The 121,896-nt window shown below is 39.8% G+C and overlaps 1 protein-coding gene across 1 annotated transcript; it reads right to left on the bottom strand.

The window, feature by feature from the left end:
* Positions 1-6,925: 6,925 nt before the first annotated feature.
* CERS3 (ceramide synthase 3) lies at positions 6,926-109,517 on the bottom strand. The gene is made up of 12 exons (XM_012438621.3): positions 109,380-109,517; positions 102,426-102,505; positions 82,534-82,707; positions 72,267-72,381; positions 66,590-66,708; positions 62,165-62,222; positions 61,609-61,659; positions 57,822-57,914; positions 54,958-55,086; positions 51,434-51,540; positions 37,880-38,033; positions 6,926-9,405 (listed from the first exon to the last, which is right to left on the bottom strand). Exons 3-12 carry the CDS (start codon positions 82,704-82,706, stop codon positions 9,256-9,258), a joined length of 1,149 nt encoding a protein of 382 aa, XP_012294044.2. The 5' UTR covers position 82,707; positions 102,426-102,505; positions 109,380-109,517; the 3' UTR covers positions 6,926-9,255.
* Between the last annotated feature and the right edge of the window lie 12,379 nt (positions 109,518-121,896).

Genomic DNA, 121,896 nt, shown 5'->3' with positions numbered 1-121,896 from the left:
AGACTCTAAACCACCCCAGCTCACTGTCCTCATTAGCATAATTTGACTGTTCCTTATTTTCATTAGTACAATTTACTATTCCAGAAGACTTTTGCCAGGCAGATAACCATATTGTTCATTTGAAGACCTTCTAACAAGACCTTCATAGGCCCTGATAGACAGCTTACTCCTTAAAAGCTCCCAGACTCTTTGAACACCTCAGGACTTCGGCGTCGCTGCTTTCACCAGTCCTAAACTGTGACTCCACCATCCTCAGCCGATCCTAGAAAGCTCAGTGCAGTAGGGGCTGGCCCTTCCCCCACTGAGCAGTGCCACAGCTCTGTCAAGGAGGAGCTCTCCCTCACTGCCGTGAGCAAGAAGCTCGAAGTTGTCTTAGCAGCAAGTTGTGTTGTGGTTATTGGGGGGAGCTGGCATGTGGCAGTGGATATGCCCTAAAACAGACATAAGGGTCCTTGTGGATGGAATCACAATTAATGTCAACGTGCTTCTCTTTGGGAGAGAGACTGTGCAGAGTTCTTTTACTTTTCATTTCTGCATTATTTGAATGCTTTATGCACATGTATCACTTTTGTTACTGTTATTTTCTCTATGCCAATAGCGATTTCCTGGTGCTAAGATTATGGACTTTTATGTCTACTTAAATTTTTTTTTGCATTGAAAGTTCTTATAAAAAAGAGATTATGGCCGATAATGTCAGCTGTCTCAGGTAAAAATTGCTAGCTTTTTCTTTTTCATTTTAATAACTTAAAAATTATAATACACATGGAAAAGTATACAAATCCAAGTGGACAGTTTGATGATTCATCACAGATTGAACACACTCATGGAACCACACCCAGGTCAAGAAGTAGAACGTCACCAGCATCTGAAAGCCTGTAGGGCCCCAACACAGAGGCAGTCCCTCCTCCCTTCTCCCCAGAGATAGCTACAACCCTGACTTTAGCATCATAGATCGGTGCTGCCTGATTTTGAATTTTATAAAAAACAAACATAAAGTGTATACTCATTTTAAAGTAGATTTTTTTTTTTGAGACAGAGTCTAGATCTGTCGCCAGGCTGGAGTGCAGTGGTGCAATCTCACCTCTCACTGCAAACTCTGCCTCCTGGTTCAAGCAATTCTCTTGCCTCAGCTTCCCGAGTAACTGGGATAACAGGCACACGCCGTCATGCCCAGCTAATTTTTGTATTTTCAGTAGAGATAGGGTTTCACCATGTTGGCCAGGATGGTCTCAAACTCCTGACCTCATGATCCTCCCAGCTTGGCCTTCCAAAGTGCTGGGATTACAGGCGTGAGCCACCATGCCTGGCCTGGAGTAGATTCTTTTGCAAAACACTGAAATGGTGTGATGAAGCCACATTGTTGCAAATACCAGTTTGCATCCGTTGTTATATAGCCTCGCATAGTATAAATATACCACAGTTTACTTGTCCATCCTCTCGATGGACGCTGGGAAGGTGTTACAAACGTTGCTGATAGGAGCGTTCACGCAGATGCCTTTGGTTTACACAGCTGCCCCGTGAGTAATACAGCTTTGAGTCATGTGGGTCCACTTTTACATGGATTTTCTTCCACTTCTGCTACCTGGAAGACAGCAAAACCAACCTCTCCTCTTCCTCTTCCTCATCTGCCTGCTCAATATGAAGATGACAAGGATGGAGCCCTTTATGATGACCCAAGTCCATTTAATGAATAGCCAATACATGTGTTTTTTCATTTTCTTAATTTTTTTCTCTAGCTTACTTTATTGTAAGAAAACAGTATATTAATATGACACATCAAACATACAAAATGTATGTTAATTGCCTGTTTATGTCCTTGGTAAGGCTCTGGTCAACAGCAGGGTATTAGTAGATACGTTTGTGGGGAGTTAAGTCAAACATGGATTTTCAACCGCCTGGGCAGTTGCTGCCTCCATCCTCTGCATTGTTCAAGGGACAATTGTATACTGAGAAGTAAAACTCCTGGGCCATAATATATGCATATATCCAATTATAGAAAACGACAAACTGTTTTTCAAAGTGGCTATGTTGACAGCTGTTGTGAAACTCAGTTCTTGTCTTCTTAGTTCAAAGGAATTTAAACAAGAGACACAGCAAAGAAGACACAGCACAGAGCAATTCACTGCAAAGAATACTCTCAAAGTTAGGTGTGGAACACACTACACCCTGAAAGAGGATTCAGAGCAGCTGCTCATAAGGATGACACACTGTTGCCTGTTACTGGGGAAACTCCTTCTATGGGCGTGTTTCATGGTTATTCACAAGAGGGCGGGAAGAGGTGTTACTAGGCAGCATGCCGTACATGCTTGTTCGTACATTCAAACAGGGCATGTCTCATTAGCATCTTAAATCACCACCCAGGGGAGTGCTGGGATTACAGGTGTCAGCCACCGTGCCTGGCCAGTATGTTCTCATTGTTATTTTTGGTAGGAGGTCTTCATATATTCTGGATGTGAACCCTTCATACGTTCTAAGTGTCACAAACATTTTCTCCCACTCTATGACTTGCACTTTAGGTTCTGGGGTACATGTGCAGATCATGCAGGATTGTTGCATAGGTACATACATGGCAACGTAGTAAATAAATAAATCAATGCAAGTTGTCACCATCTTAATAGCAACTTTTGACAAACAAATGTTCTTTATTTTAATATGACATTAATATTTTCCGTTATAAATAATGCTTGATGTTTTGCTCAAGAAATCTTTGCTTAAGATATTCTCTTATGTTTCCTTCTGGAACCTTTATGATTTTACCTTTTGCATTTAAATATACAAAACCTTGGAATTTATTTTGTATGGTGTTGTTAAGTAGGGGGCTGAGTTTACATTTTCTCCTTTTTATTTAGAGACAAGGTCTCATTCTGTCTCTCAGGCTGGAGTTCAACGGCATGACCACGGCTCACTGCAGCCTCCAACTCCTGGGCTCAAGTGATCCTCCAGCCTTAGCATCCTGAGTAGCTGGTACCATAGCTACACACTAGCTAGCACACTCAGCTCTTTTTTATCAAGATGTAGAGAGTTTAATAGGCAGGATGAGGCAAGAAGGAAGGGAGAAGGAGGAAGCTCCCCTGTCTAGAGACAGAGGGAGGGGGGCTCCAAAGCCGAGAGAGGGAACCCCACCTGCCACAGATACCAGCTAGGTATATATACAGAGGCTAGAGAAGGCGGTGTATGATTTGCATAGGGCTCAGGGGATTGCTAATTTTTTTATACTTTGTAGACGGTGGGGGGCGGGTCTCGCTATGTTGCTCAGGCTGGTCTCAAACTCCTGGCCTTAAGCAATCCTCTCACCTTGGCCTCCCAAAGTGCTGGGATTATATGCCTGAGCCACCATGGTCAGCTCCAGTGAAATTTTTATCATTAATGATAGCCAACTGTCCATATATGCGTGAGCTTGTTCCTGGACTTTAGTAGCACTGTTATTCTTCTATTTGTCTATCCTTGCACTAATTTTGAACTTCCTTAATATCTTTATGTCTTAGTATTTGGCAGAATAAGTTCTCTCACTTTGTTCTTTTAAAGATTGTCTTCATCAGACTTGTTTCTTGGCATTTCTGTATAAATTACATGCACATACACAAAGGCATTTTTTACACATGCATATGCAATGACAGCTTTAATTTCTCTTTCAAATTTTGTAATGTTTATTTACTAAAATATTACATTGGTTAGAATGAAAAATACAGTGTTGGCTGGGTGTGATGGCTCATGCCTATAATCCCAGTACTTTGGGAGGCTGAGGCAGAAAGATCACTTGAAGCCAGGAGTTCAAGACCAGCCTGGCCAACATAGTGAAATGCTGTCTCTAACAAAAAAAAAACAACAAAAATTAGGTGGGCCTGGAGGCATGTGGCTGTAATCCCAGCTACTGGGGAAGCTGAGTAGGAGAACTGCTTGAACCCCGGAGGCAGAGGCTGCAGTGAGCTGAGACCACACCACTGCACTCCAGCCTGGGTGGTAGAGTGAGACTCTGTCTCAAAAAAAGAAAGAGAGAAAAGGCAAGGCAAGGCGAAGGAAGAAAGAGAAACAATATTAAGTATATTTAGAATGATGTGTATCCTTGAAGATCACAGGCACCTTTGTCTTAATAATGATCTGAGAGGGAAAAGTTTTCATTAGTTTCAATAGTCCATCATTATAGCATTACGGTGCTTTTTTGCTTTTTTAAGTTACTATGTATCAGCTTAAGGTAGTTCCATCCTATTTTGCTATATATATATATTTTTTTGTTGTAACAAATGTATGTTGAATTTTATAAAGGTTTTTAAATATATAGCTTTTCCTTTTATAAAAATGGTGACTAATACTGATTTTCAAGTATTAAATCAACCTCGAGTTCCTAAAATAAACCCAACCTGTTTTTCACACATTATCTCTTTATATATTGCTGAATTTAGTCTGCTTTCATTTAGGAATTTTGTACCTACGTTCATGATTAACTTAGCCTATGGTTTTCTTTCTTTCTTCTAATATTATTGTCAGATTTGGCATCAAGATTATGCTGGCCTTATAAAGCAAGTTTGGAAATGTTTATTCTTTTTGTCCCTGGAAAAGTTTGCATAATACTTGTATTCTTTTTTTCCTTAAATATTGGAATAATTCACTGACCTAGGCCTAAAGTATTTTGGTGGATTTTTGGGGGAGCGGGGTTGGGGGAATAGTGTTTAAATTTCAGATTAAGTTTTGTTTCAGATACAGCACTATTCAAATATCTATTTCTTCTTGTGTCCATTTCGACAAGTTGTATTTTCCTAGGAACTTATACATTTTATATACGTCTTCGAATGTATTGACACAAAGTTGTCCACAGTATTCGCTTATTACCTGTTCGGTTTCTGCTTGGTCTATAGTAACAGATCCCGTTCATTCCTCACATTGCTCTTTGTCTTTCATCAGTCTTGCTAGAATTTTATAATGTTTTTCTTTTAAGGAAACAACTTTGTTTTCTTGATGCTCTGAGCTATCATATTTTTTTCATGCTATTCATTTTCCTTCTTATATTTTGATACATTTAGACCACTGATTTTTGTCAGCCTTTATCTTTACTTATAAAAGCTTTTAATACAAATATTTCTCTAAATTTGTGATTAGTTGCTTCCCACACATTTTTTGCTATAATTCAGTTTAAAATGTTTTATTTCCATTGTGATTTCTTCTTTGATCAACAGGTTATTTAGAAGTACATTGCTTAATTTAAAAATATGTGATTTTTCCACTTATTTTTGTTACAGATTTCCAGTTTAATTTCATTGTTATCTGTGATCATACTCCATGTGACTTTAAACCTTTGAAATGTTTTGGAAATTGCCTTACAGGCTAGTATAGGGCCTGTTTGGGTAAATGTTCCATATGCACTGGGAACAAATGTAAATCCTGCAGCTGTTGGGGGCAGTGTTCTATATATATCTCAACTAGGTCGATTTCGTTCATGACATCGTTCAGATCTTCTCTATTCCTATTGATTTTTTTGTCTTCTTGTTCTATCAGATACTGAGAGATGTATTAAAAACCACTCAAACAGGATTATAAATTTGTTACTCCTTTTAATTCTGTGAATTTTTTTTATATATTTGAAGCTATATTATTAGGTGTATACATATTTAAATTTTTTATATTTTCCTAGTGGATTAATCTTTTTCATTATTTATTTTTCGAGAGGGAGCTTTCTTCTTGTTGCCCAGGCTGAAGTGCAATGGCACATTCTTGGCTCATTGCAACCTCTGCTTCCCGGATTCAAGGGATTCTCCTGCCTCAGCCTCCCAAGTAGCTGGCATTACAGGCATCTGCCAGCACGCCTGGCTAATTTTTGTATTTTTAGTAGAGACAAGGTTTCACCTTGTAGGCCAGGCTGGTCTCGAACTCGACTTCAGGTGATCCACCCACCTCAGCCTCCCAAAGTGCGGGGATTGCAGGTGTGACCCACCACACCTAGCCTCTTTCATTAGCATTAAACATTCCCCTTACTATCCACTCGTCCTTTCCTTTGTCTGATAGTGATATAACGATGCCAGCATTTTTTGGGGAGGAGTAGAGTTTGCATGGTATGTATTCCTCCATCTTTTTACCTTCAAACATTTTTTTCCATGCTGTTTATAGTGTACCTCTTGTAAGCACCATGTAATTGAGATTTTTAAAAATCCAGTCCGGCACTCATCTACACTTGGTGTAATTACTGATAAATGTGAACTAAAATCTACCTACTCATCCTCTTGAGTTTGCAATTCATTTGCCTGTTCTGTTTCCTTTTCTTCTTTTATTTTGGATTAAATATTCTGTGCCATTGCATTTTCCCATCTCTTAGTGTATGAAACTGCAGATAGGACTAAAACCAGGGGAGAGCACACAGAATCTTGACTGCTCTTCAGAAATACGCAGGACTCTGTTAAAACGAAGATTTCTGCTTCTCACTCCAGAAATATTGAATCAAAAGTGGAGCAGGAAACAGGCAAGATGCATTTTTTTTTTAAAGCTCCATAGGTAATTCTGACGGACAGCCAGTTGAACCACCAATCTAGACTCTATGACCTCCTATACCTCTGAAAGGTAAATACAGAAAATGAGGCTGAGAAAACTCCTTTAGAATCAATCTCTTTTCTTAGCACTTCAGTGAGTTCAGATGCTGTGTTCTGGTTAGACTCCAGCCCCCAGGTTGGCTGGCTGCTTCCACCTTGCATAGCCCAGAGGCTCACTCCAATCAGGCAGGGGGCTCCCCATGTCAGCCAGGCTCCTCTTGTCTGGTGTCTGGCACTGCAAAGGCAGCAGCTCGAATATCCCAACCTGGCTTCCTTCTCCTCACTGCTTCCCTGATTCCTGGCATGGCCTTACCGAAGGAATGGCAAATCTTTATTTCCACTACACAGGGAGACCTGTTATTATCCCTAAGAAGCCAAGTAATGTGTGTGCTGAATCTGCTGTCACCGTGTACACTGGATTTTTTGTTTTATCATAAATCATTACTGTTACAATACTGATGGCACTGTGGACTGTATTCTTATAAAGTCATCTGGAAGAATCCTGAGCCCTTGTTTCCTGCAGAAAGAGTGATTTCCTTTCAAATTAACCACAAAATCCCTAAATGGTGTTAGAAAAATGCATATCTACTTCTTATGAAGTGGTTTAGTGCTTCCAGCTCTATCAGAAATAGTTAAAATTGGTCTATCAATTTTACCTTCAACATTCAAATGAGAAAAAAAAACTTGAGATAGAGCAATAAACAAAAACTTTTCTACCTTAAGCAAGAAGATATTTGGTACAGAGAGAAACACCAAATAAGCAAAGAAGAAAATATACCATTAATTGAAAACATAAAAAATGGTATCTTAGTGTGACCTTTTTCCACCAAAATAATAATAATAAATCAACAGCTATGCCCTAAAGTGGGTACAGGCATTTTGATTTATAATATATTATACATATAATGCATATATTGTCCTCATAAAAGCAAATGTTATGCAGAGAAAATCCGACCTTATTTTTCTGTTCTAACAATTTCTTAAAGAGATTTTTTTGCGGAAAAAATTCTAAAGGATCTTTTGTTTTTGTTTAGCCTTAAGGTTTCAAATGCATATTTTTATGAAAAAATCATGATAAAGCAGTCTTTTCTGTGCAGAGCATCCTTCCTGCTCCAAGGGGCCCTTCAGCTGCACTGCCTGGGGCTGATTTTCCAGCCCCTACCAGCCAACCTCCCACGTGGCTTGATAATACAAGCCCCTGAACATATAGGATGAAGATACAAAATCTGACCATCATTAGAGACTGTGGCGGGGGTGAGGGCAGATGCATATTCTACTCACGGTCTTCCTTGGGAAGGCCTGGCCTCTGCTCAGTCAGCAGCCACCTGAGAAGTCTCCCAGCTCAGCCCTGAACACTGTGCACCGGAGATGTGTCCCTGTGGTGACAAGACCCAAGGGAGGCAGGGACGTGTGCAGGTCTCCCGCAGTGCCCCCTTCCTGAGGGTGAGGACAAGGTGTCTACCGACCTGCCTGTCCCATCCCTCCTCCCAGGGAGCTGGCACTGACCCTAGCACCTGGCCTTGAACATTTTTCAGGGGCACATTTTGGCCTTCTGTGTTGTGTTGTTTCACTGTGACGCAGGCTGATTGGGTCGGCAGCGAGAGGAAATCACGTAGCATCCTCTGTTTCCAAGATTTCCCCTGGGTCAGGCAGTGCACATGCATGCCCTCCCCAGAGGCTCAGGCCTCCTGGGTGACATGGCTCAGCAAGCAGCCTGGCCTGGCCTGATCCCGTTCTGCCGGGGAGGCCCCCAGGTAGTGATGCTGGCCTGAAGGAAGGGCTCAGAGTAGCAGCACAGAAGCTTCTCTCCTAGAGAGAAAAAACGGAACGACCAGCAAAGGACAGGAAGGAACAGGGTCTAGACTTCCTTCCCTGAACCATGGGTCCTGAGGGAGAAGAATTCGAGGAGAATCTGAGAAAGCCCGTTGGGGAGCTAACACATAAATAGCAAATAAAATGGAACATCTTTCTTGGCGCTTTGACTTCCAGATATCTCCACAGTCATTTAAGAGGAATTTTTAAAGATTCTGCCTTTTGTTCGGGCCCTCGCAGTGTCTAGCCAGGTTTCTCTCTCCCAAGCAGAGCTGGAATCACAGTACAAAGCAGGTTGGTTCACGACGACCCCACGGTTGACAGTGTGTACTTTCACTTCTGCAATCTCACTTACTCCTTACTGCCACCCACCCTGTGAGGTGGCAGGTGGGGACTGCCACCCGCCCTGTGGAGATGAGGCACCTAAGCTTCAGGACGTGGCCATGAACCTGGAAGCGTCTCCTGTTGTGGTCCTTCTGCCCCTGTCTCACTGCCAATTCTAACTCATTTTTGAGAAATCAGCTGCTCGTTGTGGCCAGATGCACCTGGGGAAGATGGGCTTACTTAGCGCTCGTGAAAGCATCCTGAGGACAGGCAAGGTGGGAAGGCGAAAGGGCCTACATTAAAGCAAGCACCTGAGAAAGTTACATGCATGAAGGAGTGCCATTAGAACTAAAACGGTTCTCTGGAGAAATCTTTGAAATCTTCGACCAGTCTGAGTCCTAACCACAGTAAAAATCCACGGGCACACTTATATTTAACATTTTAACACAAGTTAACAACTCCTTGTTGAACAATCTTAGGTGGGAGGGAAGGCGGTGGTAAGAAAGAGGGAAGGGCAGAATCTGGGGTCTGTGTGGGGCCTGGAAGCCAGGCTGCCAACAGTCATTGCAGCACGCAGTGCTGGGGGAGTCCCGTGGGCTTCCAGCTAACGGCCATGCTGACCATTGGGAATGAGGTGCCTCTCAGCCCCGAGGCCATTCTTTAAACAGTCCATCTCTTTGCCTTTGGTAACTTCTTCCTCTTCCTCCTCCTCTTCCTCTTCCTCTTCATCATCGCTCCTCACATCCTGGATGTTCTAGACAAAGGAAAGAATTGGCTGTGAATGACAATCTTCCAGGAAGAGTCTTGAGTGAATCTGCAAACAGGTGGGTCCAGCTTCAAGTATGGCTCCCTTTAAGGAAAACCCAATATCGAAATAACCAAACATTCACCAAGACTGACTATATCAAGGATCATAAAGCAAACCTTAACAAACCTAAATAACTGACATCATACAAAGCATATTTCTAGGCCATAATGGAATTAAGATAGAAATCAACATCAAAAAGGTAATAGGAAAATTTCAAAACACTTGGAAATTAAATAAGACTCTTCTAAACAGTCACTGTGTCAAAGAGTAAGATTTAAAGAATATTAGAAAATATTTTGAACTAAATGAAAATGGAAATATATCAAAATTTGTTCAATGCAGTTAAAATAAGGCTTAAAAGGAAATATGTAGCATTAAATGTTTATATTCAGTAAGAAAAATGGTCTCAAACAATTTGAGCTTCAACTTTAAGCATCTAGAAAAAAGAGGAGCCAAATAAACCTAAGACAAACAGAAGGAAGGAAGTAATAAAGACAAAATAATCAATGAAACTGAAAACAGAAAAAAAAAAAATAGGGAAAACCAATAAACCCAAAACCAATTATTTGAAAAGATCTAAAGCATTAATAACTCACTAGCAAGACTGATAAAGAAAAATAGAGGGAAAGCACAAATTAGCAATAAAGAAAAAGAAGACATAACTATAGATACTGCAGATAATATAAGAATAACAACAGAATGAGATGAATAATTCTATGCATACATATTTGACAACTTAGATAAAATGGACCAATTTCTCAAAAACTATAAACTACTAAAACTTGCCTGAGCTGAAATAGGTAACCTAGATAGTCATATGACTATGAAGGAAATTGAATTTGTAATCAAAAACCTTCTGAAAAATAACAGCACTAGATCCAAATGTTTACATTGGTAAATTCTATGAAACACACAGAGGAGAAATAACACAAAATATCCACAGTCACTTCCAGAAAATAGAAGAGAAGGAAACATGCATCATTTCATTTTATGAGGCCAGAATTACCCTTTGTAAAGTTTTTGTAGATGTGATTAAGATCCTTGAGATGAGAATAATATCCTAGATTATGTAGGTGGGCCCTCTATGGCATCACAAGTGGGTCCTTATAAAAACAGAGGCAGACGAAGAGTCAACACACAGAGGAGAGGCAATATGAAGACAGAGAAGAGATTGGAATGATGCAGTCACAAGGCAAGAAATGCTGGCAGCCCCCAGAAACTAGAACCAGCAAAGAACAAATGCTCCCCTAGTGCCTCTGGAGAGAACGCGACCCTGCTAACAGACACGTTGATTTTGGCTCAAAACTAATTATGGACTTCTGACCTCTTGAACTGTGAGAGAATACATTTCTGTTATTTTGAGCAACAAATTTGTAGAGATTTGTTATAGTCACTATAGAAATTAATTCAACTAGCAGTGGCCAATTAAAAACTGCAATTTAAAAATCTGTGCCATTTATAATCGTTTCAAAAATAAAATACTTAGGAATACATCTAATAAACCATGTATAGGATCTGTATCTAAAACCTACAAAATTCAGAAAGAAATTCGTTGAAAGAAATCAAAGAAGACCTAACTAGTTGGAGAGACATACTATGTTCATGAATTGGAAGACTAAACATAGTAAAAATATTAATTATCCCCAAATTATCCTATAGAGCCCACACAATACCAATCAAATCCCAGGAGAATTTTCTGTAGATAAAGACAATGTAATTCTAAAATTTATATGGAGAGGCAAAGGAACTCAAAAAGCTAAAAGAATTCTGAAAAAAAAAAAATGTGAGGACTTACACTACCAAATTTTAAGACTTACTATAAAGTTACAGTAATCCAGACAGAGTGGTATTCACAAAGGAATAAACATGCAGATCACTGGAACAGAATATAGACTAGCTAAGGTATGCTAGAAAAATTAGATTTTTCTAAACAGCTGACATCAAAAAAGCTTAAGAAAAGATGCAGCCCACCACCCATATTCTGAGAAAAACCATTTCACAACTGCGGATTTTCTCCAGTAATTAAAACACTTCATAGAAATTAGAAACAAAACCAAGTATTCTCTAGGAGAACAAAGGATCTACATACTCACTAGAGGTCAAGCCATGGTGTTTTCTGGAACTCTACCTGTCTGCTTTGACTGAGTGTCAAGACTTTGCTTGCAAAACCAGCATGAGTCCGTTTCTTTGAATCTACTGGCCTCTTCCTGTGTTGCCCTTCCCACTTGTTGCTCTCTACACACCGACACCCTGTAGGTTTTGTTACTGGGCTATTGGAACTTCTCTTAGGCAAATTGTTGGCCCTGACCCCTCTACAAATCATTAAAGGGTCAAGAAAACACATGCTTAAAGAAGGATCTAAAACTCTCTCTGAAGAGTAGAGGGGTGGACCTGGGTGTCAGCAGCCACAGAACTGTAGTGATTTTGTGTGCAGTTCTCACCCTGGCCAGAGCACGCTGTGGCACACATGCCTGTCATCTGACAGACTGATTCCCCTCGGGAAGGTTTGACTATAGCAGCCGCCATTACAGAGCATATTACTATTCTGATAACTTTCAATAACTTTCTTTGTAGACCTAGCAAAGCTATGTAGTATGCCAAATGACCTGGGTGGTCTAGAATAAGTTATTAGCAATATTCTTCATCCCATGTTGGAAGTGGATGGTCATGATTTTTGCAAGGTCTTTTAGAAGTTTCTGCTCCCAACAACTCCCTTTGGTTACACAAAACAACAGTGGAAAGAATAAGAGACAAGTTTCTAGCTTAATAGAGACCTTGTTACTTGTCCTAACAGGGGCTTTGGAGTCCTCACATCACTCAGTAGGACCAGTATTGGCAAATATGATCAGCTTGGCACTCAAGCAGGCACAGGAGGCCTGTATTCAGTGGGTGTGGTTGAAATCACAGTCATTACAAAGGGAGACCGTCATTCAGTTTGAGAACATACAATACACTAGCAGAAACTGATTAATGCTGAAATTAGGATCAAAATGACCTTCCCTTGATTAAAGCTGGATCAAAGTCAAAGTTTTCCTTTGCACACTGTGTTCTAGGAGCAGAGGCTAGAGATGCACTGCCTCACATTCAAAGACTCACTCTATCAGAGCACTGAAGTGTCCCTAAAGCAATAGACACGCTTTCAACTTGTTTATCCTTTTGAGGGGCTCACAAAACTGATTGAACTTGTCATATCATGCGGTGATTAATTTTGGCTGGTATCAAATGTTTCAGACACCGAATACCATGACCAAGACAACAGCCCTGACTTCCCACAGTCTAGAAGTGCCAAAGCATTGTCTAAAGTCCTTTCTAAATTTTTGTGACAAAATGCACGTAAGATTTGCTATCTTAATCATCGTTTAAGTGTGTTCAGTGGGATTAAATACATTCATAATGCTGTGTAATCATCACCACCATCCATTCCCAGAACTCTTTTCATCTTGTGAAACAGAAACTCTGTACCCATTAACAATCACTCCCCCACTTTTCTCTTTTTCCCAGCCTCTGGCAACCCCCATTCCACTTTCTGTCTCTATTACTTTGTCAATTCTAAGTACCTCATATAAGTGGAATCATACAGTATATGTCCTTTTGTAATTGGCTTATTTCACTTTGCATAATGTCCTCAAGGTTCATTCATGTTGTAATATGTGTCCAAATTTCCTTCCTTTTTTGTTTTTTGAGATGGAGTTTTGCTCTTGTTGTCCAGGCTGGAGTGCAATGGCTGCAACCTCTGCTTTCCAGGTTCAAGCAATTTTCCCACCTCAGCTTCCCAAGTAACTGGGATTACAGGTGCCCACAGTCATGCCTGGCTAATTTTTGTGTTTTCAGTAGAGACAGTGTTTCACCATGTTGGCCAGGCTGGTCTTGAACTCCTGACCTCAGGTGATCCATCCACCTCGGTCTCCCAAAGTGCTGGGATTACAGGCATGAGCCATGGTGCCCAACCAAATTTCCTTCCTTTTAAAGGCTGAATAACATTCCATGGTATGCATATATCACATATTGTTTATCCAATCATCTCTCAGTGGTCACTGAATTGCTTCTATGTTTTAGCTATTATGAATAATGTTTCTACGAACGTGGATGTGCATAAATCTCTGTGTCTCTGCTTTCAATTCTTTTAGATATATATCCAGAAGTGGAATTGTTGGATCATATGGTTAAGGCTGTTTGATTTTTTTGTGGAACCACCGTACTGTTTTCCACAGTGACTGCATCATTCAACAGTTCAATCAACACTTGTTATTTTGTTTTTTTAATTGTAGTCCTCCTAATGGCTGTGAGTGGTATCTAATTACAGTTTTGATTTGCGTTTCCCTAATGATTAGTTATGCTGAGTATCTTTTTATGTGCTTATCGGCCATTCATATAGCTTCTTCAGGGAAATGTCTATTCAAGTTCTTTGCCCATTTTTGAACCATGTCACCTGGAGTTTTGTTGTTGTTGAGTTTTAGGAGTTCTCAATACATTCAGTTTATGAATCCCTTATCAGATAAATAATTTGCAAATATTTTCTCTCATTTGTGGGTTACCTTTAACTCAGCTGACGGTGTCTTTTGATGCCCCAAAGTTTTAAATCTTATGAGGTCAAATTTGCCCATTTTTTCTTTTGTTATCTGTACCTTTAGTGTTATATCCAAGAAATTATTTGCCCTATGTTTTCTTTTATAGTTTTAGGTCTTACATTTAGGTTTTGCTTCAATTCAAGTTAATTCTTGTGTATGGTGTTAGGTAAGGGTCCAACTTCATTCTTTTGCATGTGGATATTCCGTTTTCCCAGCACCATTTGTCGAAAAGACTCCCCATTGAACAGTCTTGGCACCCTTATATATGGGAGGGTTTACTTCTCTATTCTACACCGTGGTCTTTAGGTTTGTCTTTACGCCAGTACCACATTGTCTTGATTACTGCAGATTTGTAGTAAGTTTGGAAATCAGGAAGTTTGGGTACTCCAGCTTTGTTCTTTTTCAAATTTATAAGGGGTACCCTAAAGTCTTTTAAGTCCTGTGAAGTTTGAATCCAAGTTGCTTAAAACATGACCTTACGATCAGTTCAGTCATGGTTCACTGATTCATAGAAGAAAAACAGAACCAATTTATGTGACTGTTCCACGTATACAGATACCTCCTCTTGAATTTCAGAGCCAGACACAAAAGTCGCTTTTTCTACTCTCCCAACTAACCAGTACAAAATAGAATATGTTCTGTTTTCCACTAATCGTTTCTTGCTATTATCAATGGATCTAATATTTTAAGAAATGATTTTATTTTCTAAAAAACCTGTGACTTTTAAAATTAGCTTTTAAGAGAAAAATTAAGTTTTTGTGCTAGATAGACTCTAGAGCGTATCTTGTCTGACACTGATTTTCCAGATGAGACAAAAGCTACAGGGCTCAGTCCCACCCACTAGAGTGATACTGCTTAGTGGCAGCAGAGCCCATATTATAACATGTGACTTTGGATTAAAATGCATGGATTTTTTTTCATACTCTCTATATAACCTAAAATAAATTGAAAACATGCCAGACTGTGTGGTAATCACCAAATTGTGATGGATGCATAAAATTATTTGATTATATCAATATAATTTGCATTGGAGATTAAAACCATTTAACATATTCTCCAAATTGCCACATTTTACATCCTTTAAAAATAGCTTTAAGTTCACAGCCTGAAAGTTCTGCAACTCTAACCAGGCAAGGATTTGCAAAAACATTTTGAAAACAAAAATTCACTGGAATTTTAGATAAAGCAATGTTCAAGAAATAATTATGGCAATACAGAGGATTATGCCCACAAAATTTGTGTTAAAACTTACATGTTGAAGTTGGTTTCAAATCTTAATATCCAAGATACAAAAAGAACTCAAATCACTCATATGCACCATTAAGAAAGAAGAAACCCAATGCGATAGAAAAGCAAGCAAAGGATATGAAAAGGCAATTCACAAAAAAGTTCAACACAACTGATTAATGTACTATACTATACAGGATGTTCAATCTTAGTAATCAGTAAAATACAAATTCAAATAATAAGATAACACCTCATGTCCATTAAACTAGTAAATATTGAATAGTCTGATAATACTGTAACAAAACTTGGTGAGCATATGGGGAAAAAGAAATACTCATACATTTGATTAGAAAAAAAATGGTATCTAGTAAATTTAACCTAACTGCCAACCCCACAGAAATACACACACACACACACACACACACACACACACACACACACAGAGAAACCCTCAGAGACTATTATAAACACCTCTACGTACATAAACTAGAAAACCTAGAAGAAATGGATACATTCCTGGAAACATATAACCTCCCAATATTGAATCGGGAAGAAATTGAAATCATAAATAGATGAGTTCTGAAATTGAAATAGTAATAAAACACCCACCAACCAGAAGAATCCCTGGAACAGATGGATTCACAGCCAAATTCTACCAGCTGTATGAAGAACAGTTAGAACCAATTCCACTGAAACTATTCCAAAAAACCAAGGAGGAGGGGCTTCTCCCTAACTCATTCAATGAGGCCAGCATCATTCTGATACCAAAACCTGACAGAGACATCAGAGAAGCAGAGGGCCAAATCATGAATGAACTTCCATTCACAACTGCTACAAAGAGAATAAAATATCTAGGGAAATACAGCTAACAAGAGATGTGAAGGACCTCTTCAAGGAGAACTACAAACCTCTGTTCAAGGAAATAAGAGAGAACACAAACAAATGGAAAAACATTCCATGCTCATGGATAAGAAGAATCAGTATCGTGAAAATGGCCATACTGCCCAAAGTAATTTATAGATTCAATGCTATTCCCATCAAACTACCATTGTCATTATTCAAAGAATTAGAAAAAACTACTTTAAATTTCACATGAAAGAAGAGCCTGTTTAGCCAAGACAATCCTAAGCAAAAAGAACAAAGCTGGAGGCTTCATGCTACCTGACTTCAAATTATTCTACAAGGCTACAGTAACCAAAACAGCATGGTACTAGTACCAAAACAGACATACAGACCAACGGAACAGAACAGAGACCTCAGAAATAATGCCACACATCTACAACCATCTGATCTTTGACAAACCTGACCAAAACAAGCAATGGGGAAAGGATTCCCTATTTAATAAATGGTGCTGGGAAAACTGGCCAGCCAGATGCAGAAAACTGAAACTAGACCCTTTCCTTACACTTTATACAAACATTAACTCAAGATGGACTAAAGACTTAAATGTAAAACCCAAAATGATAAAAACCCTGGAAGAAAATCTGCACAATACTGTTCAGGACATAGGCATGGGCAAAGACTTCATGACTAAAACACCAAAAATAATTGTAACAAAAGCCAAAATTGACAAATGGGATCTAATTAAACTAAAGAGCTTCTGCACAGCAGAAGAAACTATCATCAGAGTTAACAGTCAACCTACAGAATGGGAGAAAATATTTGCACTCTGCCCATCTGACAAAGGCCTAATACCCAGAATCTACATTGAACTTAAACAGATTTACAGGAAAATAAATAAATAAATAAATAAATAAATAAAAACAGTGAGCAAAGGATATGAACAGAGACTTCTCAAAAGAAGACATTTATGTGGCCAACAAACATGAGAAAAAGCTCAACGTCACTGATCATTAGAGAAAGCAAATCAAAACCACAATGAGATACCATCTTACACCGTTAGAATGGTGATTATTTAAAAGTCAAGAAACAATAGATGCTGGCAAGGCTGTGGAGAAATAGGAACACTTTTATACTGTTGGTGGGAATGTAAATTAATTCAACCATTATCGAAGACATTGGGGTGATTCCTCAGGGATCTAGAACTAAAAACACCATTTGACCCAGCAATCCCACCCTTCTACTATAAAGACACATGCACACATGTTTGTTGTAGCACTATTTACAATAACAAAGACCTGGGACCAACCCAAATGCCCATCAATGATAGATTAGATAAAGAAAATGTACATATACACCATGAAATTCTATGCAGTCATAAAAAGGAATGAGATCATGTCCTTTGCAGGGACATGGATGAAGCTGGAAGCCATCATCCTCAGCAAACTAACATAAGAACAGAAAACCAAACACTGCATGTTCTCACTCATAAGTGTGAGTTGAACAATGAGAACACAGGGAGGGGAACAACACACACTGGGGCCTGTCGGTGGTTGGGGGTGAGAGGAGGGAACATTAGGACAAACACCTAATGCATATGGGGCTTAAAACCTAGATGATGGGTTGATAGGTGCAGCAAACCACCACAACACACGTATACCTATGTAACAAACCTACACATTATGCATTCGTATCCTGGAACTTAAAGTAAAACAAACAAACAAAAGAAAACATCACTGAAAAAAAATCAGAGATGACAAAAACAAATGGAAAAACATTCCATACTCATGGATAGGAAGAATCAACATTGTTAAAATGACCGTACTACCCAAAGCAACTTATAGATTCAATACTATTCTTATCAAACTATCAATGTAATTTTTCACAGAATTAAAAAAAAAGTATTCTAAAATTCATATGGTACCAAAGAAGAGCCCAAATAGCCAAAGCAATCCTAAGCAAAATGAAAGAAGCCAGAGGCATTACACTTCCTAACTTCAAATTATACTATGAGACTACAGAATCAAAACAGAATGGTACTGGTACAAGAACAGACACATAGACCAATGGAATAGATTAGAGAACCCAGAAATAAAGCTGCATCCTCACAACCATCTGATCTTTAACGAAGCTGACAAAAACAAGCAATAAGGAAAAGACTCCCTATTCAATAAATAGTGCTGGGATAGCCGGCTAACCATATGCAGAAGATTGAAACTGGACCCCTTCATTTCACTGTCTGTAAAAACCAACTCAAGATGGATTAAAGGCTTAAATGTAGGACCTAAAACTATAAAAACCCTAGAAGAAAACCTAGGACATATCATTCTGAACATAGGCCTTGGCAAAGATTTCATAAGGAAGTGTCCAAAAACAATGGCCAAAAAAACCCCAAAAATAGACAAGGGGGACTTAATTAAGCTAAAGAGCTTCTGCATAGCAAAACAAACTATCAACAGAGTAAACATTCTACAGAATGGGAGAAAATATTTGCAAACTATGTGTATTAGTCCATTTTCACACAGCTATAAAGATACTACCTGAGACTGTGTAATTTCTAAAAAAAAAAAAAAGATTTTTCATTGACTCACAGTTCCACATGCTGAGGAGGCCTCAGGAAACTTACACATCATGGCAGAAGGGAAAGCAAGGACCTTCTTCATATGGCAGCAAGAGAGAGATGAGTGAGCAATGAAGGGGGAAGAGCCCCTTATAAAACCATCAGATCTCATGAGAACTCAGTCACTATCATGAGAACAGCATAGGGCAAACTGTTCCCATGATCCAATCACCTTCCACTTGGTCCTTCCCTCGAACATGGGGATTATGGGCATTAAAATTTGAGACAAGATTTGGGTGAGGACACATAGCCAAGATAAATCTGAAAAGGATCTAATATCCAGAATACACAAGGATTCTACAAATCAACAAGCAAAAAACAACCACATTTTAAAAACGGCAAAAGACATGAACAGATATTTCTCAAAAGAAAACATACACAAAGGCAACAAGCATATGGAAAAAAAAGTTCAACATCACTAACAGAGAAATGCAAATCAAAACTATGAAGAGATACCATCTCACACCAGTCAGAATGGCTATTAATAAAAAGAAAATAACAGATATTGGCATGTTATGGAGAAAATGGAATGCTTATAAACTGCTGGTGAAAATGTAAATTAGTTTGGCCACTGTGGAAAGCATTTTGGAGAGTTCTCAAAGAACTTAAAACAGAACTACCATTCAACCTAGCAATCCTATTACTGGGTATATAACCGAAGAAATACAAATTGTTCTACCAAAAAGACATATGTACTCATATATTCATCATAGCACTATTTACACTAGCAAAAACATAGCACCAACCTAGGTGCCCATCAGTAGTGGACTGGATAAGGGAAATGTGGTACATATACACCATGGAATGCTATACAGCCATAAAAAAGAACAAAATCATGTCCTTTGCAACAAAATGGATGCAGCTGGAGGACATTATCCTAAGTAAATTAATGCAGGAGCAGAAAACCAAGTACTGCATGTTCTCACAAGTGGGAACTAAACATTGAGTGCACATGGACACAAAAAGGGGTATAACCAACCCCAGGGCACACTTGAGGGTGGAGGGTAGGGGGAAGGTGAGGGTCAAAAAGCTACCTATCAGGTACTACACTCACTACCTGGGTGACAAAAACATTTGTACACCAAACCCCGGCCACACACAATTTACCCAAGTAACAAACCTGTTCATGTACCCCCCTGAACCTAAAACAAAAGTTGAAAAAGAGCTCCTCTCCCGCCTACTCCAGCCATGTAAGATGTGCCTTCTTCCTCTTCACTTTCCACCATGATTGAATGTTTCCTGAGGCCTCCCCTGTCATGTTACGTGTACAGCCTGCAGAACCATGAGTCAATTAAATTTCTTTTCTCTGTAAATTACACAGTTTCAAATATTTCTTTATAGCAGTGAAAGAACTAATACAGAAAACTGGTACCAGCAATGGGGCATTGCTATAAAGATATCTGAAAATGTGAAAGCTTTGGAACTGGGTAATGTGAAGAGGTTGGAACAGTTTGGAGGGCTCAGAAGTTGACAGGAAAGTGAGAGAAAGTTTGGAATTTCCTAAAGACTTGTTTAATGGTTGTGACCAAAATGCTGATAGTGACAGGGACAGTGAAGCCCAGGCTGAGGAGATCTTAGATAGAGATGACGAACTTTCTTGGAACTGGAGTAAAGGTCACTCTTGCTATGCTTTAGCAAAGAGACTGGCTGCCACTATGCCCCTGCTCTAGGGATCTGTGGGATTTTGAACTTGAGAGAGATTATTTAGTGTATCTGGGAGAAGAAATGTTTAAGCAGGAATGTGTTCAAGATTTGACCTGGCTGCGTCTAACAGGATATGCTCATCTGCATGAACAAAGAGATGTTCTGAAACTAGAATTTATATTTAGAAGGGAGCAGAGCATAAAGGTTTGGAAAATTTGCAGCCTGACCATGTGGTAACAAAGGAAAATCGATTTTCTGGGGAGGAATTCAAGCTGGCTACGGAAATTTGCATAAAGAGGAGCTGACTGTTAATAGCCAAGACAATGGGGAAAATGCCTCCAAGTCATTTAGAAACCTTCCTGGCAACCCCTCCCATCACAAGACTGGAGATCTAGGTGGAAAGAATGGTTTTGTGGGTAAGACACTGCTCCCTGCATCCTAGCTGCTTTCGCTCCAGCCATGGCTAAAAGGGCTCCAGTTATGGCTCAGGCCACTGTTCCAGAGGGATTACAACTGACCAATTAGTTACAATCTCATTCTCTCAACCCATCAGAACTTTCCAATGCAGTTGCCTTATCTCGAAAGGAAATGGCTGGCAACTCTTTTAAAACCATTATCGTTATTTGAATAATTTTAAATGCCAATATTTCCATGTAAAGAAATGCTAATCAGCTAATTTTGGAGAGCTTGGTGTCTCGAGGAATCTTGTGCTTGGCTGTTCCTACAAAAATCAAACTTTTATCTGAATGAGAAGACACTGGCAGTGGGAAAGCAATGAATAATTTGGGAAAAACATCTCACCACAAAGGACAATCAATCACAGGACAGACAGTTTATTCCTTCACCCCAAGGTTCACAGCTTCGGCATTGTGGATATTTTGAGCCAGGTGATTCTTTGTTGTGGGGACTGTGCTGCCCACTGTGGGACATCTAGCAGTAAGCATCTCCAGTTATCCATATTATACTAAAGGCCCCTCCCACTATGACAGCCAAAAATGTCTCCACATGTTGTCAAATGTCCCCGAAGGCTAAAACTCTTCCAGTTGAGAACCACCAGTTCAAAAAATACTTCTTGACACCCTGTGCAAAACATTGGGGATATAATGGTCTTTCCTCAAATAACTTACAGTCTATTGAAAGAACTGAATGCTATGGAATCAAACACACAATAAGAAATACATCATTACAGATTTGATGAGTGTTAGGAAGTAGAGAATACTGTGACATTTAAGTAGGGGAATCTCACTTAGATGAGGCTGATGCCAGGGAGGCCTTAAGGAAATGAACTTAAGTTGTAACCTGTAGTTTAATAGGAGTAGCCAGAGAAGAGTGGAATAAACAACATTTCAAGAAAAAATGCAGTGTGCAGAGGCCCTGAGAAAGGGGAACCTTGCCATGCTCGGGGATCAGCAAGGCCAGCACAGCTAATGAGTGCTGAGAAAGGCAGAGACTGACTCCAGGTGAGGCCTGGAGTAAGCATGGATCAGATAATAAATTTCATAGGTCATGATCAGAAATTCCAATTCATCTCTAAACCCAACTAGAAGCCACTTTGTAGCACTATTTTGGGTGTAAGGAGTGTATCAGTGAGCAAACGGACAAGGCATTTGTCCTCAGTGAGCTTCTGCTCTTGGGGAGCTGGTTTCTATAGCAGTGCTCTCTGCCACTGTGCGGACATGGCTGGAGGGAGCCCAGCTGGTGCAGCTGGGAGGCTGAGGTCACAGTCCAGGAGGGAAACACTGGAGGCTTGGGTCATTGGAGTAGCTCTGAGATGTGGAAGTGGTATTATGTAAGAAAAAGCAGTATCTATAGACAGTCAGATTTGAAAGGGATCCTTAAGGTTATCTAATCCAGTTTCTATTTGATGCTGATAAGCTTTTTACAATAACCCTAGCAGAAGATGCACACCCCTGTCTGTGCCTCTGCAGTAACTCACTACCTGCTTCCTTTTATCTATGGGGCTGATCTCTGACTCCTTGGAGCTCCACACATTCCCCCTTAGTACTAGTCAAAAGAAGTCTGTGTACTCCCTTCAAACATTAGACAATTTTTCAAACATTTAAAGATAGTGAACTCCTCTTCAAGCTAAATATTCCCACATCCTTCAGTTGATCCTCATATGACGCGGCATGGAAAAGCTGCATCATCCTGTTTCTTTAATAAGCATATTCCGATCCACAGCCATCATCCTGTATTGTACAATATGTGTAACACAACCAGTATCACTCAATTAAGACACAACTTCCCACCACTCTCATCTCCACCAAAAAAAAAAAAAAAAAAAAAAAGGTGAGCACAATAAGCTTAAAGTCAAATCCGGATGTCTACACTTTTGGCTTTATTTTTGGTATAATGTTTTTCATATATTTTAATATTGTGTGTGTGTGTGTGTGTGTGTGTGTGTATATATATATATGCACATGCTTAAACATAATTCACCTGGCCTTCATCTGTATTCCTCAAAAATCATAGCAAGAATGACCAAAAAACAAAAACAAAAAAGTTGGCAATGAGAAAAAAAATACATTCTAATGCTAATAGGATAAAGTGCTCATTTTAATTAAACGAATCATCTTTGCCCACAGTATTTCCATACACCTCCGGGAATGACATCTGCACTGCAGCTTCCACAAAATCGTAGTGTTGTGTTTTTGAAGTGCTGTAACTAAATGCTGTGCTTGGGAATCTGTGGCTTTGCAGAAATGTCAAAAGCCCAGAAGATTGTGAATTACTCATAACGTCCCACTGCTTTCTGAATGACTCCACATCTAAATCCGCAGTTGGCAATGAAACAAAGAGCTATATAATAAGCACTCTATGCCGTTTTGAAAGCAAATTTTTAGCTTTCACTATATGAAAAAAATACATTCAGTCAGAGTTCAATTTTCTGAACTACTAGCAAAGTACATTCCTTTTTGTTATAGTAGTTCTAATTATCTAAGTTAACAAGGTCACTGAGAAAAACAATTGAGTTTTTCCTCTTTTTTCCCTCCTCAGGGCAGTAGTATTAAATTTAAATTGAGTGCTGTGAACTGTGGCTACACACGGCTGTTTTCCTTTCAGTGGTCTGGAATATGAATTTTCTAGACCAATGCTTCCCAAACTGTAATGTGCATGCAAATCACCCAGGGTTCTTGGTAAACTGAAGATTCTCGTGCTGGCGGTCACTGGTGGGGCCTGAGATGTTGTATTTCTAGCAGTCTCTGGACTCTACCTGGGCTGATAGTCAGACCGCACTTGGGACAGGATGGTTGTCTGTTAGACCACAAACCCTCTCTGGATTGCTACACTTCGTGAAAAGAAAAAGTTGCAGCAGAGGGTCACGTAAGGGTCTTTCAACTTCTAAAATTCCATGCTTTCAAATAACTTTGATTTCCCTAGTCTCTATATTTCACAAGTAACTTTTCAGTCCAGAAAGGCAACATAAAATTACAAGTATGTGTCTCTTTATATAATAGTTTTAAAAAAATAATTAGTCGATCATTTTATAAAATAAATCGTGTTTTTGATTCTCCAAAAAAATGTGCTATTTAAAGAATTCTGTTTTTCTACAAAAGAAAGAATCTCAATGTGCGTATTTTCAAGCCTAAATTTTTATCAGGTTTTATTTTCTTTTAGTGCAGAACATCAGTGTAACACAAAAGTCTACTACTTTTGTTAATATTTTCAAGATGGGAGTATTTGTTGAGGTCATGCAAATTGACTTTACAAATCTGGGAAGAGTATAGTGATCTCCGCTTTTAAAAAAATAGACCCAGTAAATGGAGGGGGCACTGTGGACACTTTTCCAGTGGTGGAGAAGACACATGCAGCTGGTTTTCTCTACTTAATCTAGTAGATGTCAGCCTAGGATGCAAATTAGGATCATTTAGGGGAAGAAGAGGACTGCCAAAAATTCCAAAGTCTGGATCTCACCCCATAGATTTAACTGGTCTGTGTTGGGGACTGGCTGTATTTTTCTGTTAATGCTTTGCAAGCCACTCTAGTTAGCGATAATCAACATAGCTAGCAACATAGCAGTAATGAGTTGATCTGAAGCAAAAATCGGGAGTTCTGGGAGACCTTCTTAAGGGTGTGAGTAGTATATCTTCTTGTATATTAGTCTTCAGTATAATTACAATCCTTCTCTGATTCAAAAACACGTCAAACAAAATAATTGCGTCTTTTCCATGAACTGGCTTGTATAGAATACTCCTGAATTCCTTAATAGGTTTTCTTTTTTTTTCTTTCTTTCTTTTTTTCTTTTTAGAGACAGGGTCTCATTCTGTTTCCAGGCTAGACTGTGCAGTAACACAATCATAGCTCACTGAAGCCTCGACTTCCTAGGCTCAAGCAAACCTCCTGCCTTAGCCTCCCAAATAGCTAGGACTACAAACATGTACCACCACTCCTGGCTTCAGTAGCCCTTTTAAACGAAAGGTCATTAAAATCATTTAAGCACCTGTCGCCAAATGTCAGGCTTTCTGATTCTTAAAAAGGCTGGAATGATAACCTGATCAAGAAAACTGAAGTTTAACAAAAACGAAGATCGCTTCCAACGAAAACAAAAAATCACCGCCAGCACCAGACAATTCCCCAGTGGAGGAAATGCTGCTTAACAACAGCTCATGTGAAGACATGGAGGCTTAGTCAATTCCAAGCTCAGGATGAATTAACAGCATAACGTGACGAACAGCAACAGAATACAAAATTAAGCTACAGCAGTAGAAATAGAGTTTTCGGAAAAACAGAGGAAATAGACCTGCTTGATTTTGTATTACTCAGACCATGTCTAGAAAACTGGGCTGACTTCTAGGTATAACATTTAAATAGTCTGGGTAAAATGGAACAGGAGAGTGATGAGGGAGGGGAAAAGACTCCATAGCATATCTTAGGAGGTATGTTCGAAAGAATTGTATGTATTTAGCCTGCAAAAACAGAGTCATGGAAGTGGTGGTAGGGCATGATGGCTGGTATCTAAGGAGCTTCCACGTGGTTCTGTGCTGCCCTGAGGAGCTCTCCATGAGACATCATCAAGGTCACTTGCAAGGTATGTGGTATGAAATTTGTTGTTAAAAATAGTTCAGGTACCTAAGTTTGCAAATGACTTGAGGACTTCCAGAGCTGAAGAACAATCATGGTAGCATAATTACAAATTTCTCCCCATTCTCCCCAAACAGCTATAGAACCAACATGAACACATGCCTTCAGGTTTCCTAGGATACAAAGAACACTGTTCAGACTATCTATAAGGAGAAGAAAAAGTATATACAAATTCCCCTCTTTAGATGGCAGCCCATATCCAGTAACAGGTTAATGTCCAAATACAGAGGCTTAGCCCCCTTGCTTCAACTGGGTCATCTCTGAAGGGCCACCCACCTCTAGAGCTCTCTGTAGGGTTGGTGGAGGCCTTGACTGCAGTCACATCAGAGTTCAACTTCTCCCTTTGCCTAGCCCATCTCCCCTCACTCCCTCACAGGTGTGGAAGCCCAGGGTATTCCCAGATCCTCCTGCATATGCATGGCCATGCACGCGCGCGCGCGCACACACACACACACACACACACACACATATGTGTACATACATAAATATTCTCAAGTGATATGGCAGGAATAAACAGCAACAGAAAGCTTTGAAGTGGGCAAAGCTTACCTCAGGCGTTCGCTACAGACTTGCTGACTTTTATCCGCCCTCACTACTCTCTTCCTCTGGACAGCCATGATCCTGGGGCCCTTTTGGAGCCTCGGCTTTCTCCACATCCTTCATACTGTCTTGCATGCAGGTGAATTTAGAGGCTACCATCCAAGCATTAAACAGGTAGCTGCCCACTGTAGCTCCCATGTAGGGCATGTTCTGACCTCAATGCAGTCAGGCCTCCGTGGAGAGCTTTGGGAGTGGATCTGGGTTTCCAACCCAGCTGGATGACTCGGCAGAGGCAATTCCATTACTTTGAAAGATATGACCATGTTTCCAGGTTCATACTGAAGATGTCCCAGAAGTATGCCAGTTGTTGGAGGAATCTTAAGGCCGAGGCCCATTGGAAGGGACAGGTATTCCATGATGTCTTAGGTCAGACATCCAGGGCATGGGCCATGGATCCACATGAAGAGTGCATGCCCAGGACTGCACTGCTCAGGACTTCCTGGGCCCACCACATATGGCAAGGAGACACCCTTTGAAGAACATAGCCCCTTTGAGAGTCCAGAGTTCCACAGATGGCATGCATGCTGTTCCCAAATCAGAGCACAGATCAAGCCATCTGCATAAATTACTCAGGCACTAAAGCCTACATGATATATGAAAATGAAAATGTTTGAAAAACTAGTTTCTTTTACCCACATCTACACACTGAATGAGTGTTCAGGAATAAGGTTTCTTTTGTGTCACACAAAGCTCTCCTCTGAGACTTAGGTAGCGGGGATGAGGAGATGGCCACAGAGAGGATGTGGCCACAGAAAACAGTGGGAGATTAGCAGGGACAGTGCTGGCCAGCATGGGGCCTTCCTATGGCTGTTTTTACCAAGCTCTCTGGCCCGAGGGCCCATTAATAAACTCTCACATCCTGCTGTGGATGTGCAGATTTATTAACAGGTCACGAACTGTGCCTGTGCTCCAGTCTAAAGTTCGGATTCCATATAAGACATCTGTGTGTGTGCGTCTGTTTCTCTACTAATAAAAAGGAGACTATCTGTTCCTTTCAGGATTGTATAAAAATTCATTTCATTTTGGGAAAGGATGTTTAAAATCATGGGAACAAGGGATTTGTACTTGGTTCTTCCCCCTCACCACCCTCTTTTCCAACTTTATCAAGACACAGTCTGTGGTTCTGGGGACATCACAGTCTACATTTGGGACAGAAAAAAGAGAGGCAGGATTGGAACCCCACAGATAGCAATGCCATGCTCTCAGGAAGCAGCTCTCATCTTAACAAGCCCTTTCATTTGCAACTGCCCCCACCAACTTCCTGCTGGCCAATTGACTTGGGTAGCCCAGCATTTCCAAAGAACTAGTATTTTGAAAACCATTGCCAGAAAAGATATCAAGCAAAAAATTTAGTACACTGGAGCTAATATGTGATAAACTGAGGATGGAAGATCTCTCGTGTAACTAAGTCAGTCCTGGGCGATTGCAGGGCAGAGAGTTCTGCTGTTGGAAACAAATGCCAGCAGCTAGAAACTCTTTGAGGAAACAGAGGGTGCTGAAGAAAACTGCAATAAAAGATTGTTTTACACTGCCTAGCCATGTGCAGAAAACAGAAACTGGACCTTTTCCTTACACCTTATACAAAAATTAACTCAAGATGGATTAAAGACTTAAATGTAAAACCTAAAACCATAAAAGCTCCAGAAGAAAACCTAGGCAATACCATTCAGGACATAGGCATGGGCAAAGACTTCATGACAAAAACACCAAAAGCAATGGCAACAAAAGCCAAAATTGACAAACGGGATCTAATTAAACTAATGAACTTCTGCACAGCAAAAGAAACTAGCATCAGAGTGAACAGGCAACCTACAGAATGGGAGAAAAATTCTGCAATCTATCAATCTGACAAAGGGCTAATATCCAGAATCTACAAGGAACTTAAACAAACTTAAAAGAAAAAAAGTACCCAACCCCATCAAAAAGTGGGTGAAGGATATAAACAGACACTTCTCAAAAGAAGACATGCTGTTGTCATCAGCAACAGAGAGAGATACTGCAACATCTAAATGTGGTAATCACGACAATCCCAGAGGAAGCGGCATCACTTTAGGAAAAGAAGATAGAAGACTTTCCAAATAGCTTGAAAGAGATATCAAACATCCCAGTATAAGAAAATGTCTGGGCCGGGCACAGCGGCTCACACCCGTAATCCTAGCACTTTGGGAGGCCAAGGCAGGCAGATTGCTTGAGCCCCGAAGTTGAGACTAGCCTGGGCAACATGTCAAACACCATCTCTACAAAAAAGACAAAAATTAGCCAGGTGTGGTGGCGCATGCCTGTGGTTCCAGCTACTTGGGAGGCTGAGGTGGGAGGGTCACTTGAGCCCAGGAGGTGGAGGTTGTAGTGAGCAGAGATGGTACCACCATACTCCAGCCCGGGTGACAGAGTGAGACTGTCTCAAAAAAATAAAAATAAATAAAAATTTAAAAAAAAAGGAAATGTCTGAACAATGTTATCCTGGGGTAGGGAAAAGATACCTAATTGAAAACTAGGTCACTGCTTTGCACGACCTTCAGAAGCCCGTTTACCCCTCTGAGCCTCCACTTCATCAACTGGCAGAGGAACCCTTCTTTTCAGTTTGGTGCTGCTTCCATCTCAGAGTGCGAATGTGTGGCTGGGTCTTCTTCTGAGCTCTCATCTGGGTGCCTGTGTTGTACCTGCGGGTCTAACCTGGACCTCCCAGTCAAGGACAAAGTACTTCTATGGGGTCAGGAGACCTGGGAAGAGGCCAGTTTATCCATGGGCCCCGCTTCCCACTCATAGAACATTTTCTTGCTTTTATTACCTTTGAGCCATGCAGATGGCTGCCTATTCAACTTCAGCTTCTTATAAACAACTCTACCCATTATAAAAACTCAGGCTTATGATTGTTTTAAGACAGAAAAATCTCCTAATGGAGATAACATTAATAAGATTTTCTAGAGTGCCCTCTATGAAATTAATTCATTGATTAATACATTCATTACTTGTTAATCAATTACCTGTAAAGTAATTAATTCAATTACTTCTAAAGTGATAATAAGAAACACTGAGCAAAACTGAACAAGGTAGAAGATACCATTGTGAAATTCATGAGAGGCCAGCCCAGTGGCTCACGCCTGTAATCCCAGCAACTTGGGAGGCTGAGGTAGCTGGTTCACTTAATCACTTGAGCTCAAGAGTTTGAGACCAGCCTGGCCAACATGGTGAAACCCCATTTCTGATAAAAATAAAAAAATTAGCCAGGTATGATGATGCACACCTGTAATCCCAGCTATTCAGGAGGCTAAGGCAAGAGAATCACTTGAATCTGGAAGGCAGAGGTTGCAGTGAGCCAGGATCACACCACTGCACTCCAGCCTCGGCAACACAGCAAGACAAAGAAAGAAAAGAAAGAAAGAAAGAGAGAGAGAGAAAGAGGAGAGAGAGAAAGAAAGAAAGAAAAGGGAGGGAGAGAGAGAAAAAAAGAAGGAAGAGAAGGGGAGAGAGAGAGAGAGAGGGAGAGAGAAATTCATGAGAGCTGAGCATAAGCCACACTAAATGCACACACAGCAAGTATTAACATGTATTAGTTATGTTTTGAGGATGTATGTTCACAAATACAAAACCTCTGGGGAAGCAGAAGAGCTCAATATTTGCAACATAGGCTCTGAAGCATCAGGCTTCATGGAGGTGAATCCTGCTGCTGTGTGACATTAGGCAAGTCATGCAACTTCTTCATTCCCCCTCGTTCTTAGAGGGGTGACAGCAGCTGTTCCACAGAGTCACCATGAGACTAAAGATCAGCAGGAATTCACGTATGTCGACATCCGTGGCAAACTGCAATACAATAGCAAGGCCTTGCAGACAGGAGCCACGGTATCTTCCTAGACATTAACGATGTCTTCGTAGACATCAGTGGCCTCTTCCAGTTCTAAAATTGTATGGGAATTACATTTTGTTGTTGAGCTAAATATATAGTGTGGAAGAACATTCAGATTTAAAATTCCTGAAGCCAAGCAACTTAGCACCGTTATTTTTATCATTACAAGTTTACAAATTATGCTGTTCCTTGAATAAATTGTCAAGCTAGTTAATCCATATAAATATTCAGAAATATAAAAATACAAGTTGATAGCATTTCTATCATACTTTATTTCAACAATCAGTCTTTGTGGTATTTTTATAAATTACTGTTCAGCAAAGTGCAGTTTTACATTCATTCTTATCTACTAGCAAAATAGACTTAGAGGCTTCTTGGATGTTACAGACTTTGTATTTCCTTCCTAACATGTTGACGTCTTCGAGAATGTGTCAGAAATGATCGCCTGGAATGTGAGTCATGAAAGTCAACTGGCAGAAGACAGCTTAGAAAACTGTCACTGGAGCCTCTGCTTGCAAGTCAAGGACTCACAACGTCAGAGGCAGCACTGTTTGCCGGAGCAAAATGAAGAGGCTTGCTGAGACCCAACTGCCCAACAATGACTCATTCACAGGTTCTCTGCAGTTTGGTAGAAAGAACCTGCTGAAGTAGTAATGGTGATCATATTGATCATGACAATGTGATCAATATCATCACTAACATCAATCATGTGCTTACTATGTGCCACCCACTGTTCTAAGGGCTTTATCCTTCAATGCAGTTACTAATATCATTATCCCCATTTTACAGGTGAGGAAACCAAGGCAGTGAATGAAGTAACATACCCAAGACCACACTGCCAGCGATTGGGAGAGCTGAGGTTTGAATCTACACAGAACCTGTACTCTTAGCTTTCTAAGTGCTTTACTTGGAACTGATCTGAGATTTTAAAAAATGAACAAAATACTTTCTTATGCTTTAAAAAAGTTCAAAAGTAAGTTAAAGGATTTATGCTACATTTTAATCTATGATCTTGATTATGTATCAATTGGATTATGTACTTTTTTTTTTTTTTTGAGATGGAGTCTCACTCTGTCTCCCAGGCTGATGTGGAGTGCAGTGGTGTGATCTCAGCTCACTGCAATCTCTGCCTCCCGGATTCAAGTGATTCTCCCACTTCAGCCTCCCAAGTGGCTGGGATTACAGGTGCATACCACCACACCCGGCTAACTTTTGTATTTTAAGTAGAGACGGGGTTTCACCGTGTTGGCCAGGCTGGTCTCAAACTCCTGACCTCAGGTGATCCTTCCACCTCAGCCTCCCAAAGTGCTGGGATTACAGGCATGAGCCACTGCGCCCGGCCTGTATTCACTATTTATTCTTAATTTTTGAAATTTTTGTGAGTATATAGTGTGTGTGTGTGTGTGTGCGCGCGTGCATATATATTCTAAACTGCAGAATTCTAAAGTGCACACACACACATGTATTTAAATTTTGAAAATTTTTGAATACTATTTTTTAACTCCATACAAGTATTTTAAATTAATTTTCTGTTTATTTCTAGTTATTAGTTTTCTTCCCTTAATTCAAATCAAGAAAAATTTAAAAGGTGAAGTGTTACAAGTTAAGAGACTCAAGTTCTAGTCTTCTCTTTGCCATGAAATTACTGTGTGAACTTGGTCTAGTCTTCAGTTTCCTCATGTTTATCAGCATGTTCCTTTCTTTAGCTAAAACAGTTCAGTGTATGTAAAGTGTCATTCTATGAACTTAAGACATCCTGCCTGTTGAGTTGCAGATGGCTGGGGCAGGTTGCCAAGGGGCTAGTTTCTCCATCCTGCCTTTCATGGCTGCATGCTACAGTTCCCCCCACACATCTTGATTATTCACCAGCACAAGATGTCACAGAGACATGCCTGAGTTGGCCAGGACCCAGGATGATATTTAGAAAGAAGAGAATAAAAGCTTAAGGATGATAGAGTTTTCTTAATATTAAACAAAAGCATACTATGTTCCTTCTAATTTCCTCTCAAACCACTTCTCATGTTAGCAAAGCAAATGAGATGAACGTCAGCCTGTCATATTTCTGATGTAATGTATGGGCTGGTAGTTCATCACAAAATCAGCCATTTTATAGGAACTAAATATGTTTCAGTGCCAAGCCATGTTCTCAAGCAGCGGGATGCCTGCTAAGCAGGGTCCATATATGTTAGAGTCCTGAAATTACAGTGATATTTTTATTTTAAGACATTCAGGAGCAAAAGCAAATAGTGGAAGGTTGTCATTCATCAAATGCAATGACCTTATTCTTTAGAAAAAATAAGATGTGACTATTACCCAAAATGCTATTTTTAGAAGTACAATCACCTTTTTTTGAATCTGCCATGAAAATTCATGGAGATCAAGTATGATTAATGCATTATTTTGTAACTTGCCACCCAAAACAGGGTAGTTTGTTTTCCAAATTTCTTATCCTCTGCATATTTAAAGTTACTTACTGAGAGCTTTCCACGTGTAAAGAATTGAAGGGACAAATCTGCAATCTCTGTTACAAGATTTAAAAGAAATTTTTGGAGGCCAAGAACGTCCGCAATTTTATTTTTAAAGTATCCAATAATTTATCGCCTTAGTAACAATTAAATGCATTAAATGCTAAATGCTTATTAAGTAGAGTTGAAATGGATTTGTTTGCTGTTTCTCTTAGAATTTTAACTCCAGCCTCTAGCCCTCTCCTCCCCTTTGCAATGCAACTATGCTTTCAAATATTGTTCTTTAAAAGGAGGCTTTATGGCTTTGGAGGAATAAGCTGATTTCACAGCCAGTTTTGCCACTGCTGTGGAAAGCAGAGTACACATGCAAGCCAGCTGAAGTCATACAAACTACAAGGATTACGGCTGTGGGGGCCTCCACAACTCCTGTCAAACTGCAATTGGAAACAGCTTTTCCAAAGTACAACATGAGAAATCAGGAATTCTTGTCCACAGCTCCCCAACCTGCTGGGTTTCTAATCAGGCCTGGCATGACCCATGAGGGATCAGACACAGGAAAATCACAATGAAACTAGGGTATCTTCTGTTTTCCAAGCTTCACTCCCCCGGATCCGTTCCAAGCCTGTAATTATTGTCTTTCATCCATTAATAAGGGAACTATTTCTGCATGGGGATAGGAGCTTCTGTAAGGCTGGGCCCAATCATTACAGGCTCAGTTCAGGGCCTTTTTCCCTCACACCAACTACTGCATGTGCAAATTGTGTAACTGCTTGAGTTCTTATTTAACTTATCTCAGTTACTTCAACTTTATCAGTCACTTAGAGATAAGACAACTTTTTCAGAAATCATAGAAAAGCTATTTAGAACTTTAATAAACTAGAATCATTCAATGAAAGTTTCTTTCTTGGTACTACAACTTTAAGGGGAAAAGTTGGCTCTCAGGAAAACAAGGTCATCAGTAATTTAGTTAAAGAAGAATGTTCTCAGGGTTTATTTGTTTTTTAGATTAATCCAGATGTGGCCCAATTTCCCATACCTCTGTTAAGATCTAGCAGCTAAGAGATGGCAGAAAACCCAGAGGTCAATTATGTCAACTTCCATTTCCCTTGTCAACTCTTCAATGATCTTCGAGACACATTTACTAAAGTTGGAAAATGAAGTAATCAAAGAGCTGATTTTAAAACAAGCTTATCAAACTAACTGCCAGCATCCTTGGTACACACAAGTCACTCAATCTGATGATATAGTGCTGTATTATACATGGGTAGTAATACCTAAAAGTGAGCCAGCTGTAACTTTCAACTTGAAAGACCCTTAATTAAAACTCCCTTATGTAATCCAAAAATAAAATTCTAAGAGAAATACCCTTGGCTGAGAGGGGGTCCATCAGGCAGCTGGCAACTAACGATAACATACAGAATGTCCTGTGTTACATACAGGCCCCAGAGACTTGCTATAGAAGAAAAGATAAAAAGAGAATATAACTCAAGGGACCAGAAAATGAGAGTCAGACACATCTCATTATGCAAACTCTTTCCTTTGCAACCCAGGCACAGCTGGCCATAAGTAACATTAAAACAGAGATCTTAAGACTGACTTTTGTAGCAATAAGACACCAAGTTCTAGCCTGACTCTAGCATAGCATCCCATGATAGATAGCAGCCCCCGAAAGAAATTGAAGTATTTTACTCCAAAATATATTTTGCACAAAATATATTAGCACTGAAGTCAGCTACCTGGAGGCTTCATCTGCTTGATGAAACCTTGGTCTCCACAACCCCTTATCTTAATCCAGACATTCCTTTCTATTGATTTCAGCTCTTATCTAAAGAGTTATCTAATAACTCTTTCAACCAATTGCCAATCAGAAAAATCTTTGAGTCTGCCCATGACCCCCACTTCCAGTTGTCTTGCCTTTAAAGACTAAAGCAATGTACATCTTACATGTATTGACTGATGACTTCTATCTCCCTAAAATGTCTAAAACCAAGTTGTAGCCTGACCACCTTGGGCATATGTTCTCAGGATCTCCTGGGGCTGTGTCATGGGCCACTGGTCACTCATGTTTGGCTCAGGATAGTCAATCTATTCAAATATTTTCCAGAGTTTGACTCTTTTCATCAACACTTAGTTGCATGATTTCAAGACATAGCAGGAATGTGATTGTTTTTACTTACTTTAAAGGTTCAATTCAAACTCCATGACTCAATGAAACGTTTCCCATTCCCTTGAGTTAATTTCTCTTTTTATCTTTTCTTCCATAGCAAGTCTCTGGGGCCTGTATGTAATACAGGACATTCTGTATGCTATGGTTAGTTGCCAATAGGTGAACATTCCCCCAATAGATGGTGGGCTATTTCCCTAAAGTCAGGGATTATCTTATTCATCTCTGTTCTCTTTCCCTCACTGTGTCCTGGAATTAAAGCACAGAATCTAATTAAAAACAACACAAACAAAAAACCTTCAATATTCTAAAAGTTCTAATCAATAGTCTAATCAATTTGTTATTATTTAGAGAAGATGCTTTCAGAAAAGAAGTATAGTGTGTTCCTCCACAGAGAAACCAAATAGCGAGTAGATAATCACACTTTGAACAGATCCTCTAAGAGAACAATACAATTCAACAGAGAAGCGACACGAAACACTTAAGGCAAAAAAGGAAAGCGAAGCCAAGACTGTCTGCTCATCTGGGAACCTGGAGACACTCCCCAATGTGGGAAAAGGGTAAGAAAGAGATCCCAGTGGTCCCCATGCCCATCATGGACTCCTGCAATCCTAGCCACAGGAGAGCCCCTCAACTCTCGTGGGCCATAAGACTAACATAGAGAGCTGCCTAGAGTTGACACGAAAGCATTGCTCCACAGAAGGAGTGCACACTAGGTCCCACACACCCGCTGAGTCCTAAGCAGCTACAGCATAGTGCCATTTTGAGAGCCTAGCCTCCGCCAAACTGCAGCCTGTGCCGAAGCACGACAGTCCCTGCATCTTCACATTCCTGGATCCCCAATGACATCCCCCATGTGTAGGCACTGCTGTGGCTAGCCATTGCCACCAGGGCTGAAGCATGAACCATTGACAGTGGCCCTGATACCCCCAGCAGTAGAGCCATCACACGTATTTATGGGCCCCACTGCTGGATGCCAGTACCAGGGCCAAGGTGCAAGCCACTGGCAGCGACCCCACTGCCTTAGTAGTAGAGTCATCATGCATTTACAAGTGTCCTGAGGACAGGTTACCCTATCCAACATAAGGATCCAACAACATAAAAACAGCCCAATATCCCTGATGAATATAGACATAAACATTCTCAACAAAATACTAGCAAGACAAATCTAACAGTACACCAAAAAGATAATGTACCATGACCAAGTGGGATTCACCCCAGGGATGCAAGGTTGGTTCAGTATAAACAAGTAAATAAATGTGATACATTACATCGACAGAATGTGGAACAAAATCTATATGATCATCTCAATAGACACAGAAAAACCACTTCATAAAATTCAGCATCCTTTTATGATAAAAAACTCTCAATAAACTAGTCATAGAAGGAACATACCTGAACATAATGAAGGGCATATATGACAAATTCATAGCTAACATCATAGTAAATGGGGAAAGGCTGAAAGCCCTTCCTTTAAAAACTAGAACAATTCAAAGATGTTCACTTTGCTAATCCTATTCAACATAGTACTGGATGTCAAAGTCAGAGCGATCAGGCAAGAGACAGAAATAAAAGGCATCCAAATTAGAAAAGAGGATGTAAAATTGTCCCTCTTTGCAGATGGCATGATCTTCTATCTAGAAACACCTAAAGACTTCATCAAAAAAGCCTTAGATCTAATAAATAAACTCAGTAAAGTTACAGAATACAAATTCAACATAAAAAAGTGTGTCTACATATGAACAACACACTAGCTGGTAAAGAATTCAATAAGGCAATCCCATTTACAATAACTACAAAAATACTAGGAATAAATTTAACCAAGGAGGTAAAAGACTTCCACAAGGAAAACTACAAAACACTGATTTTTAAGAATTGAAGAGGACATAAACAAATGAAAAGACAGCCCATTCTTATGGATTAGAAAAATTAATATCATTAAAATGACCAGACTGCTCAAAGCAATCTACAGATTCAATCCAATCCCTACCAAGATAGCAATGTTGGCAAGGCATAGCAGCTCACATCTGTAATTACAGCACTTTGGGACACCGAGGCAAGAGGATCGCTTGAGCCCAGGAGTTTGAGACCAGCCTGGAAAACATCCCATTGCTACAAAATACTTCAGAGCATTGGTCTAGGCAAAGATTCAATGGCTAAGACCTCAAAAGCACAGGCAACAAAAACAAAAATAGACAAATGGGACTATATTAAACTAAGAAGCTTCTGCTCAGCAAAGGAAACAATCAACATACTGAGGACACAACATGTTGAATGGGAAAAATATTTGCAAATTATTCATCTCATAATGGACTAACATCCAGACGATACAAAACTCAAACAGCTCAACAGTAAAACAAGAACAATAATAATAATAATTACATTAAAAAGGGGCAAAGGACATGAATAAATATTTCTGAAGAAAAAACATACAATGGCCAGAAGTTATATGAAAAAATGCTCAATGTCACTAATCATCAGGGAAATATGAAAGTCAAAACCACATTGAGATATCACCTCACCCCAGTTAAAACTGTTATTATTAAAAAGATAAAAAGTGATTGATAGATGCCGGTGAGAATGAAAAGAAGAGAGAACTCTGATACACTGTTTGTGGGAACATAAATTAGGACAATCTTACGGAAAACAGTATGCAGATTTCTCAAAAACTAAATGTAGAATTACCAAATGACCCAGCAATCTCACTACTGGATATTTATCCAAAGGAAAAGAAATTAATATATCAAAGAGTAGAATGATAGACTCCACCAGGTGGAAGGGTGTGTTGGTTGGGTTGGGGAGAAGATGAAGAGAGGTTGGGTAATAGGTAAAAACTTATAGTTAGATAAAAGGAACAAGTTCTAATGTTTGGTAGCAAGTATCTATAGCTAAAACAATACACTGTATATTTCAAAATAGCTGGAAGCGAGGACTTGAAATGTTCCCAACATTTAGAGATGATAAATACTCAAGCTGATGGATACCACAATGCCCTGACTACACATTCTATGCATGTACAAAATATCACGTAAATATGCACATATATTACATATCGATAAACAAAAGTTTAAAATTTTTCTTCAAGCATAAAAACAAACAGCAACCAATTTTTAGAATTTTTGAATTTTTGACATTTTAAAAATGTCAAAATAATATATTTTCTAATAAAAGCAGTTTCTTCAAAGCAACTTAAAGATGTACTTATGAAAAATCTAGCTCTATTTTACCAAAATTTTAGTCAAATCAAGAAAAAAGAATTCTGTTTAAAACTATGAATTTACTTGAACATTCAACAGTCTGGGCCTCACCATTAACCTGGAAATGACATTCACTCACTAAGAGCAATAATATTTGGACAGTCCTTACCTTCATGAATATACATCTGTTGAGCATCTTCAAGATGTAATAACCCCAGTAAAGATGAAGGACTTGCAAGATGATGAGCTGTAGGTTGAGGAAGATGTATGAAAAGAAAGGCTCGAGGTAATACATAGGTATAATCAGCGTGCAATATAAAATCCTGAAACACCAAACAGATGAGAGACTTTCATTACAACCAAAGGACTTATGAATTTTTAATAATAAAACATATACTTTTTCTCCTAAGCCATACATTAATTTCATTTCTTTTTTTTTTTTTTTTTTTTGAGACGGAGTTTCGCTCTTGTTACCCAGGCTGGAGTGCAATGGCGCGATCTCGGCTCACCGCAACCTCCGCCTCCTGGGTTCAGGCAATTCTCCTGCCTCAGCCTCCTGAGTAGCTGGGATTACAGGCACACGCCACCATGCCCAGCTAATTTTTTGTATTTTTAGTAGAGACGGGGTTTCACCATGTTGACCAGGATGGTCTTGATCTCTTGACCTCGTGATCCACCCGCCTCGGCCTCCCAAAGTGCTGGGATTACAGGCGTGAGCCACCGCGCCCGGCCCCATTAATTTCATTTCTAATAATGCCTAGGAAATTATTGAAAGAAAAGATACAATAATATTATCTTAAATATCATTACTGTCAAGCAACAAAAAAAGTACAATCTGTCTTCCAGAATAAAAGTTAAAGAAAACAGCATTTTTATTACCCAGTGTTTAGAATGTTTCTGAACCTTGGTTTCCTCTTTTCAAACAAGATCATGTACTAACCATTTTTATCTTTCAGTGATGGGGTTAGAGGATGTTGAGGAACAAATAAGATAATGCATGTTTATACAAGTGTCATTATTGCCTTAAAACACAATCTCATCTATTTGGCATCAAAGATGAATATAGAATACTACAAAAATAAATGTTACAAATAAAAGAAGCTTTAACAAAGCAAAAATTCCATGATTACTTCCATTTCTGCTTCCTAAAATAAACTACATGCTTTATTAATTTCATAAAGAGACCCCTGGACACAATTTGAACTGCTCCTGATGACCTAAGATGCACATTGTCTTCAGATATTATTGCCATATGGGCTAGGCATGGTGGCTCATCCCTGTAATCCCAGCACTTTGGGAGGCTGAGACCAATAGATCACTTGAGTTCAGGAGTTTGAAACCAGCCTGGTCAACATGGTCAAATCCCGTCTCTACTAGAAATACAAAAATGAACTGGGTGTGGTGGCTTGCACCTGTAATCCCAGCTACTAGGGAGGCTGAGATAGGAGAATCATTTGAACCTGGAATGCAGAGGTTGCAGTGAGCCACGATTATGCCACTGGACTTCAGCCTGGGTGACAGAGCAGGACTCCATAAAAAAAAAAAAAAGATATTATTGCCATATGAAGGGCTATTTGTTCATTTTTTAAACCTACACAGTACTATAAATTTAGAGCCCTTCAATAGGTTTATAAGTATATTAGTTATAAAAATAATTTTTCATGTAACATTGGGGAAACAAAAAAATAAAACTGTCCATAACACCATCACCTTAAACAAACAATATTGTAATTTTCATGCATTCTCTTCCAGTATTTTCCTATATAATTTTTTAAATTTTTTTATTAACATGCAGTAAAATTTACTGTTTTTTGGTATATCACTGAATGAATTTAATATGCCTATAGGTTTGTTCAAACACTATTACAATTAGAATACAGAACAGTCCATCATGCCAAAAATTTCCCTGATGCTATCCCTTTATTGCCCACACCCTCCTTCATATCTAACACTTGGCAAACACTTTGCTCTCTATCCTTTGGTCTGTCTTCCCAAGGACATAAATGGAATCATATAGTGTGTGAGCTTTTAAGGCCACCTTCTTTCACATAGCATAGTGCTTTTAAGATTCATTCAGTTATCATGGTTATCAATAGCATGCTCCTCCTTATTACTGAGTGGCACTGCACTTTACAGCTGCAGCACAGTTTGTCTTTTCACCCCCTGAAGAGCATTTGGGTTGTTTCCAGCTTTTGATAATTATGAATAGAACTGCTATAAATATTCATGTAGATACTTACATGTGAACAGAAATTTTGATTTTTCAAGGGTAAGCATATAGGGGTAGAATTGTGTGCCATATGGTAAATATATGCTTAACTTTATAAAAAACTGAAAAACTATTTTCCAGGGTGGTTGCTTTATATTCCCACCAGCAAAGCATGAGAATGTCAGTTGTTCTGTACCCTTGTTTGTACTTCATATTGTTCTATACTTTTGCCACTGCAGTAAACATAGCATTTGTGAGATTTTATGTTCAATTTCATTTAGCTTTAAATCAAAGACATTTTATGCTATTTAGACAACTTAGCACATATAGTGTTTCATAAACTAAAATTATTTCTGTAAAAGTGTATATTTCTAAATGTGAGATTACTGTTTCAAGGTGTACATTAAAGTTACAAAAATTCATGGTGTATATTAAAAGGTACTAAAGTGTTGCCAAATATTTTCCAAAATTATAACTATTTATAAGGCCATGAGCAATTTATGAAAGAAGAGTTTAATTGAACTCAGAACTAGTATGAAATAGTTTCAAAGTTTGTTAATTTAAAAGATAAAACACTTTCAATTTACATTGTTTACAAGGCTTTAACTGTTCCCCTATGTCTGCTTAGTAGCTCTATTTCTTCTTTGGTAAGTTATCAGTTCGAGTTCTTTGTTTGAAAAACAGGGGCCAGGTGCAGTGGCTCATGCCTGTAATCCCAGAACTTTGGGAGGCTGAGGTGGGTGGATCACCTGAGGTCAGTTCAAGACGAGCCTGATCAACATGGTGAAACCCCATATTTACTAAAAAATAAAAATATTAGCCAGATGTGGTGGCAGGTGCCTGTAATCCCAGCTACTCAGGTCACTGAGGCAGGAGAATTGCTTGAACCTGGGAGGCAGAGTGTGCAGTGAGCTGACATTGCACCACTGCACTTCAGCCTGGGTGATGCAGTGTGATTCCATCTCAAAAAAGAAAATAGATGTAATAACTTGATTGCTTTTAAAAACTTAGGAATTACAGAAAAATATACAGAGGTTAAGGAAAAAATCATCTGAAGTCTTACAACTTACAGGTAGTGCAGAATATTTTGCACTAATTCAGGATATCTCTTTTGGTGAACATAATTCAGGATATCTCTCTCAAAAATACATTCTTTAAGGTGCTTTTTTTGTTGCCCCTCCTAACACATGATTTTATGTAAGGATATGATCACTACCTATGTGTGATATTTGTACCCTGCTTTTTTCATGCAATAATATTTTACAGAGAGCTTTCCACATCCATGAACATAGCTATATGTCAAGAGTCAGCAAACTTGTTTGTAAAGGAACAGATGATAAATATTTTAGGCATCTGGACCATTTGTTCTCTGTTGCAACTACTCAATTCAGCCATTACAGTACAAAAGCAGCCATGACAGCTAACATTACATAAACTAATTCATGTATAGAAAGTACATACATTAGTGTATGTGGCTGTGTTCCAAGAAAACTATCAACAAAACCAGGCAATAGGCTGAATTTTGCATTTGAGCCATAGCCTGCCAACCCCTACACCATATGTAATGGCTTCACAGAAATCCATTTTATAGATATATCATAATTTAACTAATCCCTTGTTGGAAGACATTCAAATTCTTCCCAACTGCTCATTATATTAGAAAGAATGCTGTGATAATTACTTGTTAAAACTTTTTTTTTTCAGTCGGGAGACAAGATCTTGCTCTGTCTTCCAGGCAGGAGTGCAGTGGCATGGTTCACTACAGCCTCTAACTCCCAGGGTCAAGCAATCCTTCAACCTCAGCTACCCGAGTAGCTGAGACTCTTGGTACATGCCACCACAACTGGCCAATTTTTTTTTTTTTTTAAGAGACAGGTCTTGCCTTTTTGCCCAGGCTGATTTCAAACTCCTAGGTTTAAGGGGTCCACTAACTTGGGCCTCCCAAAGTTCTGGGATTCAGGTATGAACCACCATGTTGCCCTATAAAAACATTTTGATGTAATTATTTGATTATCCACTTAGAATAGCTAAAATTCTGAATCAAAGAGTAAACTCATTTTACAATTTTGAATATAGTGTTAGACTGCTTTTCAGAAAGACTATATCAATTTATATTCTTGCACCCAATATATAAGGGTACTTGCTTCCTCAGATATTGACTAATATTGCATTTTGTCAGCGTCCACCTAAAATAACAGAGTACTGTTTATATTTACATTTTTATTTAATGTGTAGTGACTATATATATTTTATACATATAATTATATCTTTTATTGGTTATTTTACTTGGCTACTTTTATTTATTCTTTTATGCACTGCTTCTTTGTGGCATCTGTCCATTTCTCTATTGGAGCATTTATTTTTTCTGTTGATTCTTAAATGCTCTTTATCTATTAAGATATCAACTATATTTTTGAATTATGTTAATTAGCTTTACCTATTCCAATACTTTCTTTCAATACTGATTTTTTTGGCAAAGTTATTTAAAATTTTTTTAAATAGAATCTGTCAATTGCTTATTTTATACCTGGCCTACATGTTATGTTTTAAAGGCCCTTTTTCAGCCCCATCAGTATAAAACATATTTTCCTGTATTTTCTTAAAGGCCTGCCTTTAATACTTATACATCATGTCACTTCTTTGCGCATTTCCTCATCTGTAAAATGCAAGAAGAGAGTACCTACCTTATTTATTCAATAAACCATTACTGAGCACCTACTAAAGTGCTACCTGACACTTGGCAGTAGCCAGGAATATGACGAGGAATGAAAGGGACCAAATCCCTAAACTAGTAGGGCTTACCTTCTGGTACCCACATTTATTTATAGGCTTATTAAAGGAAATGACACATTTAAAAACCTATTTGCCATTCTGGTTTGCTGGATCCTTGGGCAATTTTGTGCCTTATTCTGTATTCCCTCTGCCTAGAATGTACCTTCTCTTTTCAACTGAACCCCTTTCTATCCATTAAAGCATGGGTCTCTCCACAACAAAAGTTTCCATGTAATTCTGGTCACCACTGAGTTTATTCCTTTCCTCCTGGCTCTCCCCTCCTCACTAGCAGGCAAGCTTCCCAAAGGCAGTGGCCAGGACAACTTCATCTCTGGGTCTTTCCCTTGTCTGGCTCAGGTTCTTTCCTTACTATGTTATTTAGCTTTTAGGTCCCCTATTGGGAATTTGTGAGTGTTATTATTGACAAAAGGACAGACCCAAAATACCTTCTTTACACAATCTACCAGAGAATATGAATAATTGGCTAAACATATAATTGCCTATTGTGTCCCAAGCAAAGAAAGAAAGAAAGAAAGAAAAGGACAGGGCATATGGCAGGGTTCTACATGTACAAAGGCTGTCAAGTGGGAAGCATCATGGAAAAATTCAAGGAGCTAAAAGACCAGTGTGGCTTAAGGGGGAGGAGTGGCATGAAGGGTGTTGTAAGATGAAGTAGGAGAAGTGAAGAAGCCATCTCAGGTAGGCCTTGCAAGTCAAGGTGGAGGTGTGGCCTTCATTATGAGAGCAACAGGAAGCTTTGGCTGGCTATAGAAAGATGAGTGATACACATAGAACAGAATTATCAGAGCTGGGTTCAAGGCTCAATGCCACTAATTTCTTAGCTCAGAAACTACGTAAGTCACCGAGCCTTGGTTCCTTAGTCACTGGGTAGAACTAACTGCCCTTCCACCACTGCCTCTGACTGGAGGTTCCCAGGAGACACATAGAAGCTGCCATTAAGATGCAAATGTCTTCTAAGAGAGCCGAGCCTCTGGACAGAGAGAAGAGGCCAATGGGACTGGTGCTGGAGTCTTCAAGGTTTAAATCAGGGCTCCCAGGATCTTAGCAAGTTCCATAATCTCTCTGGGCTTCAGTTTCTTTTGTAAAATGAGAACACTACTTGGGTTGTTATAAAGATTAAATGAGTTCACAAATGGAAAGTGCTTATTATATAGTAAGTACTCAAAAATGAGAGTTATAACTATTACTCTTACTATCATTATGGCCACTACTACTTTCCCACAACTAGTCCTTTCCTGCTGCAGAGGATGTATGCTAATAATAACACAGTTAGAGCAACACCCCCAAGAGAGTGCTCCTGCACTGGCTGGATTTCCTGCCAATGGGAGGAGGAGGAGGCCACTTTGGAGAGCATGAGCAGTCTCCAAGGAATGGGGACTCTGCAAGAGGACAGAGGGGACTGGAGGCCAAAGAAGTGGAACAGGAGTCCAGAGGAGAGTAGCCATTGTGGCATTGGTGACAGTCACCTATGATGCCACAGTTAAATTTTCAAGACATCAATGAAGTATGGTCTAGTCTCTCAACTTAAGTTTCCTCTCCTTCTATGCTAAAAGAAGAATTGGAAAAATAAAAACAAAAAAACCCTCTGTCCTTCCCAACTTTCTTCCTAACACACGTGCATACGTGCAGGCACATGCATAGAACACACAACACTTGTACATTATCAGAGGTCACCACCACCTTACAGTAACTGAATGGAATTTTCCTTTTCATACAGAATGCCAAAAGACTACTGTATTCCTAAATTATTGGGACCACTTTGTCCCTGTCCACTGGATTTAACCTGTCCAAATTGATAAGCTACTACCATGCCCTTGGATTGCAAAGCTCAGCTTTGTGTGTTTTCAGTTTTGTTTCCAATCTTAGCTCTTCTAATCACTGAAGTTTGCATGGTTTGAATAAATTGCAGTGTTGGTATAAATATTAGCTGATTTTGCTGGACTAGCTAAGGTGACCACCAAAAAGTTGTATTTGTCTAATGAAAATTGCAAGGTAAAGATCTTATTTTCTTGCTAATTGTGGGTATGAGCATTAGGCCCTTTTAGGATAGCAAATACTGGTTCTACAGGTGAACAATTGTCTACCTCAGTGATCTCTTAAGTTTCTAAATGACTGGGCAGTTGAAGAAAATTTAATAAATACTTAGTAAAGACAAACGATACTGCTCTCCATCTAGTTTCAAATTTAACTTGAAACATATCTGTTCTGTGTTTCAAATACCCTGTTTCTAGTCTTGATTCTTCCATAACTAGCTATGTGATTCTGGAAGTACCTTAACTCTTCATCTGAAAAATAAACATGGCATCTAAATGTTTCAACAATGTCAGCAACATGAAAGACAAAGAAGAGGTAAGGAACTGTTCCAGATGAATGACAACGAAATGTAATACATGATATGGAGCTGGATCCCCAAGCAGTGAGGGGGAAGAGCTGTAAAACACATGACTGGACTGATTGACTAAATTGGAACATGGAAGGTAGACTGCTACATTTCCTGCAATTGATAACCACATTGTGATTATGTAGGAGAATGTCCTTCTTCCTAGGAAATACATGCTCAAATATTTAGGGCACAAGGAATTATTTAGTTGATATTTACAACTTCTAAATGGTTCAGAAACAAATATGTGTATTCATACACATGTGTGGAGGGGAAGGAGAGAGAGAAAAAAAAAATGACAAAGTAAATGAGGCAAAATGCTAACTGACAAACAGTATATCTAAGGGTTCTCTGTAATATACTAGAAATTTCTTTGTAAGCTTAAAACTATTTCTAAAATTGGGAGACCGAGGCAGGTGGATCATGAGATCAAGAGATTGAGATCATCATGGGCAACATGGTGAAACCCCATCTCTACTAAAACTACAAAAATTAGCTGGGCATGGTGGTGCATGCCTGTAGTCCCAGCCAGCTACTCAGGAGGCTGAGGAAGAAGAATTGCTTGAACCTGGGAGGCAGAGGTTGCAGTGAGCATTGATCGCGCCACTACACTCCAGCTTGGCGACAGAGCAAGACTCTATCTCAAAAAGAAATTATTTTTAAATAAATGAATAAGTGAATAAAAGGACAGGAGTAGATTATAAATAAGGTTCCTCATTCTAGGATTCTATGGTTTGAACAGGGGTTATTGTTGTAGCTGTCCTTCATAAACTTAAAAATGGCAGAAAGAAGGTACCAAGTACATGGGCAGGATGAGACAGCTCTTCTGAGGGTTCCTGTGGAATGAGACAGTGAACATATGTGGCAGAACAGGTAGTCTCCTACCTCAGGTATGCGACTGGAAAGTCTAGTTCAGAGATATGTATCTGGAGTGGTGGCTCAAGGGAGTGGCCCAGCTGTAACAGAGTCTTTCTTGCCTTGTACCTTCCTTTTCTTCGCTGGCTGTGCAAAGGGCACTAAGCTGACCATGGTGCCATCAGAACCCATGCTCGGCCATCTGCTTTTCATTTAGGACCAAGGCTCCGGGACTTCAGAGGACAAGAAGGGTCCATCCTTCTCTAATCCCTGGTCCCCACCCATGCACGTCAGCTAAGAGCACTGTTGGGTACTTTCAGCTTTGTCTTGTCTTTTCTCTATTTTTTAAAACTCTCCTTTCTCTGTTAGCCATTCCAAGCATTTACATGGTCACACAGTCCGTAATATTCCCTTTCACATATGGACTTCCCGGGGCACTATTTTTCTACACTTGTAAAAGCTGGATCATTTCAAAAGCTGACATCTGAAGTCCAGTGAACCAGTGGTAAGGGGAAAACCTTACAAGCATATGTGTCTTTGGAAGTAAGGGAGCTAGGTGTTTCAGTACTATTTGCAGTTGAAATGTTTTCTTTTTGAAACATCTGAGAAACATAGTCAGTGTGAATAGTCTTCAAACATATGAAACAGGGGTAGACACAAAGACCTCTCTATGGCCTTGATGCACTCCTGGAAGGCACAAGCTGTGTCTCACCCACCGTGTGCTGTTGTTGTTACAACATCTGGCTATGATGAGTTCAACAAGCCACCCTGCCACCTGCACTTTCAGCTGTGACAGACACTAAACTCTCAGGTGCAAAACCAGCAAAGCAGAGCACGCCTTCCCTTCAGGTAGACCTGCCTCGGTGGAACCACGATATGCTCTTGTTGTTAGTGGAGGAAAATTGTTAGTAGTCAGAGGAATGGTTTGCCTGGCCTTAGAAAGGTCTTTCTAGCCTAATAACTCTGTGTGGGTATTTGCATATTCAACAAGGTAGATACATCCAATAATTCCAAACTAGAGAAATAATTTTTTGAAAAAAATAGTTGGGAATACAGTGTGAAAAACTATGCCTGCAATTTAAATGGTTTTGAATAAAAATGCAAACAAATGGGGTTACCAGGCAATTAAAACAATTTGACCAGTGCTCTTTTGAATTTCTACCTAATGTGAATGAAACAATGCTTAGAAAACCAATGTAACTGGCTGTTGTAGAAGCTGACGGAGAATGAGATAAGATCCCCAGAAACAGAAGAGGATCCTAGTGGCTGGATGCGAAAGGGAGGCTCACCAAGAAAATATGCAAATATGACTGACGCTGGGGAAAATGAGAGAAAAGTCAAAGACAGGGAAAGGGAAATGTACTAACTCCGGTTATTTTTCTCAAGGCTTCTAGACAAATCTCAGATAAGCACGACCCGTTAGTTTTCTCCCAAAGATGTGCAACAAAAGCAGCTGGAAAGAAGAACAGAGCAACTAGATTGCAAACTGCTTTCCAGGGTGCCTCTAAGATGCCTCAGTCTTGAAAAAGGTTAGCTGAGCCACCTTCCAGTGATACCTATGATCTGCACATTGCTTGGTCCATAGTAAAATCCCAACACATTTGGATAGAATAAATCTTCTTTGAAAAATGAATCCACAGAGTTGTAAGTTTTAGACAGAGGACTGAAGCCAAGCTAACAACAAGGAACCAAATTTTCCCCTTTGGCTCCACGAAGATGATGGTGCAACAGGTTCATGCCGGTGGGAAGACCATTTAAACTAGAGCAGTACTCTGCACCAGAAAGAAGATCCCTCTCTGATGGACATGCTTTCTTCAGAGACCAGTGAAAACTGATCTGCCAAACTTCCAATGGCTTGGTGAGGTTTTTCTCAACTTTCCAAACAATGAGAATTGGTCAACATCAGTACAGACATATTTTTATCAGGAAAAAGTTTTTGTTGTTGTTCCGTTTTTATAACCTTTTTTTTTTTTGAGATGAAGTTTCACTCTTGTCACCCAGGCTGGAGTGCAATGGTGCAATCCTGGCTCACTGCAACCTCCACCTCCTGGGTTCAAGCGATTCTCCTGTCTCAGCCTCCTGAGTAGCTAGGATTACAGGTACCTGCCACCACGCTGGGCTAATTTTTGCATTTTTGGTAGAGATGGGGTTTTACCACGTTGACCAGGCTGGTCTCAAACTCCTGGCCTCAGGTGATTCACCTGCCTCAGCCTCTCAAAGTGGTGCTGGGATTACAGGCGTGAGCCACCACACCCAGCCTGTTTTGTTTTGCTTTACTGTCAAGTTTGTTCATATTGATTTATTTGCAACCCAACTCCTTGAAGACAGCAAATAGGAGTACTGGCTGCTCTCTACAATGGGCAAGTGAATTCAGTATCAAGATCAAGAAAATGCCAAATGCATGTAACAAAATCTCCTTAAAATCCAGAAATACTGTCATGAGAATGAGTTCTTAAACGCAGGGTTTTCAAAGACAAAGGTATGTGGGAAAATAGCACACTCTCCTGAGAATCACTCAGCACCACCTGTTGTTCAATTGTTTGTGCGTGAGTAAGCTTGTTTATTTTGAGACATCATGGGATATTCTGAGGTGAATATTCTCCATTGCTAAATCAAAAGCCAACCATGGCAGCAATGTTGCAGAAGCTTCTCAGAGAGTTCCTGGAACCAAGAGCTTCCATGCTGTGTGCTTTTAAAATATTTCTGCAAATTCACTGAAACTGCTCCCATCAAGAAATGGAGTCTAGTCTTCCTTTCCTTGAATATGAGTCAGATTTAGTGACCTGGTTCCAATGAAAAACATAAGTTTGGAAATGACATGATGTGACTACTGAGGCTGGTTATGAGAAAAGATGCAGCATCTCTTTAGCACTCTCTTAAGATGCTCACCCTTGAAATGCAGGTGCCATGAGATGAGGAGGTCAAGGCCAAGTAGAGGGGCTGTGGGTGTTCCAGCCAACAAGCAGCATCAGCCAGCTGATTTTCTCTTTCTTTTCTCCTTCCTTCCTCCTTTCCTCCCTTCCTCTCTTCCTCTCTTCCTCCCTTCCTCTCTTGCCCTCTCTCTCTCTGTCTCTCTCTCTCTTCCTTTCTGCTTTTGAAGGCACGCAGGCTGGAGTGCAGTGGCACAATCTCAGCTCACTGCAACCTTCGTCTCCCAGGTTCAAGTAATTCTCCTGCCTCAGGCTCCCAAGTAGCTGGGATTATAGGCATATGCCACTACACCCAGCTAAATTGTTTTGTATTTTTAGTAGAGACAGGGTTTCACCATTTTCGCCAGGCTGGTCTAGAACTCCTGACCTCAGGCGATCTGCCCACTTTGGCTTCCCCAAGTACTGGCATTGCAGGTGTAAGCCACTGCACCCGGCCTGATTTTCTATATATGACTTTAACCATGTGCTGAAGACTCTAGACACTATGTGACTGCCCAGCCACCATATAACTGTGACCACACAAGAGACCCTAAGTGAAAATCATCTAGCCAAGGCCAATCAACTCCTAGAACCGTGAGAAATAATAATAATAATCAATCAAGGTGGTCGTCTTAAAACAGAGGTCTCCAAACTATGGCCTCTGGGTAAAATCTGGCCTGCAATCTGGCTGTATGTTTTCGTACAGCCCATGAGCTAAGTAAGTATGGCTTGCTACATTTTTAAAGGACTATGAAACAAAACAAAATGAAGAAAAATATGCAAAAAAGACCATATGTGGCCCTCAAAGCCTAAAATATATATATTCTCTGGCCTTTTACAGAAAATGTTTGCCCACTGCTGTCCTAAGCCACTAGGTTTTCAGATGCTTTGTCATATGGCAACAGGTGACTGGGACGTGTAGTGCCTTTGGGACACAAGGAAAAGAACTAGGGACAAATGCTGCATTGATAGTGTCATGAAAGTCATACTGAAAAGCTGTATCCAACTGTCATCTGCAAGTCAACATGATTCTATCAATAATTGCTATCATACTATATATACTATATATTATTATTAGAATTATACATAGTATGATAGCAGTTATTGATAGAATTATCAATAATTATATATATAAAGACATGGTCTCACTATGTTGCCCAGGCTGATCTCAACCTCCTGGGCTTAAGCGATCCCCCCGCTTCAGGCTCCTCAGTAGCTGGGACCACAGGCGCATAGCACCATGCCCAGCCATTATTAAAATTTCACAAACGCACTTGCTCAGTCAAAGTGTAAGTGATGGTAATGATTTATTAACCAAGGAATAGTTTAACTTCAAATTCTGAGATACTCATTAATACGTTTAATTATAATAGAGAGCATTTACTGATTTTTTACTGAGTACCAGACATTGTTTTAAACTACATAAAATAGTTAAGCCTCATGACAACCCTTATTTCCATTTTACAGATGAGAAAACTGAGGCACAGAGAGGTGGTCTAGCCTGTTCAAGGTCACAAAGTTTGTAAGTGTGGAGCCAGGATTTAAATGCAGAATGGACTCTTGTATCCAGCAACTTAACCACTACACTCTGTTGCTCCTTTCCAGAAAATGCCTAATATATAGGGTCTAAAGAATGCAGCTGACTTCTATGGGAAGGGCATTGACCTCTTTGGCTGCATTTCCCTGGATGCTACCCAAGTGTGCTGGCTATACACTTAGGAATGAGGCCTGGAACTTGGGTCTGAGTCTCCATCCATTTCCCCTGGATCGAGGCTCTTCAATAGCACTAAGTCTTCTGTTTAGAAGATCCCAAGCTCCCAGACTAGCCCCAAATTATGGTCAGTTAAAAGCCGTTCCTCCCAAACTGTCTACGTCTTTCCTGCATGTTTATTCTGGTTTCTGTCGATCAACACATGGAAAATTATGGTTCCCAAGGAAATGACTGTCACGGGAGATGCAATCTATTCTCTCCATTGCCACTCTGTGGCTACACAAAATCAACAGACTGATGGAGAGCCAATCATATCAAAAGGATACTCAAACCATTATTAGAACTAGTGGTCATGGAGAATGAAATAAATGAGTATCACTCTCCTTATCTGGGATGTGGAAGTGATAATACCCATCTTTATGATTTATTATGTAGACTAGAGCCAAGATATGGAAAGGACCTAACCCAGTGTCTGACATTCAAGTACTGACTGTAGTTACTGTCACACAGAACATGCCTCTCTTTTAGAGAACTGGTGATTGGACAGTGACTTTTCATTGAGTGACTGGAAAAGCTGTTAACCACAAAGAAAGGTCCACATTCAAGAAACAAGACAGAGTAAGAGCTGCTGCTTGCCTGTCAAGTCACACATTTTCCACCTCCTGTTGTAATAAGCATTTTTCACACTATAGAGTGCTGTTTTAATTACTTATAAAAATGGCTCCATCACATTCTTTTCCCCAACTGTACTTGGCACAAATAACTGGAGACCCATGTATGGAAAGGCCAATGCCCTGATGGTAACCATGTGCTGAGGCCACCTCTGCACATTGACCAACGGCAGGGTGCATCACCCATCTACTCACCAGAAGGGAAAAACAATGAGGCGGCTGATGAAAAATATGGCAGAGAAGATGAAAAACAGGGTATTACAGGTCTGTGTCCATCCAGCATAAGAAAACATCTTAGCAGACTGTGAAGAAAGAAAGAATCTGCAGTTAAAGTAACAGTAGCATACATTTTTAAATTTAAATTTATAAATGAAATGATATGAGGTCTGGGATTTGCTTCAAAACAATCTGGTGGAAGGTAGGGTTACAAGTGGGGCAATAGATTAAACAAGACTGGACATATTGATAACTGCTAATGCTGATGGGTCCATTATACAATTCCCTTTATCTTGTCATATGTTTGATATTTTCCATAACATAATGTTTCTTAAAAATATGTTAAAATGACCATACTACTACTTGTGCCTTTCAAAAACACTTTAAGTTAGCATAATCCACTTTAGCATGCATTTCATGTGGGCATTTACTTAGTATCTCCATGTAACTGGGATGGGAGCTGGACTGAAGAAAGGCTGGGACAGGTGGGAAATCCTGGGCTGGTCTGAGAATTCTGCAATCAAGGAGGCTACTTCAAGGGAGATAATGGAAGAGGCAGAGTTGGGAGGCAGCTCTCAGGGACCTGAACTTGTTGAAATAAAGTTTCAAGCATTTGGTCTTTCCCAATTCTTTTATGCTAGTCTATACTGCTAGTATTACCTGTGTTGAATAAAAAGAACTGCAAAAAGGGTTGCTGACTGTGTTAGAAGACAATTAATTGATAAGCAATCTATATTGCATTATCCAGCAGTGCCCAAGGCTGAAGAGGGAAGTTTGTGGTGGGAGTAGGAAGTGGGAGTCCGGGAGCAGGAGGTGGGAGGAGTTGCTGGGGCACAGATCATTCTTCTAGGGAACATGGCTTAGACTTGGGCAGTTTCAGAACCAACTTCACACCAGAAGCTCAAGGCCCTTCCAGAGCAAGAGAGGCAACATATTTACACTCCAGGAAGGGTTGACGTGACATTTTTCATACTTTGCCATACTTACGAAGGGGTAAGAATATGGCCCGACTGTGGGGTTGGTAGAGGGCCCCCCAGGAACAGCATCAGTTGCTGACACAGAAAGGCTGGTGTGCCCAGTGGGTGGGAGACAGGTGTGGGGAGAAAGGCCCGAATTCAGAGTGACTGTGACAGAGCAGGAAGCTGATGGAAGGATCAGAGGCCAGCTGGGGTGGGAAGCGAGGGGTGTACACAGGGATGGGAGAGGATCCCTGTGAGTCCACTTGTGAGGGCAAAGTAGCATTTTTTGGGGCAAGACATACACAGAACATATTCTGGATTGTGTGATGAAATAGGAGACGGCAGCCCCTTTGTTTGCTAAGTATCAGTCAGGATGTTGGGTCTTGGATCCAAACTTGACCATGTGGAAACTTAGAGGATCAGGAAGATGTGTGAAGAAGGCAAAAGGTCACTTACGAGTGAGAATAGTAGATGTGAAGGCTGTTTTTCCTCCAAAAAAAAAAAGAGCGAGGAAATGCCCCCAGTGTCTTGAGAAATATGAAAGATAAATAGGTACCATCTCAAGGAAGCCAGGGGCAAAAGTTGTGCCATGTCTGGGTTCAACTAGAACTTGACTGAGAAAACAAACCCTCAAACACACACTATTCAAGGAAGCCGTGGACTGTGCACCCTGGGAGAACATCACAAACAGGCCCCTGCTACCACTTAATACTGTGTCTACTTCCAGCTGATGGAAGGTACCAGCCTTGCTCATTGAACTTCACGTCAGATCATGACTGGTGAATCGAGAATGATTCACAATCATTAGCAACATGAAACTGTTCTTATAGTTTGCTCATGAGGGAACCTCTAAAATTGGACAGTTCATTTTTCTTCTTTTTTTACCTAAGGACCTCAGAACATTTTCAGATAATAATGAGCTAAAGTTTATCACATTCCCCAAGGGACAGATATGACTTCTCATGTTACAGCTGGGGCTAGGAAACAAAACAATAAGTGATTTGCCCAAGTCACTTGGGGAATCATGTCACATCAGTGGAAGGGTGGGGAGGGTAGGCAGGGCAACCCCATGTTTCTTCCCAGGCTGAACACCTAACTCCCCTCTAATAACACAATGAGGCTGTTTTACATTGGACGCACACCAAAGGCAATTGAACATGAGAGCTTAGAAGCAATGGAGTAGTATAAAATTCTTAAGACAGGGCCAATGTGTTCTTAATTTTCCATCAGGATTACTGAGATACAATCAGAGAAGGAGGTAATTACAGCAGCAAGGGCTGTATCTAGAGAGCGCCGTGCAGAAAAACTGGCACAATCCTTCTCCTGCATAGCCATTTGTTACCCTGAAGCACATATAATAATCTTGACCTTTTGAGTGGAATTTACATGTCTAATTATGATTACATACAAGGTAGAAACAAAATTCTGTACACAGGGGATATTTTAAGTGGCCAGTTGCTTTGAAATGGCTGCAAATGACTTCTGGTGACTTCTACGACAGGGTTTGGTAAATTACAACCCAGCCCATGGGCTAAAGCTAATCAGCCCTTAAGAATGGTTTTCACATTTTTAAGGGGTATTTAAAAAAGCAAAAAACAAAAACAAAGAAAGAATATGTGACAGAGATCATATGTGGCCCACAAAACTAACTTTACTATCTGGCCTTTTGCCAAGAAGTTTGCTAAACTCCGACCTAGAAGAATAAGATTCTATTAAATTTAATTTCTTCCATATCAACCTATATTCAATTGTTAGCCCTTCAAGAAGCAATCCCAAATGTGAAATGGTTTAACATCTTTTCCCCTGGATTCATTATAAATGTGTATATTTAAATAAATAAGGAATTGTTGCTCTAAATACAGCAGGAGACCTGGCAGAGAAGGGAACCATTCCATCACTGCCTGGGGTCAACAGGAATCAAAACAGAACAGAAGCAGGTCCGGAAAACAATCCCAATGGGCCTTTGTTTCTTCTATTTTGTGTGGGGTGAGATTAGGAAGACTCTTGTTTTAATGTTGACTCCTTCAGAAAACATCCTAAACCCTCTTCCTCCGTTAGAAAATGAGGGCCTTAAAAACAATCAGCTTATACTCCTTAAAGCAAGGGATTGGGCTGGGGAGGGTAGGGTGGGGTAGCATGAACATTCAATGGGTATTCAAGCATTGGCCTAAGTGAATAGATGGTGTCATCCAAATTTGAGAATCTTCAATGTCATAAATGCAAGTTTTCCTTTTAAAAGATTGGAGTTTATTCCTTCTGCAAATATCCCATCTTACTTTCTGAGTGAGCATGTGCATGCAACTTCCAGAAGTGGAATCCCACAAATTAACATCTCTCTACTACCATGGAGAAGGATTGAAAATTAAAACTAGGAGGTTTCATTTCTGTAATCTTGGAGGATCTGGGAATCTAGAGATATTCTCAGACTTTGGGTGTTTTCAGGACAGAGACTCCTGCTAAATCGCTCAGACAATTACTTCTGTGGGCAGTTACAAACACCCAGGACGTGGTATTGTCATTAGTTTTTTAATGGCAAATGTTTACCTCCAGCCAAATGTCAGCCACATCATGTACAATCATCACAAGGGTCCCACTGCGAATATAATTAGCACACCAAGAGAAGCTCATCAGACTAATAGCAGCCAGGTGGTGGATGATATGAGCTAGAAAATCCTACAGAATGAGGGGAAATAGAAGCCATTAAGCAAATGCATTTATTTCCCAATCACTGGAAGAGATAACAATTATGATGATGAAACCAACAACTTAGATCTGCATGTTTTGAAATTTATAAAATTCTTTTAATTCTTAAACACAGTACGTGTGAGGGAGCTAAGACAAGTATTATTCTTGTTGATGAAGTCATTTAACTCTGAGATACCATCCTGACATTGGATATATGCATACACACACACTGCCCCCCAACACACAATAAATGCAGACACACACAAGCATGTTACTGTATACACCTACATTATTGTTTATCCCCTGCCTATTCCCAAAAAAAGAATAAAAGATTGATATAATAAATCTACACAACCATTATATAAGTTAGTGCCTATGAAATAAGAAAATCTAGGCTAAGGAAAGCTACTGTCACTGAGTATAATAAAAACTTAAAGGTTTCCTACAAAGAAAATATACAAATGGCCAATTCATACATGAAACCATGTTCAGTCATTAGCCATCAGGAGAATATAAACCAAAACCACAACAAGATACCACTCCACACCCACTAGGATGGCTATAATAAAGAAGATGAACAATAACAAGTGTTGACAAGGATGTGGAGAAACTGGAACTCTAATACAATGCTGGTAGGAATGTAAAATGGTGTAGTTGCTTTGTTAAACAGTCTGACAGTTCTTCAAAAGATTAGGTGGAATTACCATATGGCCCAGCAATTCCACTCTTAGGTAGAATGAAAATATATGTTCATGCAAAAAACTTGTGTATGAATATCCATAGCATTATTCATTATAGCCAAATGTAGGAAACAATCCAAATATCCATCAACTGATAAGAGGATAAATAAAATTCATCCATCTGTACAATGGACTATTACTTAGCAATAAAAAGTAATGCAGTACTGATACATGCCATAACATGGATGAACCTGGAAAATATTACACTAAGTGAAACAAGGCAAACACAAAAGACCACATATTGTATAATTCCATTTATATGAAATAGCCAGAATAGGCACATTTATAGAGACAAAGAACATTTGTGGTTGCCAAGGTCTGGGGAGGTTGAGAGAAATGGGGAGTGACTGCCAAAGGGCAAAGGGCTTCTTCTTGGGATGATACAAATGTTCTAAAATTGACTGTGGTGATGATTGCACAACTCTGAATATATTTTAAAAACCACTGAATGCACACTTTAAATAGTTTAATTGTGTTATATCCGGATAACTCAATAAAGATGTTTAAAAAGATTTCAGTTTCCTCATAGCCAAAGCAATACAGTATCCATAATAGCTCAATTTATTGAGCACTTGCTGTATATCAGGAAGTATTTTATATAGATTAAACTGCTTAATCCACACAACAACCAGAGAAGATAGGAACTATCTTTAACTCCATTTTATAGATGAGGAAATCAAGTTTAGAGAGTTTAACCAACTAGCTGGAGATGTTAGTGTGTGGTGAAGCCAAGAATTCAAACCCCGGAGACCTGACTCTGGGCCCTGTGCTTTAGTCACCTCCCAGTAGCTTTATGTTTCTGAAGATCCATCTTTATAAGACATATAACATATATTTATATTTAATTTTTGAGAAGATGTTCAATACACCTGTAAATAATAAAAAGGAAGTTAACTACAGCAAAATCAAAGGTGGGTGAAATACAAGATCGACCTACCTGTATATAAAGACATTATAAAAAATGATTATTTTCAACTCTATCCCTTGAGAAAATGACTCGACTGATTAAATTTTGATGTATTCCTAGCCTAAAGTTAGTACAGTTAATCTTTAGCTATTATTGAGTTATATGGAAATGATAATTATTTCTATCAGAGTTTTTCACAGTGTGTTCTTATATTTATATTCCTCATGTCTTAAGATGTCCAATTAACTGTAGTGTGTCCCTTAGTAATGGGTAATGGCCACCATCACTCAACTGAAACATTTAATCAAGCTAAACTGGTTTATCCAACATTAAACGTCATTGTATTTATCATACAAATTTTGCTGCAAACCAGCCTTTTATTTATGATGTAATTTATGAATATATGCCAAGAGCATTTATCATTTGATCTGAGTTGCTTACATATATGACAAAATCTTATGATTGCATTCAGGCTTTAACATGGTTTGCTGGATCAGTAATCAGGAATCAGTAATAACCAAATAGTTTCTAAAATACACTTTGTGACCTCAGAAGTGGCATTTCTCATGCCTGTGACTGAGTTTCCCTGAAAATAAAGCAAAACTAATAGTGCCCAAAGCAACGGCACTTTGTTTTATTTCCTCATAAATATATTTGATGAATTAAGGGGAAAAATGTTTTCAATGTCTCTGAAAACAGAAAAATGTTGTATATAAGGTGGTTTTGCAATTAACGAAAAGATGTGGTTGCAGAATTAACACTACTAACATGTTTCTTCTTTGCATTGATGGACATTACATTCTCAAACCAAAAGAAACAGACATATAAAGGAGATGTTTTTTTCTTATTGAACAGAGGTGAAGCTTCACAGTTTTTATAATATTTCACTACGAATGTTTGCCAAGGCACCAAAGCATGAGTATAATTAGCACTATTCTATGTACTATAAAGCACACAAAAGCAATGAACTGGACCCAAATACACAGAAAAATATAAATTAAAGATTATAATCTGGGGCATGGAGATGGAAATTTTTGAAGAAATTGATAAAGAAGCTTTGTAAATAAGACACTTACCTTTCTTTTGACATCAAAGCCAAGTCTAAACAACAGAGACCAATAAAAACTCATTTCTAGAATGTAGTACCAGTACTGAGATGGCAGCAGGGGCTGAGGAAAAGAGGAGTATTCATTACTTTAAATGCCATCATAGAAGCAACTCATTTTAATGCACCAAAACCTACTGTTCATGCCTATTTATATCCCACCAGATTCCATAAAATAACACTGATTTTTATTTCAATTTACATTTCAACAAAGAAATTAAAGATGATATCTCAAGGCATTTTATTTCTAAAAGGGTAGACAAGTATTCCAAAACCAAGTTAAATGTTTTGTTTCAAAAGTTAAATACAACTACCACAGGTGTAAGTGCCTTACTTTAGTTTATTTAGAGTTAAGTTTAAATTTTTTTTTAAATTATAAATCTTTACTTAGAAACAATGGGAATTCTTTTCTGCTGGTCCCACGATTTACTTTGATTAATGTTTCCTGAATAGTACTCAAAATCTGATGTCTTAATCTCTTTTCTGGTGACAGGCTGGTGATCAGAATTAGCCCATTCTCAAATGGAACAGTAATAAAATATGTATAATTGTTTAAGAACTCTAAAAATATCTTCTGAATAAAAGAATAAAATTTTGACAGCTAGAATGTTCTTAATAATTTTATAGTGGGGGTGGTGGTGTTTATTTTAGCTAAGTTGAGACATGACATTACTTGGTGTGCTAGACTCTTACTTAATGCTCCCAGTGAATGTTGCCTTCTGATATCCAAGCCCTTGTACAGTCTCCTCCAACACTGACTATGGACTTGATCCTGGTCTTTGGTCAAGGAGACATAAGAAAATGTGATGCACGCAGAGACTTTGTAAGTACCATGTAAGAATCCTGAGCCATCCAGCTGAAGAGGCCACAAAAAAGAGAATCAAGGTGCTGACTGCCAACACTATGAATGAAGTCACCATGGACTTGAGCCATTATTCCCTAGCCAGCCTCCCAATTGTCTGAAAATGCATGAATGAACTCAGTTGACACCATATGGAGCAGAAAAACTGCTTAGCTGAGCCTAGACTAAATTGACAGCTAAATCAAGAGCAAATAAAAGGTTGTTATTTGAAGGCACTAAGTTTTGGGGATGGTTTGTTAGGTACCAACAGATAACTGATACACCTGAGAAGATAAGAGTAAGTTGGAGATGGAAGATGATAGGCCTGGGGTTTGGCCTAGATAATTCCTAGGTCCCTTATGGTCTAATCTTCTTTAATTCTTTAATGCTGAGGCTAACATATTAAAATAACTAATTTTTTGGGTCAACTCATCATCCTTAATAAGGCCATAAAGGAATGAGACAGATTTTTAAGAACAACTTAAAAATCAGGATAAAAGACAAGAAAGAATATCTATTGAAGGCATCAGAGAGCAAGTAGGGCATCCAGAACCTGTGGAGTCAAGAACCTAAAGAGAAGAAAAATGCATTAGAGTGAACCTTTTATTTCGACTGAACCCTATTTTTCAAGAAGTACTGTAGGCCCTAAGAATAAATTCAAAGAATACCATCCTATACCTATCATAAATTCTGTATATGCAAATTTATAAGCAGTATGGAGCCAAGCACCTAAGAAACAGCAGAAGTTAAGTGGTAGTATCTGTAATATCAGAGTACTAGGAAGTAAATTGGTGTTCCAGCTGACTAAGGAAAAGGAGTCATGGTAAACACTGTAATCTTTTAATTGAAATCACTGAAGAAGAATACCCTAGAATATGGGTAAGTTGGAAATATACTTGCCTTACAAAGACTGAAGTCTACCTTGAAGCAGCTCAATCAATAATTAAAGGTGATCTGCCCCTATTCTAACACCTAACAGAAGTGAAAGCAACTTCTCTGTGAAGGAAGATAATATCATCCTGACCATCTATACTTTTTCATATACAATGTCTGTCATTTCATAAAAAGCTATCAAGCATAAGGAGACAGGAGAAAGAGAGAAAACAGATCCACAGGTGATCAAGAGATGAGACTTACCAGACTGATTTTAAAAAAATTTCAAAAATAGCTCAAAGGGAAAAACTGCAGTAGAGAACTGGGATCCATTAAAAAATAAAATAAAAAATTGAGAACTGAAAAATATAATAACTGAAATTAAGAACTAAAAAGATGTGTTTAATAGTAGATTAGACACTGCTTAAGAAAAGCACCAGTGAACTGGAGGACAGGAAAGTAGAAAATATCCAGAACAATGAAGTGTCTGACATTTTACCCTAGTTGCAAGCTAATAAGTTAGTTTGCCACAAGTGCCATGAATGTTGGTAGAAGATAGTAGAAACCCTGGTAGACAGCAGGTAGTTTGTGACCCACATTAATAGCAGTAACCAGAGTACCAGTATTTGGGCCAGTCTTCTCTTTCCCCATCTTCATAATTGCACACATTGTGGGTTGTGTTATAAGAGAGGAACCCTGAGCTAGAGAACCTGGCCTTTCATAATGGACCATAACTTGCTTACTCTTTGCTCCATAGGGAGACATTATCTCTATCTTTTATGACTGTTTGCTATACGAACATCCTTGAAAAGATCATCTAAAACAAAAAGCAGTCAGTGCTTCAATTCACAGGGTACGCAAGAGATCTGTGTAGAATTGTCTCCCAACAGACTGAAGCACAGAGAGGCAAGAGAATGGAAAATATTTTTAAAAGCATAAGACACATAAGGGGCCTAGGGTAAAGGTCTAGTATAGTAGCAAATTTGTAACTGGAATTTCAGAGGAGTCTGGAAAGAGAATGGAACAGAACCAATGGAAGAACTTTCCCAAAATGACTGAAGACATCAAGTCACAGATTCAAGATGTTCTACAGACATTAAGCAGAATAAATTCAAAGATAAGCACATTTATGTATATCATAATAAAACTGAAAGACAAGACAAAATATTAAAATTGGCCAAAAAGAGAAAAAAGACATTATGCTCAAAGAAGCAAAAATAAAAGTGACAGCTGAATTCTTATAGAACTGATGAGATCTAGAAGACAATGAAATAACATCATTAAAAGTGAGGAAAATAACTGCTAATCTAGAATTCTATACCCAGCAAAAATATCCTTTAAAAATCAAAGGCAATATGGTAACATTTTTCTAACAAAATCTGGCATACCCACCATTAAAAAAAATAGCAAAGGTACTCCCTCAGCCAGAAGGATAATAATCCCAGATGGAAACATGGAAATATAGGAAGCAAGGAATAGCACAAAAAGGGTAATTTGACAGATTTATAAAACAATAATAGAAATGACTTGTAAGGTTTTAAATATTTGAAGGAGGAGGATATATGGTATATTCTAATGACCTTTCAGTGAGTGGAAAGAGATAAGAACATCAATTTGTATCAGACTGTAATAAGTGAAAGACATATACAGTAATGTCTAAGATAATTACTAGAAGAATAAAAGTATATGTAACTGAAAAGTCAATATGAGGGAGGAAAAACAACAGTATTTTTTAAAAATAACTTGACTGTCCCATAGGAAAGCAAGAAGGGAGTACAAAAGAAAATGCATCAAGTGGTACAAGTAAAAAATAAATACTAAAATGGTAGATTTAAACCCAAATATGTAATTACATTAACTGTAAACAAACTAAAGAAATGAGACAAATGAGGGTCAATAAGGATGAGGAAGCTCAAGTAAAATAAGTTCCAGGGATGACACAGTAGTGAACAAAGAGTAGCAGGGGACCAAGACCTAACTAAGGAGATAATTTGAGGGACCTCCATGTTGAAGTAAGGGGAGGAATCCACCAAAGGGGACTTACCTGTTTGGGATAGCCATTCCAAACCTCCCCTAGGTCATATAACCAAGGTTTCTGGGGAAAAAAAAAGTCAACATTTGAGAAATAAATTTGTCAGTGTCAAAGGCCAATTTTGGCAGAAAACCTAAGCTCCTCCTTATGTCATTTATAGCAGGCAAAAATGCACAGGAAATCATCTTTTGCCATATTATTTTGCTTCTATTGCACATATTTCTCCCTCTTTGGGGAATTTTTTTACATATTCCTATATAACACCTCTGTGAAATTCACTACTAGTGAACCTAAGATAAGTAAATAGTGCTGTCTCATAGAGGAAATTGTTTCAAACAAGTGACTATATGAACAAAATTATTTCTGAATTAATTATATTATTGCTTCTATAGGAATAAAAAAAAATCCTGAGATATCTGTAGCAACATTTGAGAGAAATCTTGAATCTTGAGCAAAATCTCTAAAACTGGTTATCTTATTGAAAGTACTATATCCTAAAGGAATTCACAGACAAGAATTTCAAAAATTAAAGACAAATTCCAATCAAAGATATAAAAAGATAACTTACATCATAAAGAAATGCAATTCCAGCAACAGTAATGATTAAGTAAAATGCAAATCTCCAGCTGCCAAAAGAAAGAAAAATCTTTACTTTCTTGTAAACGTGACAGGGATTTGAGGAAAAAATGATTAGGTATGGCAGAGTTTGCAAAGAAAACACATTTTGGAGTCAGACAAGTTTCTATCCTGGCTCTGCCCCACTTAATAGATGGCCATAACCTTAGGTAAATCATTTAACCTCAGGAAGCCTGACTTTCTCATCTGTAAAATGAGAATAACAATACTACCTCAAAATGTGAAAAGAACTGAAAATCTGTGATAATAGGTCTAGTATGAAGTAAGCAACAATAAATGGTAGCCATTATTATTATAATGGCTAGCCCAGTTCCAGGCACACAATAAACAGTGGGTTGATATTAGTATTACCAAGAAGGAATCTAATTAGTCTAATTATTTCTCTTATCCCCATTTAATTCCCAGTTAAAAGGTTTTTATGTGGCCAGACTTTAGTCTTCTGTCCTAAAAGTAGGTTTTGAAAGAAAAGATTTTCCTCATGTTTGGAGAAAGACCTATAGACTAAGAGACTGAAAAGACATATCTACCAATTGCAACAAGTGGATCTTATTTAGATCCTGATTCAAATCAACAAACTGTAAAGAAAATTATGAGACAATCAGGAATTTAAACACTGAATATTTGCTATTACTAAGTAAAAATCTTTTATTAAATAAAAAAATCATACTTTTTTATTAAATAAAAAAGATACTGATATTGCAATCATGCTTACGATAAAGCATTCTTACCTTTTTGAGATACATGCCAAAATACTTACAAATCACATTTTTGTGTTTACAAGATTATGAAGCTGATGCTACAGACTGTTGCTAACAGCCAATTTCCTAAAGGAAATTGAAGCTAAGAGAGATCACAAAACTCACCCAAGTTTGGGCAGTAATACTCAGATGCAAGAATACAGTCAAGTCTCACATATTTCTGGACAAACCCTACTCAGAGAAGCCCTATACTAGGGTTTCTCAAAGTGTGTGCCAGGGAACCCTGAGGTCAGAATATCTTCATAATAATACTAATACTTATTTGCTTTTTTCCCTCTCATTCTCTCACAAGTGAGGTCATGTGACATGTGATCACGGTATTGCTCTGAATAAAATTGCACTGATGAAATGTGCATTTGTATATTCTCCCGTTTTATAAATATCTCAGTTTTAACTTCTAATATAGTAATTATCAGCAGGTACAACACACATCAATGTTCTTTGGGATCTTCAAGAGTTTTTAAGAGAACAAGGGGTCTTGACACTCTAAAGTATGAAAATTGCTGCACTTCACTGAAAAGATGAATGATAAAGTCCTTGTCAATGTCATTTCAATCATATTAAACGAACCTAAGATAATAAAACTTTTTTTTTTTTCCAGGAAAGAATGAGATAAATATAATCATGGGAAGGGAGAAAACTGGAATCATTCAGAAATGAACTGGTTGGCCAGCAATGGTGAGAGTGAAAGGAGGGACTGGAGGGTGAAACCAGGGAGAAATTGAGCAGAGCATGAGAAACACTGCCAGGACCAGACGGGGGGCCAGTGGTAGGGACGCTGTGTGGAGCGGGCCGTGGACTGCATGGTGAGAGGAGGGTGAGGCCGCATCCACCCAGCCAGGGAGAGCCCTTTCTCCCACACCGAGGAGTTCTCCTACCTGGATACCTACGGACTTGGGAGTCCCTTCTCATTGCTAAGTTAAAATGTGTATTTTTAAATGAAAAAGTGGTCAGCAAATGTGGAATTTGATATTTTTTTTAAAAAGGGACCCTTACATATTAAAATCCTGAAGGCCGTGGAATAGGGTACAAGGGTTACCATGAAAGAAAGTAACCCAGGAAGCAATACCCTGAGCTCACAGTGCCTGGGGGCTCATCCGCCCGGATGTTACAGAGGAATTTCTGCCTGTTGGAAAGTAATTTTAGGAGCTGGTGTAAGAAATAAGTTCCCAGAGATTTTCAAAAGGCCTGAAGTTAGGTATCTCATGGTATGATTTTTCGTAGCACATCCCACAGCTGATTTTAAAAAAGCAGAGTCCCTGTACAATTCAACAGCACATGACATTAGGTTCAGTCTGTTTATCTAGCCCATAACTTTTAACTTAGAATAAACGTGTGGCGTTGCTAAAGAATAAAATAAAGCTTAAATTTGATTCATGGGCCCACTTACTGTGTCCTGGATATATTGCATAATTTCCTGCTTTGTGTCTTTGCCTTATTTGAAAATACTGCCTTAAACCCTGCTTTCTTTTCTTATGGAAATCCAACCCATTCTTCAAGGTCCAACCTATGTCTTCCCTTCTCTAGAAAGCCTTTAACTTCTCCAGCCATGCTGATGCCATTGCCTCTGAATTCCCACAACACATCTAAACATGACGTCGTATCTGTTGGTATATGCTCCCACGTGCCACTGGGGTGGCGTGACAATAGATCTTATGGTTTTGTGTGTGATAAACTGGCCTCCCTAATTCATTGTTTAAGGCTGGTGACCATGACTCACACGTTACTTCCCTCTTAAAATCTAGAACTCCACAAAATCTAACACAGTGCTATGCACAGAGAAGATACTAACCTGTACCTCTGCATTGCCTGCCTGACTGATAAGAGTAACTCGAAATTCCCTTCTCCAGCCTGAACTCTGTCACAAATGTCAGTAGGCTTACTGACATGGCCAGGTGCCCAAATATTACTCAATTTAGGGATCCTCTGCTTGCTGAGAGGTAAGCATTTGGTGCCAGTGCAGTATGATTGAACAAGAAAGAGTATCAGAATAGGAGTCAGAAGATCTCAATGCAACAGCCATTTAAACACCTGAGAGACCCTTAAACTAGATGGATGTGCAATTTCTCATTGAAGCAGGGTAACCCCACCTTCCCTGACTGTCTCACATCATTGGCAGAAGGAGTGAACAATTATAACCTGTAAAGCACTGTAATGTCTAAAAAATTGCCAGAGAATTTCATTAAAATATGATTGAGCTCAGAGGTGTTGAATTAGTCCCAGCTTGGGGACTTTAAGAATCATCTGTTAGCAAGAATGAACAAATGAATGAATGAGAGCAAGAAAAAGGAGGATGTAATGTGAGATGAGCTCCATCTTGTACTGTTTTGTGCTGATGGTTAGAGAGATATATTTGTGCCAAGCTGAAATTTGCAGCAAATCAAAATTATATTTACCAAACTTCCAAGACCTAAAAACCAGAAGATGCTGGTCAAACTCATATACCTCAAGCTGCTGTGAGAAAGGCAATGGAAGCCTGTGGTGAGAAGTGAGTGAGTGTTGGGGCCATCCTGAAGAACGGGTCTATCTCTCTAAACATCACCCAGTTTCACAGCTGGATTATAAGATAGGGAACATATTGATGAATTAAAGGAAGTCATTAAAGTTTAGCCTTCCACAGCCTCTGTTTGCTTATTTGAAGGTCTCACATCAGCTCCCTTATTCATTTCAGTTTCAAAACAAAAACATCTGTTGGAAGTCACTGAACAGTGTGAGGGAGGGAGGGCCTTAAGAAACAGGCAGGAAGATGGAACACTGCTGGTGTGTAGAATGTGGCACTGAACACGGCCCAACTCACACACATTTGTCTGGATACAAAGAAGGGGAAACAAAGTGAGAGCAATAACCTGGCCCACCATTTTTTGGCACAGGTGTCAGTTTCTGCCACAAGAGAGAGCCCTAAAGTACTACAGTATCCTATAGGAGGTGGGAAAAAAAGCAGAACTCAAATGAAACTAAAAATAAATCCATTGCAATCTCCTTGCCCTCAGAATGGACTCAAAGTAGCCAGCTCTGAAAAAACTCCACTGGATGCCCTAGCTCATTCTGATCCTCCTACCAAGCCTACTGGGGAACCAAGAGGATGGGCTGTGCACCCCACAGCAGGGCTGGGGTCATGAGCCACGCCACACAGAGAGGCCTTTTCAGCGTTCCGAGAGGGAACACGCATCCTCGCAGACATTCTCTGCTCTTACAATTGTCATGGTTGGAAACAGGTGATAAAGTCCGGTGACCTAGGTCTAACCCTGACCCGGAGAAAAGAGAACCACCAGTTATGACATTTTTATGATTTTTCTGGGCTTCAGGCTGAGCACATAAGGTCTCTTGTTCATCTTAGAGAGTGCATGGCATGGAGTCTCTCTGAACCTACTCTGGTCCAGGAGGCTGCCCGATAAATAGAGTTCAGATCTTACTCGATTAACAAAGGAGTGGAGGAAGCAGAGAAAGCAAATGTGTGAGGCACCTAAAACACCACACGGGTAGGTGACAGAGCTGGGTCTGAACCCTCCCTCTGCTGCCCTGGCAGTATTCTCTCTGCAAGGACCACTCTGCTCCAGACAGGACGGCAGCATTCCTCAAGCTCGGCCCATCCTCCTTACCAAGCTTCCTGGAATTTCTTCAGGCGGGAAGGCCTCTCTTGATTCCGCCGACTCCTAAACCATCTTTCCACCTGGCGCTCTGTCAAGTTACACTTCTTTGCTAGTCCATAAATATCAGTCTGGAAAGGGATGAAATGAATAAATGAGTGATAAAGAACAGTCAGACAGGCAGGCAAACAAGAGACAAGGAGATTGAGTTACAAGAGCTTCAGTACTGGGGATGAGAAATTCTGCCATGAGACCTGGATCCAGGGAATTTACCTCTTTTGCTTATGGAATCACACACACACACACACACACGTTACTATCCCAGATCTCTAAGTTACTGAGAAAGATCAATTCTCCATAAGTTGGCAGCAACCCATGCATTCAAGGTGCGTGTGTGAGCTCACCTGTTCAGCTAAAATGTACTTAGGACTTCCTAGGCATCGGGTAGAGTGGTATAGTTAAAATCAAATCCAATCTCGTTTTTCCTGTGGGGAACTAAAACCCCCAAAATTTTAGTGACTTGTCCAAAACCTAAAATTAGTAGCAAAGTGTGGATAAGAACTTAGGCTAGTGCATTTTCTGATATTTTGCATCATCTTTCTGATAGCTCCAGAAGACAATGCAGGAAAAACTCAAACAGGTGTTAGCCATCCATTTTTACATTTAATCACATAGACAGTCTATTTCAAACTGATCCAAAATAATTTCAATAACAAAAAATAACAATTGCAAAATATGATGATGATGATTGCTTCTCTTTTGGGAAGTAGAAATTGTGGGCTGTGATTTAAAATTGGAAACAACGTGAATGAAAGATTTCACTCAAAGGTTACAAATTGAAGTTCTACCCAAGCCAGACAAGAAACATAAATGATGTAGTGGGCCAGGTCTGTTTCACAGTGGGATTTTAACATAGGCATGGTTTGTACTTTAAACCTATGGTAACCTTCTCTACGTCCACAAAGAAATGTGCTCATGAAAAATGCCAGCCCTCTTGATCTTTTATTTCCCAAATAAGTATAAGAAACATTTCCTGCCGGGCATGGTGGTTCATGCCTGTAATCCGAGCACTTTGGGAGGCCGAGGCAGGTGGATCACCTGAGGTCAGGAGTTTGAGACCAACCTGGCCAGCATGGTGAAACCCTGTCTCTACTAAAAATACAAAAATTAGTCAAATGTGGTGGCAGGTGCCTGTGATCCCAGCTACTTGGAAGGCTGAGGTAGGAGAATCACTGGATCCTCAGGTGCAGAGTTTGCAGTGAGCCAAGATCATGCCACTGTATTCCAGCCTGGGTGACAGAGCAGGACTTTGTCTTTAATAAATAAATAAATAAATAAAGGAAACATTTCCATTTCTTCTTAATTCGATCATATGAAAAATAAAATGGCATAAAACTGACCCTCAGCTTCAGTGCTGAGGAAAGAAGTGGAAGCTGTATGAATACAGCAGGCAGAAAAGCACATATTATGTCCCAAAGGGCCAGGTGTGACCAAGATCTGGCTGACGCTTCCAGAGAAAATGTGCAGACCCTTTTGATGGGAAATCGCTAGGTTTTAAAAAATGTTGACCAATGCTTCAAAGTAAATTTAAACCAATTGTGGATGAATATCGTGAGAGCCAAATAAAGCCATCTGGCCCACAGGCCAGATGTGACCAGCGGATAGCTTCTGCTAGATGATCTCATATATTCCTTTGCAGGAAGGAAAGAACACCGCAGTGTCAAAGCAATTGGACATGGTAGGAAGGGCAGGAAGCTGAAAACAGAAGATCAGTGCTGCTACCTTCTAGCTATGTAGGCATAAGCAGTGCATTTTGACCCCCGTGTAAAATGGGACATTAAGAGAATGTTTGCCACTCACCTTAGAGGAATGATTTGAGGACCAAGGGATTGGAATGAGCTAATGAAACTACTGAACGCTGTGTTGATGCTAGAGATTTTTATGTCCAAACACAGAAAGAAAACCATGGACTAAAAATTGCTTAAGAAGAAAGTATTCCTTTATTTTTAACATAATTTGCAAACAAGAACAGACCCCCCAAAATGGAGAATATAATTCAAATTCTGTTGTTTGGTGCACAGCAAGACATTCTCTGGCATGCTGCTATGCTTTGCTCTGTGTGCTCAGACTGAAGGGACTCTGGACCTAGCTTCGCTCAAGTGTTTTAGTCATTCATTCATTTGAAAGAATTTAAAGGGTCTCTACGCCCTGGTGCCAGGCACCATTCTAGGCATGGGAGATTCAATAGTGAGCAAAACAAACTGAAGTCCTTGTCTTCATTCTGGAATGTTCTCAAATCTTAGAACAACCCAATTTTATTATCCCATGACTTCTACAAATAATTGCCTAATAAATTATTAATCACCACACATAGAAGATAGTAATTGTTTATTATTTGAAGCTTTTTTTTCTATTCTGGAATACAGAAGAATCCAGTTGAAAGTCAGTCTTGTCAATTCTGGCCCCATGCACTATGATATTATTGGGAAAGAAAACTCCTTGCAAACAAAATCTCCAAAAGTGTTTTCTTTAATTAATATGTGAAACATTAAGCATTTATTGACCATTTTTAATGATCAGAAAATAGTGCAAGATGTCATGGGAAGAAAAGCAAGCATGATTAAGAAACAAGGACAATTAAGAAACAAGGGACAATTCCCTTAAGGAAGACATACTTAAGCATGCTCCTTTGGAAGTCAGTGCATGATAGGTACAAAATTAATGGCTCAAATAGTAACAGCTGACCTTTACTGAGCATCTACTATGTGCCAGGCACTATTCTAAGTACTTTATATGTATTAACTCAATTTGATCCTCATACACGCCCTATGAGATAAGCAATATAATTATATTCAATTCATAGAGGAGGAAACTTTAATGAGTCCATCTCTGCACAGAAAGTCTGTGACAGAGCCAGGCTCTAAACTCACAGGATCTGTCCTCACAATTTATATTTTAGCCTCTACACTACCTATTGCTGTGAACATTCAGAAGTGGGTTGGAACATGCAGGAAAAGCCCGTCTCAGGTACAGCCTCAACAAGGAGAGACTGAATGGCCTGCAGGAGGAGTGCTGAATGGGGCCAAGAGACCTGGCCTCTGGACTGCAAAAGGAACCCTCTGTGCCAGTGAAGGAGCCACTCTACCTCTTTGGCTCTCACGTGTCTCACCTGTACAATAAACTGCACTAGAAGAGGTTTTTGCTCTAAAAATGTTTGAATCTATGAATGACTCAAGCTAGCACACCGGAATACCTTTATTGATTATAGTAACTGGCTTGAGGTCAGTCTCACAGTGCCACATTTTCTTTAGATCTCTTCCAGAACCTATTTGTTCTGCATCAGTTCATATATATGTAATTTTTTATTTTGCTAAGGGAAAGGGCTAGATAATAAGTTCCACTGTTACTACATGTTATCTATAGCACAGTAATTGATCTGTTGGTCAGAGCTGTTGGTCTTCCCCAAACATCTGGAAGTTGTTCTTGATACATGCACATACACATGTAACAGACATACAGCTGCGTAGATACAATAATAAGAGAACTGTACAATATCACAGACCAAAACTCTCAATGGAGGCTCATGTGTATAGTATTTTGGGCCTCATCAATACCATGTTTTGCCCTTCTGTACTAACCAGCCCACAGTTGATGTCATATACACAGAAGTGTTTTGTTTTACTGGTGCAATCTACAGCTGCTGAAGAAGCACCCTTGGGTCTGTGTGCTCAATTGTTTTAAGGAAGTCAGGTGTTATCTACAAATATTACCTACACAATATTTAAAATACATTTTAACATTCATTTACAGACAAAGAACTCATTGGAGCATGGTAGAAAGGTTACTGGTCTGGAAGTATGGGCCAGATTCCAGCTTTTGATTCAGCCACTCATTAGCAGCATGACCACACATTCCCCTTCGGCTGGGCCTTAAGTTTCCTCATCTTAATCACGAAAAAGAAAGACTATCACTCTATGAATCTTTTCAGCTTTTGTTAGTTTTCCTTTGTCACATGGCTATTTTTTCTCCATAGCAGAGAAGCTTGGTAGGGACCAAATTTTCTAGATAATTTTAAATATCCTGGAAATCTGGCTAGACGCTCTTAGCAAATAGCAAGTATAGCAACTAAGTGGTCGTATAGCACTATTCTTCCCATTTTATATCAAGTATTACCAAAGTTAGTTGTTCCCAAACAAAAAGAATGAGAAGGGTCCCAGAAAGAGCCCTAATTTTTCATAAACATAGCTAAATAATTTCCCTTTTGAAATGAGTAAAGGGATGCTTTGGCATTATTATCACCAGTGGTAGCAAAAGGATTTAGATGAATAATTGCAGTCATTTAAAGCACATGGGAATAAAAACCACATAAAGATGCCTTTTCAGACTATCCTTGGGTTGCAAAAGCAGTCAAATACAGAAACTGAGGGCAGAGCAAGTTAGAGACAGCTCTCACCTGCTATGAGCAATTCTGGACACTATACCCCACTGTGCCTTCACATGCAGAGAAACCACGAGAAGAATTAGAGCAATTGTCATAGTAGAAGCAACTTAACTCAGCAAATAAAGTTCAGGACCCTCAAAAATCTATCTATTTTAGAACTGTGTTAGCATATGTACTTGATTTTTAAAATTACTGGGAATAGTTGTTTGTATCATCATAGAGGTTGTGCCACTTTTGGAGAAGTTTTGTTTCATCTGTCATTTTAACTATGGAAGTATAATAAAACGAGTGAACACTAGACTTACCTGGACATTATTTTTTTTAACTATTAAAAATGTTTTTTCCTTTTCTGCATGTATTTAAATATGCAGCACAACAACATAAATGAAGGACATTTTATATTGTGAAGAGAACCGTGATTCTCTTAGAAATTCTCCCTGGAGAGTAGTCAGAGACACAGCATATTTCTGAGTATGTTGAATCTTTGAATAAAATAACAGTCCTACTCATGAAAGCGACCCCAATGAACATTTTCAAAATGCATGTAATGTATTTTGATGACACCACAATCACCAAAGGTATCAGATATGGGCTTCTCTGCCCTAACAATTATCCTTTTTCATCTGTATACTTTGTATATATTCTATCATTAAAAATTAAATTTTGGGCCAGGCACAGTGGCTCATGCCTGTTATCCCAGCACTTTGGGAGGCTGAGGTGGGTGAATCATAAGGTCAGGAGTTTGAGACCAGCCTGGCCAACATGGTGAAACCATGTCTCTACTAAAGATGCAAACAATTAGCTGGGTGTGGTGGCACACACCTGCAATCCCAGTTACTCAGGAGGCTGAGGCAGGAGAATTGCTTGAATCCAGGAGGCAGAGGTTGCAGTGAGCTGAGATTGACCAATTGCACTGCAGCCTGGGCAACAGGGTGAGATTTTGTCTCAAAAAAAAAAAAAAATCAAATTTTGACCTTTATGCCCAAATTATGGCAGTGATCATTAGTGCTCAACACTATAGTTAAATACAATAGTTCAACTGTTAACATTTATTATTTTATATTATCATGTGTATCACACTTGTGATGTTCTAAACCTGTCAACAGAAGAAAGAAATAATAATCCAAATCAATCAAATCATTTGCTGGTCAACTGAACATATTTCTTGCACACACAAGTTAAGCTATAGATAACTGAATCATTAAGAAAGAAGATTTTTAAATCAAAAAGAAAAGAATTTGTACTTACTTGCAATGGTCGCCTTGTGGAATGTTTGAAAAAATTCTCTAAGGCAGTATTTGGTGTAACCTTTCGAACTGTCTCTTTAATGCCAAATGATTTTGCTAGAGGTGAAGCAATAAAACTACAAAAATATGAAAAGAAACAAAGTTCAAAATCTAAGAATAAATCCACAATGACACCAGAAAATTAAAGCTGTAACTTTAGGTTTCTAATGAAATCAATCATTTGTTCATGTTGACACTGGGGCTACCTACACCCAAAATCTGTCTCTCAAAACAGAAAAGTTTCAGACCATACATACAGGCAATAATTTAAAAAAAAAAAAACACTTGCACAATTCCAAAAATTCATTGTATGTTAATCCAAATATATTTATAGACAAGATTTAGGAATTAGAATAAGCTATTCTACTTAGAATTTTAAAGACTCCCAGGGATTAAAATAAATAAGAGTTTTGTTAGAAAATGTTTTATTTGGTGTTATTATTTTAAAGAAATTCCTATTTCAAGTTCTAACATATGAAAAAATGGCACAACTCTTGGGCAAATACCTAACAATAGGATGGGTGGTATGGTAAGTATACATTTAACTTTATAAAAAATTGGCAAGTTGTTTTAGGTATTACAAATTGTCTAGGTATTACATTACTGATTTGAGGTCTTTCTTCCTTTTAAACATAGGTGTTTGCAGCTATGAGTTTCCCTTCAAACAGTGCTATTGCTGCATTCTATTAAGTTTAGTATGGCATTTTCTTTTTTGTTCATCTCAAATGTTTGCTAATATACCTTGTGATTTCTTCCCTGACTGGTTATTTAGAAATATGTTATCTTATTTACATGTATTTATTAGTTTATTGATTTCTTCCTATTACTGATTTCTCTTAAGAGATGAGGGTCTTGATATGTTTCCCAGACTGGTCTCTAACTTCTAGTCTCAAGTGATCCTCTTGTCTCAGCCACCCAAAGTGTATTTCTAACTTCATTTCATTGTGGTTGGAAAATATACTATTTAAATCTTTTTCATTTATTGAGACTTGTTTTATAGACAAATATGTGATCTATTCTGGACAGTGCTCTTTGGGCATGTGAGAAGAACATGTATTCTGCTTTTGTTAAGTGGAGTGTTCTATAGATGTTTGTTGGGTCTAGTTGGTTTAAAACATTGTTCAAGTCTTCTGTTTCCCTGTTGATAATCTTCTATCAATTACTGAAAGTAGGTATTGAAGTTTACAACTATTATTGTTGACTTGTCTGATTGCCCCTTAATTCTGTCAGTTTTCACATCATGTATTGGAACTGTTGCTAAGTGCATATATAATTGTTATATCTTCTATGTTTGTTGGGTCTAGTTGGTTTAAAACATTGTTCAAGTCTTCTGTTTCCCTGTTGATAATCTTCTATCAATTTCTGAAAGTAGGTATTGAAGTTTACAACTATTATTGTTGACTTGTCTGATTGCCCCTTAATTCTGTCAGTTTTCACATCATGTATTTTGGAACTCTGTTGCTAAGTGCGTATATAATTGTTATATCTTCTATACAGATTTACCCTTTTATTATTATAAGATGTACTTCATCTGTAGCAACAATTTTAAAATCTATCAAATTACATTTTGTCTGATATTAGTACAGCTACTCCAGTCCTCTTTTGGTTACTGTTTGTATGGTATATCTTTTTTCATCCTTTTACATTCAGCATATTTGTGCCTTTAAACATAATGGGTATCTTTTGTGGACAACATAGTTGGATGGTGTTTTCCTAACGATTCTATCTATGCCTTTAATTAAAGTGTTTAATCTATTTACATTTAAAGTAATTACTGATAAAACAGGATTTATAGCTGCCATTTTACTATTTGTTTTCTACATATCTTAAGCCCTTTTGTTTATTTTAGTCCATCACTACCTTATTTTGTGTTCAATAGATACTTTCTCATGTACCATTTTAATTTTCTTGCCTTTGTGGTTTTTTACAGTTTTAAAAGTTATTTTCTTAGTGACTGACCTGGGGATTATAATTAACATCTTCATTTATAACATCCTAGTTCAGATTAATATCAAATTAATTTCAATAGGATTAAAAAACTCCGTTCCCCTCCCCCTCCTTTATGCTGTTTTCTCACAAATTGTGTTCTCATCAACACAGATTTAGATTATTGTTTTATGCAATTGCCTTTTAAATTGGATGGGGGAAAAAGTGTTACAAACAAAAAACACGGCTATACTAACATTTTATTTTCTTATGTAGTTACCTTTACTGGTGCTAATTTCTTCATGCGGATTTGAGTTACTGTCTTGTGTACTCTCATTTCAGTCTGAAGGACATCCTTTCAAACTGCTTGTATGCTAGGCCTGCTAGGAATGAATTCTCCTGGTTTATGTTTGAGAATGCCTTAATTTTGCTTTCATTTTGAAGGAGAGTTTTGTTTGGTTCACAGTGTTTTCTTTTTAGCACTTTTTATGTGTCATTTCACCACCTTTGACCTACACAGATGCTGATGAGAAATCAATCCCTAATCATAATGAGAATCCCTTGTATGTTATGAGTTGCTCCACTCTTGCTGCCTTCAAGATTCTTTGTTTTTGGCTTTTGACAATTTGATTATGACATATGTAGGTGTAGTTCTCTTTAAATTTATCTTACTTGGAATTTGTTTAGCTTGGATGTGCAGATTCAGAATTTAGGGAAATTTGGGGCCATTATTTCTTCACATTTTGGGGGTTGTGTTTATTCTCTTCTCTTTCTGGAATGCCCATTATGTGTATATTGGTAGTCAAGTCTCTAAAACTAGTTTTCTTCATTCTCTTTTATTTTGCTCTTCCTTACACTGCTGACTCTTTCTTCTGCCTGCTCAAATATGCTATTGAACCTCTCTCATGAAATTTTGATTTCAGTCACTGTAGTTTTCGATCCTAGTTCTAGTTGGTTCTGTTATAATTTATAATTTCTATCACTTTATCGATATCCTTGATTTGGTGAGACAGTTTTCATGCTTTTCTTTAGTTCTTAAGCATGTTTTTCTACAGTTTTTTGAACATATTTAAAATAGTTGACTTAAAGTCTTTGTCTATTAAGACCAATATCTAGGCTTTCTCAGAAACGCTTGCAATAATTGCCATATTTCCAGTGTATAGTCCATACTTTTGTGTTTCTTTGCATGTCTCATAAGTTTTTGTTGAAAACTGAACATGTTAAATACTATGATGTGGCAACTGTAAAAATCAGATTATTTCTCCCCACCCAGTTTGTTGCTTTTGCTATTTGCTGTTGTCCATTTGTTTGTTTAATCACCTTTTTAAAATTAAATCTATAAAGTCTTCTTTGTGATGTGTGAGTACTGAAGGCTTCATTAGGTTAGCTTAGTGGTCAGCTAATGATTAGACAGAAATTTCCTTAAATGCTTGGAACCCATAAGCCTCTCAGTCTTTCCTGAGGAGCTCTGTGCATATGTTGGAGCACATCTTCAACATTTAGCTAGGCAGTATGCAACTCTGCCTTAGCCTTCACTTATTGTTTGCACAGAGCTTAAAGGCCATTCGGAGGTGAGAGCTTATGGCCTTCCCAGGTCTTTCCTGAGCATGCAGATAGCCATGAACATGCACTAACCCCTACACATAAAAGGAGACTTCTAGATTTCCAAGAACATTGTCAGAGTTTTTCAAAGCTTTCTATGCACATCTCATGTTCTAGGTTTTCCTTTGAAGCTTTTTGGTCATTTCATTGTTTGCCCCAATTGTTATCCACTGCCTTAGACAGTTATGAAGTTAATTAATTGCGTCTAATTGTTTTAGACAAACGCCCTCAGGAAAAAGCCTTTTTCACTGGGTGAGCTCTGAGTCGGGTCAAATAAAGACAGCATTGTGAGTAGTGTCTTCCAGAGAACCATCAGACAGGTCAGATAACAATCCTCTAAAAATGAGCTTTGAAGGAGCTTCTACTCTGTCCTGCTCCTTTCAGTGGCAGCCAGGCTGCTAGTTTCCATTGTAATTGTGGGCCATTGGTTCTTCAAGGCTATCCTGAGATGGAGAGGGCAAGATGGGAACAGGGAAAGTTAAAAATATCTCACAGCTTGCTATTCCTTCCAAGATTCTGCTGTTTTTCTTAAATAACAACCTCTAGATTAGTATAAGCCTTTGACTGATTCTCAGTTCTGAAAGAAACTATGACAATTTTTACTAGTTTTCTGGTTGCTTTTGTGGAAGAATGAAATTTCAGAGGTTCTTACTCTGACATTTTTGCTAATTCAGTGCATCGTGGTTTTAGTTTTTATTTTCCTAATGACTAATAATGTTGAGCATCTTTCCATGTGCTAATTTTCTATTTGTGTATCTTCCTTGATGAAGTCTTTGCTCAAATCTTTTGCCTATTTTTAAAGCCAAGTCATTTGCTTATTATTGAGTTCTGAGTTCTTTATATACTCTGAATTTAAGTCTTTTATCAGATATATTTTACATATATTTTCTCCCAGTCTGTAGCTTGCCTTTTTATTTTATTTACAATAACTTTTCCTAAAAAGATAACTAGTAAGGTATTTTGCATATCATATAATTCAATGTTTTCAAGTACACGATTTTTTTAAACGAATAAAATGACTTGTTAGTAAATTTGCTAAGTTGTAATAACCATTACTATGAGTCAACTTTAGAGCATTTCCATCATTCACGTCTCTTGTTAATCTCTGTTTCTTCTTGCACCTGCCCCAGGCAACCACTCATCTATTTTCTGTTTTTATAGCTTTGCCTTTTTTGGACATTTAATATACATGGAATTATACAGTATGTGGTCACTTGTGTCTGGCTTCTTTCACAGAGCTTAAGGTTTCTGAGGTTCAGCCATGTCTTGCATGTATTTGTGGTGCATTCCCTTTCATTGCAGAACAAGATTCCATTGTACAGATAGACATACACTAAAAGTGTCTTGAAGAGTAAATGTTTTAGCTTTTTATGAAGAGAAATAAAAGCATATAACCATGAAAATTCTTGTACTCAAATGTTCATAGTAGCTTCATTCATAACAGCCTAAAACTGTATGCAACACAAATTCCTTCCCATCAACTAAAGGATAAATAAATTTTAGTGTATCTGTATGTTGAACAACTATTCAGCAATAGAAAGGAATCATTAATATACATAACAACATGAAAAAAATCGTAAAAGCATTATGCTTAATGAAAGAAGTCAGACACAAAACACAATAATCTATATAATTTCATTTAAAGGAAATCCTAGAAAATACAAAATTATAGTGACAAAAAGTAGATTAATGATTGCAGGTGGCTAATGGGTAGGGAGGGTGTTAACTGAAAGTGTTACAAGAGAAATTTTTAACTGACAGAAATCCATATCATAATCGTGGTAATGGTTGCAAGACTGTATACTTTTGTAAAAATGCATCAAATTTTGGATGATTGTACGCAAATCACTTTATTGTACGTAAATCAAACCTCAATAAAGCACCTATTTTTAAAATAATGAGATGTCCCTCTTCTTTCTTCAGTTCTAACAAAGGATCTATCTTCTGCCAGGTCAGTCAATTCTAGGACTTACTTAAGAAGAATTTCTGTGTCTAATTAAATGCTGAAAATTATAGTTATGAATGATCATTCAGCTCTTAAATTCATTTTTATATTAATGGAAGTTGAATAAAAACTTTCCTAAGATAATCTGATTAAATGTATGTCAGTCCAGCTTCTAGATGAATTAAGTTCTCTTGGAAATGGCCCCTAAATTTCAGAGGCATATTAAAATAAGTGAATTATGCACCAGATTTACACAGAGCAATGTGGAGAGATCATAAAACATAGGCTAAATTTTAAAAAAGAAGAGAGAAAAGATCTTAGCACAGTACCATTTATGTCAACTAGTGATATCTGTACATGAAGCACATGTTTTACTGAGTCACACAAATAAAGGATCACCAAATATACAGAACACAGCAGAGAGAAGAACGGAAGTAGTGCATGGGGAAAAACGAGTTAATGAAAAAGTAATCAATCACTCAACATTGCTCTTATATAGACCTCTCTCTCTTTCTCCATGGGGGGGAGAGAGCGAGAGAGCGAGAGAGCGAGAGAGAGCGAGAGAGAGAGAGAGAGAGAGAGGTCTATATAAGAGAGAGAGAGCGCATGTATATGTGTGTATACACACATGTATATATTTGACAGGGTTTTAGATAAATAATTGAATTAGCTCATTTATCCAATCTAGTAGCTGAAAAATTTTAGTGGAGAAAATACCCATTTCTTTCACTATTAGAACAATACAAACTGGAAATAGTTTCACAGGTTAGTATTTTCAATTTATTCGCTCAGTAGCATGTCCTCAAATGTTAGAAATGAAGAAATTAGGAGGGGAAAGCAAAATAGAATTAAACCAAAGATTTATACAGTAAGGGAACGAAACTAATCTGAAAGCCAAATGAAGCGTAACATTCTTTTCTAGAGGGTCATGTAAGAAATAGCATATGGGTAAGTATACATGTGAATAAATACACACATTCATAAACCTACCTCTTACACAAAATAATAACTTTTTTTTGAGGTGGAATCTTGCTTTGTCACCAGGCTGGAGTGCAGTAGCGTGATTTCAGCTCACTACGGCCTCCGCCTCCCAGGTTCAAGCAATTCACCTGCCTCAGCTTCCTGAGTAGCTGGTACTACAGGTGCACACCACCACACCCAGCTAATTTTTTTTGTATTTTTAGTAGAGATGGGGTTTCACCATGTTGGCCAGGATGGTCTCAATCCCCTGACCTCATGATCTGCCCACCTTGGCCCCCCAAAGTGCTGGGATTATAGGCATGAGCCACCACGCCCAGCCAAAAAATAACATTTTTAGCAGAATAGAGTACAGATATAAATATAGTTATCTAATTGAGTGTTATCCTTCCTTTTCAAATAAATCTAGGAAATCAATCACTTTATAAAGTGTAGAGGAATATAAATAGGCACTTAATTAAAAATCTATTTTGAAAAAGGAGAGAAGAAAGAAGCACAATGAATATTTGATAAAGTGAACTGAAGCAAGAAGCAAAATTGTAAGTCTTAGTCCTAGAAATAAATTTAGAGATTAGCTTGCCAGCTAGCTTGCCTAAATTTTGATTATATTGATATGGAATAGAAAAACAAATGTCTGAGAGGAATAAAAAAGAATGAACTGCTGCTCCCATGTAAATGGTTCAAAATTAGGTTAATTACCAGGGAATAAGTCCCTTAGGTTTGCTACTTTTGCAGAACTGAGCCTTCAGACAACTCCATTCAGATACCCAGACAGCCCCCTCCTTGTCTAGCACCCCATCAGTTACCTGAGAGTCAAAAGCCTAGACATCCCAGACCTCCCTTTATTTTCAGTGTTTTTCCCTAGGCAGATATTAGGCATGTTACCTTTAAATACCTCTCCTAAATAGATACACTAGGCTATTGGCATAAGATTGATTCCCGGTTCCTACAGATTCAGAGGCTCTGTGAGCAGAGTTTTTCAGAGGGTTTTTTTTTTTAAAACATGAGAACAAAATATCAGGAGCAAATTAGATCTCAAATAAAAAGTCTAATGTTCATATTTTAAGACTATTTCCATTTGGGACAGTTAGTAACGATACTTCTTCAATTCATGCAAATTGCTACAGATAGGTTACTCCAGGTACCCTACCCTCCTTTAAAGAATGATGGACATACTGTCCCATCATGACCTTATGTTGCAGATGTGGAGAATCTATTCATGTATAATCAACTAACAGGAACAATAGAAAGGCGACCTTCTGATTTTACCACCTCCACCCCTGCCTTGGACTCTTCTGGGACCATGATTTACTCTGAGATAATGCGTTTACTCCATGAGTGTTGATATTTGAGTAGCTTAGTTCTCCTTTAAATAACACTTCAGACACATACAAGAATGCACAGAAGATAAACTAATTAGAAACTGGTAGTCTGGACCAAAAAAAAAAAAATCAAAACATTAGCTACCAAAGAAAACAAAAAACAAAACATAAGCCACAAGCTAAAACTTTCAAGGAAAGAAAACCTTAAATACAAAGCAAATGTTAGCAAATGGTGGTTACTGTCAAATTATCTGCTTCTCTTCTTGATTTTCTAGGAAGAAACATTAATTTCTGATCTTAAATATACTTGTCTAGTACTAAAGGACAATAATGAGCCAGCCAAATCACAACTCTTGGTCACTTCATAGAATCAGAAGATGTAGCATAAATACAGTCTAGGACAAAAGAAGGAAGCTTTCCTGTGTTAAATATCTCAGGATATGCTGAAACCTAGAGTTATATTTACATGAATTTTTTAAATAGTTCAGAAATTTTTGTTTGCTATCATCTCTTTAAGCTTGCTTTCTGTATTCCCCAAGAGATATTTGTTTATTCTCTTCTGCCATCAAGAGTCTTTCACTGTGAAAGTCTAAGAAGTACTGATGCAGTCAGAAAATAAAAAGCCAACAACCTTAAGCCTTAGTTCATGGGTTCGAGTCCCAGATCCATCCCCTTACATGTTAACTGTGTGACTCTGGCAAGTCATTTACCTCTCACTTCCATACCTGCAGACTGAGACCACAGCATTCGTGATTTTTATGTAGCTCTTAAACTATAAACTCCTATTCAAATGGAAGGTACAAGTGATAGTTTATGATACAGGTGGTTCAATCTCCCACTAATGATACAGAAGCTCTGGAAAAAATATATAAATTTATGCTTCACAAAAAGTATGGTATCTCTCCCTGTTACATTTTCCTTCCCTCTACGGCATTAAAAGAGACATAAGATTAGTGAAGCTACACATTTTCTGTAGTGTCACGATGGAAAAAGCTGAGAGTGAGTTATTGGGAGCTGAAGTTATGAGGAAACAGAAAAGAGAATACAGACTATACTTAATCCCTTGAGAAAAAGTAACAATGGTCCTAGGAATTAAAAGAGGGTTGGATTCCTTCCTGATTGCCATTGGAAAGGCCAAGACCGGGATGTAACAAGCTGGTCCTCCACAGCTGTGCTGCTTTGGCAACCTAAAGAATTTTCTGGCTCATGGTCCTGGCCAAACTGTGAGAAATGGAGCTGTCCACTAAAAAGTAGGAAATCTGCAATGGAAACAAGTAATGGACCTGGATGCCAAATTCAAAGATCACCAGATACAGTACAAGAACAGCTCGTATTTCAGGATAGTAATTTGCTAATTTTAAAGTGCAGTGGTAAATTCCACTTTATTTATGCATTCCTGACACATCCAAATATATGAGTAAGAAGTAGAATTAACTGTCAGAAAAGAAGTACATTTTCAAATGTTCTCAGCTGGGTTTAGTGGTATCCAGGGGCTTTCTCTTCCTCCCAATAGGAATAGCACACTGTTGGCCCAAGTGAAGTGGTCATTTGTACAAAAACTTCTTCGAGTTCATGAAACAGAGTTGGTCAAACTATCTCTCAAGATAAGGACCCTGCAAATGTTTATAAACATATGATCTGCATTACAGTTAGTCTTGGACAAAATGATCTCTATCAGATTTTTGTCTCAAGTTTTTCCAACTCTTGACATTCGAATATTCTCTTTGCTCCAAATGAATTAATGTGCTAATAACAGCTTTTTGAAATAGAGTCAACTACAGAGATTATAGATGAACATTTATCTACTGTTATCATAACACTAGTACAATTTTAATAAAATGGCTGGAAAAAATATCCATTTAAATTAAATCAAGAAAAGAAAAGAAGTTTACTTTTTCTGAGAAAGCAAATTGATAGTTTTTCTCTTTGATTTTCTTGCACTTTAGAATGAAGGGCACCCATTAATCCTTTAAATAAATCTTTAAAATAAACTGTGCTACATAGCAATATTTGGTTTAGCCTTTAATGAGTCATTTTTGTTATTTTATAGGCATTTGAGAGTGATAATGCCTCCTGAGTCATAGACTCTTTTAGCACTGCCTTTCCAGGAGTGCCTATGTGCTGTGAGTCACCATGGAAGAGTGGAAGATGAGCTGGGTACCTGTATTGTCATTGACACTAACAAGCTCTGCTGTTCTCAACCTCTCCCGATCTTCTTCTTTATAAAGATTTTCTTCATTATAAAACTAAAGCACTCAGTGAGATCCATGTTTCTCATCGTTTTGTTGTTCAGTCTTTAAATAACATTTGGAGTGCATTTGATTATATTAATTCATCCCTTAGTGGCAACCTCTGAACAACAGATTCTTTAAGGAACTCAGTAAGCCTAAAACTCTATTATTCTAGTGTTAGAGCAAAGAGGGGGAACGAGAAGGAAAGACACAAGTATTACTTACTTTTCAAATACACGTCTGATAATCAGTAAGAGAAAAGCATATGGAATTGTCATGTATAAATGAGAAGGTTTTACAAAGACGAGTCCATCGTGATCCTCAAGATCTGACCACTTTATCATTGGAGGAAGCCAGAATCTTTCCAACCAGAACCATTCTTTAAACATCCAAAACATTCTAGAGAAATGGAAACAGAAGACATTAGACTTGTGAAACAAACATGTAACATTAGGATGGCATTGATCACCTTCACTCAAAATCCCAAATCCAGAGAGCTTAGAAAATCAGGCAAGAACGGAATACTATTTAATGGGTTGCATGATCCTTCATTGCATTAAACAAGAATTACTCTTCCATACCCTCAGAACAATTTTGTTTATGGCATGGAAAACTTCGACGCACCACTGTTCACACTTTTGGCAAAATGTGAATATTATGCATATGAATTTTCTTTTTATGTGATTCTATGGTATAAAAAAATAACAATAGGCTTTACAACTTCAACATGCCCGAAGTCGACATCCTGAAGGCTCCAAGTAGGTGTAAATCATCACTAGTTCCCTAAGAAATTCCCCAGGAAATAAGGGGCAGGCACATTTCACTTCATATTACAAGGAATTCAAATTAGTCTATGTAAAGAAATATTTATTGAGATTCTATTATTTGTGAAGCATCGTGCTGGCACTGAGGATAAAAGAGTAAGACAGGGTTCCTGGCTTGAGGACCTAATAGTCTCCTAAGCAAGGTAGGCCAGAACAGATGACTTCAACATTTTTTTTTAGGTACAATAAAAAAAAGGTATACAGATTGCTGTGGGAACAAGATGATGGGCACTGAACCCAGCAAGGAAATATTAGGGAAAGATAATTGGAAGAAAAAGATCATGTGATGTCTTGAACAATAAGTGGAAATAAACCAGAAAAGGCAGAAAAATGAGGAAGAGGGAATAGAAGTTTTAAGGAGATAAAGTATTAATTCTACAATCAAGTAACCGGAGCATAGAATAATGTAAATTAGGTGTTTTAATATCATTGTTTAGGCTGTGATCATCTTGGACTTGGTATTTTGACCTTGAGGATATGTTGTTGGCATTTTGACCTCGAAGATGAGGATGTTCATCCTTTAATGTTTAATCAGAAAATGGAATAAAAATATCCTCAGATTCACAACATGATTGTCAAAATAACTCTGTCAAAGCCTCTTAATCTGAAAATAACAATGTGTACATAGAATACTACCAGTGGTTACGTACTACCACAGTGAAAGAATCCAAGGTGTGGAATGGTGGGTTACAAATAGGTGCCCAGGCACTGTAGTGTATTGCTCTGGCATAATCAGTAATAGCTCTTCCTTCCTTTCAGAAGTATTCCAGTTTGGACAATAAATCATATCATCACCCTCATTAAAATGCTGGTGGGACAAGCAGGCTAGGTCTTAGAGGGTTTGCTTGCATTCCATGCTAAGGAGTTTGGCATTTAGCTAACAGGACCCACTGAAGGGTATTATGCAGAGGAATGAGATGGTCAATTTGGTAGCCAGCTCCTCTGTGAGCCCATAGGGTGTCTTTGTGCTGATTAGCAGAAGGTATTCCCTCTAGGTAGACGCAGCCCTGCCAAGCCTAAAATAATTGGTGGATGAGGGCTGGATTTCAAGCCTACTCCCCACTTCACCTCACCCAGGCACATGCATGGCAACTCTTCTGGCAGTGGCGTGAAGCATGTCTCAGGAGATGGAGAAACTAGAGAGCAATCAGCTCACAACAGTAGATGGGAGCAGCAGAGAGAAGGTTTGGCCAGAGCAGTAGTGACTAGAGGGAATAATGCCATGTGTGGGATGCAAATCGGGTAGAGGATAAAGGAAGTCCCAGAGAGAAGTGAGATTGAGGGGGAAAAAAGAAAACTCAAGGGACTGAAGGTCAAAGAACGTGTGTGTTGGGAGTGAGGCCACGGGCTCGGGTGTAACAGGAAGACTACAGAGCGTAGAGTCTGAGAGGGAATACTGAAGTGATAGATTTCTGACTTCAGATGAGAAAGGATTCCACAGTGTGGACCCCAATGTCCTTCAGAAAGATCCACACCAAAACAGGAATCGAACCCTGGTGAGGTAACTCTCTACCTCATCTTGCCTCTTACCCACCATTTGGAGAAGTGCTAACCTAGGCGCCTCCACACCTGCAGGGCTGTGCTCCTGGAGAAAGGCTGCCTTCTTTTCCATGGACTATTCTTTTGTTAGAATTTCTACCCTGAGAGGCAAGAGTGAGTCCTATTTATACTGTTGAAAAGTTGTGTAAATATGGTGGAACAAAGGTAATCAACAAACACTTAGTGAATACTTCCTCTGGATTAGACTTTGGGGCTACAGAAAAGATGGGTGAAGGGGTGACCCTGGACTGCAGACTTGACCTGGGTAGGAAGGTGCAGTGAGAACTGGTGACAGAGCCGTTAGGAAGGAAGCAGTGATCAACTTTCATGGTTCATTTGCTAAAATAAGTGAGGAATCAAGCTTTTGACATAACTGACCAAAAGGGAAATTCAGAGAAATCTATTTTGAAATATTCGCCAGAAACATCTCAGAACAAGGGCATCCACAAGCCTTTGAGTCAAACTCCAGCTAAAGTTAAAACTTCCTACAGACTTGAGAAACCAGTCGAGGCCTCAGAAGTCCCTCTGTAATGAACAAAAGCTTGTGCCAGGTCTGTGTCCCTCAACTGCATCAAAACTAGATACCCCTGCAAGGGCAAAGATTTTTTTTCCCTTAGAAGTTTGCCTCAGCATGTTCCTTACTTTACTCGCTCCAAATTCAATAGATAAGGACTCAGGAAACAAACAGCAATGACACTGAGTTAGGTTCCCCCCGGCAATATCATTATAATCACTGTTATATAAAATAGCTTGCTCACCCGTAAAACACAACTCAAGGCAGGACAGATTATTTTGTGTAATGTGAAATATAACTAATCAAATAGTTTATCATGGTTATGTAGGAGTTACCACGCTAAACAATTCCTTGTGCATTACATGTAAGCAATGAATCAAGATCTGTTGAAAGCCATAGCAACTTTAATCCTCAACAGCCAAAAATATTTAGGGAAGATGGAAATAACTCAGGAGTTGAAGATGGCCTCTTGGAAAATGTAGTCCAAACTGAGAAAAACAATAAATCTACATTCTTCACTTTCTTCATGTGCTGCCCCCAAACATCAATTATTGCAGCTTCAGAAGTATTAAAAACCCGTTCTTCACAGCATACACGAAAATTAAAACAAAGCACAGATCTAAATATAATGGCTAAAATTGTAAAACCCTTAGAAGAAAATATAGGAATAAATCTTTGTGACCTGGAGGTAGGCAAAGCCTTCTTATATATCAAAAGCACAAGCAGGCCGGGCGTGGTGGCTCACACCTATACATCCAGCACCTTGGGAGGCTGGGGTGGGCAGATCGCTTGAGCCTGGGAGTTGAAGACCAGCCTGGACAACATAGTGAGACCACCATCTCTACAAAAAATACAAAAATTGCTGGGCACATTGGCTCATGCCTGTAATCTTAGCACTTTGGGAGGCCGAGGTGCAAAGATCATGAGGTCAGGAGTTTGAAACCAGCCTGGCCAACATAGTGAAACCCTGTCTCTACTAAAAATATTAAAAATTAGCCAGGCATGGTGGCAAGTGCCTGTAATTCTAGCTACTTGAGAGGCTGAGGCAGGAGAATTGCTTGAACCTTGGAAGTGGAGGTTGCAATGAGCCAAGATCCTACCATTGCATTCCAGCCTGAGTGACACTGTCAGACCGTGACTCAAAAAAAAAAAAAATACAAAAATTAGCTGGCCGTGGGGCATGGTGGCATGCACCTGTAATCTCAGTTACTGAAGATACTGAGGTGGGAGGATTGCTTGAGCCTAGGGGCAGAGGTTTCAGTGAGCCAAGATGGGACCATTGCACTCCAGCCTGAGTGACAGAGTGAGACCCTGTCTCAAAACAAACAAACAACCACCAAAAACCACAAGCAACAAAAGAAAGAATAGACAAAATGGATAGCATCAATGAAGACCCACAGAATGGAAAAAAAAAAAAAATTGAAGGTCATATATTTGAGAAGGCACTTGTAGTTAGAATATGTGAAGGACACTGACAACTCAATGAAAAAAATGACAACCCAATTTTAAAATGAACAAAGGATCTGAATAGACATTTTATCAAAGACAATGTAGAAATGGCCAATAAGCACATGAAAAGATGCTCTGCCTCAGCCATGAGAGAAATGGAAGTCACAACCATACCTAGAGATGCCTTTCACACCCACTAGGACGACTGCCATCCAACAGATCACAAGTGCTGGAGAGGTGTGACGAAATCGGGACCCCCATCCCCCAGACATTGCTGGTGGGAATGTGACAAGGTGCCACTGCCATGGAAGACAGACTGGTGGTTTCTCAAATAGTTAAATATACAGTTTCCACAAGGCTTTGCAATTCTACTCCTAGGCATATACTCATGAAAACAGGAAAGATTCATGCTCAGTATGGATGACCCTTGAAAACATTATACTAAATGGCCAGACACAGAAGGCCACATACTGTATGATTCCATTTATGTGAAATGTCCAGAAGAGATAGAAAGTAGGTTAGTAGCTCCTTAGTAAGGTGAAGCAGAAGTGGGGACAGATGGAGGAAAATGAGAGATGGCTTCTGATGGGTAAAGGGTTTCTTTTTGAGGTGGAAAAAATGGTTAACAATTGAATGTAGTGTTGTTTGCACTATTCTGTAAATATACTAAAAAATATTAAACTGCACACATTAAATGGGTGAATTACATGGTATGTAAATTATACCTCCAAAAAAACAAAAAAGTTAGGAATCCTCCTTCTCAGCTTCACTAACTTTTAACCTTTACACCTTCTAATCTATGGCTTATCCTGAATCTCATGCTGCAGCTACCTGTTTTTCATTTATGGTGCTTAAGTTTTACCCCCAAAGTTCTCCTGAGTCAAACTTGTGTCCACAGACCCCGAAAAATAAATAAATGAAATACAGACTATAACCAGGTTGAGACTTCAGCATGACTTTAAATTTCATGACTTTATGGAATAAAAAAACAGCATGTTTTAAAAAGCAAAACTGAACTCTCCTGAAGAAATGTCTCCCCCAGATGATATCCCCTTGAAGATAGGGTGGTCATAGATTCCATAAGCCAATATTTCAGCTGTGGGCATGGGCTTTAATCATCCAGGCTACCCCTCCAGCCAGCCTCATCTTCTCTCAAGATGAGATCAGAGGCTAAGCAGACAAAGGAAGAAAAGAGAACTGTGATAGCCCCTCTCCTCTAATCCTCTCTGCCACTTCAGACTATTAACAAGAAACAAGTCACATTCTCATGGCCTCTCCATGGCTGCTTGAAGCCCATAGCGCATGATAACCCACAGCCAGAACCTCCCATTTTCCCCCATCTGTCCCCACTTCTGCTTCACCTCACTAAGGAGCTACTAACCTCTTTTTATCTCTTACGGACATTTCACGTCCCACAGCCAGAACCTCTGGGATCCTTTAGAGGCACATTTCCTGATCCTAGTGTACTGGACATGTCATTTTGGACATGCCACTAGCTCAACATCCAGCCCACATAATAATCAGGGAAAATTGCCACCATGCGTGAAGTTGGTGCAATGCCTTTCCTATCGTGAATGCCAAAGAGAGCCATTCTCCATCTGCTGGCATTGGCCTGGCCTTAGAGCTGGTCAGTCAGATGCTTTCCTGGGGACCGGATCTGGGGCAGACAGTGCTATCCAGCAGCAGCAGCAGATTGCATCCTGCCGAGGCGGCGGTGGCCGTGACTGCTGCTGCCAAAAAGATAGTCGCAGTCTCTCAGCTTCTTGGCTTTCCTGATTGCCTCGGTTTCCACTGTCATCCAAGTCTAGTCCACTAGCCTTCCTTCAATGATATGAGTCGCCTCCAATGAAGTCTTTTGTTTAAAGTACTAAGAAAGACGTAGATTCTATTGCCTACAACCAAGAACCCTGACTTACATGTCCAGCATCTTCCACACCCTCCTTCAGAGAAACTGATGACTCCAGTTTGGTTGTTTAAACCTTAAATTTAGCAAAATTACCTGTTTTTAAGATTTGTAAGTGAGAAATACACAGCCTACAGCATTTGTCAGTTTCTCCCTCTGTTTAAGCCTCTGACCTCATCTTGCTGACAATGGGCATTCATTTGCTCATTTGTCCCTTTTTCTTCTTTATCTCCCATTTTTGCCCCGCTCTTCCTGTTGGACATCTAACAATGGCACTCTTAGTTACTGCTTAAGGTGGTTTTTCTTCCCCCTCGTGTTAAGGAGGCTGCTAGCTTCTCTGAATAGCCTCAAAAAGATGCTTGGTAGATGAAAAAAACATATCACCTAAACTGAGTAGAACAATACATTTGTGCTGGGTTAATGGTGTAAGTATTCCAATGCCTCAACAATACTCAGATGGAAAGGACAGTTACAAAATATTGACATGGAGAGATATCTGTGTTTTTAAAACCCCACATCACTGCTGTGAAAAATTCCTGAGCAATGATTCTGTCATTTAAGGACCCCGATTGTGACTCACTCACTTTTCAGTCAGTCTCAGAAGCCCACTGATGCCCACATTAAGTGGTTAGCCCAACTCCCATCTTTAGTCATTTGACTTAATTCTAGTAATTTCTGGCAATTTAAAAATAAACTCTGTTGACAACTCTTCAGTATCTCTGCTTGGAATTCTCTGCGTTTATTTAGGCCTGGGTCATTCCCAGGTCCTTTTTCTCTCTTCAGCTACTCAAAGCCCCTTTTTCTCATCCCTTATACATTCTCTAAGTTCTGCAATTTTTACTCATATAAAAATATCAGAAGAAATTGTTATTTTATTTACATAAAAAAAATCTGAGGCTATTTTTAAAAATAAGAAATATTTGCAAGAAAAACGCCTGCAGTTATTTCTTTGTACTGTGAGGGAAGCAATAGTAACGGATGAGGCATCTCAGCCCCAGCTGTGTTTTCTGCGAATACTGTGGAATTCTTACACCCTATTTTTGACTTCAGCTGCCAAAAGTTTCCAAGAAGACAATGTAGCTATGTAGAGGTTCATGGTCATTCTTTTCTAACCTCATGGGTATAGAACCCAATGTGTAAATGCAGCCTCTCGTGAGCTACCTCCTCAGATGGACGCCATTACCTTTGACCTTAGGACTGAAGGAATAAAACCAGATGGGCCACAAAGTTATCACTATTCCAAGCAACATTTTTGTAAAGTATTAAAAAATATGACACTCTAACTTTTGCTGATGTAAGAACTCCAATCCAGGCTGAGGCTTTGGACAACATCTGGTAATTATTCATCCAATCTGTACCGTAAATTCCAAACTAGCTTAGAAGATATTGCCACAGAACATATCTCTCAGAGGAGGGCAACAAGAAACTATCTCTACAGAACAGAAGGTCTCTCTCAGACACAGAACACTAAAAAGAAATGGGAAGGTGGGCAAACAAGTGAAACTGAAGTAAAGGTATTTGTCTGACTGGCAAAGTGAAAGGACGCTCTTGAGTCAACACTTGCCGTCTCTGAGAATTATTATGGTTGGAGGATGTGAGTTGGCAAGAGCTTCTGAAGGTCAGGTGACCAGCTGGGTTACAGGTGGACCAGTGTTCTCTGGTGAAGGGAAAGTCAGCTCTGTAACAGAAGGACCTTGTCTGACTCGCTCACTATTGCCTACTCAGAGCTGGCCACATAGCAGACACCAAACGAGAATTTATTGAAAGAATGGATGTAAAGCTTACTGGGGCTAGAATGCATTTTTGAACAATCCAACAGTGATGCTTTAGCCAAAAATCCAATCTGATTCAATTATCTAAAAACAACTTCATTTTTATTCATTGTAAAACAGTTCTTAAAATTTGGTTAAAGGGTTGGGTAAATGTGCTTATCTACATTAGTCTGTTTGTGCTTTCTTTGGAACCAGCTCTACAAACCTAGCCAAAAATACTGGCTATGCCTTTAAGATAAAAACACAAAGGAAAACATTAGCAGCTACGCACCTCCTGCGCAGTGTTAGGACCAAGCCAACTGTAAATTCCAATTCTAAATGCATTTAAAATGGTGCCATTTCGCATGAAGAAGACAATGCAAATGACAGAACAACTTAACTGTGAAGGATATTTACTGTGACTAAGTTAGTGCATTAAGAAAACTATAAATGCCTTAGCCTATAACTGTTTAAAAAAACCCAAGAGAGAAAAAAAAAGAAAGATACCCTATACTGTCAGTTAGAGGAGCAACTAACTTACTACAAGGTAAAAAATAATTTTACAGAATGTCTTATACTAAATTTTACAATTATATCAATTTAAAGTCTGGAAGAAATTCATAATAGACTTAGAGATTCAAAAAAAGAGAAAAATTCAGATTACTTGTGACAAAAATATGGTATCACCTCAAATATGTGATTAAGTGGTATCAGGGTGCTCCCAAGTATCCATTTATTCTTTTTAGTTACACCCCCAGCTCCCACCCCAGTGACACCTGGCATGTGGCTGCCTGCTCCATGAGGCAGCATTCTCCAGCCTCCCCAGACACAGCACATGTGACTATGCCTGGGTCAACGACATAGGAGTGGAATTGATGGGTGTAATCTCCCTAAAGACCACACTGCATGTCCTGTTCTCTCTGCCTTCCTGATAGCTGGAGATGCGGATGACAGGACAGGGGTGATTTTTGAAGCTAATTAGCTCTTTAGCCCTGGGTCACTCATATCTGGACTGTTGCATGCAAGAGAAATGCACTTCTATCTTAGTCATTGAATTTTGAGCTCTCTTTGTTATAATAGGTGAGACTGTGACTCTCATAATATAGAGAAAAGAATAGAAAGGAGAAGTAAACAAGAGCTACCCTTTGTATTATTTTCAGGGAGACTGTAAAACATGGACACTTCTGCTCATCAAAAGATACCATTAAGGCCAGGTGCGGTGGCTCACCCCTGTAATCTCAGAACATTGGGAGGCCAAGGTGGGTGATCATCTGAGGTCAGGAGTTTGAGACCAATCTGGCCAACATGGTGAAACCCCATCTCTACTCAAAATACAAAAGTTAGTCAGGCATGATGGCAGGCATATGTAATCCCAGCTATTCAGGAGACTGAGGCAGGAGAATCACTTCAACCCGGGAGGCAGAGGTTGCAGTGAGCCGAGATTACACCACTGCACTCCAGCCTGGGCAACAGAGCAAGACTCCATCTCAAAGAGAAAAAAAAAAAAATTAAGAGAATAACAAAGCCACACTACAGACTGGGAGAAAATATCTGCAATATAAAGAACTTTTATCTAGAATATACAAAGAACTTCTATAACTCAACAAAAAAAAATTAATCCAGGGACTGTTTCCCTCATAAGTCCATTGGGAGCCCGGGTTTCCATTAATGCTCTGCCCTAGAAAGGAGCATCCTAAGTCTTTGCTCTGCTTACAGGGCTTCCTTCACAAAGCCAGTTGTCAAATTAATGCCTCTCAACTCCAAATTCATCCTTTTTGCCTGCTCTGGGAAAATGAGTCCAATCCCTTTACATATTTTCTCTTTGCCAGCTGGCCAGGAAGCTTTGTCAGAAGAGGATCATGGAACAACATGGCAGGAGAAAGGGTTGTGCTGTTGTGATCTGGGTGCTCACAGCGAAGGGCTCCAGCAGCCCCAGCTGCCAGCAGCTTTCAGCACCTCCCTTGGGGTGCTGTGGCACAGTGCCTCCAGGGAGATACCTGCTAATGAGCAGCTCTCCCAACACCCTACAGGGCAGATTCACGGCGAGTTCCAGAGGGCTGGTTTCCAGCAAGTTCTGCTGGCACCATAAAGACTCCTTTCAGGAGGGTCTGCATCTCAGCCCAAGGGGAGCCTCTTCCTTGGATGCTCAATATCCCAGGGGTGTGCCTGCTTCTTATACCTGCTAGTTCTATATTCGTCAGAGTTGTTACTAACCGTCTCCCGGTACTCTAATCCTGACTGGACCCAGTCTCCCTTGATGTAAAAGTCCAACCATCTTTATATGCTTACCCTAATACTAGATAACAAAGACTGAGGGTATTCTGAGCAAGTCGAAAAAGAACTCTGACATTCCAACGAGAAGGGAGAGCCGTCTCGTCTTCCTGCCTAACACTGTTGGTAGAGTTTGCTTTACTTCATTGTGCTTATAAATTAGGTGATGACCTGAGGTTTCAGGAAGACGTGATTCCGCCCTTTTGCTCCCACTGATTCTAAACTTTAAGCCAGCTATCACTTTCCACTAGGGCAACACTTTCTTATTGTTACAAATATAATTGGGATATTTTCCTAGCAAAACTAATAAAGCTCAAAAATGCCAGTTAGACATTTAGCATCTGTGTGGGGTCAAGGTCTCTTTCAGGCCAGAGCTCTCTCCTCTGCTCTTCTCTTCAAGATGTGTTTCTCTTGGCTCTGTAATAAAACTCCACAATACTCTGTTTAGAGATTTTTTTTAAAAATTCAGATTATTTGTGACAAAAATATGGTATCACTTGAGAGATATCACTAAGTGGTTATCAGGATGCACCCAAGTATCCATTTATTCTTTTTAGTTACGCCTCCAGCCCCCACCCCAGTGACACCTGGCATTCAACTGCCTGCTCCGTGAAGCAGCATTCTCCGGCCTCCCCAGACACAGCACGTGTGACTGTGCCTGGGTCGATGACATAGGAGTGGAATTGATCTGTGTAATCTCCCTAATTACACATTCTATCAGCCCCTTCCTAACCTAAATCTTGAGCCAATGAATTCATTCTTAGCAAAGTTCCAGGCAGGTACTGCTGTCTGCTGTTGTGTGCAGAAGAAACTCCACTTAGAAAAGGTTCTGTCAGAGGCTTTTTTCCAAAATGAGTCCACCTTTGTCTAGAGGCAGCTCCCTAACTTCCCTCTCCCTGCACACTCTCCTGTACCTGAGATGCTTGCAGGAGGGCCCCAGGCGATTGGACCCCTGCCTACTTTTCAAGTCCTCTGTGCCCTGCTTCCCCTCAGTCAGTGATACTGCAACTGTGAGGTGTCTGCTTCCTAATCCTTGAGAGCAAAAAGCAAACTTCTTATTCATTTTATTTTATTATTATTTTTTTTTTGAGACAAGATCTTGCTCTGTCACCCAGGCTGAAGTTTAGTGACATGATCACGGCTGACTCAAGCCTTGACATTCTGGGCTCAAGCAATCCTCCCACCTTAGCCTCCTAAGTAGCTGGGACCACAGGCACACACCACCACAACCACCTAGTTTCTTTTTATTGTTTTTAGTAGTGACAAGGTCTTGCTATATTACCCAGAATGGTCTCAAACTCCTGGGCTCAAGCAATCCTTCCAACTCCGCCTTCCAAAGTCCTGGAATTACTGTCAAAGTTCTTTCTTAACCTTGAGGCATGTGCATAGGCCATTCCTTCTGCCTGGAATGCGATGCTCTGCCCTTCACCTCACTCCCTTCTCCTTATTCCTCAAGTCTCCATGTAAGTGTCTATAAGATCCTCATCTAGGCTTTCCAGAGCCTCCAATTTCCCTAACCTGGCATACAGTAAGTGTACAAATAGTAAGTGCTCAATACGTAAGCCACAGCAGTCAAGCACATGGACTTTGGAGCCAGGCTCCTCAGGTCTAAAGCCTAGTCTGACACTTAACTAGCCATGTGCTCTGGACAGCTAGCATGACCTCAGTTTCCCCATCTACAAGATGGAGTTGATCATTGTACCTCCCTGCAGGGTTGTTAGAAAGAGTAAATGGATTAATGCTTATAAATCACTTTAATGCATGTAAATGACAAATTGGAATCAAGTTATTAAATACCATGAAATTGCCCTTCTAAAGAAGGGAACTAAATAAACTTCCAAGTCCTAAAATTCTTTAATTGACATTTATTAAGTTAGAAAAAGTTATTTAAAAATAACATTCAGCGCTAACTACGATACAGTAAAACTACTACACGCGTCTGTTACTGGTGGCCACATAAACGATACTATCCTTTTGGAAACTAGGTAATAAATTTTAGGAGTCACTAAAATCTTTAAGTCTACCTGGGAATATACATAAAACATAAAACTGGACACAATGTTTTTAAAAACTACAAGTTAATAAATAACACTTCATTGTTAGTAATATTTGTTTTTTAAAAACCAGAATGTTTAAGTACATTTCAAATATTAACTCCAGATATTATTCAGCTGTTAAAAAGTATAAAATTTATCAATATGAAAAATGCTTATGACACATTAAAAAGTAAAACCCCAATTCAAAGTTATATCATACTACGCTTGTATGATGGCATATGATCTCATTATATGACTTTATACATATTATATGTATGTATGTGGGTATAAAGATAAAAACTAGAGGCCGGGCGCTGTGGCTCACGCCTGTAATCCCAGCACTTTGGGAGGCCGAGGCGGGTGGATCACAAGGTCAAGAGATCGAGACCATCCTGGTCAACATGGTGAAACCTCGTCTCTACTAAAAATACAAAAAAAATTAGCTAGGCATGGTGGCACGTGCCTGTAATCCCAGCTACTCAGGATGAGGCAAGAGAATTGCCTGAACCCAGAAGGTGGAGGTTGTGGTGAGCCAAGATCGCGCCATTGCACTCCAGCATGAGTAACAAGAGCGAAACTCCGTCTCAAAAAAAAAAAAAAAAAAAAGATAAAAACTAGAAAGAAACATAAAAAGTAAGTGATATACTAAAATGATAAATTCCAGATGGCTTAAACTTTTAAAATATTGTTACTGCTAATTCAGTATTAGGAAAATTTATCACTGTTTTCTTATTTGATTATTCAAATGAATGAAAGCAAATTTCGTTCCAAAAATCACGCAACATCTAGCCCAGTCCTACAGATAAGAAGAAACTGAGTCCCAGGGAAATAAAATTGCTTTATCTGAGTAAACCCAGGAAAACCAGAGTTTTTCCAATACACACCTGGTTCCCCTGGACTAAAAGGCGATTTATTTCACATTAATATTTTTAAGAGGCTAATTTTTTATAGTAAGTGTTTCATATACCAAAGCTAATGGTTTGACAGATAATATGTGGATTAAACTAATTTTAAGTAAGGCAAGTTTGTTACCTACATAAAAACTTATGACAGCTGTTTTACTAACAAAATAGCTAACTATTGGAATCTTTTGGATTTTAACAATTTCAGAGAAATTGTGCTTCCTTAGTAGGAAGACAGGTTCTTGAAATCTACCTGTAAACTGACTTTACAGTGTGGAGGTAATAAAGACACAATCGCACATGGCATTCTAGGAGGCAGTGCTTACCAAAATGGAATTCTCCCAAGGCCTCCTCACCTTAATCCACTCTGTTCATCTTGGCCTGATCATTACCTTGACAGAGACTGTCAAAGGCCCACTCAGAACCCAGGGAGGTAAGTGAGCCAGGAAGTTGACTTAAACTGGTAATGTGGATCGAAATTTGCAGAAAAACATGTATGACTGAAATCAGAGGGATGTAAAGCAAAGTCACAGAACAGATATGTCTCAGAAGAATGTAAATCTTAGGGTTCAAAAAGGGCGTCCAAGGCGATGGGGAAGAATACTATGAGACTGATAGTTCTGGTTTTTTTGTTTGTTTTGTTTTTTGAGACAGAGACTCACTCTGTTGCCAGGCTGGAGTGCGGTGGCACAATCTCGGCTCACTGTAACCTCCACTTCCCCAGTTCAAGCAATTCTCCTGCCTCAGCCTCCCAAGTAGCTAGGACTACAGGCAGGCACTACCACGCCCAGCTAATTTTTGTATTTTTAGTAGAGACAGGGTTTCACCATGTTGGCCAGGATGGTCTCGATTTCTTCACCTCATGATCCACCCGCCTTGGCCTCCCAAAGTGCTGGGATTACGTGCCCGGTGGATAGTTCTGCTTTTAAAGGTAGAACTCCCCTCCCCACCTTTTGGTTGTTAACTTTAGGAATCTAAACTGTAAATTGGTGGCTGGGTAACTAGGCAATGGTGTTGCAGGGTTAAGAAATGTTAATCCAAATAGCATCCTGCCACCATTTCCTTTGCAATTGCTAGTAAACATCTTGCTCCTCCTCACTGGCCATCTTCACTAACTCTCCTCCCTTGCCTGGTGAGTCACACATCTTGCCTCACAAATTACCCTGTTATTAGTGTCAGGCACAAGTGACTGGTCCAGGCCAGAGCAAGGGAGTTGGGAACCTGCTGCCAGTGAGTCACAAAGAGCCTAAGGTGAGTCACTGGGTTCTGTCTCAGTTTTCCCATTTGAGAGACTAAAGGATTGCCTTAGTGTCTGCAAAGACCTCCTGTGTGCCAGTCAAGAGACTACTCGTCACCTCATCCAGTTAGAAAGGAGTTGGTAAGGCCATCATACAAATTGCAAGCTGGCAATTAATGAATAAAACAAAAATAAGAAACAAAAATGAGTGAATGCAGTATTTCTCATACCACAAGCAGCTATGTGTCTTGCACAGAGCATAAACACTTTTGAGAGAACCGTGACTGTGCGTCAGGAAACCCGGTTTGAGGGCCAGTCCTTCACTTAATAGCTCAGTGATCTCAGGCAACTCTACCTCTCTGAATCTTTGTTTGCTGACCTGTTAAATGGGGTTAATTCCATCTACCACAAAGACCTGTCCTCGGACTAAGGGAGATTAAGTATCCAGACATACCTGCACACAGTAAGATGTGGATAAGCGTTATTAGTAACCTCATCTTATTATCCTCACCTACTGGGTACAGGAAGGAACCTGATGTCAGGTTAGTTTAAACAATAAAACTAAATACTAAGTTTCAGAAGATTCCCCAGAGAGAGTAATGGGAGAACCTCCTGTGGCTTCACAGCCTCCTCCCCCATCGTGTTCTCCATCTGTCTCACTACTGGGAAGAGATAATGGGTTTCACAGCCGTCTTTCAGTAAGGAAAGCCCACATAATGGGTAACAACTGTGCTAAGTAAAATACCCGCGGACAGGTCCTGGAAAGTCTGTATTGCAGTGTCAGTTCCAAGCTTTCCAGAGACAGGCTTCACATTCCAAAGATGCCCGGATCTCCCTCCCAATCCCAGCAAACGGGCCGAGGATTTCCAGGACGGGACATGTGAGAACTCAGGACCTAGTGGCTTGCTAAGGAAAGAGGTTTGGGAATCTGAATGAGATTTTCACCACTTTCCAGATACACGGCTTAGGGCAAGTGATGTTTCCTAAGCCCTTCATTTCTCACAGAGCCTAAAAACTTAGCCCTGTGGGTCTGGAGTCAGGAAGTTCAGTTTGAAGGTCAGTCCTGTCACTTAACAGCTAAGGGATCTTGGGCAAGTCCATCTGTAAAAACAGACACAAGATTTTGTGTTTATTTTTTAAGTTCCAGGTCAGGATTAAATAAAGTACATCATATGTCTCAATTACCTAATGTAATGCCTGGCACATGGCAAGTGCTTGATATACTGCTGGCATGGGCATGGCAGTCCCCGTTTACATTTTCTCATCAATGGCACTGTGCCTTCTAAGTGGCACGATGGCCAGCCAGCAGTCTCTCATTTCCTACAAGACCCTCATCAGGGTTTAGGTCACCCTGACCAAGTGTTGGTGGGGGAGCAGCTTTTCTGAGGGATAGTGTCACTTGCAGGGTGACTCATTTCCTCAGTGACGGCAGGATTTCTTACCTCATGAAACCTGTCTTGGGCAGTACCACCAAAGGAATCATTTTACGAAAGAGAGTAGACCCTAGAGGAGGGTGTGAGGCCACCTCTTGATCAAGAAGGAATTTGGAGCACCTGTCTCGCACCCACAGATAAAGAGGAAGCCGGATCACTTTTAGGGAAAGATTTGGGGTTACTAAGACACACTGATGAAGCAAGCTCAAATTTTAATATTTTAACATATGTTTGTGTTATGTAATGTTTGCAGGCAGAGTTTCCTGTTGTACAGCCTACAGCCCCCACAAAATAAAGCACCTCTTGGAAAAGAACGAGATGACAAAGATTCTAGTAGTTTTCAGAGGAGGGTGAGGTGCAGTGGATGTGAGCGCCTGCAGGAGAGGCGGGAAAATGGTGAAGAGAATACAGGAAAACATCCCCAAATACAGTCTCAACTGCTTTCTTCTCAGACTCCAAAAGCACCAGAAAAGTTAGAGCAATAAAAAGTAAGATCTCCCTCTGGCCAGGGGCCAATGGCATTGAGCTGGGGGATTAGTCACCTGTTGGAATAGTTATTGTTTTCTACCTTGAGCAAATAGGGATGGGTCATTCATTTCTCCAGCCAGGGCAGCTGCTCCCTCTGTCAGTGATCACCAGCCCTTGCTAACTACTCAACAAGAGAAAATAAACCATAAGACCTCAAACTGGAAAAAGGCTAGTCTTTTCTGTCTAGCCCCTGTCTAAAGCAAGAATCCTCTTAAAGAAAAAATGTACAACACCCAGCTATTAAATAGATAGGGGGAGACAGACAAAGACAGAGACAAACACAGAATGACAGAAAGACAGAAAGAGGGACAAAGAGAAAGAGAAAGATGCACACACAAAGACAGAGAGACAGGAACAGAGAGGGAAAGAGAGAGAGAGGGAGCTTAGCTCATACAGGATACCTGCAGTGTCTGAACATTAGAGAATAAATGTCATTTGTTCAATTTTTTTTATTAATGATTAAATCTATGATTTTGAATTTAGAGATAGTTTGCCTGCAAAGATATCTGGCAGAAAAGCTCTTGGGCATATTGTTTGAAAATGTAACATATTATTTAAAAATAAAAAATTCTCCAGGTTTCCAGACTTTTCAAATATACATTCTTTCAAAGGAATATCCTTAAATTTCTATCATTACGCATTTACACAGTTTTCACATCATCTCTCTGCCTATTAGTGAATATCAGCTGGTAGAAGGTGAGAAGGTACTATGCTAAGGTACACAGGATTTCCTAGCTCAACACCACACCTGGCACTTTATCAGCTCCTTTTCCCTGGGGGATCAGTCAAACATGTGCCAGTGTGATTTTCTGATTCTCCTCTATTGATCTTGATTTGGGGTCAATGGGTTTGTAAGCCTTCCTTTTAAAAATTTTTTCTTTAAAGTAAGACTTATTGGATATTTTATTTTAAAAAATTCCACCAGGCTGGGTGCGGTGGCTCACACCTGTAATCCCAACAGTTTGGGAGTCCAAGGCATTCAGATCACAAGGTGAGGAGTTCGAGACCAGCCTGACCAATGTGGGGAAACCCTGTCTCTACTAAAAATATAAAAATTAGCCAATGTGATGGCATGTGCCTATAATCCCAGCTACTCAGGAGGCTGAGGCAGAAGAATCGCTTGAACCCGGGAGACAGAGGTTGCAGCAAGCCAAGATCATGCCACTGCACTCCAGCACGGGTGACAGAGCAAGACTCCATCTCAAAAAAAAAAAAAATTCCACCAAAAAATATACTTGGCAGAAGTGCTACTGTGAATCACAAGTCCAAATTCTGTGGAGAAGAGCCCTGGAGATGAGCCAGTGATGGAGCTGGACTGAGAGTTGAACTGCCCACTGCTGACCCCCTTCACTCCCATCCCCACCCTCAGGCAGCAGTTCCAGGTGCTATATATAGAGAGGGGATTCAGAGTTCCTCTGTGTTATTCATGTTCATTAAATTTAAATATAGATGACTGTAGGTTGATCTAAATGAAAGAAATATCTGAAAAAAAGTGAATAGAAGGATCAGATGATATTCAGCTTCAAATATACCAACTATTACCTGGAATAATACATATGAAAGACACTAACCCTACATGGATTCTAAAAATATCCAAGAGACACCCATCCGAGTCTCAGTGACATCCTCTTGTTCCGGGAGAGGGAGAGCCTTGGACTGTTTCTCTTCCTTGTTAAGTGAAGCTATTTCTCAGTAAACTGCTCTTCCTGCTGGTACACGAGGTTGGGAATGCCGCTCATCTGCCATCTTATGAAATCCCAGCCACTCCAACCCTTGCCATGCTGCTAGGTGGATGTTTATGGAGCGTGGAGGTAGAAGAGGAGCAACACTTACATATTCCACGGCAATTCTGAAATTGCTCAGCCTTTGTCACTCTGTCACACATCAGTCAAAGGTATGATTAAGTGCCAACTGTGTACCAGGACACTGTGCTCAATTTTCAGGAGAGCCCCACCCTTACACTCTGGCTTTAATTTAAAAGATCCCCTTCTGGCCTGCCTCTGGCCTCACTGCTCCCTTGGGCGAGGAATCCACAGGTTCAAGGAGACATGCACACCCACGTCCATGTCCCCTTTCCAGACTCGCTAGGTGATCAAGGATTCTAGAATTCCCTGCCTGGCAGCTCTGAGCCCACTTCCAGGACCTGCATGGCCCCTTTCTGGGTCTGTCTTCTGACAGCACAGTATACTGCTAGGGCTGGAGAAGGCCCAAAGGAGACTTGGGGAGGGCAAGGCAGGGGACCCAGCATTCAGTGGCTACATACAAGCACACAAAGCTCCCAGCCGAGCAGGACAGAAGTGGGGCTGGGAGGAAAGGCTGGGCCCGGCTGAGGGCTGCATGCCTCCATTTGTATTCTCGCCCTGTGTCCTGCAAACATTAGGGGTCGGCCAGTCCACAGGGCCTTGGGATAGGTCTGAACCTCCAGAGCTCCCATGAATTCTGGAAGCCAAAGATCTGTTCAGGCCATGTAGCCAGCAGAGGGGCTGAGGGCATGACCAAGACAGAAGTCTGCATGTGACTCCTGAAGGCCCCGCTGAACTGCTCCATCCCACAGCAAGCACCTTCTTTGTGAGCAGGAAGCATTTCTTCACCCTGTGGCTTACAATGCCTCCTCCTCCTCCTCCTCCTCCTCCTCCTCCTCCTCCTCCTCCTCCTCCTCCCAGCAGGCTGCCTCTTCACCATTGGCTCTCACCTTCACTCAAAAGCAGGCTGGGAAAATACATGCGTGATGAACTGCCTTTGCTGTTTAGCAAAACTTTCGGTAAGAAGGTGTAGCAAATGAAAGGCCCAAGGCAGGGTGTTGCCTTGGATGGGAGCCCTTCTGCCCGAGCCCCACATGGTCCCACTAGGAGTGGGCAGGGTGGGGAGGAGGGGAAGCTCTGTGAGCAAGCACAGACGGTGCAGGGAGGGTGTAGACCTGGGATCAGACGCCCAGCAGCACGGATATCTGGTTCTTGTGGGAATTAATAACACCAGCTTTTCATAGACCACCACAAAAAGTAAATGAGATGATTAAAATTATAACGAACAACTGTGTATACCACAGCTTACAAAGCTGCACCCACAAGCATCCACTCATTGAATCCTTACAGCAAGAATAACGATTCATGCTTCCAATCTGCAGGTGAACAAGGAAATTTAGAGAGATAAAGCAACTTGCTCAAGGCAATACAGAGCCAGACTCAAATTTAGGCATTCACGGTAAAAATGCAACTCCTCCCCTCTGCCTTACCTGACTTTGCCTTTCATCAAGTCAATATTTCTGAACATGCTTCGTGAATGACTCTTCCTCATACAAATGATCATTTTCGACCATTTGGGGTCAATTTTATGATTTTGAGGGAGTGTGGTTTTGAAAGCTCCTCTTTACAGATAAGACATTGGAAGCTGGAGGCCTGCCTAGCATAGCCAGCTCTTCCTTCCTTCGCATCAGAACAGCAGGTGTAAAAACCAGAGCACAGACAGCAAATACCACTGAATGACGGCTCTTTGCTACCTGCTGCTGTCACATAAGCTTTCTCCTGCATCTCCCCTTCCAAAGGAAAGAATACGAATCTATAGTATTTCATAGAGAATAGCATGGTATTGGCTTTGCCCAAACTCCTGCTTGTTCCCAGAATATGCAAAACAATGCCAGATAATCAACTTCTGACTCACAGAGGTTAATTTTCCAAGATTACAGTTAATACAGTAGAGGTAAAATAAATAAAATAAAAATAAAGACAGTTACCTGAGTATATATGATAGCTTTCTACTGAGGAACTCGAATGATGTATATATATAAATGTCACCTTTTGTTTTACAACATCCCTGCAGAAGCAGAAAAAGAGAAACATAATTAATATACTATACAACTGTACCAGTAAGCGTCCTTCTAGAATAGCTCTAAAACTAAAGTCAGAGTTTCAAACCAATAGGATATCTTGGTGCTGGCAAAGTTGGGCCTGCCAATCAGTTTGGATTGGTACATGGGGCTTTAAAACAATTTGAGCCAACAGTTAAAATTTCACATAGAAATCCAGATTTGCAGCTTCACTCAGAAACTCAGAAGATCTGGCAAGAATCGCTAGAGCCAGAGGCCTTAAATGGAGCACACGCTTACCAACCTGGCCAACTGCTTTCAGTGACCTGACTGGCTTTCTAGGGCAGTTAACTCTGTGACTCCTTATGTTGCTAAGATTTATCTATGTGAATTATGTCTTCCAGTCAGTATAACTTGAGCAGAGATAATAAGGGCCTAGCACAGCCTGGTATAACGACTACTGCTTGTCATTGCACATGGGTTTTCAAAGGACCAGTTGTGAACCATTAGTGCACTGGTTCCCAACCCTGGTTCTACATGTGAATTACTTGGGAGAGATTTTTAGACTATGCTTTCTACCTAACCAGATTAACTAAACCAAGATCTCTGAAGGTGCAGTCCTGGTATCAGTATTGTCACTGCTGTATCGTTACTGTAATCTACTTATTGAAGTATAACTTACCGATGGTAAAGTAACAAAGCACAAGAGTATGATCAGCACCCCAGACTCTTCCTCATACCCCCTCCCTGTAACCAACATGGATTAACATTGCCTGTTCTTGAACTTTACGTAAATACAATTGTATTGAGCACATTCCTTGGCATCTGGATTCTTTCACTCAACTTTTAGGACGGAGATGCATCTATGTTGTTGCGTGCATCAGTAGCGAACTCATTTTCATTGACATCTAATATTCATCCAATGACTATATCACAATCTGTTTTCCCATTCTGTTGATGGAAATATGGGTTGAGTCTGGGGTTACAACACTTAAAGGTGCCATCTGTGAACATTCTTAAACATATCTTTAGGTAAATGCATGAATGCATTTCTATAGAACATACACCTAGGAGTAGAAACACCAGGTCATAAGGCATATGTGTACTCAGTTTAACAGATATTGCTGAACAGTTTTTCAAAGCTTTCATGACTATTCACACTCCTCCCAGTGATGTATGAGAGTTCTGGTGGTTTAATGTCCTTGTCAACATTTCAGTTGTCGGTCTTTTAAATTTTCACCTTTCTGGTGGGTGTGTAGTGGTACTTCATTGTGGTTTTAATATGCATTCCCCAGAAAGCCAACAAGGTTGAGCATGTTTTATGTTTCTTGGCTGTCTGAAATATGTTTTTCTGTGAAGTACCTGTTCAAACCTCTTGCCCATTTTTCTGTTGTGATGGTCCTACCTTTTAAAATTGCCTTCTGTTTTGGATATGACTCCTTGTTTGTTACATGCACAACTAGTCATGTTATATTCATGACTCCTTGCATGTTATATTCACGGCAAATGTCTCCTCTCCTGGAGTTTGTCTTTTACTTTTAGTGGTATGCTTTGAGAAACAGAAGTTCTTATTTTTAACATAACCCAATTTATAGATCTTTTTCATCATGTTAGTACTTTTTGTACCTTAAGAAATCACATTCAACCCAACGTCATACATATATTGTTTTGTCTCTAGAACAATGCTGTTCAGTAGGAAAAAAATGGGAGTAACGTATGTAATTTTAAATTTTCTAGTATTTCAGGTACTCAATAGCCACACGTGGCTAGTGGCTGCCATATTGGACAGTGAAGACCTAGAAGTTATATTGTTTTACCTGTCACATCTAGACTGATACTTAGAGCTGTCTGAATTTTGAGATGAGAATCAAGATCCATTTATTTCTACATGGACTTTCAAATGGCCATCTTTTCCTGTAATGCCAATGTTGTCGTAAATCAAGGGTCCAAATTTGTAGAGGTTTTTTTCTAGTATCTTTAGTCTATTCCATTGGTCTATTGTTCCCTAGTTGATTTTAATTTTCAGATAGTGTTGAGAACTGCTACCAGTAGGTCACAAAATTAATTAGTAGGTTATGACCTGAAATTTTGCATAGTATAATGAAATGAAATAGAAAACATCAATACTCATAAGTATTGTTTTATGAAACTATTATTTCAGAATTGTGTGTGTATGTGTCCTAAGTTGAGTTATAAAAAGTATTTCTTACTATCAGTAATGCTCAAAAACATTTGAAAACCACTGCAGCAGTGTAATCTACATAACAATCACTGAGGAAAATTCAAGTTGCATATGAGTTTATAGTCATCATCTAGAAAAGCTCTGAAGTTTTACTCTTACACAATTAGTTATAGCCCAGAATTCCACATAAAGCAGATCTCCGTTGTAATCAAGCCAGGTAAAGCCAGTTACAGCTAATGGGATAGGAAGAACTCATTACGAAACCCTGTAACTTTGACCCAAAGTGGAATATAGTAATGATCCTGTGATGTGAACATCACAAATGAAAACTGCTAATCTGCAGAATTTGACATTTGTTCAGCATCAGCATATTGTATGTTTTTGAAGATTTAATCATATGTCAAACAAGAAAACAAACTTTGAGTGGAAGAAATTGAAGCCAAGCTAGTTATTAAAGTCAAGTCATCTTCATTATTGAAGAAAATGCTTTCAGAATTTTTGCTTAAATTTTGAAATGATTAGTTTATTGTTCATCCTGTGTCAGGATCAATCTAATCAGCAAGTATTCATTGACTATCCAATAAAATATGTCTGGCAAAGAAATCAAAATAAAACAAATAAACCTTATCCCAGCAGAGAATTAAATGGATTATCACATATGATTTTTATTCACTAAGTATTTCATTTTAGAACATGAATATAGTAAGTAAAAATGGTTTCAAACTCTTTAATGTAATATTTTATCTCTTCAAATAACCTAAATATATGCCTTACCTGTGAATTTTACACTTTTCCCATTAATGAGAAATGCATTTATCTTTTGGTTGTGCTTTCATATTATGCACATGCACACGTGTGTGTATGTGTGTGAGTGTGTGTTTACAAATCCTGAGAAGACAGATTTGGGAATTTTGGTTAAATATCTTAGTTTCCTGGTATTTCCTAAAGATTTAACTCAGGAAACAATAAAAAGGAAACTTTCCATTAAGTTGAAACATATAGTCCCACTACCAGCACAAATCCTCTCCACAGAGTTTCCAGTGGCCAGGTAGGTCAAAATACCCAAGACCCTTTAACTTTATATTTGAGTAGCAGGAAGATATGCACAGATGGAGACATTTAAAATTCTCATACATGGGAAAGGTAAAATTTGTTTCATGGTCACCTAAACCAAATCCCCTTCTCTTCAGAGCTATTTTCTATTTATTAATGGAAGTTCTCAGCCTTGAAACTATGATAATAACAACCTTTGGAAGTGATCGAACTGAAGCCCATTTACAATTGAACATCTGTCCACCATTAGCAGAAAGTTCTGTGGAGAATTGTGACTGTTACAGTTTTGTACAGGGTCAAAGCTTAATCTCTCTGCTCACTTGCCCTTTGGGGTTTTTATATATAAGCCCTAATTTATTTATTTTAATTAGACTTTTAGCTTTGTTTATGTTTTCATCATTTTAAATCCCAGCTACAAGGACAAATCTCAAGGCAACACATACAGTATGGCTGTTAAAGGATGGGCTTGATTGCACGGGGCTTAGGAAAATAAGTCCCGCTACTTTAGAATGCCTTCTTTCATGCTATCAACTGTCTGGTCTGTCTAGAGTTGGCGCAAGGATTTCTTCAATCATCCTAGGTCCACCCAATAAACAAAACCACAAACTCAGGCTGTATAAGAGCAATTAGATTGTTGTATTGTGTGTTGAGGTATTTCCAGGAAAAAGAAGAATATACCTGCATCTGATTCCAGAGAGACCTTCCCTATGTTCCTCTCTCCTATCTCTCTACTAAGATCTGCAGTTTCTCTGGATTCAAACATGGGGACAGACTGCCAACACACCATTCTTGATGCCAGCTGGCCTACTCGATGAACTTGATGGCAGGCTTTTTGCCAATAAGTAAGTGAGTCGCTTTTGTCCCAAATCTATCCTTATAAAGGTGTACATCTGCAGGTCAGTCTTTGCATTGTATCCCTAAATTCATGTTGGAGAGGCCTTAGAAAATCCAAGACTGTTGTGTGGATGGCTTGGGGGCCAAGATAAATGAACAGTTGCCACGATGCACTTCACGCTCTGTGAGTAGAGGGAGCTCCCTTGGAGTCAGCCCAGCACCTTCCTCCCATGAGTACCCCGCCAGCTCCTGGCAGTGCTTCTGCTGTGGTGTGGAGGCCAGGGAAAACCTACATAAATTCCATGTGTGTATGCATGTCTGTGTGTGTATGTGTCTGTGTGTGTGTGTGTGTGTGCAAAACTGTAACTTTCCTGGCCTACCACAACAAACTGACTTTTGAAAAATAAGTATCTGATGTTCTTGCTTTTTGCCTGATTTTACTGTGCTTTGGAGGACTTTTGGCACAGGACAGTCATTACTTTGCTTAAGAGGCTGTTTGAAAGCTGGATCAGCTCCACAAAAAAAGAGAATCACAAAGCGATTTCCCAAATTAGTTGGGTGTGGTGGCATGTGCCTGTACTCCCAGCTACTTGAGAGGCTGAGGCAGGAGAATTGCTTGAACCCAGGAGGTAGAGGTTGTGGTGAACCAGGATCACACCACTGCGCTCCAGCCTGGGAGACAGAGAGAGACTGTCTGGGAAAAAAAAAAAAGGTGCACTAGGATATAATGAACAAGTACCAGTGGAAAGGCAACTCCGTGAGGGCAGGGACTTGTTTACTTTGTTCACTGCGGATACCCTCAAGCTTACAAGAGGATCCAACATGTCAAGAGCATCAAGAAATCACTGCAAAATAGATAAATGAATACTATTTACCAAGGGCCTACCCTCTGTCAGGTCCAATGGAAGGCATTTGACATATCCTGCCTTTGTATGCCTTATAATAAACAACCTTGTTTGATAGATGTTATAATATTATCTTATAAATAAGGAAACTGAAGTTTGAAGAATTTTACTGAGACTGGGTGTGGTGGCTCACACCTAGAATCCCAGCACTTTAGGAGACTGAGGTGGGCAGATCACTCGAGGCCAGGAGTTTGAGACCAGACTGGCCAACATGGCGAAACCCCATCTCTAATAAAAATACAAAAAAAAAAAAAAAAAATAGCTAGGTGTGGTGTCACATGCCTGTAATCTCAGCTACTCAGGAGGCTGAGACAGGAGAATCGCTTGAACCCAGAAGGCAGAGGTTGCAGTGAGCCAAGGTCACGCCACTGTACTCCAGCCTCAGTGACAGAGCGAGACACTCCATCTCAAAAAAAAAAAAAAAGGAAATTCACTGACTTGCCAGGGTCACAGTTAGTAAGCAGGATGCAGGAATTCGAATTTTGATCTGTCTTTCTAGTCCATGTTCTGTCCACCACACCATGCCTTCATTCACCCCAACAGCAGAAGCAGGCTATTGATTGACTGATTTGGCCTTTTGTTATAAGATACCAAGTCCAAGTATTTGAATATTACCATGGCTTCAGAAATCCCTCCCAACAACAAGGAGGGGTTCATGGAATAGTATGGGAATATAGAATGCGCTCAAATCACACATCTCAGTGTTCAGAAAGGCAGTAAAGCTGAGGCTTTCTCACTTCCCTGCTGTGCCGCTGTAAATCTCACTAAGCCTCAATCCCTCTTCTGAAAGTGACATATCACGAGCCCTAAATGGAAAAATGCATGTACACATAGCAAGGATTTAGTAAATGTAGATTATTATTAGCCCAGAATTATCTTCAAACTTATGTACATTGATTTGGTATTTTAGAAAAAGGCAGAAATATCATCAACGAGAGGACCACACAGTGATTACTTTTATGAACACACGCCTATTTTCGCTTTAGAGAACTTGTCTCTTTATCCAGAAATTCTACTGATGAAATTATAAATGGAAACCCCTTTTAAGAAAAACATAAGGCTTATAGGGGGAAGGCAATGAAAAGGTGAAGTTTCAAGTCACTCACTTATGGTAGAGAAGGCACTTGAACACTGTGGGTTAATGAATACTTTAAAATTCATTATCTGGTCAGCCCTGAAGATTTATTTTCCTTGCTTTGTGTAAAGCTTTCAAAAAAACTAAAATGCTTAACAGAACATTCTTGCTAAACATTTGCTTGGATCAGAAAAGGTAGTTTGATTTTGTTTCATTTTTCTGCAGGAGACTGGCAGTCTTAGAACTAAACAGCTCATTTCTCCTGGCATAACACTGAGCACTGCATCTCTCAAGACAGAAGCAGCTTAGGAAGGCTTGCCACTGTGGGGTGGGCAAGTCCCACCTTGTTCTCAGTTTAAGGCAATGGCCTTTGCCATGCCACCCGGCAAGGATCTGTGGTGACCCTTTCATTCCACCTGGAGTCAGGGCTTTCCAATAAACCAAGCCATGCTGAGCATTCAGCCGCGTGTGATTTCACTCCCCAAGCCATTCTTCTGAACTTTCAATGAATCAGTTTAAATTGGCCCGAGAGCAAGGAATGCAGGTCGGAAGTGGAAGTTTGGACTCGACGTTTACCCTCCGCTACTGAACAGTTCTGAGCAAAACTCTACAAAGCAAAGGGCCCCAAGTCTGTCTTTTCTGTATTTCTCCCAAACGTCAGCCAAAAATGAACATTTTCTCATGTGGCTGCCTCTCCCCACCTCTCTCTGTCTCCTCTCCCACTCTCTGTCATGAGCCCAGGCACACACACACATAGGCTCACACACGGAATCACAGCCACCTTGGTTTTCAAAGTCCCCAAATACTAACCACATCAATGAGATGGCGCCTACCTTTCTGAAATATCGGCCCACAAAAGGTGCCCCTTGCTTGTGAAGTGCAGTCAGAGACTGGCTTCCAGCGTTTCAGCCAGCTCCGTTCTCATCAGAGAGCAACACCCCTCATCTCTGCGTAAGCCCTGAAATTCCTTCAGAGATCCACCCTCTAAAGTTGCAAGTCGAGATTTCTGACTGAGGGCAGTCAGTGACGTGAAGCGAAGCTACTGGATGACACCCTCAGGTTCTTCCTGATGGGATGTTGCTTCCTGTTTCACCACTTGGAAAGGAGAAAACTGGAATTCAGTCAGACACGGAGTTACAAATGCATCAGTTGCCTCATCTTTGTTGCCTTGTGGTACACACAGTCATTCGTCAACTGCCGAACAGGATAGTCTTGCTGTTTGTATCAAAAGGGAAGGGCTTAAGTGCAGAGAGAACCCTGAAACACCAGTCACAACCCTGCACTGTCCTAGGAGCTGGTTTGACAAGTATAGTACCCTCCAGAAAACAGGCAGGGCTTCTTGCTGACTAAATCACCTCCATGCCACTAAGGAGCATTGGTCCACAGGAATGTGATTTCTCTGCCTGCTTCCTAGGAATTGAGAAAAAAAATGACTTTTTTGAATCATATAACCACGAAAAAATAGTGTGGCAGTCTTTGCTATTTAGAACAGTCAGACATAATTCACATTCTTTTTGTCTCAAAGAACAATCATCATAGACAAAGACAGACAAGCTCATTAGCATCAGGGAATAAACACTGTTGCTTGTCTCCGTGTGCTTGAACCACTACAATTTCAAAGACAGGTGTGGATGCATTTTATAGTGTTTATTTCAGATGTTGTACCTTTTGAAGCCATTTTCACTTTCTCTTGCCTGAAGATGAAACAACTCTGGGCTTGGATTATTTAAAGGTGCTTTGACAAGAGAGAGCTTCAACAAGTTGATTCCTGTATCAGTCATAAACCACACATCAGCAGCACCGCCCACTCTGACAGCCTGATTCTAATTAGCTGTCTTCAACTGCTGAAAGACATTTTTCTTATTTCATTAGCTAACAGATGACAGCAAATTAAAAATGAACTAGATGCAGTAAAGGGAATCACCAGTTTCCCATTCACTGAAGCTCCAAAATTTCTCAGATTTCACTCGTGAATTTAGAGAGAGGACTGATAAACCCCCTTCCTTTCACTGGGTACTTCTCACTCCATGCTTCCGGGTCTGGCTTTCTCTTCAAAGACTTTCTCTTTTTCAGGACTGGGCTCATACATTTTTAAAACCATCTGGCAGAAGGGTTGAACTTAAAGCAGGTTGGTCACTAACTGAGGTAGACTGTCAGGTCAGGTCTTCCTTGTGTCCTGCCAGGAGATCGCTGCCGAACTGGTTTCCTGCCATGAGGCTTTCTAGATCAGGTCCATCTTCGTCCAACTGTCACCTAACTCATCTTTCCATTCTCATTTCTTTTTCTTCTGCAGATAAAACTCTACTAGCCACCCTCCTCTTACAGGATCAAGACAAGGCTCTGTGGCACAACAGCCTGGTTGCAAACTGCTGTTCCAGGACCTCCTTTTCCCCTTTCCCACTAAATTCCAAATACAACGGTGGGCAGCTTCTGAGCCCTTGCCATGAGCTGCTCTCTTGCCTCTATGCCTAATGAAAGTCTGAATCCTATTCAAGCTTCCCCAGCCTTGGCCCTCTATGTTCTGTGTGTATACTTTTATTACAACACTTACTACACTATCACAACTGAATTGATTTTTGTATCTGCTTCCCCACTACTTCAGGAATCCTCACTGGACAAGCCTTAGATATCTTTCTACCCTTGGAGCTCAGCTGTTCAATACTGGTCAAACAATTAGTACCCCAAATTGTGATCATCTAACACTCATTTTCACTCCAGGTATATCTCGGGAGGAGAATGCTCCTGAACCCTATTTTGGACTTTCTCAGAATTAAACAAGCCAAAAGAATATTGTGGAACCAGGCTGGGCACAGTGGCTCACACCTGTAACCCCAGCACTTTGGGAGACCAAGGCAGGAGGATCACTTGAGGTCAGGAGCTTGAGACCAGCCTGGCCAACATGGTGAAACCCCATCTCTATTAAAAATATAAAAAATCAGCTGGGTGTGGTGGTGGGCACCTGTAATCCCAGCTACTCAGGAAGTTGAGGCAGGAGAATTCCTTGAACCCAGGAGGCAGAGGTTACAGTGGGCTGAGATCGGCTGAGATCGTCCCACTACACTCTAGCCTGGGTGACAGAGTGAGACTCGGTCTCAAAAAACAAAACAAAACAAAAAAGAACATTGTAGAACCACATGCTTTGTTTAAGTCACTTCTATAATGAAACACATGTTATCTGCTGATAAAATAAAATGTTCAAATCAAATTGGAACTATTCAGATATAGTTCTACACTTCCTGTTTCATCAAAAGGACCCCATCAGCATCTGCTGTCTTTTTTGAGTCACTGTCAAGGTGTAATTCTTCCCTCTTCTTCAGGGACGAGATGTAAAAATGAGCCTATTGGTCAGGTGTGGTGACTCACACCTGTAATCCCAGCACTTTGGGAGACCGAGGCGGGTAGATCATGAGGTCAGATCGAGACCATCCTGGCCAATACTGTGAAACCCCGTCTCTACTAAAAATACAAAAAATTAGCTGGGCATGGTGGCGCATGCCTGTAATCCCAGCTACTCAGGAGGCTGAGGCAGGAGAATTGCCTGAACCCAGGAGGCGGGGGTTGCAGTGAGCCGAGATAGCGCCATTGCACTCCAGCCTGGGTAACAAGAGCAAAACTCTGTTTAACAAAAAAAAAAAAATACAAAAATTAGCTAGACATGGTATGGTGGCAGGTGCCTGTAATCCCAGCTACTTGGGAGGCTGAGGCAGGAGAATTGCTTGAACCAGGGAGTTGGAGGTTGCAGTGAGCTGAGATCACGCCACTGCACTCCAGCCTGGCGACAGAGCGAGACATCATCTCAAAAAAATAAAGAAAGAAAGAAAAAAAAAAAAAAAAAAGCCTATTGCATAACCTATGCCAGAAGGATGAGAGAGTATTCTGAGGGTTTGCTGGTTAAGCTTTGTGGGAGCTGTGGATCTATGTGTGAGTCTGGCGCATCTCCTGCACAACTCCTCTGAGGAAAAAAAAAAACCAGAGCAGGAAACAGGCCGTGCGTGGAGTTGAAAATGAAAGCAAAAGCGTTTCTCTCAAGGATTCCTAGGGTGATTCCTTTTTTCTTCTCTTTCTCACTTGTGCCTCACCATAAATTATCAGTGCATTGCTAGGAGAAAAGACAGAACCCCAGGAAGCATTGTAGGAAAGAGCAAGACGCATGCATGTGAGCGCCCTTTCTCCTACGTAGTACTTAGCTGTTTCCTTTTACGAGAAAACTGAAGCAGTGAGTTGAGACATTAAATCAGTTTTATATTGTGAATAGTCATTAATAGATATTAAGTCACTTATTAGAATGTTAATGATTCACTGCACTTAAAACACTGAACATCACACCTCTGACAAATGAAATGAAGACAGTTAAGCATGACAGCGGAGAGGTGTTGTGGGGAGCAGGAGGGATGCATTACAAAGCTGGTACCTGGCGCCTTTCTATTGGTCAAGTGGAGAGGAGGAGGATAGGAACAGTGTAGACCAGAGGCAAACCCAGTCAAGATTCTGGAGGGCCATTTAGGAACTTAGAAGAGGGAAACACAGCAAGCTGGATGCAGGAAAATTGACTGGGCCCCAGCAGGAAGAAGAGAACCAGACACTGTGCCAAGAGCTCTGCTAGCCAGGGGCAGAGGTCCCACAGCTGCATGGGGTGTAGATGTTCCAGGCAACGCCTAAGCTGCTTGTTATGCTTTCAGCCTATCCGTAGCCTAATTTCCTAGAGAAGAAAATGTAAGAATCAACCTGCTTTTCCCTCAAGGGAAGGAATGCCTTCCAAGAAACTTAACAAATACAGTTTTGGCCATATTGTTCTTAACCTAACCAGGCAAAATGTTTGAGCTTTTACTATCAACAAACTGTTATCATTTTCATAGACTTTTCAAATGCTGTTTGTTCACAGACAGAATGTTTAAGTCAAAATGCTACCAAACTGCCAGGTGCAATGGCTCACACCTGTAATCCCAGCACTTTCGGAGGCCAGGGTGGGAGGATTACTTGAATCCAGGAGTTCAAGACCAGCCTAGGCAATGTGGCAAAATCCCGTCTCTACAAAACACACATACACACACACACACACACACACACACACACACACACACACAGAGTTAGCCAGGCATGGTAGCTGTGGTCCGAGCTACTTGGGAGGCTGAGGTGGGAGGATCACCTGAGCCCGGGAAGTTGAGGCTGCAGTGAGCTGTGATCATCCCCAATACACTCCAGACTGGGCACAGAGTGAAACCAAACTGCATTCTTTAAAGAAGTGTGTGGGAAAACTCCTGTGGGATAAAATGAAACAAGCAAATGTCTTCACAAGTGCTTCCCCACTACACTGGGAATTCTCAAGGGACATGACTTAGACATCTTTCTATCCCTGGATCAATACCTACCCTGATCGAATTCATAGCCTATGTCTTATTGGCATAAAATTGTCTGCCCCACCACAATAATTCCTCTAGACCCCTAAATGGATTATATGATGAGAGGACCTGAATTTTATCTTCCCTTTCCCCCTCCACTCAGCTTCCACACTTACCCTGGCCCACGGTTGAAAGCCTCTCTGCCAGATAACCTGAGTCCACTTGGTGAGAAAGTGAGAAAACTAAGAAGACCCTCTGCTGTCCAATGAGTCAGGGGAACAAGGCTGTCCTGCATCCAGATTCCCTGGGGGGCTCCCTCCCTGCAAACTCCAGCCCCTCTCCTGCTTGGCTTTCCTCCTCGTCACCTGTCACCTTCTAACTTACCGTATGGCTTACTTATTTAGTTGTTTATTGTCTGCCTCTCCCCCATGTAAACTTTAGGAGGACTGGAATTTTCCTCTTCTGTGTCCAGTGCTAAATCCCCAGGGGTTAGAACGGTTCCTGGCACAGAGTCGACACCCGGTGACGACACAGTACATTTATGTATCTATATATTTATCACTGTGTCTCTTCCTCTCTACCATAGTAGGTAATTACTTTTTGAAAGCCAATTCACTGGAGTCTTTCAAAATTTGAAGTCAGCATGCTGTGTCATGAAGGAGGTCAGCTCTACCTGAGTTTGCTGGGAAATTAGGGAGATTTTTCCCTTGAAAAGTTTAGTCAATACTGAGAACGTGATGCAAAAGAGTACTAGAATTAATTAACATGTACTCTGGGAAGGCTACAGTGCTGTATGCACACCAGACCACATCACCATGTGAGCAGGCTCTTAACATGACTGTCTCTCTCAGCTCACCACCCCCTCTGAGGGCTGGCCCGATGAGTAACGGCCACTTGTGTATTCAGCCCCTGGCTACAGGTGCAACTGGGACAGGATATGGGTCAACTTGCCTCCTCCTCCTCCATAAAATGTTCATTGCTAACCCCCAATACCACTTTGTGCTGTCACTGTGTGACCTTATTCTGTTTGTTTCTTTTTGATGGAATCTTGCTCTGTTCCCTAGCTGGAGTGCAGTGGTGCAATCTTGGGTCACTGCAACCTATGCCTCCCAAGTTCAAGAGATTCTCCTGCCTCAGCCTCCCAAGCAGCTGGGACAACAAGCACGCACCACCATGCCCAGCTAATTTTGGTATTTTTAGTAAAGACAGGGTTTCACCATGTTAGCTGGGATGGTCTTGATCTCTTGACCTCATGATCTGCCAGCCTTGGCCTCTCAAAGTGCTGGGATTACAGGTGTGAGCCACTGGGCCCGGCCGTGACCTTATTCTTATTAGCTATGTGACTCCAGACAAGTCACTTAACCTCTCAGTCCTCAGGTTTCTCAACTGCAAAATGAGGAAAATAATAGTGATACTTACAGAGTTGTAAAAACATTGAATGAGTTAATACACTGAAAAGCACTTAGAACAATACCTGCCTCCTAGCAAGCACAGTGTGACTGTTAGCTATGATTATGGTTATGATCACTATAATTATTGTTACTATTGTGAAAGGAAAATAAGTCTTAGGGCCTCAAAATCACTAAGCTAAAGGAAAATGAAACTGGGCAAACCTGCCTCCCATTCTATTCAAAGTCACCCCTCTGTTTGCTGAGATAAATGCACATCTGATTGCCTCGTTTGGAGAGGGTAATCAGAAATTCAAAAGCATGTAACCATTTGTCTCTTATCTACCTATGACCTGGAAGTCCCCTCCCCACTTCGAATTGTCCCACCTTCACGTCCAGTTGTTTCACCTTTCTGGACTAAACCAACGTACATCTTACTCATATTGACTGATGTCTCATGTTTCTCTAAAATGTATAAAACCAAGCTGTGCCCCTACCATCTTGGGTACATGTCTTCAGGATCTCCTGAGGCTGTGTCATGGATGTGTCCTCAACCTTGGCAAAATAAACTTTTTAAATTAACTGAGAACTGTCTTAGATTTCGGGGCTGGGGGGCGGGGTTCATAGTATATTTAACTAACAGGCTCTTATGTCACTTTGTAACAGACTTTATTTTCTACATATTAGACTTAGTTTCTCCACTTAAATTTTGAGTACAAGGATTGTGTAAAGTTTCCAAGTTGCAGGTATTACTGATCTCTGAATGTAGCATTCATTCATTAACCCCTTCAGCCGGTATTTATTGGGTTCATGCCATGTGTCAGGCACATCACATCTTTTGAAGGAGCTAAGGATGTCAAGAATGAAAATATAGCATGACTGCCAAAAGACACAAGCACACACTCACACAGACGAGCAAAAGCATTCACAGACCTATTACAGAGAAGTGCAGAAAAAAATAGCCGTATGTGTATGTGATGTCAGTATATTCACATGCTTATATGCAGGTACAAATTAAGACCATAAAGAAGATTGCCTCTCAAGATCTACCATTTCATATCCCACATGCATGAAAGAATAAGCTGTGCATTTTATTTCCTATTCTTTTTTTTTTAACAAGACAGGGTTTTATTCTGTTTCTCAGGCTGGAGTGCATCAGTGCAATCGTGCAATCGTGGCTTACTGCAGTCTCAACCTCCTGGGCTCAAGTGATCCTCCTACCTCAGCCTCCCAAGTAGCTGGGACATAGGCACATGCCACCATGCCTGGCTAATTTTTGTATTTTTTGTAGAGACAAGATTTCACCATATTGCCCAAGCTAGTCTCAAACTCCTGAGCTCAAATAAACTGCTCACCTTGGCCTCCCAATGTGCTGGGATTACAGGCATGAGCCACTATGCCTGGCCTAAGCTGTGGATTTTAAATGAGGATCTAAGACTATATAATATGAAATTAGGAAACAGACAGAAGTAGGCAGATAAAGTTTTCACCTCTCCAAATAACCAATCCCATGATTGTCTTAGCCAATAAGATTTAGTAGCTTCAATATCTGCAGTCCCTTTACTGAACGCTGTGCTGGGCATCTCAATGTTCCATGTGCTTTGAGTAGATTTATATGAGTTGCACCAGCACCAAAAAGGTAGGAGGAAAGAGGAGGTAAGAAGCGGTGAGTGTCTGAATATCTAGGCTGTTGATACCATGTCATATGTGAACAGGACAATAAGGAAACAAATGCTTCTTATTCATCTAGCCATCATTCATCCAACACATGTATTGTTAACAAGGTGCTTGAAAGACAAAGATGAAGGTAATGTCCCTGACCTCAAGGAGATTATGATCTAGCTTTCCCTCTTCCTCCTATTGTACCACCTACCCCATATCCTGCCACTTGCTAACATAGAACCTGGAGAACTACTTGGGAAACCTAGGATACCCAAGAAGGGGTACCCTCTCTTGAGCCTGTGATTACTCTAATGGGATATTTTAAAAAGCACAACGAGGTGCCCTATGAAAAACACAAGCTAGTCTAAGTTTCATAATGTCAGCTAACTCTGACAGATTCCCAAGAAAAAGACACTCATACTCTCTGACTTCTCATTAACAAAAGATTTGGTTGTTCCAGAGGGCATTAGAGAAATGTAGACCAAGCTTGAGGTTGGCGTGAGCATGTGTAGCATTGTGGCTATTTGGCTGTGCATTGGTCCACTTTTATACTTCTATAAAGAACTGCTCAAGACTGGGTAATTTACACAGGAAAGAGGTTTAATTGACTCACAGTTCAGAATGGCTGGGGAGGCCTCAGGAAACTTACAATCATGGCAAAAGGTGAAGAAGAAGCAAGGCACCTTCTTTATAAGGCAGCAGAAAGGAGAAGTGCTGAGTGAAGTGGGAAAGAGCTCCTTATAAACCACCAGATCTTGTGAGAACTCCCTCACTATCACAAGAACAACATGGGGGAAACTGTCCCATGATTCAATTACTTCCATATGGTCTCTCCATTGACACATGAGGATTATGGAAATTACAATTCAAGATGAGATTTGGGTGGACAATGAAACTATATCATCTGCCCCTGGTCCCTCCCAAATCTCACATCCCTTTCACATTTTGAAGCCAATCATGGCTTCTCAACAGTCCCCCAAAGTCTTAATTGATTCCATCATTAACCCAAAAGTCCAAGTCCAAAGTTTCATCTGAGACAATGCAAGTCCCTTCCATCTATGAGCCTGTAAAATCAAAAGCAAGTTAGTTATTTCCTAGATACAATGCTGGTACAGGAATTCAGTAAACACACCCATTCAAAATGGGAGAAATTGGCCAAAACAAAGGAACTACAAGCCCCATGCAAGCTGGACATCCCGCAGGGCAGTTAAATCTTAAAGTTCCAAAATTATCTCCTTTGACTCTACGTCTCACATCCAGGTTCCACTGATGGAAAAGATGTGTACAGTCCTGCTCCCAACTGCTTTCATTGGCTGGCGTTGAGTGCCTGTGGCTTTTCTAGGGGGCACAGTGTAGGCTGTCAGTGGATCTACCATTCTGGGTTCTGGAGGATGGTGGCCCTCTTCTCAGAGCTCCACTAGGCAATGCCCCAGTGGGGATTCTGTGTGGGGGCTCTGAGCCCACATTTCCCTTCTGCACTTCTCTAGCAGAGGTTCTCCATGAAAACTCTACCCCTGCAGCAAATTTCTGCCTGGATATCCAGGCATTTCTATACATCCTCTGAAATCCAGGCAGAGGTTGCCAAACCTCAGTTCTTGACTTCTGTGCACCTTCAGGCCCAACACCAAGTGTAAGGCTTATGAAGCAATGCCCTGGGCTCTATATTGGTCCTTTTAACCATGGCTGGCATGGAGGGCAACAAGTCTTGAGACTGGATGAAGCAGCAAGGCCCAGGGCCAAGCCCACAAAACCATTTTTTCCTCCTAGGCCTCTGGGCCTGTAATTGGAGGAGCTGATATTAAGACCCCTGACATGCCCTGGAGACATTTTCTCCATTGTCTTGGCAATTAACATTTGGTTCCTCATTACCTATGCAAATTTCTGCAGCCACCTTGAATATCTCTTCAGAGAATGGGTTTTGCTTTTCTATTGAACTGTCAAGCTGCAAATTTTCTGAACCTGTATGCTCTGCAATTCTTTTAAACTAAGTTCCAATTCCAAATAATTTCTCTGTGAATGCATAAAACTGAATGCTTTTAAGAGCACCCAAGCCACTTCTTGAACACTTTACTGCTGAGAAATTTCTTCCTCTAGATACCCTAAATCATTTCTCTCAAGTTCAAAGTTCCACAGATCTCTAGGGCAGGGGAAAAATGCCACTAGTCTCTTTGCAAAGCATAGCAAGAGTCATCTTTATCCTAGTTCCCAACAAGTTTCTCATCTGCATCTGAGACCATCTCAGCCTGGACTTCATTGTCTATATCACTATCAGCATTTTGGTTAAAGTCATTCAACAAATTTCTAGGAAGTTTCAACATTTTCCTGTCTTCTTCTGAGCCTCCAAAGTGTTTCATCCCCTACCTGTTACCCAGTTCCAAAGTTGCTTCCACATTTTCAGGTATCTTTATAGCAGCACCCCACTCTTTGCAGTACCAATTTACTGTATTAGTCCATTTTCATACTGTTATAAATAACTGCTCAAGACTGGGTAATTTATTAAGAAAAGTGGTTTGACTCACAGTTTTGCATGGCTGGGGAGGGCTCAGGAAACTTACAATCATGTCAGAAGGTGAAAAGAAAGCAAGGTACCTTCTTCACAAGGGAGCAGGAAAGAAAAGTGTCAAGTGAAGTGGGGAAGAGTCCCTTATAAACTCTCAGATCTCAGAAGAACTCGCTCACTGTCATGAGAAGAGCATGGGGCAAACTGCCTCTATGATTCAGTTACTTCCACCTGGTCTCTCCCTTGACACATGGGGATTATGAGGATTATAATTTAAGATGAGATTTGGCTGGGAACACAGAGATTAACCATATCAGGCAGGCTTGCTCACTCTTTGACCATTTCCAGACCCTCTCAAGGGGAAGATCAAAACCAAATGCACTTCCCCTTATCAGTTGCTTCTGTGCCACCAAAGCATACCAGGAGACCCGGCCATCAGTGTGACTGAAAGTGGTGCTGAGATTCCAGTCCTGGGAGGCTGTTTCCTTTCCCTTTCTACTCCTGAGTGGGGACTGTCCTCCTATTTGCTGCTATCAGGTAATCTCAAAACACAGAACCCATCAAACTACTTTCTTGCTCCAGAATTTAGGGCTTCTTTATGCCAATTATATTAAATGTAAATGCCTAGTATTATCTATTTCCTCAACCATCCTCTGAGGTTTGATCCCCACCCCACCTGCCCCACCTTACTCTCCACCAAACCAAATACTCTTCTCTCCTTCAGTTAAGCCTACTAGCTATGATCACTCTGACTTTGACTCAGACCCCTTCTGTGATCCCTTGTTATCTAAGCCCCATCCCTTTCCTCTGGGAAACTGCTTCACAGACTAACCTTTCTTGGCCAGGGGCAGTGGCTCGTGTCTGTAATCCCAGCACTTTGGGAGGCTGAGGTGGGTGGATCACCTGAGGTCAGGAGTTTGAGATCAGCCTGACCAACATGGCAAAACCCGTCTCTACTAAAAATACAAAAAAGCCAGGCATGGTGGCAGGTGCCTGTAATCCCAGCTACTTGGGAGGCTGAGGCAGAAGAATCGCTTAAACCAGGGAGGTGGAGGTTGCAGTGAGCAGAGATTGTGCCATTGCACTCCAGCCTGGGCAACAGAGCAAGACTCTGTCTCAAAAATAAAACACACACACAAGAAAAACCACACACCTTTCTCTTCCTAAACTATGCTAATTATCCAAATCACACCATTAGCCCCATTTTATATGCAGCCTTATTATTTAACAGTACAGCACAAACTGCTTCTGCAATACAACTAGATCAGAGTATACGTGTAGTGCATGTGTATATGTGTGTGCACACAGGTATGTGCTCTGTCTCCAGTAAGCTATTCATCCTACGAGCCAGATCTCACTGCAGAAACACTGCTAGATTGACAAGAGGCCCTGAGGATATTAAATTCTTAGCAGAAGATAATAGTCTCTTCCCCTTTGTGTTAAAGTATGTAAACTACCTCCTGCTCTTCTTTTTTTTTTTTTTTTTTTTGGTGTTTTCATGAATTCAACAACTATTTATTATGTATTTTCTTTCTGTCTAAAAATAGAGAAATCACAGTGAAAAAGACAGATACCATCCCTGCTTTTTAACTACTGAGAGTCTGTAGCTTTGGCTGGAAAAAGCTAGGACATCCCTGAATGCCAGCAGACATTCACTCTCCCTCTGTGGGAGTCTATCAACAGATCAGCTGAGCTACACCACAAGCAGCAAGTGCTGGGATCCAGGACTTTGGAAGGTACTTAAGAGATAACAGCAGAACCATCACATACTAAGTTGATTAAAAAGTGTCCGTCACTGGCTTTTACTAAGACCTTAATAAGGAAAAAATCATCTTTGTTTTTTTAACCTCTGTTGCATTGGACCGGTTTTGAATTAGATATTCAGATGTGAGGTAGCCTGTTTCATTGTTGGGTGCTGTTTGAACATGTTTTATGAGACAGGATGATTTCTATTCACTTATCTCTGTTCAAACAGATGACTCATAGCTTCCCTGAAATAAACTTGCCAAAAATTAGTTTCTCATTAAAAAAGGAGTAAAAATTAAGTTTACTAAAAAGTATTAACACATGTCACAATGTTTAAATAAATTATAACATTCATTCATTCATTTATGGAGCTTTTGGTAAAGCAGTCTTGACACCAGTAAGTATAGTTAAAATAAAAATAATTTGCTTGATCCTGTTAAACCCTCTGCAAGGCCTATTTACAAAATGGGGTACTAACCACTTACAATTAAATGTCTGGACTAACCATTAGAGGTTAAATAGTACACCAGGAAATTATTTCCTAGAAATATAAACTGTTTAAGTTCTTAAAATCAAAATCAACCAACTAATCAATCAAAATAGAAAAAACTACTTATTACAATAAGCATGAAGTGTTTCAACCTTTGCTCAAAAATTTTAAAAAATAGCTTATCAAAGCTGAAATGAAAATTATCTGACTTGTTAATAATGAAAC

This window comes from Aotus nancymaae, unplaced genomic scaffold (assembly GCF_030222135.1).
Source record: "Aotus nancymaae isolate 86718 unplaced genomic scaffold, 86718_ANA_hifiasm-v0.15.2.pri h1tg000014l, whole genome shotgun sequence".
In the NCBI taxonomy this organism is placed as follows: domain Eukaryota; kingdom Metazoa; phylum Chordata; class Mammalia; order Primates; family Aotidae; genus Aotus; species Aotus nancymaae.
Note: the sequence above shows the minus strand (reverse complement) of the source record. Positions and strands in the feature narration are given on the sequence as shown.

Bases quoted from the DNA above. Each gene is read 5' to 3' on its own strand.
- CERS3 (XM_012438621.3), bottom strand. From the start codon at position 82,706: ATGTTTTGGATGTTTAAAGAATGGTTCTGGTTGGAAAGATTCTGGCTT. The intron at 66,709-72,266 runs GTAAGTACAAAT...ATCCCTTTCCAG, and splicing joins CCACAAGGCGACCATTGCAA to ACTGATATTTATGGACTAGC. The intron at 61,660-62,164 runs GTAAGTTATCTT...TTTTTTCCCCAG, and splicing joins GAATTGCATTTCTTTATGAT to AAACCTTGGTTATATGACCT.